Source organism: Engystomops pustulosus, chromosome 1 (genome assembly GCF_040894005.1).
Source record: "Engystomops pustulosus chromosome 1, aEngPut4.maternal, whole genome shotgun sequence".
NCBI classification, from domain to species: domain Eukaryota; kingdom Metazoa; phylum Chordata; class Amphibia; order Anura; family Leptodactylidae; genus Engystomops; species Engystomops pustulosus.
This window is the reverse complement of record NC_092411.1, coordinates 69,934,309-70,078,487: the sequence shown is the minus strand read 5'-3', so window position 1 is coordinate 70,078,487 and position 144,179 is coordinate 69,934,309. Positions and strand designations below refer to the sequence as shown.

General features: G+C 42.1%; 6 protein-coding genes across 16 annotated transcripts; 3 read left to right on the top strand and 3 right to left on the bottom strand.

The window, feature by feature from the left end:
• Nucleotides 1-23,096: 23,096 nt before the first annotated feature.
• Nucleotides 23,097-38,036, bottom strand: LOC140075492 (uncharacterized). Its single transcript, XM_072121564.1, has 4 exons — nt 37,986-38,036; nt 37,261-37,367; nt 25,083-25,163; nt 23,097-24,252 (listed from the first exon to the last, which is right to left on the bottom strand). The coding sequence occupies exons 2-4, from the start codon at nt 37,315-37,317 to the stop codon at nt 23,554-23,556; spliced, it is 837 nt and encodes a 278-aa protein (XP_071977665.1). The 5' UTR covers nt 37,318-37,367; nt 37,986-38,036; the 3' UTR covers nt 23,097-23,553.
• Nucleotides 38,037-39,161: 1,125 nt separating this feature from the next.
• On the top strand, nt 39,162-60,306 carry RILPL1 (Rab interacting lysosomal protein like 1). Of its 5 annotated transcripts, XM_072144308.1 has the most exons (9): nt 39,162-39,610; nt 42,820-42,970; nt 45,813-45,931; nt 47,483-47,707; nt 48,228-48,400; nt 50,251-50,343; nt 53,840-53,923; nt 56,149-56,236; nt 59,077-59,304. In XM_072144308.1, the coding sequence occupies exons 1-9, from the start codon at nt 39,326-39,328 to the stop codon at nt 59,080-59,082; spliced, it is 1,224 nt and encodes a 407-aa protein (XP_072000409.1). In that variant the 5' UTR covers nt 39,162-39,325; the 3' UTR covers nt 59,083-59,304. The 5 variants fall into 5 exon arrangements, with proteins under 5 accessions (XP_072000409.1, XP_072000408.1, XP_072000411.1 ...); XM_072144307.1 differs by lacking the exon at nt 56,149-56,236 and having other exon boundaries at nt 59,077-60,306; XM_072144310.1 differs by lacking the exon at nt 53,840-53,923 and having other exon boundaries at nt 39,163-39,610.
• Nucleotides 60,307-63,044: 2,738 nt separating this feature from the next.
• SNRNP35 (small nuclear ribonucleoprotein U11/U12 subunit 35) lies at nt 63,045-65,157 on the bottom strand. The gene is made up of 2 exons (XM_072144312.1): nt 65,011-65,157; nt 63,045-64,136 (listed from the first exon to the last, which is right to left on the bottom strand). Exon 2 carries the CDS (start codon nt 64,131-64,133, stop codon nt 63,351-63,353), a length of 783 nt encoding a protein of 260 aa, XP_072000413.1. The 5' UTR covers nt 64,134-64,136; nt 65,011-65,157; the 3' UTR covers nt 63,045-63,350.
• Nucleotides 65,158-65,159: 2 nt separating this feature from the next.
• On the top strand, nt 65,160-70,273 carry RILPL2 (Rab interacting lysosomal protein like 2). Its single transcript, XM_072144313.1, has 5 exons — nt 65,160-65,305; nt 67,604-67,931; nt 68,672-68,823; nt 68,932-69,045; nt 70,003-70,273. The coding sequence occupies exons 2-5, from the start codon at nt 67,626-67,628 to the stop codon at nt 70,037-70,039; spliced, it is 609 nt and encodes a 202-aa protein (XP_072000414.1). The 5' UTR covers nt 65,160-65,305; nt 67,604-67,625; the 3' UTR covers nt 70,040-70,273.
• A 9,349-nt stretch (nt 70,274-79,622) lies between these two features.
• Nucleotides 79,623-115,847, bottom strand: KMT5A (lysine methyltransferase 5A). Of its 6 annotated transcripts, none has more exons than XM_072144303.1 (8): nt 115,701-115,847; nt 86,471-86,568; nt 85,638-85,794; nt 83,923-84,118; nt 83,376-83,463; nt 82,628-82,687; nt 81,413-81,603; nt 79,623-81,030 (listed from the first exon to the last, which is right to left on the bottom strand). In XM_072144303.1, exons 2-8 carry the CDS (start codon nt 86,558-86,560, stop codon nt 80,820-80,822), a joined length of 993 nt encoding a protein of 330 aa, XP_072000404.1. In that variant the 5' UTR covers nt 86,561-86,568; nt 115,701-115,847; the 3' UTR covers nt 79,623-80,819. The 6 variants fall into 6 exon arrangements, with proteins under 6 accessions (XP_072000404.1, XP_072000403.1, XP_072000402.1 ...); XM_072144302.1 differs by lacking the exon at nt 115,701-115,847 and adding an exon at nt 89,854-90,010; XM_072144301.1 differs by lacking the exon at nt 115,701-115,847 and adding an exon at nt 89,562-89,730.
• SBNO1 (strawberry notch homolog 1) lies at nt 115,001-143,123 on the top strand. 2 transcript variants are annotated; one of them, XM_072144299.1, is made up of 33 exons: nt 115,001-115,546; nt 116,590-116,721; nt 119,192-119,290; nt 120,744-121,050; nt 121,358-121,402; nt 121,996-122,096; nt 124,510-124,597; nt 125,193-125,353; nt 125,573-125,706; nt 125,970-126,060; nt 126,147-126,308; nt 126,732-126,867; nt 126,953-127,058; nt 130,313-130,466; nt 131,513-131,695; nt 131,782-131,879; nt 132,702-132,853; nt 133,112-133,315; nt 133,518-133,694; nt 133,771-133,964; nt 134,102-134,233; nt 134,380-134,515; nt 134,609-134,721; nt 134,875-134,946; nt 135,081-135,180; nt 136,589-136,663; nt 137,573-137,719; nt 138,256-138,350; nt 138,642-138,734; nt 139,560-139,697; nt 140,275-140,351; nt 140,606-140,799; nt 141,635-143,123. In XM_072144299.1, the coding sequence occupies exons 2-33, from the start codon at nt 116,590-116,592 to the stop codon at nt 141,775-141,777; spliced, it is 4,239 nt and encodes a 1,412-aa protein (XP_072000400.1). In that variant the 5' UTR covers nt 115,001-115,546; the 3' UTR covers nt 141,778-143,123. The 2 variants fall into 2 exon arrangements, with proteins under 2 accessions (XP_072000400.1, XP_072000401.1); XM_072144300.1 differs by lacking the exon at nt 121,358-121,402.
• The last annotated feature ends 1,056 nt before the right edge of the window (nt 143,124-144,179 follow it).

Here is a 144,179-nt window from a genome sequence, read left to right as displayed (position 1 = left end):
ATCTGCTTCTATGAAGAGGTGAGCAGGTGTCTGGATGGAGGAGCAGCTGTGGATATTGTGTTCTTGGACTTTGCAAAGGCATTTGACACTGTCCCTCATAGACGCCTGATGGGTAAAATTAGGGCTGTTGGTTTGGCAGAAATCATTTGCAATTGGATTGAAAACTGGCTGAAGGATCGTATCCAGAGAGTTGTGGTCAATGATTCCTACTCGGAATGGTCACCAGTTATGAGTGGTGTACCTCAGGGTTCTGTGCTTGGCCGTCTACTATTTAATATATTTATTAATGATATAGAGGTAGGAATTAATAGCACTGTGTCTATTTTTGCAGATGACACCAAACTGTGTAGTGTAATACAGTCTATGGAGGATGTTCATAGGCTGCAGGGTGACTTGGACAAACTGAATGTTTGGTCATCCACTTGGCAAATGAGGTTTAATGTGGATAAATGTAATGTTATACACCTGGGGGCCAATAATCCAAAGGCAAAATATGTCCTTGGGGGAGTAAATCTGGGAGAGTCCCTTGTTGAGAAGGATCTGGGGGTACTAGTAGATCATAAATTGAATAACAGCATGCAATGTCAATCAGCTGCCTCTAAAGCTAGTAGGATCATGTCATGTATCAAAAGTGGAATGGACTCTCGTGATAGGGATGTAATATTACCACTATACAAGGCACTGGTTCGGCCACACCTGGAATATGCTGTCCAGTTCTGGGCACCGGTCCATAAAAAGGATGCCCTGGAGCTGGAAAGGGTTCAACGTAGAGCCACAAAACTGATAAGGGGTATGGAGAGTCTTAGTTATGAGGAAAGATTAAAACAACTAGATTTATTTAGTCTGGAAAAGAGACGACTACGAGGGTACATGATTAACTTATATAAATATATGAATGGTCCATACAAAAAATATGGTGGTAAATTGTTCCAGATTAAATCAAATCAAAAGACGAGGGGGCACTGTCTCCGTTTAGAGAAACCAAGGTTTAATCACCGGAGGCAACAGGGCTTTTTTACTATGAGAACTGTCAATCTGTGGAATAGCTTGCCTCAGGAGCTGGTCACAGCAGGGACAGCGGAGAGCTTCAAGAAGGGTCTAGATGCCTTTTTACACCTAAATAACATTGATTGTTATGCTATATAGGATTGTTTCCCCTAAATCCCTTCCTCATCCAATCCCTTCCCTTCCTTGGTTGAACTTGATGGACAAGTGTCTTTTTTTTAACCGTATAAACTATGAAACTATGAAGTGTCTCTGGTTCATCTTAATTGAATGTGATGGTATTTTGCCTTTAACAACTAGTCATAGAAAATCACAAACAAAATTGTGTCAAAAAGCACAGTCAAATCTTTATTTATACACAGAACAATAAGGGAAATAGTAAAACAGGTTGAAAACAATTAAAAGGTAACAAGTACAAGAGATGTCCATGTGAAACTATTGCACCTTTGTGCAATCATTCACAAAAATGTTTTTTCCTCCATTTTCTTCGTCAGTCTTGTTGACCATGCACGTCTTGTAAATGTTACTTAAGTAGATGGATAAAAAAAGAACATTATTTTATCTGCATCTGGTGCCAAGTTTTTGTTTAATGATTTACACCTGTATGATTGATATGAATGGTCCGGTGAGCTGAAACCCTTTCCTTTTGCAATTTGATTTTGGTGGGCCTGTGTGTTTCCGTGCTCCCGTTAGGAAGTTATGGCGCACGGAGCCGTACTACGGGTAAAGATAGGACAGGTCCTATCTTTTTCCCGGGTACAGAGCGGTACGGTGCCGCACGTGTGCTGCACCGTACCGCTCCCGTAGGGCGCCATGCGCGCATTGGCGCCTATGGAGGACGTACATCGGCCGTATATACGCCGGCCGTATATACATCCTCCATACGGTAGTGTGAATGTAGCCTAACAGCCGGGGGAGCAGGCCAACTAATAGTAGAGTGGATGGGAGTGTAGGTAAGCCAAGGACTAGTGGTTGTGATAAAATAATTTGTTGCCAAGACCGCCTCAACCAAATGGTTTGATGTCTCCCTGCCAGGGTTCGGCATGTAGTGGAAAGGCTGGATAACTTACTGGGAGGGGCTGGGGATTACCCAGCTGTCATGGTCCATGTTGGTACCAATGACAGAATAGAAGGTAGGTGGAGGAGCCTGACAAGTAGTTTTAGAGAATTAGGTTCAAAGCTTAAGGGAAGGACCTCCAAGGTAGTATTCTCCGGAATTCTACCTGTGCCATGCCCTACACAGAGAAAAGCGGGAGCTCAGGGAGTTAAATACATGGCTCAGATCTGGGGTTACAGCAGAGGGATTTGGGTTCCTAGAGCACTAGGCTGACTTTTCATTGGGGTACAAGCTGTTTTCCGCAGATAACTTGCACCTAAATTGAAGGGGTGGCTGCTGTGCTCAGGGAAAAGATCCAAGCAGGGGTGGCAGAGTATTTAAACTAGGATTATTGGAGGAGGAAAAGGAAGACACAAAAGTGGTAGAGAGGTCAGAGAGGGGGTAGGTTATGTTAGTGAGTGGTGAAGTGGGCGGTGTATGGTGACAAAGTCAGTGGATAAGGAGAACCACAAGTTACAAAACAATAATGAGTGTATGTCCCCTCACATCTGGTACAGTCTCTCTCCCCAGCAGTCACTTCTCACCTAACTAAAATCTTCAATCTCTCTCTCTCTTCTGGTGTCGTCCCCTCTTCTTTCAAGCGTGATATTGTTACCCCTTTACTAAAGAAACCTTCCCTGGACCCATCCAGTGCTACTAACTACAGACCAGTTTCTAACCTCCCTTTCATCTCCAAACTCCTGGAACGCCTGGTCTATTCTCGAACATTCTTTCCTTGAACAGCCGTTCGAGGGGGAATACTGCTGTGTGGGGTGTGTGAAAATTGCTCATCTGGAAGCCCAGATTCTGGATCTAAATGAGCAAGTTTCAAGGCTGCGGGCAATTGATAATATGGAACGAAGTTTGCTGCTCCTGGAGCACAAACTCTCTGGGGAAGATGGTTGTGGGGAGGGAAGTATGGAGGTGCAGAGTGAGGGGGCAGCTAGTTGGGTAACATGTAGAAGGCGGGGTAGAGGGAAGAGTTGTAGAGAGTCTAGTCCTGATCTGGTGCACCCCAATAAGTTTGCCAGGCTGGCGGATGAGGGGGATATCAGCTCTGGGGTAGCAATGCTGCAGAAAGATGTGGCCGCTAGCAACCAGGGGAATGTCTGCTCCAGTAAGAAGGGTAATGGGAGCACAGGCAATGTCAGACAGGTGCTGGTAGTGGGAGATTCGATTATTAGGGGAACACACAGGGCAATCTGTCACAAAGACCGTGCATACCGAACAGTGTGTTGTTTGCCGGGTGCTCGGGTTCGGCATGTTGCGGATCGGGTTGATGGATTACTGGGAGGGGTTGGTGAGGAACCAGCGGTCATGGTCCACATTGGCACTAATGACAAAGTAACAGGTAGGTGGAAGGTCCTTAAAAATGATTTCAGAGATTTAGGCCATAAGCTCAGGGCAAGGACCTCAAAGGTAATTTTCTCCGAAATACTGCCTGTACCACGTGCCACACCAGAAAGGCAGCGGGAGATCAAGGAGGTAAATAAGTGGCTCAAAAGTTGGTGTAGGAAGGAGGGGTTTGGGTTCATGGAGAACTGGGCTGACTTTTCTGTGGGCTACAGGCTCTACAGTAGGGATGGGCTGCACCTCAATGGGGAGGGGGCTGCTGTTTTAGGGGAAAAAATGGCCAGAAGGTTGGAGGAGTGTTTAAACTAGAGACCTGGGGGGAGGGCAACTACACTTGTGCAGGGCAAATAGACGGTGTACATAGAGAGCTGGGAAGAGCCATAGTCCATGGGGGAGGAAGGGGGGCTGGAATGAGATTGGGGAATAAGGACAAAAGGAATACGGACAGGGAAAACCATATAAAGTGTATGTACACAAATGCCAGAAGCCTCACAAACAAAATGGAGGAACTGGAACTCTTGATGTTGGAACGGAAATATGATATAGTGGGTATCAGCGAGACATGGCTGGACAGTAGCTACGACTGGGCTGTTACTATAGATGGTTATAGTCTTTTTAGAAAGGATCGTATAAATAAAAAAGGGGGAGGGGTTTGTTTATATGTGAACTCTTGCCTCAAGCCCGTCTTGCGAGATGACATCAGTAACGCAAATGTGGAGTCCCTATGGGTGGAGATAAGAGGAGGGAAAAATAAAAATAAAATATTACTAGGGGTTTGTTATAAGGCTCCAAATATAATGGAGGCAGCAGAGGAAATGCTGATAAGTGAAATGGATGCGGCTTCAAAGCATGGTGAAGTACTTATCATGGGGGACTTCAATTACCCAGATATTGACTGGGGGGCAGAAACCTGCAGGTCCTTCAAAGGTAGCAGGTTCTTGTCAACAACAAAAGACAATTACCTGTCGCAACTAGTCCTGGAGCCAACAAGAGGGGGGGCACTGCTGGACCTTATCCTTACCAACAGACCTGATAGGGCAGTGATGGCGAACCTTTTAGAGACCGAGTGCCCAAACTGCAAACCAAAACCTAATTACTTATCGCAAAGTGCCAGTACGGCAATTTAACCTGAAAACTGACGGTTTAGTTTAGAATCAATAAAATGATACATTCCCGATCAGAGGTAGCTTCCCTCCCATTGCGTTTTATTTGCATTTCAAAACTCCTATACTTGTTTCATACGTGTGACATTGAGGAAGAGGCAGCAGTCCTATACACACTGAAACGCCACTTTTACACCATTTTACATCACATAAAATAGTAATAAAAAGTTATCAAAAGGTCACACAGTCTTCAAAATGGTAGCAATGAAAACAACGGCTTATTAAGCAAAAAAACCACACCTCCCCAGCTCCGTGCACTAAAGTTATTAACGTCACAAGATGGCGAAACTATTTTCTTTTTCGTACACTGTTTTAATTATTGAAAAAGTATTAAAACACAATAAAACCTGCAAATCTGGTATCACTGTGAGTTTACCGAACCAAAGAATAAAGGAGACAAATGATTTGGAGCGCACAGCGAAAGTATTAAAATCTAACCCCACAAGACAGCGATGCAAATGCTTTTTTTCGCCATTTTCTTTCTAGCTTCCTAGTACACAACATGGAATAATAAATAACGAAAAAATAAGCCCTCACACAGCTATTATATAAATGCACATATAAATATATAATATGTATATACATAAATACATATATTACTTGCTCTGTGGTTGTCCAAGGTGGCAGCCGTGGCGGGCAAAAGTTCAGGTGTCTGGTGTTCTGGAGGGAAGGGGGGGGTCGGTAGGGTAGATGGACAGAGGGTGGGTGGCCAGAGTTAGGGCTGCGGGGGGGTGGGCGGGGGTGGTGTTGTTAATCCGGAGTTCAGGCGGGCGAATTACAATAGTGGGCGGAGTCCGGGCGGAGTCCAGGCGGGAGGGTGTCTTGCGGGCGGAATCCGGGCGGAGTCCGGGCAGGGGGGGGGCGTTTGGCAGCGCTCGGAGTCGGTTGTGGGGGAGGTTTGGGCCGAGGTGGGGTTTGTGGTAGCGGGCAGGGTGGTTCGCAATAGTGGGTTTGTGATAGTGGGCTGGGGTCCGGGCGGGGGGGAAGGGCTTGTGGTTGCGGGCGCAGTTTGTGCTGGTAGATTCGGCGGCTTGCAGGCGGAGTTTTAGGGGAGGGGCGGGAGCAAGCAGGAAATCATCCCTCCTGCTGGTATATTATGCCCTGAATAAAAAAAAAATAAACTTACCTCAGACTCCGCGTTCCTCCGGCTTCTTCTGTTCTGTACACAGAGTAAGGTGCCCAGCGCTGGCAGCGTAATGACATCATTACGCTGCCAGCGCTGGGACGCTTACCGTCCTGTGCGCTGCAGTGATCAGACAGAGCAGGCAGTGTCATAGCCCTGCTCTGTCATGGCTTTTAGCAGTATCGGAGCGTGGCTCCGATACTGCTTAAAGCTGAGTTAAATTCAAAGGACCCGCGTGCCAGAAGTACGGGCTCTGCGTGCCCTCTCTGGCACGCGTGCCATAGGTTCGCCACCGCTGTGATAGGGTATCAAAACTACAGGTTGGGGGGAACCTGGGGAATAGTGATCATAATATCATTGATTTTGTATTACGCTTTACTAAGCACGTTAGTGAAGGGGCAACCAACACTCTAAACTTCAGGAGGGCAAATTTTCATCAACTAAGGGAAGACCTTAAAGGCATAGACTGGGATAATGCTCTCAAAGACAAAAGCCCCCCCCAAAAATGGGACTTTTTCTCATATATTCTGAAAAAGTCCTGTGAGAAACACATACCTTATGGGAAAAAGCATAAAAGGAACAAGAAAAAGCCTATGTGGCTAACTAGTCTTGTAAGGAAAGCAATAAGCGAGAAAGATAAAGCGTTTAAGGTGCTAAAACGTGAAGGTAGCGATGAGGCATTACAGGATTATAGAGAGAAAAATAAATCCTGTAAAAAACAGATAAAGGCCGCAAAAATAGAGACTAAAAGAAATATTGCCAGGGAGAGCAAAAATAATCCCAAATTATTTTTCAAGTATATAAATGATAAGAAACTAAAAACAGAGAGCGTGGGTCCCCTTAGAAATAACATGGGGGTCATGGTGGAAGGAGATGAGGAAAGGGCCAATCTACTGAATGTCGTCTTCTCAACTGTCTTTACCCAGGAAAATCCCCTGGTGGAAGACACAATGAGGAATAATGTAAATTCTTGTTATAATGTCAACAGTTTAACCCAGGAAGAGGTACGGCGCCGCCTCGCAACCACTAAGATAGATAAATCACCTGGGCCAGATGGCCTACACCCCCGGGTTCTGCATGAATTATGTACGGTGATAGACAGACCGTTATTTTTAATATTTGAAGATTCACTGAGGACTGGTTATGTTCCACAGGAATGGCGCATAGCGAATGTGGTACCAATATACAAAAAAGCATCAAATAGCGATCCTGGAAACTACAGACCCGTAAGTCTAACTGCTGTGGTGGGGAAAATATTTGAGGGGTTTATTAGAGATGCTATCCTGGAGTAACTCACTGTGCACAACCTTATAACCCAGCGTCAGCATGGGTTTATGAGAGATCGGTCCTGTCAGACAAATCTGATTGGTTTCTACGAGGAGGTAAGTTCAAGACTGGATCTGGGGGATGCTGTGGATGTTGTATATCTGGACTTTTCAAAGGCATTTGACACCGTGCCACATGAAAGGTTGGTATATAAAATGAGACTGCTGGGAATAGGAGAAAATCTGTGTATCTGGGTAAGTAATTGGCTTAGTGATAGAAAACAGAGGGTGGTCATTAATGGCACATTCTCAGATTGGGTTGATGTTACCAGTGGAGTGCCACAGGGGTCAGTATTGGGGCCACTTCTTTTTAATATTTTTATTAATGACCTTGTAGTGGGTTTACACAGTCAAGTTTCAATATTTGCAGATGATACTAAGCTGTGTAAAGTAATAAATACTGAGGTCGATAGTTTAGCATTACAGAGGGATTTGTGGAAGCTTGAGGGATGGGCAGAGAAATGGTTGATGAGGTTTAATGTAGATAAATGTAAAGTTATGCACTTGGGCCATGGAAACAAAAAGTATAATTATGTTCTAAACGGTCAATTACTTAGTAAAACTGAAGCTGAAAAGGACTTGGGGGTATTGGTGGATGGTAAACTTAATTTTAGTGACCAGAGCCAGGCGGCTGCTGCTAAAGCAAATAAAATAATGGGATGTATCAAGAGAGGAATAGATTCTCATGATAAAGACATAGTTCTGCCCTTATACAAATCCCTGGTCAGACCACACATGGAATATTGTGTACAGTTTTGGCCACCAGTATATAAAAAGGATATAGTAGAGCTGGAACGGGTGCAGAGGAGAGCAACCAGGATTATTAGGGGAATGGGGGGACTAGAATACACTGACAGATTACAAAATTTGGGATTATTCAGTTTAGAAAAAAGAAGACTGAGGGGAGACCTCATTACAATGTACAAATACCTGAACGGACAGTACAAGGATCTCTCCAAAGATCTTTTTATACCTAGGCCTGTGACCAGGACAAGGGGGCATCCTCTACGCCTAGAGGAGAGGCGATTCTACCATCACCATAGACAAAGGTTCTTTACTGTAAGAGCAGTGAGACTATGGAACTCTCTGCCGCAGGAGGTTGTTATGGCCGACTCTATGTACATGTTCAAGAGAGGCCTGGATGACTTTCTGGAGAGAAAAAATATCACGGGTTATGGGGATAAAACATTTATTTAATTCTTGAAGGTTGGACTTGATGGACTTGCGTCTCCTTCTAGCCTTATATACTATGATACTATGATACTATGACTTTCCCGTTTTCTCTCAGCTAACTCCCTCCTTGACCCCCTGCAATCTGGTTTCCGCCCTATGCATTCTACTGAAACTGCTCTTACTAAAGTCTCCAATGATCTCCTCACTGCTAAATCCAAAGGTGACTCTTCTCTCCTCATTCTTCTGGATCTCTCCGCAGCATTCGATACTGTGGACCACCAGCTCCTCCTCAGGATGCTTCACTCCATTGGCCTAAAAAGCTCTGCACTCTCTTGGTTTTCCTCCTATCTCTCTGACCGCACTTTCAGTGTCTCCTTTTCTGGATCTATCTCTTCTTCTGTTCCGCTCTCTGTCGGGGTTCCTCAGGGCTCAGTCCTAGGTCCTCTCCTCTTCTCCCTCTATACTGCACCCATGGGACAAACCATCAGCAGATTTGGTTTTCAATATCATCTTTATGCTGATGACACCCAGCTGTATACCTCAGCACGTAACATCACTCCTGCCTTAATCCAGAACACTAGTGACTGTCTCTCTGCTGTCTCTAACATCATGTCCTCTCTCTTCTTGAAACTTAATCTTTCTAAGACCGAACTTCTTGTCTTTCCACCATCCACTAACAGAGCCTATCCTAACCTCTCCATATCAGTCTGTGGGGTCACCATAACCCCAAAGCAGCAGGCCCGCTGTCTTGGGGTTGTGTTGGATTCCGACCTCTCCTTTGAGCCACACATTCAATCTCTTGCTCGCTCTTGCCGGATGCATCTCAGAAACATCTCCAGAATCCGACTGTTTCTCACATTTGAAACCTGTAAAATGCTAACTGTTGCTCTGATTCACTCTCGACTAGACTACTGTAACTCTCTACTAACCGGTCTTCCACTCACCAAACTCTCTCCTCTCCAATCGATTCTTAATGCAGCAGCCAGGCTCGTCTTTCAGACTAAACGCTACACGGATGCCTCCAGTTCATGCCAGTCACTGCACTGGCTCCCAGTCTCCTTTCGAATACAGTTTAAAATAATAACCCTCATCCATAAAGCTCTGTATAATGCTGCACCCCCCTACCTCTCCTCTCTTATCTCAGTCTATCGCCCAACTCGTGCTCTTCAATCTGCCAGTGATCTTAGATTAACCTCTACCCTAGTGCGGACCTCCCACTCGCGTCTCCAAGACTTCTCTAGAGCTGCACCAATTCTATGGAATGCTCTGCCCCGGACTATCAGACTAATACCTAACCTCCAAAGTTTCAAACATGCTCTTAAAACCCATTTCTTAAGGCAAGCCTATAACACTCATTAACTGCATGAAGTTTTAACTCTTCTACTAACCCGTCCTGTGTCGTCCTCCCATCTGTTATCCAGCAACCAACAGGCACCAGACTTCTCTGCAGTCCCATTCACCCTGGACCTGGTATATATGATGACAGCTGATTGGTTCAAGCGACAGCAATTCCATTTATTATATTTTGTTCTATTCCCTAAGAAGAATGGCTTGACCATTAAATATTCTTTTACCTCGTATTACCCCATCATCCTCATAAACCGTAAGCTCTGGCGAGCAGGGACCTCACTCCTGTTGTTCCATACAAATGTTGTGCTCTGTCATGTTATATTATTTGTATTTGTTTCCTATGATTTGTAAAGCGCTACGTAATATGATGGCGCTATATAAATAAAGATTATTATTATGTGGCAGTAAAATTATTATAAATCACTATTACAATAAATAACTGGGGAAAATTAAAGTGTATGTTCACAAATGCCTGGTGTTAGAGGCTCTGGTGTTAGAGGAACAGTTAGAAGACAGGGAAAATAGGAGGGGTGGTGGTGTACGTCTGTATGTCAGAAGAGACTTGAAAGTGATTGTAAATGAGACAGTGGTCTCAGAAGAGTGTGAGGAGGCTGAAACTTTGTGGGTTGAAATTCAAAGCCAAGAGAGCTTTGCGAAAATTATTTTTGGTGTAATTTATAGACCTCCTAACATCCCTAAGGAAATAGAGGGTCACCTAAATAAACAGATGGAGCGGGCTGCACAGGAGGGGACCGTAGTGATAATAATAGGAGACTTTCCAAATATAAATTGAGGTCAGGGCTCTTCTTCATCTGTGAAGGGGAGACATTTTATCAACTTTCGGCAGGATAATTTTATGGTGTAGCTTGTAGAAGATCCCACAAGAGGTGATGCATTGTTGGACCATGTGATTTCTAATAATGTGGAGATTGCCCAAAATGTCAGTGTTCGGGGACCCCTTGGGAATAGCGATCATAACATAATTATTTTCCTCTTAAAAAGCAAAAACAGGTTGGAAAATCAAAAACATTGAATTTTAAGAAGGCTAATTTCCAGAAACTCAGGGGTGCACTACAGGATATAGATCAGTTACTGTCACATTAGGATACTAAAGTTAAATGGAAGAAATTCAAATCTATCCTGGGTCATTATACTTTTATTTATTTTTTACTTTTATACTTTAAACTTATTCCAATAGGTCACAAGTGTAGACGGGCTAGATTACACCCCGCATGTCTTACAGCTACAGTTAAAAGGGCAAATAATGATAAAAAGAGGGCATTCAAATAAAATCTGACAGGTCACCTGGGGCTTTCAATACTTAAAAAAAAACTTTCCAAAATATGTAAGAAAAAAATAAAATCAGCCAAAAACAAATCCCAAGAAATTTTTTAAGAAAAAAAATGGGTCAGAGCAGGTTGGACCCCTTTATTCTGAAAATGTCGCATTGGTGTCCGGAGACCAAAAGACGGCAGAAAAACTTAATGGCTTTTTAGCTCCATTTATACAATAGAAGAAAGAACTTCTGACATGGGTGGTGTCAGTGCGAGTCATGCCTCCTGTAATATAGTAGACTGGCTGAATGTAGACATGATCTAATCTAATCTCAATAAAATCAATGTGTACAAGGCTCCTGGACCAGATGAGTTACACCCCAGAGTTCTTAAAGAACTCAGTTCTGCTATTGCTGTACCGCTGACTAAAATCTTCAGGGATTCTGTAATGTCTGGTGTGGTACCAAGTGACTGGCGCAAAGCAAATGTTGTGCCAATATTTAAAAAAGGCTCTAGAACTTTGCCAGGCAATTACAGGCCTGTAAGCTTAACTTCCATTGTGGGGAAAATATTGCAAGTGTTAGTAAAAGACTATATACTGGAGTATGTGACCTCAAAAAGTGTAATAAGTGACAGCCAGCATGGGTTTACTAAGGACAGACGTTGTCAGACTAACCTGATCTGCTTTTATGAAGAGATTATCAGATGCCTGGACAGAGGTGCTGCTGTGGATATTATGTTATTGGACTTTTCAGAAGCATTTGACATTGTCCCTCATAGACGCCTTATGGGTAAAATAAGGTCTAGTGGTTTGGCAGGAATCATTTGCATTTGGATTAAAAACTGGCTGAAGGATCGTATCCAGAGATTTGTGGTCAATGATTCCTACTCGGAATGGTCACCAGTTATAAGTGGTGTACCTCAGGGTTCTGTGCTTAGCCCACTACTATTTAATATATTTATTTATGATATAGAGGTAGGAATTAATAGCACTGAGTATTTTAGCAAATTACACCAAACTGGAGGATGTTCATAGGCTGCACGGTGACTTGGACAAACTGAGTGTTTGGTCGTCCACTTGGCAAAAGAGGTTCAATGTGGATAAGTGTAAGGTTATGCACATGGGGACTAATAATCCACAGGAAACATGGGGAAGTAAATCTGGGAGAGTCCTTTTGAGAAGTATCTGGGGGTACTAGTAGATCATAAATTAAATAGCAGCATGCAATGTCAATAATCTGCCTCTAAAGGCAGCAAGATCTTGCCATGTATCAAAAGTGGTATGGACGCTCGGGATAGGGATGTAATATTACCACTGTACAAGGGATTGTTTCAGGGATATGCTGTCCAGTTCTGGGCACGGGTCCATAAAAAGGATGCCCTGGAGCTGGAGAGGGTTCAACAAAGAGCCACAAAAATTATAAGTGGAATGGAAGGTCTCAGTTATGAGGAAAGATTAAAACAACTAGATTTATTTAGTCTGGACCAGAGACGACTACGAGGTCATGATTCATTTATATAAATATATGAATGGTCCATGCAAAAAATATGGTGGTAAGTTGTTTCAGATTAAATCAAATCAAAAGACAAGGAGGCACTGCCTCTGTCAGGATAAATCACTGGAGGCGACATGGCTTCTTTACTATGAGAACTGTCAATCTGTGGAATAGCCTGCCTCAGGAGCTGGTAACAATAGGGACAGCAGAGAGCTTCAAGAAGGGTTTAAATGCCTTTTTACAACTAAATAACATTGATGGTCATGCTATATAGAATTGTTCCCCCTAAATCCATTCCTCATCCAATCCCTTCCCTTCCTTGGTTGAACTTGATGGACATGTGTCTTTTTTCAACCGTATAAACTATGAACTAAATATCTGCTTTTCAGCTTGAAATTTTTAAGGCAGTCACAACCTGCAAAAAAGTAATAAAACAATAAAAAGCAAAGGCGCTCCTATATATTTTTGAAAGCAGACAATGAGGCAATTGTTTTTGCCTTGATTAACAGTTGACATCTTGTACCAACCTTATGTAATTGTGTGACAAACACAAATTATTATATATGCCACAGTACACCACAATAACAACAATTTACTCTCCCAAGAATGCTAAAACAAACACCATGCCATATTAGTTTGCAATCCACAAATGTTTTTAAAAAATATGTAACGCACAAAGTAAGAAGCTCCTATTTTGTCAAAATCAACTTTTTTTCAGAAGTCGCCACCTACTATGTATACAAAAATAACTCTTAAATTCATACACACTGCCACCTCCATGCAACTTTGCAGTAAAAATAATAAAATGCAAAAAATACATGAAAATTAAACATTTACTATAAGGACCTCAGGGCTGCCTATAGTAGCTGCCCTTTAGGATTGTGCACTGTGCACGATCTAACAGTGCAGCAGTCAGCCTGTGCAGAATGCATAGGCTGACTGTAATATGCTGCAATACATTAGTATTGCAGGATAATACAATGAACAAGTGATCAAATTATCACTTGTTCATGTCCCACTCTGGGACAAAATAAAACAGTAAAAAATAAAAGTGAAAATAAAACAATTATTAAACATAATAAAAGTCCCCTGAAGTCCCATCCCATGCAGTAATCTAATAAAACATAAAACAGTGAAAACCACCAAAAAAAACCACAACAAATTGGGTATAACAACATCCATAACAACCTGTACAATAAAATAAAATTGTCACTAAACCCGTACATTGAACGCCGTAAAAAAAGTAAAATTTACCCCAACATGATACCAAGAAAAAGGACAGCTTGTCCCGCAAAAAAATAAGCTCTAAACCAGCGCTGTAAACAATAAAATATAAATGTTTGGCCCATTGTTACATGGCGATACAAAAACAAGCAAATGCCTTGTACAGCTCAATACCACATGATCTGGCTATTATTGCGTTGCCTCATTATTTGTACAAATATAGTTCGTACTCTGTTGAGCTGTGTGAATTCATTATTGATGCCACAAAGTTTTTGCTTTCCCACAATTATTTTACCTTTGATGGAACCTTTTTCCTCCAGGCGAGGGGGGCGCCAATGGGGGCACGTTTTTCGCCCTCATTGGCGAATCTCTTCATGTCATGGTGGGAGGAGGAATTTATCTACTCAGACCGGAACATTTTTGGGTGCAGCATCGTCTGGTACGGGCGGTACATCGATGACATACTAATTATGTGGTCAGTCCATACCAGACTTTGTTGCATACCTTAATAATAACAATGCCAAATTAAGTTTTACATATAATGTTGACAGAATTCCCCGCCTTTCCACACACATCCCTCTCTACCCTACCCTTCGTGTTGTCTTGTGTCTTTATGTTGTCTGTGCACGTTAATTGAGTTATTGTTCATGGTCTCTCTTGTTCTGGACCAGAACAGATTTTCTCTTTTGTTATTTTTCTGTTCCAATACATTGAATCTCATTATGCACTTAATTCTGTCATTCTACGCATTCAACATAATGATACTGTGAAGGGGAATATCTATACATGAGCTTTATAGTTTTATAGTTTTATACATGAAGGAGAATATTTGTATATGAGCTTATAGTTTTAGATTTTTATACTTTTATACTTTTATATAGCTGGCAAATACTAAAGTTTTTCCTCCTCAGCATTATGCTCAGATATATTACTTAAGATGGCGCCGGCATCCACACATCCAACACCCTATATCCAGGAATAGAACAACATTCCCGATTCCAAGAAGGCTACACCACTCATATCGAAACTCAACGCCCAGGACATTATCTGTCCAGATACTGGAACTGACCAACCAGGGCACATCGGATGCTAGACAAATTTGCTTAACCCTTGCCCATTATGATGCTATATGATGTATAACCACACCTTTTTCTCTTTTGTATAAAAGCTACAAACACGGAAATAAAGTCAATCTTGCTGTCATGAAAGCTGGAGTGCAGAGCTTGTTTAAGATTAAAACTGAATAATCTTATCTCAGATTTTATCTTGAAAACATGCACACTTGCTCTAATTTGAGGTGACTGACTGGACCGGTTAATTGTCGATTACGACCCTGACAATACCTCTACTCTTGAATTGCTTGTCACAATGTATTATTCATGTCCATGTGCATATTAAATAAAAACGTTATTGAACCATAATGTTGACAGAATTAGGAAAGCTTTCTTAGATCTTTTGTTGGAAGGCAAGGTAATGTCTACTCTCTACAGGAAAACATCAGCAGGGAACACTATCCTTAACGCGTTTAGTAACCATGCGGCACATACGGTCAAAGCCATTCACCAGACTGAAGAGAGCATGTTCAGATCAGAAGGACTTCTTGCACCAAGCGAATTCATTAAGTGAGAGATTATTTACCCGAAATTATCCTAGATGGATGGTGCAAAGAGGCTTTGAGATGGGGAACCGTAAAAATCGCTCTGCCCTGCTGTCCTTTGATAAAAAAGATAAAAAAACTGAAAATGAACCAAATAGTTTTAACAATTCTATGGTCACTTTTTCGACCCAATACAGTACTGATTTTGATCAAGTGGTAAATATACTCAAGAAAAATTTTCCGATACTCTATCAAGATGACAAACTCAATGTCATCTTGAAAGGTGGTTGCAAATTTGTGTCAAGGAGGGGACAAACTTTGGGATCCATACTTTCCCCGAGCTTGTTCACCAGTGAAAATTTAGGTGGACAGACTTGGTTGGATACTAAGGGATTTTTTCGCTGTGGCACGCCACGATGTTTGCACTTCAAAACGTTCAGATCATTTATATACAACTGATGGCACAAACAGATATCCAATAAAAACTTTTATTAATTGCGATTCAACCTTTGTGGTGTACATTATAGAGTGTACCAAATGTAAAGTTTTCTATGTAGGTTCCACTACCCGCAAACTGAAAACCAGAATAGCGGAGCACCTGAGAGATAGTACGAAAAATCTATTGTGTAATGTGTCAGTTGCATCCAGACATTTTGCTAGTGCACACCTCGGGGAAACATCCTCTTTTAGTTTTTTGGGATTGAAAAAATTCTCCCCCCAAAAAGAGGAGGTAACAAAAGGAAGATCTTATTACAAAGAGAAGTTTTTTTAGATCTTTAGGCTAGACACACAATATCCCTCTGGTTTAAATTTTAGAACAGACTTGTCATATTTTTATTAACTGGTTCATATCCAAGCTGTCAGATTTTCGTTTAGACTAGATTGTACTATAATAGTTGGTAGTAATATCTTACCTGAGTTTTGTGCTTTGAATAGAGAGATAACACGCTGCTTCCACGAATACTCTGTAGAAGTCTTTTTTCTGCTATTGTATCAATATACCTGGATTTTTTGTACCCAGTTTTATTCCTATATGAATTTTGTATGATATTTATCAATATATGGGGAAGAATTATCGAACTCTCTCTTTCTTCCCGGTGTCGTCTGCTGCACACGCCCCTTTGATGACGTGGTGCACCACATGACACATACACACCCCTAGTTTGTGATTGGTGGATGTTTCCTTTAAATTTGTATTGTAATTTACTGTTTCTATGCCAAGACTAAGGGCACGAGCAGCCTGAAACGCGTCGGCGTTAGCCTACCTGTCCTACTATGCTTTTAAATCACGATATGCTTTGGAATAACGATATTTACTTTTATGCGATCTACTTTCACAACGATCCCTATGCTACGTCTGCAGGCCTAACAGACATTGCACTCCTGGTGTGCTGGATTCACACGGCTGATTTCACTCCTCTGTGTCTGGATTTATTAAGACCTGCAAAAGGGTGAGCTGCACGTAACTTTTTCTTGTATTATCGCTACGTTTCCAAAATTAATACATTGTCTAAAATAGATTACAGCTTGTAAATTACACCTCCATTTTGTTTTAACCCCTGTGCAGCATCTAAAGGGTTAACACACTTCTTAAAGTAGATTTTTTTACACATTGAGGGGTGTAGTTTCTAAAATGGCATAATTTATGGGGTTTTACTGTTATTTAGGCCTCTCAAAGTCACTTAAAGCTGAGGAGGTGCCTCTAAATAACAGTTTTGGTGATTTTCATAAAAATGAGAAAAATTGCACCCACAATTCTGAACCTCCTAACAACCTAAAAAAGAGAGAGGATGCACAAAACACTATGCCGATATAAAGCAGACATTTGGGAAACGTTATCTATAAAGTTACTTGGGTGCTATGACTATCTGCCTGACAAGCAGAAAATTTTGAATTAATAATTTTTAGAAATTATTGCCAAATTTCAATTTTTTCTTAACTAAACACAAAAGATATAATCAAAATGTTTCTGTTACTTTGAAGTACAATGTGTGATGGGAAAACAATCTCAAAATCCCCTGGATATGTTAAAGCATTGTGTCATGGGTGCTCCCGCGATCCCTGTCTCGGATCGTGGGCGCATCCGTGCTCCTCCGTGTGCCCCCGCTGCTGCCCGGTCTCACTCACCTCTCCCGGCTCCTGCTCTTGCCCGGACTGCCGTTCGCGCGCGTCCCCGCCTCCTAGGGCGCGCGCGCGGCTCCTTCCAAAAATTTAAAGGGCCAGCGCACCGCTAATTGGTGCACTGGCTGAACACCTCACCTTTAAGAATCCTGCCTCTTCCTGTGTTCCCTGCCGGATCTTTGTGCCTCACAGCCTAAGAGAAAGCTTCCTGGTGATTATCTGCGTTCCTGTGTATTCCTGCGTTCCTGTGTATTCCTGCGTTCCTGTGTGTCTTCCGCTCACAAGTCCTGTGTTCCCGTGTTACCCGAGTTCCTCCGTGTTGCTGTGTTCCGTGTGCCTGTGTTCCCGTTCCCACTTGCCTGGACCTCCCGTTGCTGACCCCGGATCTGGATTTGACCTCGCATCTCTGGCGCCTGCCATGACCCCTAGCCTAGACCTGACTACGAGACTGTCTTCTGCTAAGGTACCTCGACCCCGGCTGCCACTGCGGGCTGGTCACGCCTGGGAACGACCTGGTGGTATCCTGCCGCAGCAAGTCCAACCCGCTTTGCGGCGGGCTCTGGTGAAAACCAGGTGCCACTTGGATTCCGGTCCCAGGTGTCGGCTAGTTCCATCTCCCGTGGTGGTCCAGAGGATCCACTAATACTGACACATCGTTTAATGACACAGGGCAAATTTTAATAATCAGGCCTGGTCCTAAAGGTCTAAAATGGCTTGGACACAACGGGGTTATTTATTAAATATACTATACCCCCTTGTGAACTATTTTATTGTTGGCCCAATGAGTTAATTTATTGGGTCAATTAATTATGAAAGATACTGGGACCTCTCTCCATTAATTATTGAATATGCTGCCCCCCCCCATTAATTACTAGACTGCCCCTCATAATTAATAATTTCATATATGCCCTCCGCCATTAATTATTTCATATGCTGCCTCTCCACCATTAATTATTTCCTATGCTTCCCCCCACCATTTATTATTTAATTTGCTGCCCCCCACTATTATTTCATATGCTGCTCCCCCACCATAAATTATTTCATATGCTGCCCCTCCACCATTAATTATTTCCTATCCTGCCCCTCACCATTATTTCCTAAGCGGACCCCCGATTAATTATTTCCTATGCTGCCCCTCATAATTATTACCTATGCTGCCCCCCACCATTAATTATTTCCTATGCTGCCCCTAATAATTATTTCCTTTGCTGCCCCTCATAATTAATTATTTCCTATGCTGCCCCCCCACCATTAATTATTTCCTATGCTGCCCCTCACCATTAACTATTTCATATGCTGCCCCCCACCATTAATAATTTCATATGCTGCCACCCACCATTATATCCTATGCTGTCCTTCATAATTAATTATTTCATATGCTGCCCCTCCACCATTAATTATTTAATGTGTTGCCCCTCGTAATTATTTCCTATGCTGCCCCCCCGTAATTTTTTCCTATGCTGCCCCTCCACAAACTTTTTACAGCTGTTTAAAAAATGAGAAACCCTGTACTCACCTCTATCTTACGCATCTTCTTTCTGCTGGCTGCTTCCTGACAGGAAGGGATGACGTCACGTGGCCGCGCATCCAGGTTTAAGGATCGATGTGCGCCAGCTTTGCCTTCCGGTCACATTGCTACACCTACAATAATAGAGCTCAAGCGTCCGTTTCCGCCCCATCGAGCACTATACTGTGACGGGAAGGAGCTTCCTGTCCGGACGGACTGAGGCCCCTGCCCTACTGCCGAAGGCCGCTGCCTGCCGCGCTGGCTCTGGTCGGATGCAACAGGGGCTGGATAGAAACGGGCCGTAGTTTGGGGAACCCTGTTATAAATAATGGAGGATGGTGTGAAATATAAACTTTATTCAGGAACGTGTGTGTGTGTTTTTGTTGTGTTACATATAACTTTATGGACATGTTCTGGGTTGCGGTGTTAATATGTCGCCACATTAGGTAAAGAGGATCAAATGTTCATCGTTTCACTCGTTTCAATCATGAAATAGAAGGCAATTAGAGAGCAAGTGTGTTCTCAAATTGTTCTTGATAGTTGAGAGTTAAAAACATGAACATTAATTGATATTATTCCTTATCAAAATTTAGTAACATAAAAAGTCAATATTTACATTTTCTTTGAGGTGCAGCAGCTCCTGTGTGCATCACTATCCAAATTCTCCCTGCAGCCTGAAGGCTAAGGATCTGGAAGGGGGGTACACTTCAGAGGGCTATATCTTTGGCTCTGTGGCACCTAGAAAGAGGAGAATCTGGTTCTGGGGGGCAGGAAACCAGAGATATTAACTGTTAAAGTGCTGGCTGGAGTGATTTTTATATGTAAAAATCGCACCTAAAATTCTCACTTTAATCGTGAATATCTCGGGTTCCCTGATACCTAGGAACACAATTATTAGATTTCAAAAAAGAGATTCTCCTCTTTCATAGGAAAAAAGAAATGTATCACATCCTTGGCTATATGTATGCCACCATGTGAGGACGTATGAGATACCTTGGCAGGGAAAGTGTTAAACTATAAACTGACTTTGTCATGAAGGGGCTAAAAAAATTGTTGCTTTTTGTTAATAACTTTCATCCTTGTTAAATGATAGACTTTTTGATAGAATTTTTGCTCATGTATGGGATGACATGGCTACAATATATTAAACCTTACAGGGCTCAGCCCTTTTTTCTTTTTTTTGTGTTTCTGTTACTTAAAGGACACCTGTCATCAGGTCTGTGTCACTAGTCCTGTCACCTCTACCTATTGGAGCAGCTCACAAGGATCCATCCCAGCCTTTATATAGTTATTTCATACATTATTCATTGTAAAATCATCTATTCTTTATCATGGAGGGCTGGTGTTGGATGTGTTAATGTGGGGATCCACAGGTATGCATCAACGTGGCCAATAGGAGGGGGAGACAGAAAGCGCAAAGGATTCAAGTGTATTGTTTGATAAGGAAATATATATAATAGAATGTCTCTCACCTGGTTCAGTGAAAGATAGAGCGTAAAATAGATGGAGGGACTGCTGCCGACGGGACTCAGGTCCGGGCAAACCAGAGTTGACGGACTTGGCTGTGTGCTGAAGAACCACGAGGAGTTGTCCCATTCTGGAGGCGCTGTCACACTCAGATAATAGACTGGGATGGTGTATCCATAAAATCAGTTTTAATAAAAGGTAAAACACTACGCGTTTCGGCCCCGGGCTGGAGCCTTCGTCAGGTGGATAATTACATACTTATCCACCTGACGAAGGCTCCAGCCCGGGGCCGAAACGCGTAGTGTTTTACCTTTTATTAAAACTGATTTTATGGATACACCATCCCAGTCTATTATCTGAGTGTGACAGCGCCTCCAGAACGGGACAACTCCTCGTGGTTCTTCAGCTATTCTTTATCATGTAAATTAGGCTGGTCACATGGTCAGAGGCAGTGATGTCACCCCTGTTCCCCCTCCCCTATCCTCCCCCTGCTCATGTCTGTGTGTAATGTATAGTAAAGCATTGCTAGTGTGTGAGTGTCTGTGCTGCATCTGCTGACATGCTGCATCCTCCTAATATACAGGTGAGAGACACAGACATCAGCTACACATGAATCTGACATGTTCTGCTGTAACATGGCTGCCTGGAGCTGCTGTATCTCTCCTATACACACACACAGGCTGCAGGGGGCGTGGCCATGAACACCAGGAAGCACATCATTATACAGGCTGTCAGTCAAGCACTGGGGGTGTGGCTGTGCCTCCCACTCATGAATATAGTGGACAGCTTGAATATGCTAATGCCTCATTGGACATTTCACAGGTCATTTGCATACAGCTTTAGGACCTTTTTGCTTAGGTTTACAGGCATGTAGAGGGACAATGAAGGGATAGAGGCAATGCTCTCTAATGGCAGTTTATGAAAATATATTTAGTTTAGGGGGTTATTTTGCATGACGGGTTCTCTTTAATCCCCTCTTTCCTAATGCGAGGGCTTGTTATCTGCAGGACAAATTATACTTTTTAGTTGCGCCATTTCATTTTCCATGAAATGCACTGAAAAGTAGTAAAAAAATGTGTGGGGAAATTGACAAAATAATCCTATTTGCAACATTTTCTTGTGAGCCCTGTTTTTATGGCTTTCATTGTGCTTTTCAAGTGACACCTCCACTTTATTCTTTGGGTTGCTACAATCACTGGGATACCAAATTTTCACAGGTTTTATTATGTTTGCTGCCAATTTCATTTATATCAACTTGTGACCTTTATGACCATTTGAACATTTTTTATTCAAATATTTATCTATGAATTAATGGCAAAAAAGTGGTGATTCGGACATTTGGGTGCTATATTCTGATAAATTTGGCTATGGAAATCATCTTTTTTATATTTTGATATATTAGAACAGGCATGTTTAGGATTTTTACTGTTGATTTTTATATGTGTTCTTAGGAAAGGGGAATGATTTAAACTTTTCCCTTTTAAAATATATATATATATATATATATATATATATATATATATATATATATATATATATATATATATATGTATATATATATATATATATATATATATATAATTTTTTTTTTTTTTTTATTATTTCAGGCCTTTTAGGGTAGTTTAATCCAGGAGGGTCTGATCACTCATGCAATATACTGCAATACTAGTAATTGCAGTATATAGTAATTTTACGGATGATCTCTAATATCCTGACATTGGCAGGCTTTTAGAGATCAGTATACTTGCCATGCCTACAAGACTCTTTGAGGCTGTAGGCCGTCATGTCAATCAATTGGTGCCCTCTGATGAAGTCGTGGGGGTATCGATCAGCCATCCAAAATGGCAGCACCCACTACCAAAGCACCAAACAGGTTAACTGCAGCGGTCGGTACTTGCAGTTAGGGACAGCTTTCTATGGAGAGAGCTCGGCGTGTGATTTCTCTCCACAACATAATAGTGCGCTGTGGAGGGGAAACAAGGTAGCACCAGCTTATTATGCCTTAACCCTGCAGTTTATGTGTATATATTTATGGATAGATAGATAGATAGATAGATAGATAGATAGATAGATAGATAGACAGACAGACAGACAGACAGACAGACAGACAGATAGATAGATAGATAGATAGATAGATAGATAGATAGATAGATAGATTAAACAATAGATTACGAGTATAAATGGGTGCATGTCAATATGGCACCAGGCTAAATGGTCCTTGATAAACATCAAAAAAGTAGCACTCAAGGAGACAATGGGTTAAAGGAAATGTATAAGTCATTTTGACTGGTATCAACAATTCCCGCTGCCTAGTAAAAAGGGAAAGAAATTTACTTTTAACTTTATGCAAATTCATTGCAAGGGCTGGCTGTTGCATGCTCCCGCCTCCTCCGGCTCTCCCCCTCCCTCTACCTGCTGTAATATCACGGCAGCAGGGAGTATCAGCTCCGTGCTGCTGTGATATTTTTGACAGACAGAGGGGAGAAGGGGGGTGAGAAGAGTAGGGCGGCGTTTTACAAGGGCTTTGCAGTTGGCATGTAACAGCCAGACTCTGCGGTCTGGTGGGCCTCTGGTAACGCCCCCCATGTGCTACAGTTACATAGCAGGAAATGGGAAAGGGGAGAGCCAAAAGAGCAGGAGGCAAGCAAAAGGTAGAGACTCCCAAAGGCCCCCTGGAGCCCTTGCACCACATTTGCATAAAGTTAAAATACAGGAGCAGTGTATCTAATAAACATATTACTGTAGTCGTGCTGCTGGGATCTACCATATAAAATATAATGAGACAGTAATCTTCACAATGGATTTTTTCAAGTCAACTAAAGATTTATTAAATTGAATTTAACCAGAACAAAATAAAGGCCGCCAATAGTAAGGAAACATATAAGGACACTTAAACATAGCATGTCCACTTTCATTGGTTTTTAGGGGACACCTACAATATGTCTTTGTTGTCTCTGAAGGTTTACAGGTTCAGAGGTATCAGTCACCTCTTTCTTATAAAAATGCCTCTTAAAAAGGCTTCTATAAAGTTGCAGGCATGTCCAGTGTCTTTGGGCCTCTGAAATCAATGCAATATGTCTCTGTGGTATTTATATGGTCTCTGGCGTCTTAGTGTGTATGCTGATGAGGGTGCTACCACGCTCTCTTTGATCTCATCTCTGTGCTTGGGTTTCTTGCTGAGCTTTGAGTTATTTGGGCCATCTCTGCTTGCTGTTCAATATTCTGAAAGGCCATTTCATGACCTCTGATGTCATGGGAGGCCAGCCATTTCGTATGTATCTACTCCTCTACTTGCTGCCCTCTGTGACAGCTGAAGAGAGCATTGGTCATTCTTCTCAGCCCAAGTCTCATCCATCCCAGGGACCATCTTCTTGGTCCTCTTGGTTCTTCTGTGTTTTCGGTTGATTCGTGATCCATCCAGCTGTCCACATTTAATGATGAAACATCATAGAGGATTTTGCTATCTTCTGGATCTTGGTATATGGGGGGCAGATCATCATCTGAAGAATCTTCTTCCTCAGGAAAATCCTCCATGCGTCTCGGAGAAGTTGATCTGCTCCCATCTGATGGTGCTCGAATGTGCTTTACAATTTCACATCCAGTGTCTCTCCAGTAGGAGAAAGGAGGCATCTCGTCATAGAGCAGATTGAAATCTTCCCCCTCCTGAGGCGAATACAGCACAATATCTGGGGACTCTGATTTGCTACCATATTGTGGTGCTTGAATGTAGTTCACAATTCCACATCCAGTGCTGTACATGGAAGAAATGGGGGGCAGTTCTTCATTGAAGGGATTGAAATCTACCTCCTGCGCTGACAAGTACTCCATCATATTTGGATGTGTTGAACAGGTTTCTTCCATTGGTGTGTGGTTGTTTCTAACAATCTCAATGCTTTCAGAGTAGGAATAAATCCCCACTCCAGAGCTACTATATGAAATCTCCATAAAATCGTAAGAATTCATCTCGTAATCCATTTGCTGTAAAGTTAGAACATGAAATGGTGTTAGGGTCATCCCATCATTATCTATCATATTGTCTGTTAACAACATAACAACAGAAAAACCTATATATTCACCATTTCCTGATATAGAAAAAACATATACACCAGATTTACATGTATATAGCTATAGTCAAGTCTACTTGTGAGCTTGATACTGTAGCAATCACATGCTCAGTCCCTTTCTCCACATCCAGGTATCTCCATAGTGATCATGTATTCACTGCTTGTAGCCAATATGAACAGCTTCTTACTCTGAATAATTACCTATGTGTCTATTGTATTACTTCCATGTTACATCTCAGGTCCATCTCATCTCAGGTCCAACAGAGTTCACCATCTTTTTAGTGTTGCATGTTAGGGCTAGGGATTGCGACACAATTTAAAAGTTAAATCCCGCGCTCAGTCCGAATCAGTTGGATTGTCCTATTGCACGTCCCCTAAATTGTGTTGCATGGAAGCCAGCACAGCTGCACCAAAAAAAACCTGTGCAAGCCATATTACCATTAAAGATAGGGCACAACCCAAAAAAAGTGTGTTGCAAAGCCTAAGTAAATGTGCCCCGGACATGTGCATGAGCCCATAATCTTACAATGAAGGAATTCTGCTATTTCATGGACTATGGTTAAGGGCTGCACATGTTCTTCAAAAAACACATTAAAGAACATTTAGAGAAAAGTCGTCCCCAGGGAAAACTGCAAAGAACTCAATTGAAGTTTTGGACAAGAAAATGGTGAGATATATGACATTATATGGAGTGAGGAGGAATACAGTCTACTTACAGCTATTCAAAAGCAGAATAACACTTACCTTATGAAAAACTGTCTCCAATAGAACCTGTGCTGATTGTGATGTCATAAGTGAGAAGAACCTGCAGTGTGACATCAGCGGCTGTGGAAAGATATGTACGCAAAGGGGGTATTATACACCAATTTTGTGGAGTACAAGCCCTGTAATAATCCCAGTGTCCTACATAGTTATTCCCTCCTATATGCCACCTTATTTATTAACTCTTCTTTCTCTTTTTTGCTATTGATGTTATTCATCAGCTTTGCACTTGAAGTTTTCTTTATCATTAGCCGCTTTTTTAAATCCTTATCCTTAAGCGCATTATCAGTTGTAATAGTTTTTAACTTTTTTTATAGTTCTGTATTTTTCTATCTATAAACAAAGATTGTTTGTGCTTTTTGATGCAATTTAGTTTGTCGTTTTCTATGATTGGTTGTTAAAGGAAATCTACCATCAAATTCAAGCAAACTAAGGAAGCTTACCCATAAATTCAGGCTCTGTGACCCTCCCTTGGTCTCTACGCACTGAGATTGCAGCAGGTAGTACTGGCTGCACAAGTGTTGAGGACATGGGGATATGGGGAGAGCCAGATCTCAAGCCAGATCTATGAGGAAGTGTCTCTGGTTCATCTTAATTGAATTTGATGGTATATTGCCTCTAGCAACTAGTCAGAGTAAATCACAAACAAAATTGTGTCAAAAAGCACAGTCAAATCTTTATTTATGCACACAACAATAAGGGAACTAGTAAAACAAGTTAAAAACAATTAAAAGGTAACAAGTACCAGAGTTGTCCATGTGAAACTATTGCACCTGATAATGCAATCATTCCCAAAAATGTTTTTCCTCTGTTTTTCCTCAGTCTTGTTGACCATGCACGTCTTGTAAATGTAAAGAAGATGGATAAATAAAGAACATGATTTTATCTGCATCTGGTGCGGGAAGCTAATTTTTCTAATGAGTTACTATTTCTGTCAGTGGAGAAACTTGGACACCTGTATGATTGATATGAATGGTCCGGTGAGCTGAAACCCTTTCCTTTTGCAATTTGATTTTGGTGGGCCTTTGTGTTTCCGTGCTCCCGACGATATTCTCTGGTTTTTGAACTTATTGAGACTGGAGGTTTGAGCAGTTTTCTTCCCATATGGGGGATATTTATTATGTCAGAAAAGTCGCTGGCAGAGTTTATTTCTAACCAGGCAGGGCGAATAAGCCTCTTGATGTATCGGCCTGTGCCAGAGCAGCGGCATATGATAAATAACCCACAATATGTATATGGAAAGATTCAGTGTTCGACTGGCTAAAGCAGCCCAAGTTTTTGGAGAGTGATCTGAATAGCTTACCATAGATGGACATTAAAGGAAACCTACCACTTCTGATGGTAGGTAGGAGATGTAAACACTGGGCACCAGCTCAGGGTGAGCTGGTGCCGGAGCTTACCTTAGCGAGTGTTTTAAACCGCTATATCGCGGTTTAAACACATTTTGATTTACCTCTCCGAGGTAGCTTCGGCGCTGCGCGCGGCCATGCGCGCGTGACGCCTCCGGCACTCCGCATGGAGGCGCGCGCGTGCACGGCCGCGCGCAGCGCCGAAGCTACCTCGGAGAGGTAAATCAAAATGTGTTTAAACCGCGATATAGCGGTTTAAAACACTCGCTAAGGTAAGCTCCGGCACCAGCTCACCCTGAGCTGGTGCCCGGTGTTTACATCTCCTACCTACCATCAGAAGTGGTAGGTTTCCTTTAAGAGTAAAATTTAGGATATGAAGAAATATTTAATACAAGAATGTAAATTGTGGTGGGATCGTCTAATTTCAATGACAAAAATGAGGCGATAACCTCTATCATTAGGAAGCATTGGTCAAAGCCAACTTCTGGTCATCCCTTTCTTATAGAAAGGTCCATTCAGATGTCAGTCCACTTAAAGTCAGCATATAGTGAGATCTTTGGCCAGATAAGAAAAGGTAGTTTCCCGAGTTACAGATAACCTCAACTGCACACAGAAAATGTGCGCCTAAAGGGGCGTGGTAGCGCTTAGTCAAAGTTTGTGCTACATTTGTTACTGAGGTGTGCCACAAGAAATGGTGCACACATCCAGATTAGTGCAGGGTGCATCAGATTAATGAAGACCATAGATGGCTCTATAAAATGGAGTCTTCTGTCAGCATGCTCTTTTACAGATCCAGTGAATTTACAATATACTGTAATACTGTGTTGCAGTATATAGTTTAGGTAATGAGACCCCCTAGGGGTAAAGTACACTATGGTGTAAGGAAATACAGTAAAAAAAAAATATAAAAGTTCAAATCATGCTTTTCCCTAAAACTGATATAAAAAAGTAATAAACAATAAAATTCAAAAAGATGTTAGGTATTACCGCATTCAAAAATGATGTATCAATATATACGGTAAAACGGTTGTTACTGGCGGTGAACTCTGTGATGGAAAATAAAGCCCAAGTGCTCAGAACGTCACTTTTTTATCATTTTGCAAAACATAAACGTTGATTAAAAAGTGATCAAAAGGTCGTCCTGTCTCCAAAATGGTAGCAATAAAAATATCATCTTGTCCCGCATAAAATGAACACAGCTCCATATGCCAAAGTATGAAAAAGTTATTAGTGTCAGAATATGGGAAAATTAAGACTTTTTTTGTACAAAAGGTTTTATTTTTTTTTAAAACCTATCAACATCAAATAAAACCTTGTCCTTGTATTCATACCAACCAAAACAAATGGGGCACATTTACTTACCCATCCTTTGCCATCCCCGAAAGTGCATTGTCCGACCGGAATGCACATCTGCCGCAATTCACTAAGATTGTGAGCCCGATATCCTGCATGTGTCGCTTTCCCTTCTCAGGTCCGCTGGAGTTCACCTTCTTCTTCCTGGTGCATGTAAGTGCATTGTCTTGCGACACAAATTGAATCTTAAATCCCGCACTCAGTCCAAATCGGTTGGATCGTCCAATGCCCCCCCCCTGATTCCTGCCGCATGAAAGCCAGCGCAGCTGCGCTACAATTGGATGATGTGTGACACAATCCCCAGTTAAATACGTGTCACATCGGTGCAAATCCCGAAAACTTCGAAAATGTAACAAAAGTGCGATCCGCGAACCCTTAGTAAATAAGCACCAGTAAATAAGCCCCTGTGTTACACAGAAAACAAGAGCTATGAAAGCTCCATACACAGAAAAATAAGAAAGTTATGGATTTTTAAAGAAAAAACTAAAAAGGGCATCGGTGGGAAGGAGTTAAGTACCTCTCAAGGAGTTAAGGACCCCTTCATTTTCGTGATCTGTGGGGTCTTAGGGTCTAACTTTTCATTGTGGGAAAACCCATTTAAAGTTCATAAAATACAGTTTTTAGGCCAAAAGACCGACCAGAGTTATATTAAGCGTTTCCTTTTCACTGTCCTGCTGCCATTAACTACTCTCACAAAGGTATAACTACACAGCACTCCCTGGGCTGCTGCTTGACATTGTCTCTAGCATTGTAAACTGCTGACAGATTCCCGTTACTGTTATTCACTTAATTTATGCTTTCAAAAGGCATGTACTCCAGTAGTAACTAGTTAACATATTCCTTCAGTATATGTAACCTTTAGTATAATATAACCTTTCTTACATGCTTCAAGCAATAATGAAGTTTAGTGGAGGTCACATCATTCACTCAATCACAGTCTATTTAAAGGCCTGGATAAAGGCCAACATGTTCTATTATTATCAGAAAATAGTGCAGATCTCTGTATTCATGTGACAACAGTGCATACTTTCCACTGAACGAAATTTACTTAAAGGGCTTTGCCCATGGAAGAAAATTTGCAAATTTTAATTAATTTCAATCAATTTTACTCAGTTTACTAATTTTATTGCCCCAGACATATGGGGCACATGTACTTACAAAGTCACTCAAGTTCACTAAAAGTCCATTATCCGTGTATAATGCTGTGTGCAGCAATTCACTAAGATCGTGCGTCAGAAATCATGAATGTGTCGCTTCCCCGCACTGGTCCGACAGAGTTCACCATCTTTTTTGTGGTGCACCTTTAACATAGGGCATGCAACACAATTAGAAAGTGAAATACGGCGCTCGGTTCAAATCAGTCAGACCAACCAATGGCACGCCTGCTAAAAGGGTGCAACACGATTGCAGCGCAGACACTTCTTAAATACCTGTACAAGCCGTTTTAGTTATGAAGAACGTGCACAGTATGACAAAAGTGCAGCGCGCAACCCTTAGTAGATGTGCCCCATTATGATCCATCTAGTTCTGTGAGCTGACAATGTGGTTAGATTATCAGGGTACAAGGTTTATATACACTTTCATTTACCTTCTGAATATTGTACTAATTTCTGACACATAGAAAGAGAGATGCGACAGCTCAGAGATGGTGAGATCCATGAGATGCATATTACACACATGGGGCAGGTAATTTTAAGCACTTTTGCAATTGGATTAGTTACCCGAATCTTCCTCCTTTCTCTTAAATTCTGCAGACTTCCCCTAGATGTCAGCAATCTCACATATGTCTGTTGCTAAACTCATCCTGTCTTCAGAAAGAAGCTGAGACTATGGAGGGAGAGACATGCCCCCACCTCTATCCCTGCAATCAGCTGATCACCTCATGTCTCACTGCCCCAGCACTCAGTCATGTGCGGGGAGAAGCCCTCAATTATGTAGTGACCAAACACCTAAACTCTTATCTCTCCTCAGCTTTCCCTACACTTGTGTGTACACACATAATTCACACAGACACACGCTGCAGCCCCCCCCCCCTCCCCCATCACCTCACACAAGGAAATAGCAGGAGACAATCTCCAAGTCTGCAAGCTGTTCTCTCATGTGCTGTACCGGAATGTTACATAGATAGATAGATAGATAGGAAAATATAAGCAGCACACAGAAAAAAAAGAGTAATGGTGGGTGCAGGCACAATAAGACCGTGCCTCAGGTCCTTCAATGGTAGAGTAGGTACAGTAGGTGATCACATGATACAATTGTACCCACCCACTAATTAACATATTTTGTCATGATCATCAAATTTCATATGGTGAACAACAGGTAAAAACATACAATTCTTTAATATAGAGTGTTATATAGTGCGAGTGCATTGATATTGCAAATAGTAACAAGTAAATGACACCAAATGTGCTCATGTCAATAAGGTGCTGCATGGGTGATAATAGTAAACATGCATAGTTAAATAAAATAGATAGATAGATATGAGATAGAGAGGCAAAATACTTTGAGGAATGATTCCCCGGGACACCTGGAGCAGAATTATGTATTTTAGTTTTATTTTCTGCTCAGAATGACGGTTACACTTTAAGTTTTTTCCCATTGTAATAAATGTGATGAGTTGCCTGTTTAGTTGCCTGTTTAGTCTCACTTTTGCAACTTTTTGTTTTGGTGTGCAATTTAGTCCAAAAAATTAGCTGTGCAAGTAAGTCTGGGTCTCGCATGCTCTGTTTTGCAACTTATCAGGCACAACAATGGACAATTTCAGAGCCCAAAAGTCACACAAGTTGAACAAAGATGCAAAGATAAATACGGAACACTGTATTAAATCCTTGAGGCAGCTAACTTTGGTACACTGCTTAATTCGGCAAACTGCGAAAAGCTGCACAAAATGTCCCCCCCCCCCCCCAAAAAAAGAGGGAAAAGCAATAGGAGAGATACCTGTTCTCCAAATAACATTCTTAGCTCTGATACATCTCAGCTACACACACTGTTGGCCTTTGTTATATTTTTTTATTGCACCCTCATACAGGGCGATTTGGGGCACTAAACCATCGGACTAGACTGCATGCATAACCGTGTACCCTAACCTTACCCACCCCTTCATCCCCTTTAAATAAAAACTCAGACACCAGTATTATATTTAAACTTATGGTATGACATCAGGGAGTCGGCCACAGCTTTACTAAAATAATTTAACTCTTTAAACTCTACTCTTAGAGTAGCAACTTTGTTAACTCTTTAATATCAAGAACATATCAAGAACATATAACCGGGGCACCTGAAATGCCAGCCTCGTTAGAGGGCATGTAGGTCCTCACCCCCTTCTAGAAAACCGCCAGCTGTGACATTTAGCACTTAACAAACCATACAAAGGGTGGGTGGGAGGGGAAGATTTCCTGGAAGAGGGTGAGTGGGATCACCGGCCCTCTTTTAAAACCTAAACCCAACCCCCAGGTGTGGCTAATGATCGCCCAGCCCTCAGTCACGTAGCCCACAGCCCGCCAAACAATTAACCCTTAAAGGGGATGCATTACAATTCACCTCTCCTTGACCCCTGACTGCCTGCAGTCCCTAGCCCCACGGCTATACGCCTACGGGCTATCAAGACTGCATGCATAACCGTGTACCCTAACCTTACCCACCCCTTCATCCCCTTTAAATAAAAACTCAGACACCAGTATTATATTTAAACTTATGGTATGACATCAGGGAGTCGGCCACAGCTTTATTAAAATAATTTAACTCTTTAAACTCTACTCTTAGAGTAGCAACTTTGTTAACTCTTTAATATCAAGAACATATCAAGAACATATAACCGGGGCACCTGAAATGCCAGCCTCGTTAGAGGGCATGTAGGTCCTCACCCCCTTCTAGAAAACCGCCAAGGAGGAGAACATGTACATGTCTCTCCGACCCCCCACTAGAAGGGACATAGCCCTCTCAATCCCGTCCTGGAGACCGGATAGGAAGATGTCCAATCCTATATCCGTTAAATGGACACCGTCAGGAAGCAACATACCACGATTGTCACCCTCCAACTCCCTGTGCCTGACCACAACACCCCCTCTCTCACGCACAAAGCGTGATACTTTAGTATTCAACAATCTCCTGCTTCTTTCAATGCCTGCACCATCCCTAGCCCCTTCCCAGATTGCCCTGGGAATGATCTCCGACCACACTAGAACAAAACGTGAAAAGAAAGAGGAAAACCTTTCCAAATCAGATTGGATCAATGGGATCAATTCTCCCAAGCGTACGGTGCATAAATCATTACCCCCGAGATGCAAAACAAGTATTGAGGGGGACTCTGAGTAGCGACTGATGTCCACCATTTCAGGCAAGGCTTGTAACCATCGCAGGCCCTTAATTCCACGCCATCGGACGTCCGCGTTGAAAAACCCGAGTGACCTTCCACCCGGACGCACCATGGCCCGTTGCTCGGCCCAATAGATGAATGAGTGTCCCAGGATCCATATTGTTGGCCGAAAATCTAAAGAAAAGAGGGGAATGGGGTAGGGGATTTAGGAAGGAAAAACAAAATCAATTAATAAGCAAATCAGGGCGAATATAGCCAGCAAAGCATTCAGACTTCCACCGCCCAATCCTCTGAACTTCCGCGTCAGGAAGCCCCAATTCACTTGCAGTAGTAGCTGCCCCTATTCTGAATGAGTGAGTGCCAAACTCGCCCGGAGGGAGTCCGACGGCAGCCAGCGCTTTTTTGAAAATTATAGTAAATTGAAAGCGAGTGAGAGGGGAACCATCAGCATGCGCCAGAAATTGAATCCCACCCGCCCTTACAGTCAAATAACATTCAACTGCGGCGACCAGGCATGCCAAACCTCCAACCGGACGCAGCGACACCCAACAGCCTCGCCCAAATACATCCGTTTTTGATTTACGGATCCTAAAGCGCAGACCGCCAGCCGATACAAAAACATCCTCAAACAGAAGCCCCCCCGATTTTGTCTTACTTGGAGGGACCAATTCGGATATTCGAAGGGCCCCAAAAAATGTTAGGACAAAGGCTGCATGGAATAAGGTGGCCTCAAAGGCATCCTGACACAAGGTTTCCAACTGAGGCAATAAGCGGATAAGAACAGAATAGGAAACCGGACGGCGGGACTCCCGCCGCACTGAATCCTTCTTCCAGCCCTTTAAGACCTGCCTAATGAAGAAACTCTGAGTTACATCCGCCCACCCGTAAAGCTTTAAGAAAAAGGCAACTCCCGCTAACCGCCGTTGTGCGCACAAACCAGACAGCCCTTGCTCCCTTAAACCTTCTAAATAACGCAATGTAACCTCTAAACGAGTTGCTCCTGTTGAAAAACCCGAGTCCCCAGCCACCTTGCACCACTCCCCCCATGCTTTACCGTGCGCTGCCCAGGTAGATGGGGCTACAGACGACCGGATCAAAGGGAAAAGTTGGCCTCCAGGGTGGACCACAGGGAGCCTGGGCATGGGGTCCCCTCCGCATCCGCCAAAGGGCATAGCGCCCGAAATACCTGCCAATTAAAACGAGAAAGGGCATCAGCAACTCTGTTCTCAACCCCTGGTACATGCTTGGCTCTAAAAGAAATGTTAAACTGAAGACAACGCAGCACAAAACGGCGCAATAAACACAGAACTGGGAGAGAGGATGACGAAAGCCCGTTCACCACCTGCACTATGCTCATATTGTCCGTCCAAAACACTACGGATTTGTTCGCCAGCCGGCCACCCCATAATTCCACAGCCACTACAATGGGAAAAAATTCTAAAAGCGTCAAGTTCTCACACCAACCCCGTTCCCGCCAATTCGGCGGCCAGCATTCAGCGCACCACGTGGAGCCTAGCAGTACACCGAAACCCGAACTTCCCGCAGCGTCAGAGAACAACTGTAAGTCTGGGCTGGCTATTTCCGCCTCCCGCCAGCATGTCCGCCCATTATAATTTTCTAGAAAATTGTCCCATACTCGCAAATCTGCTTTGATTCCCTTAGTCAAGCGGATACGGTGATGTGGAGCGCGAACTCCGGCAGTAGCCAAGGAGAGCCTTCTTGAAAAAACCCGACCAATCAGCATAATGCGGCACGCAAAAACCAACGACCCCAACAATGATTGAATCTGCTACAGAGAGGCTTTCTGGATTGTTAGGCAAGTTGCCAATGCCGAACGCAATTTAGCTAGCTTTTCGCGGGGTAGCCGAAACTCCATTGCCACAGAATCTATTTCAATTCCCAAGAAGGACAGAACAGTACATGGCCCTTCGGTCTTTTCAGCTGACAAAGGTACCCCAAAACGCTGCGCAATATGGCAAAAGGAAGTTAATAGGAATGAACAATGACCTGATTCCCGGGGGCCTACAAATAAAAAGTCATCCAAATAATGGGTTACCAGCGAGGAGGACGTATCCTGTTTGAGGACCCACTCCAAAAAAGTGCTAAAGACCTCAAAATAGTAACAGGAAATAGAACAGCCCATAGGCAAACACATGTCGTAGTAAAACTCGCCGTCCAGCTGGCAACCCAATAAATGAAAACAATCGGAATGTACTGGGAGGAGTCTGAAGGCAGACTCTATATCAGATTTTGCCATCAGGGCCCCCTGGCCTGCTGTGCAAACAAGGCTGATAGCCTTATCAAAAGAGGCGTAAGACACGGACACTAAATCCTTACTAATACCATTATTCACCGAAGATCCTTTTGGATGGGACAGGTGATGTATGAGCCTGAACTTTCCAGGCTCCTTCTTCGGCACAACCCCGAGGGGAGACACCCGCAAATTAGGAAAAGGTAAACCCTGGAATGGTCCTGCCATTCTACCCAATACTACTTCCTTGGCTATCTTACCACGAGCGACATCTGGAAGCTCCAAAACTGATTTTAAATTCTTTGAAAAAACTGGAGAGTCACTTGGGAGAAATGGGATAAAGAAACCAAAGGAAAAACCTGTCCTAAGTAGGGCGGCTTCCGCCCTCTTGGGATACTGGGCGAGCCACGGCAGCATCTCTAATACGCGTACCGGAGTCCTCTGGCCTACCGACACTCTGAGGGCGGGGGGCCGTAACTGCCGGCCGGGAACAGCGGATGGAAGAATGTGCTCCCCCGCAATTGGAGCACTCATGTCTGAATTTACATGACCCGTAGAAACGACAGTGGCCCTCGTTATACATCCAGCATGTTCCCGACCTTCGGGCCGCCCCCGGCCCCAGGGAACCAGCCGGGGTTGAGAATGAAGAAGAGGAGGAGGCGGCTGCTGGAAAGGGTTTTGGACTCGACATAATTCTGAGCCATACATCCGTGGCTTTACTATCCCATCCAACCTCAGGCTTTTGAGCCAGCCGCCTCCTGAACTCCTCATCATACCTCCACCATGCAGTACCACCATGAGTCCGGAAAGCATTAAAGATAACATCCAAATATACAAACAACTGAGGTGCCTTATCTGGCGACTTCTGTGTCAGGACGCAACCCAACACAGAAAAAGCCTGAATCCAATTGTGGAACGTTTTTGCCACTTTCGGCTTTTTCTCAACACCACGTTCAACACGTCTTTCTTTGTCAACTGTCACCGAATTCACAGACACCAAGGACCAGATATCCACATAATCATTGCGGTAAATCTTGTCCTTTGTGTCATCAGAAAGATGATAGCCCAGAGGAGAAACACCGCAAAAATAGTTATCTCTAAAAGCGGTTATTGACGGGGTAAACGTGGATGTGGATGCTTCAGCCGTGGGTTTTCCGTGAGTGGACAGCGACTGAGTGGCCGGAACCACCGCAGCCGGTGACCCCAGTAATGACCTGATAGATGATAACAAGGCAGCATGAGAACCCGACCCACCCCATGCCTGCAAGCAGGCTGACTCACCAGTCGCCGGAGAAGGTACCACTGCTGACATCTCTGCTGCGGATGTTGTAGCCGAAGGTGCAGGCGCCATATCTCTGCGGGAGCGAACCGAACCAGTGGAACCGCGGCGGGACCATGTCGCCTCTTTGGAGATGGAGTCCTGGAGGAGTCTGAAGATGCGCGCCGAGAGGAGCGGGAAGACCCCGACCTGGACGATGACCGACCATCACGTGACCGACGCCGCTTGCTCCGCCCAGACCGCGAGCGGGAAGCCGCCCGACGCCTGGAGGAGGCAGAGCGTCGACTGGAACTGGAGCTGACCCTGGACAGCACAGAGGAAGCCCGGCGGGACCCTGGGGCTAGCACGTAACCAGGGCCAAGCTCCCCAGCCATCATGGGTGCCACTAGTGGGGCCAGAACCACCAGTGTCCGCGGATCAAGTGGCGCAAGATCAGATCCCAGGAGTTCTTCCTCTGAGACACCATCGTCAGCATCAGCCGTCCCTATAGCGGATGAAGGAGGGTGATTAAAGACTAAAGCAGTTGGTCGCCTGGAAGGGGGGTTAACAGCCAAGGCCTGGGGCTGGGTGGGCAGTAGTGAACCAGCTGCCCTCAGGTCTGGCACAACAGCTAAGGCCGGGGGAGAGGGAGAAGAATAGCCAGGGTGCACCCTAACACTAGCTGTGGTGCATGAGGCTACACAGCTCATGCCGGCGCCGCGGGAACAGGAGGGGTTAACCCCTCGCTTCCCGGCGCCGGCACTAGGTAAAGGCCGCCGGCCCCGGCCAGTCACAGGAGCAACCGGCACCGGAGTCGGGGGAACAAAGTCGGGAGACTCCCCTCTGCTAGCCGCGACCGCCGGCCGCGGTGTCGCAGGGGGATCGCGCCTCCCGACCGGAGCAGGAGGAGAGGCGCAGGACTGGGAGGTGGACGCTACTGGGGTACGCGCGGCTGCCTGCGCTGAGGGGGATAAGCGCTGCGGCGGCCGCGTTTGCCTACCGGAGCGGCGTACGTCCGAAGCGGGCGATGTTGTCGCCGGGGGTGATCCAGCCTGGGCCTCCGCTAGTAAAGAGGCCAGCCAGGCAGAGCCCTCGGTGCGGAGTCTTTGTCGAACGGCGTCGTCAGAAGCCATGGTCCTCGCAGAAGATGAAGATTTCCTGGAAGAGGGTGAGTGGGATCACCGGCCCTCTTTTAAAACCTAAACCCAACCCCCAGGTGTGGCTAATGATCGCCCAGCCCTCAGTCACGTAGCCCACAGCCTGCCAAACAATTAACCCTTAAAGGGGATGCATTACAATTCACCTCTCCTTGACCCCTGACTGCCTGCAGTCCCTAGCCCCACGGCTATACGCCTACGGGCTATCAATAAGCACCTGTGGATGGTTTAGACCCCTTAATCGCTCGGACAGGTTCTCTTTAACAAAACCTTCAAAACTACATTTTTATATTATACAATTAAAGATTGCAGCATGACAATTGGGGGGAAGGTTACTATTGTACCCAGGGCCGATTCTAGCATTTTTGCTGCCTGAGGCGAAAATTGAAAAGCTGCCCCCTCCCACCAGCGCCAAATGGTGCTACCTCACACACTCCTAGTCAGTCATTAGACATAGACATTAGTGACCTCTAGTACCTTACAGGTGATGATCTGCTCCATCAGAAAGACTTCTTTACAATTTCTCCCAGCCATGGTTTATCTCTGTTGAATTCACACTCAAATGACTTCAGCTCAACTCCACACTGCGTCCATAAAAACACCACAGTCACTTACAATATAATGGAACATGTTCCTAATGTATATTATCCTCACAACACGACTGAACACACTATTTCCCATATAAAGCATCCTTTATATTCCCCGGAATAATTTAAAGTATTTACAGATCTCACAATTTGTTATATATACCAAACCCCCTGAACTACTTAACCCTGCTAATTTATATACACACCCGATTCATATACAGATTCCCTAAATTATTTATAACAGCCCCCATATACATAAAATCAAGCCCCTATTCACAGATTCTCCCATAGACAGTATATAGAGCTATGCCAACCCCAGTACCACACAGCCCCTCATTATACTCAGCCTCCCGCCTATACACACAACCTGCCCCTCCCCCACTACACACAGCCTGCCCCCCTCAGTGTACACAGCCTACCCCCCCCTCAGTGTACACAGCCTACCCCCCCCTCAGTGTACACAGCCAGCCCCCCAGTATATACAGCCTTCCCCCTGTATACATAGCCTGCCCCCAGTATATACAGCACCCCAGTACATACATCCTGCCCCCCAGTATACATAGCCTGCCCCCTAGTATATATAGCCTGCAAAGTGCCCCCAAAGATATTACTTACAGCAGAGTGCGCCCATAGATGTTTTACATCCAGCAGAGTGCCCCCATAGATTTAGCATCCAGCAGAGTGCCCCCATAGATGTTTTACGTCCATCAGAGTGCCTCCATAGATTTAACATTAAGCAGAGTGCCCCCGTACATTTATCATCCAGCAGTGTCCCCATAGATTAAACATCCAGCAGAGTGCCCCAACCATAGTATGCACCCTCCAGCGCTGTCCCCCAGCATCCTATTTTCTCCGCTGCAGGTCCTCGGCTTCCCGGCCGTGATGGCAGATGCACCTCTATGAGATCTACCGGCACATAACTATGATGTCAGTCGGCAGCGACACTGTCACGTCATAAATTAAAGTGAATAAATGTTAATAAAAACTCATTGATAAATGTGTCACAAACTCTTACTAAGCATCTAAAGTGTTTGACAAAGTGCAACCACAACAAAAAAGTGTCACAAACACTTCATAAATACATGTGACACTTATTCTGGTGTAAAGGTACCCAACAACTGGTGCAAACACAATGATATATTTGGCCTGAAGTATCATCTGGACAACACAGTGAAAGTGGTAAAAACGCCTTTTAAGAAAATTTTGCAGCAGTTTTTTTCTCTCAGTTCAGCAACTGGAATTTTTCCCACTTCGCAGTAACATTTCGTGGAATATGAAATATTGGTAAATACTAATCTGCCCACAGACAAAAAAGGCCTTATGTAGAATATAAAAAAGTGATTGCTTCCATTAGAGGAGTAAAGCACAGAAAAGGCTTGATAATAACATAAAACTGGTGGCTACAGGTCCCTTATAGTGAGTGCAAAATAATTGTAATTTTTTAGCTCTTTAGGCTGCGGTCACACGTGGCGTTTTGAACCCGTTTTTGGTCCGTTTTTAAGCAGTCCGTTAAAAACGCATGCGGTTTTTTGAAACCGCATCCGTTTTTGACAGGTTTTACTAATAATCTTAATTAAAACTGTTCAAAAACGGATGCGTTTTTTTAAAAAGCATGGTTTTTCAACAAGTTTTTTTGGACGGACTGCTTAAAAACGGACCAAAAACGGGTTCAAAACGCCATGGGTGATGCCATGTCATGACATAAATTATAGGTGAGTGAACGGGTTAAAGTGGCTGCCAGGCCGGACATGCGCAGTAGCGCCCTCTGGTGTCATATAACCAGATCGCGGGCTGTGACTTGCTGGGATCCGGCGCTCTAGCAGCGGTCTGCAGGCCGGGACAGAGGCTTGGGCGCCCGGCAGCTGCGCAGGTCTGAGGTCTGTCTGCAGCAGGGGCTCGCCCTTCCCCCGGCTAGTGAGCGGGAGGCGGCCGGAGGTTGGGAGGAGGGAGAAGTCATGGAGGGGATCTCAGCCCTGGAGAAGAATGTGGCCGAGCTGACAGTCATGGATGTCTATGACATCGCATCAGCAGTGGGCCAGGAGTTTGAGCGAGTCATTGACCAGTATGGCTGCGAGGCTATTAGTCGCCTCATGCCCAAAGTTGTGCGGGTCCTGGAGATCCTGGAGGTCCTGGTGAGCAGGAACAACATTAACCCCGAGCTGGAGGAGCTGCGGCTGGAGCTGGACAGACTGAGGCTGGAGCGGATGGACAGGATAGAGAAGGAGAAGAAGCACCAGAAGGTGAGGACAGGACTACAACTCCCAGCAGACACGACATACACTGGTGGTGGCCTCTCATCTACTCCCAAGAGCCTGCACTGAAGTTTGTGCTGCCAGCACAGATGCAGTGTATGACTTGTACTCAATGAGTAATGCAGATCCTACTTGTATCATGCAGTCCCAGCACCCAATTGTTTGTCACGTCATTGTCCCCCGGGAAGAGCCAAATGCGCCAATAAAACTTGTCAGCCATCACAACAAGGACCCCTGTAGACTCAAGGAAACTCTGATTGTATCCCACCCGCAGATGAAATATTTATAAGGATATAGACGTAGATGTCTAGGGAAATAGCGGAGAAATTAAGGAATTAATTAGGAGATGTTATTGGCCAATGCCAGGTTGTAGCTCTCTTGCCCATAGAGAGCCCACATAAGATTAGGACGGGACCTGTTATCATTGCCTTTTATTCCTTTACTGCTTCTTTAATTTAGCATTTTATTGTGCTCCATACATTCTACTAGTTTATACAACAATAAAAAAAAATTTAATTAGGATTGGACTGTGCATCACCCTGTCAGGCTGAACAGAAAGGTACCAAAAATATGTGTTATTGTGCAAAAAATATTATTCTGATGGCAAAATTGGCTTTTGTTATATATTTTTTTTTCCCAACTTTACCGGTTCAACATAATGGGGTGAAATGAGATCAGATTTACTTTGATTGGGTTTATATGTAGGTCATGATGACAAACTTCTAGATAAATTTCCACCAAACTCCTATACAGTTGCATAGATGCGATGGGATAGAGAGAGACCATGGTTTTCATACATATATGCTGTGTATGGTTTTAACATTTTATTAACTTACACTAAACTGAATATCTATATTCGCATGCAATTTCTGCTGCCGTGTCCTGATCTGACCTATTTTTGCACATCCAACTCTATAGGTCAGTGAGTAAATTCTGACAGCACTCGATCTGAGAGCAGCCTGTTTCTCCCTGATCAATTGCTATAGTTATCATAAGCGACATTCATCAGACATTGATTTTATTCAATATGGAATGTAATTATGATGAATGGAAATGACTTGCTAAAAGAAAAATGTAATAGAAAATCCTCAGTTTTTCACTGACAAACTCTTTATGATTTAGATTTCTAATCCAATTTACTAATAATAGAGCAGAGTTCCAATACCAAATGTACTGTAGCTCCTCTAAATTCTTGTAGCTGAAGTCCCACATAAAATAAGTTTCCTCGGGAACATCCATAATATTTAAAAATAGAAACCAAAACCTTTAATGGTGTAACTGAACTCCTATAATTTGATTATAGGTTTAGCTTTTTGTGTAGTAGGGTTATACATGACTGTATAATGCGTTCCAGGAGACAGATGCTTTATTTTTTTGGGCATAGTGTATCCTAATGCTATCTCCTTATTCCCTGGAGGTAAGCGACACTCAGCCATCAACATGATGTAGAAGATATGAATCCGCAGTCCATGCCACCTATTTCCACTGCTCTAATGAGGAAATGCCTTTAAATAAAACCTACCACATGAAATGGTAGGTGTAAGCTTCAAAAACCGAGCATCAGCTCAGGGTGAGCTGGTGCCGGAGCATATTTTTGTTATTCTCCTAATCTGCTGTATCGCGGTTTAAACACTTTAGTATCTTTATATGTTAAGCCGGTTCGCCGCACCGTGGTACGTGCTCGGCGCACCAGGTGGCCGGCTCTCCGGCATTTCCTATTTAGGCGCACAGTCGCGCGCATGGTGTGACGGGCGCGTACCACGGTGCGGCGAACCGGCTTAACATATAAAGATACTAAAGTGTTTAAACCGTGATACAGCGGTTTAGGAGAATAACGAAAATATGCTCTGGCACCAGCTCACCCTGATCTGGCGCTCGGTTTTTGAAGCTTACACCTACCATTTCATGTGGTAGGGTTCCTTTAATGTTGTACAGTGGTGGGCATGGGGTCTACAGCTCCACAGAACCGTGTGTTCAGATATTTTTCTGCCCAGGCAGAATAAACTGTATCAGAAGTTAGTGTTACAGTAGCTTTGCTTTCAAGCATAACTATGTCTTTGAAGCATAATAAAAAAAAGTATAGTCTGCTATGCAAGAAAACCACTTGAGGAATTGGTGGGTTCCAGCACACTAAGTGTTAAAAACACAACTTCAATGATTAAAAATAAAAAAAACCACATTGTGGAAAAAGGAGGTGACGTGTCTTGTACTTACAATTTACTGTATTTTTCCACAATGTGATCACTTTATTTTTTTGGAACCCACCACTTCTATTATTCAAGTGTTTCTCGGGTCCATACACAACAGACCGATAAGAGCAGGAAATGAATGATGTAGCATAGGTTTGTCTGCATGAAGCTTGAGTGTCATTGTAAATAATGCTTTATTTAGAAATTCTCTTTAGGTTGTAAAAGAACAAGCTACACTCTAAGTCCACTCTTAGGCTACATTCACACGAACGTATGGAGGACGTATATACGGCCGACGTATATACGGCCGATATACGTCCCCCATACACTCCTACGGGAGCGATACGGTGCAGCACACGTGCGGCACCGTACCGTTCCGTACCCGGGAAAAAGATAGGACCTGTCCTATCTTTTCCCGTAATACGGGGCCGTGCGCCATAGGTTGCTATGGAGAGGGGCGGGGGTGAGCTGCGCTCACCTCCTCCTCCTCTCCCCGTACACTGCCGTTGCCCGCTACGGTACGGTTATGGGCGGGCAACGGCAGTGTGAATATAGCCTTAGTAACAAAGTGTTGGGAAAGAACTTCTGAATTCAGCCTGTATATATTTTGTGCCTAATCAGATGGTATAGTGTAGATTGTTTCTGGGACGCCTGCCTCTGCTGTCCCAGTTTATAACCAGTGTCTTTTTAAAGCCTACTTTTAGTACTATCTGCTAAGAGAACAGGTCCTCTTCAATTTGCTGAGCAGGGACTGATGAGCTGTTCTGTTAGAAGATCGTGTGAATTTCAATCGGTGAATGGTTTTGCTTCACAATCCGCTGTGTGATACGTCTTTAAGGAGTCTGTTTATGTGATCAATCATTCTTGAACCTTTCAACTGGATGCTTTAACAGTTTATAGTTTTTTCCATCACTTGGTAATCACCAGATGTTGAAGTAAATGGCTCTCCAGTGGTGAACATTAGAAGGCGCAATTATTTCTTCACTAATAACATGCTTTATATTTTAGGAGCTTGAGCTGGTGGAGGATGTTTGGAGGGGAGAAGCCCAGGACCTTCTTGGCCAAATTGCTCAACTACAGGAGGAGAATAAAAATTTACTTTCCAATATATCTCTAAAGGATGTCAATTTGACAGATGAAGACTTTCAGAAACATGAAGGTAAGTACAGAGAAATAAATAGCAATAACTCTTGGGGTACATGCAGACAACTGGAATTGTGGTAGTGATCTGGCCGGTCCTGATGCGGTGTGTCATAGCAACGTGATGGTGTCGGGCGGCTGCTTGTATGCCTATGAAGGGTTGAGGAGCGTTCACCCCTCCCACCTTCTCCTCCCGGTCCTGTGTTCGTCCACGATCAGGTCCGGGCGAGCACTCGGTTATCTGGATGTACCCTAAAACCATACCTCACCTTTTAACAGGTCTTGCGTAAATCAATGGTCAGTTGTGTACATATAAAATAAACTACCGTTTTCCTGTCACTGTGTAACTTTGAGCCTCATTGTTCAGCAGAATCCTGTTTGTTATCTAGCCTTCCTCTCACCACAGAGAACTGGTGGCGATCTTATGGCACGGGTGCTAGAGGTGGCACTCAGAGCCATTTCTGTGGGCAGCCAAGCTGTCATCCCCACAGTTTGCCAGACAGGTTGAAAAGCTAAAATATTCCTTGAACCGTATTAAAAAGATAAAAGATTAGAGTCCTCAGTTAATGATACTTTTTATTGGTCAACTAAAAAAGGTGATCACAACTGCAAAGTCTACTTGGGTCTCCTCTACAGGTATGGTTCAGTGACTTCAGGCATCCTCCTGCATTCCTGGAAAGTCCAGGATGTGCTGAGTCTGAGTCTAAAGGAGAAGAATGCAAATAGGTTTTCCAAGGTGTTAAATGGAAAACAATACCTCCTTTTGCTACCTTGAAAGGCAGCCCCCTTAACATCAAGCATGACCTACAAGAAGTCTAAAAACATGATGTGGGATTAGGCCAAACCAGTATATCTATTCCAGAAGGAACAGACTCCCAACTGTAGACAGCGCTGTTTCGACCTGGTTGGGTCTCCTCAGTACAGCGTAGGGAACTGATTTGGCTATGTGAGGCTAAGTCTCCACACGCCTTTGAGGTGGCCTTAATTGGCAATGTCTCCTTAAGGAGAACACCTACTGTCTGACTCTAAAGGAGAAGCAAAGAGGTGTGGACAAGGCTGGATTATCATTGGAGCTCCTGCCCCACAAATTTAACTATTTGTAGATTCCCTCCAGGGTCTTCTAATGAAAGTCCAAATTTTCACTCCTTTCAACAGTATTGATGTCCTCGAGACTCCAATACGATTGAAAGCTGTGGTACAGTAGGAAGCAATACGTTGCTGATTAAATTGCTCTTTCAGTACTTTGCTATTAAAGAGTTTTTGGCTGTTTGGGCACTTGGGCTAGAAACGGTTTTGCCATCACTGCCATAGGGCATCAGTTTCTCCTTTTGTGCCAAGATGGCATTCAGCAGAGGTTTTGGAGTGAAGTGTTTTACTTGTGCTATTGAGGTATACAAACTTTGTTGCATCAATCATCTATTTGGGAGATTTGTGAAGGATGGATTCAGTTAGCAATGTGAATATTTAATTGGTGTATATACAAATAACCTATATTATGGTCTCTGGAGATCTAGGCAAACTGGGTTAAATGCTGACTGCTTAAAATGGACAGTAGCAAAGTCTGAACACCAACCAAGATGCTAATCTATTTAGCACCTTTGAATAACCACTTTGAAAGTAACTATTTTAAATATAGCTAAGCTTATTACATTCATATGTTCCAGACAGAAATAAATCTTGTGTCCATCTATTCACTTGGAATAGAACAGCTTGTGCTTAAAATAGAGAAGCCTGTCCTGCTCCTCGTAAAGTCCCACTGCCGTAGAGGTCTAAACATATGTAGTGAGAGCTTTTTAAAACCCAATAAATGCATTTACTCCAAAAGCACTTGGTTAAAATGACTAACTCTTAAGACTCAGGTTGTCTGGCTAAACAAATGTTTAAAGGATCCATCCAGGCTTCAAGTGTTTCTTACTTTTATGACTATTTTATCTGGTACTGATGTCATAAAACATAATTGAAAAAATAAATAACTAAATTCTTCAATGTAGTTTCCCCACCAAAGCCAAGTCCTCCTGTGAGCAGTTGTGTTTGCATTGTATGTAATGACGCAGTATACTGGGAAAGGATATTAGGGGTTGGCCACTTTACATCATCAGCCAGAGATTGCTGTCCATAAAATGTCCGCAGATGGAGATCATGTGATCCTTAACTCTCCATGATCTATCGTCAGTTAGTGATCACATGATCCTCTATCTGCGGCCATTTTATGGACAGGAATCTCTGGCTGATGAGGTAAAAGAGGGACCTTCACTTCACATATCAAGAAAGTGGTGCAGAAATATTAATAGATGTTTATTGGTAAATTACCTAATATCCTGCCCCACACACTTCACCAAAAACAAAGTGGCCCCTTTAAATTAAATGAAAATCAAGCAGAATAAACCAGGGACATTTGCCCATAGATCCAGGCACTGTGACTGTGGTGGTCTTCTTATATTTGTTATCCAAATATATATCCAGAGGGAGGAGACTTGTTCTGCTCAATGTAACAGCCAGTGATAATACATCAGAGGGGCTCTGGTAACATCCCCCCCCCAGAGACCCTCAGGCTCATTATCATCTTTTTAAAAGTTGATTTTAGTAGGAAGGAGGCCATGGATAACGTGAGGACTCATAAGCAGGTTTTTCCAGTAGCTTGTTTCAGATATCTGTAGTTTTTGTACTTTAATTTATTCTCATCTTAATGTAATGTATGTGGACCCTTATTGATTGTACAACACCATGGAATTAATGTTGCTCTACAAATAATGATATTATGAAGATATACAATGTACAACTATCTTTTATTCAGTGACCTACTAACTACTGTATGAGCGTGCCTGATCATCTGTTCCTATTGTTGCTGTTGGCAATTGTAGGCATGTCAGAGAGAGAAAGGCAAGTGATGAAAAAACTAAAGGAAGTGGTGGACAAACAAAGAGATGAAATAAGAGCCAAAGACAGAGAACTGGTTCTGAAGAATGAAGATGTAGAAGCAGTGAGTACTTGGATGGTTCTTAGTACTTTTTTTTTAATTTATTTTTTTTTATTATAGTTATTTATATACAGGTGGTCCCCTACTTAAGAACACCCAACTTAGACTACCCCTAGTTACAAACGGACCTCTGGATATTATTAAATTACTGAACTTTATCCTTAGGCTACAATAAACGCCTATAATAGTTATTAAATGTGCCTGAAAATAAGCATTATTGTTAATCCTGGTTCTAATGACGTTCTAACATTTTTAAAATCTAATTGAAACCGAGACCAAAAAAACTTTCTGGGGTTACAATGATAAAATATTCATTTTCGACTTGCATACAAATTCAACTTAAGAACAAACCTACAGACCCCATCTAGTACGTAATCCGGGGACTGCCTGTATTTAAGTAAAATATAGGCCCTTTTTATTGCAGCAATGTTAAACTAATTTGTGCCAGCCAGCAACTTACATCTACTGCAGCTCTTCTGCTGTTTAGGTCAAAATATTCTTAGTATTCTGAAACCTTACTATCCTATAAGCCAAAAACTGATTTTTATTTTATGGCTTATAGTAAGGCCCCTTTCACACTTGCGTTTTTCACGCGCGTTTTCTGCGCTTGCTTTTGACGCGCAGAACTTGCATTGCACTCTGACCCATTGTAATCAATGGGTGTTTTCAGACTTGCATTCTTTTTCATGCACACACGCGCGTTTTTTTTTTAACGCGTGTTTAAATCTCGACATGCTCTACTTTTGCAAGTCACGCGCGTGAAAAACGCGCCATACAAGTCTATGGAGATGCATCAAAAACGCATTGCACTCTGAGACACTTTCAAGTGCAATGCGTTTTTCACGCATCAATTGCCATAGAAAAGATAGAGCTCAGTCCTGAGTCCATTTCACGTGCATTACCTGCGCGCGAAAAACGCATTGAAATTGCATTGAAAACGTGCGTGAAAAACAGACTCTGAACAAACTGACTGAAAACTGTTTGAACTCTGATGCTAAATGTGCGTTTTTCACTGACCAAACCCTGATCGCACCCTGATCAAACTCTGACGTGATCTGCAACGCAAGTGTGGAAGGGGCCTCATAGTTACAATTTGTTCACACTGGTTTCATACAATTTCAGTGCTCTTGATCATTGCCCTCAAACAATTTTCTCGTATCAGTGCTAAATTACATCAGACAGAAATGTGACTCGTTGATATTGTCTTTTGATCACATCTGATCCTACCCGAGAAAATCGCAGCATGCACTATTCTGATCTGTGCAACATTCGTTCATTGAACTTAGTGGGTGAGAAAAAGGGAAGGCACCCAGATCCCAGTGTGGTCAGTTTTTCATGCATGAGTTTAAAGGAAGTAGGTCAGAGTGGTGAAAATTCAGATGTAAAAATCTGAGATGTCACTAGACAACAACTGAGATGTCACTAGAACTAAAAAAAAAAAAAAAAAAAATCGTGGTTGGCTAGCACAAGGATTGTGATGTAAGCAAACTTTAATAACATTTTATAATGTGACACTCCCAAAATATCAAATGCGTCTTTCTGGTCAAACTATAGCTACAACAGCAGCAGAATCGTCTCATGAAAATTAATCATGACCTCCGACACCGCATCACAGTGGTGGAGGCACAAGGGAAATCGCTGATTGAGCAGAAAGTGGAGCTAGAAGCCTATCTACAAGCCAAGGAGCAGGAGTCTGGTAACATGAGAGTGGAAATTTCAAAAATGAGGGAAAGGCTGAAAGGAGAGCCAATGCAAAATGGTGAAGAGACAAAAGAGAAGGTAACTGGCGCTAAGGTTACCTTTTTTTACGAATGGTATATATTTTTTCAATAACTTTTAGTTATTTAATACTAATGAACAATGTTTTTACAATGAGCGTACTTAAAGGAAATCTACCACTGCTGATGGTAGGTATTAGATGTAAACACCGGGCACCAGCTCAGGGTGAGCTGGTGCCGGAGCTTACCTTTGCTAGTGTTTTAAACCGCTATATCGGGGTTTAAACACATTTTGATGATCAGCCCCGAGGTAGCTTCGGCGCTGCGCGCGTGACGCCTCCGGCACTTCCTATCGAGTCGCGCACGGCCGCGCGCAGCGCCGAAGCTGCCTCGGGGCTGATACAATATTTCATCCAGGTGGTAGACGTCCTTTAAGACTTCTTCAGAGAGGAGTAAACCTCACATTTTTATCATGGCAGCACTGCTTGATCCCATAAAACATGAATGTATAACAGTAAGGGAAATGAAGGGTCATGTCATCTAAATCTTTCGTTGAATTCTGCTTCTGATGGTTTTTGTAGACTGAAGCCATAAATGAAGATCCTATTTTTGACCCTGAGAAGATGTCTATTGATCTTAAAGACTCCAGTCGGCCAAGGTTTACACTGCAGGAACTGAGAGATGTATTACATGAAAGAAATGAACTAAAGGCCAAAGTATTTATGCTGCAGGAAGAACTTGCGTATTATAAAAGGTAGTATTTAATCTATAATAATTACTGAATTTTGTCTACCCAAATTAAGTTCAAGACAAAGGTTTTTTTTTTTTTTTGTTCTTTAATATCCGCCTTTTTTTTTTTTTTTTTTTTTTTTATACCATAATTAAACTGGAGAAAGTGCTTGGCCATAGGCCCTAGAGAGCTGTGTAATAACGTTCTGTAAGTAGCAGCAGGACTGTGAAAGGTTATCCAAGTAGAAAAAAAAAAATCTGTTCAGGCTGAAAGACCCATCTAGTTCACTTGCAGAAACTTTGTAATGAACTGTTCCACAGCCCCTAACCTCTGCTGTAACCTCAGTGACTGCTGTAAGTATCCAACCAAAATGCTGATACAGCTCCTACTCTTGGCAGTGTGGGGGGCGGCTCAAGAGCAGCACAGTGCAGAAAGCTCTACAGAATGAAAGACCAGCCCATAGGCCTTGTAGGAGCTGCAGACCTGGATTATAACTTCGCTTTTTACTGTCCTGTCACTAATAAAAGCATACACAGATCTCCAGGGCTTCTAATCAAAGGGGTATTACCATCTTGGCATTCACTTAAAGTTAATTCAAATACCATATAGAAAAAAATTCTTCAAATGCATGTTATCAATAATAATGTGCTGAGATAATTTCCCATAATTTTCCCATAATTTTCCCATTCTAAACAAGAGTCCTTTGGTACGACCATTCCTGCACTCTGGTGGCCAGGTATGTGCTATTGAGACCTGCCCTGCCACCTGTATTCAGCGTTCATTACCACAGGGCGGCTGTGGGACATGCAGTAACTCCTGGACATTTCATATGGAAAAACAATTTGTTTCTTTTCTGCGATCGCTCCAGCAGTGGTTGTATCCAAGGACAACCATGTTGTAGCCATGTTGTCCCTTAGAAATATTTATAGACATTTATCTTAACAGAGGTACACTTTTTTTTTTTTTTTTTTTTTTTTTTTTTTCTTCAACATCCAAATGACGAAATGTATGGAAAATCAATGCCATATATACTTGAGTATAAGCCGAGTTTTTAGCACAATTTTTCAGCGTATACTCAAGTGTATATAAAAAAAATAATTAAATAAACTTGGTACTCTCCCTCCAGCGCTGACCCCCGTCCTCTTCTCCCTGCAGCACCTCTTCGGGTTCCTGGCAGCACAAACTATAAGTTCAGCAGGCGGCGAAACTACCGCGTCATAGTTTCTGCGTCGGCACATTGCATAGACGCACAGAAGGTGAAGACTAAGTTTATCTTCTTGAGGAACTCTGCTGGACATTATATTCACAAGGGAAGGCTACTGGACATTTTATTAGAGTAGCAGCTGTATTTCCCACCCTAGGCTTATACTAGTGTCAAGACTTTATTATTTATTTTTTTTTGTGGTAAATGTGAATGCCCAGACGAGAATACCCCTTTAACAGCATTTTTGTGTAATTTCAACAAAAACTTCAGAGTAAAATATGTTTTAAATCTCTGGCAAATTTTGCTGCAAAAAAATGAATGCAACAAAATTGGCATATTTTAAACCATTTTATTCCACCCAATGTGTCCCCTGCTGGGGGCGACAACAATCGCCCAATGAAGCAAAGTCTGTTTGACTTTTCGGTGTACTGCCATGTGTCTAGAGCTGCAGTAGATGAACACTCCAACTTCCCTCCTGTAAGCTTTCTGTTATTCCTCTTAAAGCAGAAACCTCTGGATTTGATGTATATAGGTTGGTACTCTCCATTTTCCTCAGTTAAGCTAATGCAAGCTAAATGTGGAGGTATTTCTTTTATGAATTTCTTATATAAGATCTGTAGCTTGTTCTCACAATGTGATGAATAATAATTCCTGCATTATCTGCCTTCAGTGAAGAAGCAGATGAGGAAAACAAGGTTCCACAGTCTTCACCGGTAATTAACCCCAAACCTCCCAACCCACAGGAGTCTGGTATCAAAAGGCTGTAAGTAATTGTCTAGTAACATTTTTGTGTTTCTTATGCAATTGCAAAGATTATTAATAAAAATAGTGTAACTATTTAGATACTTAAGTTGGTATGTAGTTTCAAACAATGAGCTAACTATAAAAGTTAGAGGAATATTAAATATGACAGGTACATTGGAGAAATGTTGGATACTGTTTCTCTTATCGGTAATGCAATTTTATCTCTGGGTAAAAGTATAAAATTCTCAAAGAAAAAGAAAGCTTGCACCTTTTCTTTTGGTAGGTTTTTGCTACACATATTTTAATGTTGATCAGTGCAGAATAGATTGCTAGTTTGGCTGGGTGTTTTGTCCTTCATGTAGAAGGCTTGTATAAGTGCGTGATCACATGTGGCACTTGTATTGTGCTTGCAAACGCAATACCAAAGACTGGGTTTGGGGCTTGCTCTATTCACGTGTGCGTTTCCATTAAAACACACGCATCCAGTGTTTTGCATTGTTTAAACACAATACAAACCCCATGTGTGACCCGCACAGTTAAGGTTTGGACAATGACTTGGGTGATTACTGACTTACAACCACTACTGACAACTGCTAGAGGGCAGGGAAAAAAAAAACTTCTTACCCTGCTCCAGCTCCTCTTTATTGCTCTGCATACTCTGGTTAGTCTGTGGACCTTTCTGCTGGGTTGAAAATCATGTGACTGTTGCGGTTGTCCCTGCAGCGGGTACGAAATTAGAGATGTGACTGGTGGACATCATTAAAGGAAACCTACCACCACGGATCTACCTATTAAGGTAGATCTGATGGCTGGTTCCTCTAATGAACAGTTGTTTAGCCCTTTTTAGGTGGCCCCTAAGTTTTGTAAATTTAATTTGCACAATGTTCAAATTTTCTACTGGGGCGTGGAGTAGACGGAGCTGAGGCTACGCGGCACGGCTACTTCACGCCCCAGTAGCCTCTTGTGATCCGCCTACCCTGAAAGCTTCAGCGCGCAGCTACCACTTGTCTGAGAAGCTGGGTTCTGCGCATGCACAGAAGCTCCGGCTTTAGGGCCGAGACCACGGAGGCAGCCGGCTGTGTTCTGCGCATGCGCAGAACCTAGCTTCTCAGACAAGTCTGCGCAGCTACCAGGAGCTGAGCACTGAAGATGTCACGGTAGGCGGAACACAAGAGGCTACTGGGGCATGGAGTAGCCATGCCATGTAGCCTCAGCTCTTCCTACTCCGTGCCCCAGTAGCCTCTTTAGAAAATTTTGAATATTGTGCAAATTTACAATTTAGGGGCCACCAAAAAAAATGGCCCTAAAAAGGGCTATACAACTATACATCAGAGGAACCTGCTACCGGATCTACCTTTACAGGTAGATCCGTGGTGGTAGGTTTCCTTTAACCTGATTGGGTTTCAGCCCAACCCCTATGGGTTTCACAGGGAGACTGGAAATCCCCATTAAGGTGCCTTGTTTAGCTGTCAGATTTTATTTCTTGGTAGGAAAATCCCCTTTAGATTTTTACCCATGCACTCAGAAGCATACCTTATATCGGAAGAGGGTACAAAGCCACATCTGTAGCTGCCTCCCAACCCTCAGAATAAAAAAAAAAAATTCAACATGCCAATCCATCTTTCTCTTGACATTGAAAATTATAAGGAGATTCAGGACAGCAAAGTTTATATATTTTATCTGGTGTCTGATCAATCAGAGTATGTCATGCACGTGGATAATAGAATTGTCTTCTAGCTATGTTCCCGGACATAATAGCATAAGGAATTGCACAAGTAGACTGGCAAAAAGCATTCTGTGTTTAAGCGGCAGATGGGGAATACAAGTAATTTGCTTTGACAACTGTGTAAGTTAAATGGAACCTGTCATGTGGATTTGGGCCGCAACCAATTTGGAATAAGACAGGATCACAATTATGTCCATATACTCTGGGAGATTCAGAATGACATAAAAAAAGAACTTTTACTGCTGTAATCAAAGGGACATGTGGGACATCAATTAAGTCAAGGGATTTATTGATGTCCCGTGCGGCAGGTACATTATCACAAGTGGCAGCTGCTTAAGGAAGCTTATGATGATGTACATCTTTCATGTATCATTCTGATTCCTAAATAATAGGTAAGGATATTATTGTGAGCCTTCGAAGTCCAGTTGCTGTTTTGTGGACCTAAATCCTCAGGAGTGGTTCCCTTTAATGCTATTCCTTGATATTCTGTTTGAACAGACTGCCCAATTTAGACAAGCAATGCAGTCTCTTCTATCGTCAGCTAGAACAGTACATTGTGATTCAGCCCAACCCAACTTATTTAAAATGGAGGGAGCCGCAAACTGTTTGTGTAGAATAGACCTGATGTCTCTAGCTTGTGAAGATGGAAGCAAGATCTTCCATTATTATTTGATGAAAGTATCATTAGCCCTACCCACCTGTTGCATCACAGTATAGTCCACATAATTTCCCAAAGGGCTTACATGTTATCATTCTATACCAGTAATGGCAAACCTTTTAGACGGCGAGTGCCCAAACTACAGCCAAAACCCACATATTTTTCGCAAAGTGCCGATGCAACAATATAAACAGTAACTTATTACTCCCTGCTCTGTCACATGTTTAAATTGTATAGGCACCTGAGGACACCAATACAGTAGAAAGAAGGAGAAAAAGCTTAGGTTATCATTGTAGCTTCTTTCTAGGGTCCTGGGCTGCCTGGGACTGCAAGAGGCCTTGAGTCCTGTCTGGCAGAGTCTGCAGTGGGGTGATGGCAAGGGTGCCCATAGAGAGGGCTCTGAGTGCCACCTCTGGCACTAGTGCCATAGGTTCGCCACCACTGTTCTATACAATATCCTACATGGGGAACTGGCACAAGACCTTTATGATCAGGACTTTTCGATCCATCACTTTCGCTTGCAGAAATATGTATACGACCAGCCTTTGAGCCTATTCATATACCATTCAGGCTGGGTTCACGTTGTTTTTCACTTCTGTTGTATGGATCCGTTGGGCAGATTTTTGATGTACCTTTACAAGGGGTGGGGACCTAAGACGTATCCGACAAAATCCACGTAGAGTTATTGGCCGTTGCCGATGTTCAAGTTAACCCCCCCCCCCCCCCTTCTTGAGTGTACTCTTAGGGTAGCCCAGGGAGGGATGCAATACTTTGCATCTGTCCCTCATTGCCTTTAATGGTCTCTGCTGAGTGTATACGTCCCTCAGCTGGAGGAGGAAGGATGTTAAAACGTAGCTTACTGTGGGTTTACTTTCTTTTTTCCATCCTTTTGTTTCCTCAGAATACAAAGTACAGTATAATGTAAAGATGGCGGTAAAAAGGAGGCCTCTGTCTACCAGTATATGTCTGTTTAGCCTATAAGTTGGGAGCTTTCCTGGCGTATATGCCGAGTGTTTACAAAAAAACCTGATGGGAGTGTAGCCCAATACCAGCAAATGTGAACAGTTGTTTTAAAAAGCTTTAAAATGAGTGGATTGAGGATTTCACATCAAGTTGTTTTCATTTTTGTAGTGATGAGTTCCACACAATATACAGTTATTTGCTTATTTTCACATCATGGGTTGTCTGTATCCTCTCTATGATCGCGTTTTCCAGGTAACAAGGTCTTCCCTTACTTCCTGATTTCCGTAGTCTTTGAGCATGTACTGGAACCGCATGATCCTGATGTCTCATCAGTGTGTCCTTCTTTCTTGAGTCACGTCTCCTTTACAGTTTTATACATTCATGTGTAAAATTGTTATGCATCTGCAGCTTTTTCTTTGTTCATTAACCATGTAGGTCCCAGAGCCATTGCCCGTTTTGTTTTTGTATTACACATGCTTGTGTAAAGTTTTATTTGCTAGTGGTACAAACTATATTTATTATATATTTACAAAGTGCACCTTGGGGAATAGGATGCAACCCTTAATCTATTCCAAGAGAATGTATCTTCTTTCAAAGCAGTGTCAGCATAGCAGATATCGGGCCAGAAATAGTGTATCTGTATCGTATGGTGCTTGGTTTGCTATTTGAGTAAAAATAAATTTGACTAGACCTTTCTTTTGACACTTCTGAACTTTTTTTAAGAAAGATCAGCTGACATGTTTCTAACAATTATAAGGATGATTATAGAGAACACTTTGTCATCTGATAGCAAGCATTTGCATAACTGGACTGAGTTTTCGGTTTCTGGACCAGACACTGGTGTGAAAAGAACTTGAAAACTGTGGCACAAAGCATGTCTCATGCAAAGCAGAGTTTCTCTTGCACAAATTACATGAATGGTGTATTTTCCTTAGTTTATCACCCCATTGTCTATATCACGGGTCTCAAACACAGGGCTTGCCCTCCAAATCCCTGCTGTTTTGTGTTATTCAGCTGAGCTGCTTGTCCCTACACTGCGCTGGTGACTAGCATGTCAGGAATGTATGACCTAGACCAGGCTGTCAGGAGAGCAGCAATGTGTGAATGCAGCGGGCACAGCTACAGGAAACTGATGGGTACTGACAGGTTTCAAATGACCAGCACAAGTGCAGCACAGGGAATAGTAGTGGATGTGGTGCGGTACCTGTATTTCCGTGTTGAATTTAAAAACAAGGTTTGAATCATGATATGGGATTAATCCTTTTTTTTCTTGTATTGGCTTCAAAAGCTGAATAAAGGGGGGGGGGGGGCGAAAAATCACCCTTTGGCTCAGTTCAAACAGTTAACTTACCAAAAATATTGGTACCTCAACTCGGTCCCATTTTTCCTCCCACTCTAGTCCTTGCAGGTCAAAATCTTCAACAGAAATCCTGTATGAACATACCCCGAGGGTGCCGTCACATGTAGCGGTGTTTTAATGAAAGGCACCAGGTTCTGTGTATACATGTATCTACATACGTGGTCTTTGTTTAATGAAATCATCTGTACAGTGAGACACAACAGTACAGTTTTGTGCGGCCGCACTATTTATAGTACATTGGATTTACAGGATGTATTTATCTGCCATAAATCTACCAACCAAATGGATTTTTACCTTCAAGGCCCTTAATAATGGGTTAAGTATCCAGAGACTGGCTGTAAACTTCTCAGAGAGCTGATTCATAATTGATTTTACATGACCCATCTCCCTGCCAGTAGCATGTGTCAAGTCCCCATGGAGGGGACAACTTTATCCTGTGTCAGTCTCCTCTCCTGCACACTCATGCAACACCCTCATCCCTCCCCACTTCCTATCATATGCATTGAGCAGGCAGGGGAGGGAGAGGGATTGTGTGGAGCAGAGGAGGAATGCATGAGGAGAGACAGGCTACAGCTGCCTCTCCCCTGGGACTCTCCACACGCTGCTGGCAGGGAGCCAGGTAATGTGAATTTAACTTGCATAAAGTGCTGAAGTTATTTAGAATGCTGACAATGGGCATTGTAAAATCGGCTTAGTATTGGAACCTGTCGCCAGCTAAAAATGACATTACTGGTGACAGGTTGGCTTTAAGATATACTGCTTGGTGCAGGAGAGAGCAGAAAAAACACCACAAATAAGCTGTTTTACTAAATGGAGTATATTTTTAAAAACTGACCATATGCTCTGCACTATTAATTTCTGGGAAAAAAAATGGCTTTAATGGTTTCATTTCATAAACTGTGTAACATGTGGGAATGGATAAAGCGGGAGCTAGTTTACTTAAACTAGATATAGATCAGGGCTCGTACATCTCATATCCTAATACTTCTGCAGATCATATTTTAGAGATCATATTACATGTGTTATACTATGTGTCATAGTGCTGTCAATATGCTTTATTTTCATACTTTACTGACCTTCCGTACTGTTTTTGCTGTCTGTTGTCTGTCTCCATCAGGATGTTTACAGCCATAATGCCCATGGTAGCGGCTGGGTTGATTGCAGATGATCCCACTTTGCAGCCAATCAGCAGGCTTATCTCACTTGTAGGACTCATTTTCATTACCTTTTGTATTGTGATTTTCACTTTTGTGCATGGAATGGATGTGCTCCCATCATGTGTGTTGTTGGTGACATTCTGACTGGCTGGTAAACATCATGCATCTAGCTACCAATGGGAATGGCCAGTCACTTAATGTCTAACTACATACAAAGGTATCCTGTACCACAAGGCATTGGAAAGCAGGGATAGATTAGGCTGTGTACAGATACCATGTAGAGTCTTTGGGTAGATCCTAGAAATTCTTTCAGATAATAAGCCAAACTGAATAATAGGGCACTATCTGCCATTGGGGAGAGATCTAATGCCTTCCCCGCTAGTTCAGGCTTCATGGGTGTGAACTCCCCAGTCTGTCGTATTTTTTTCCATTGGAGACTATAGCAGAAATTGCTGCCAGTTCAGATCTGGCCTTAGCTCAAACCTGGCTGAGATTGAGGCCATATCTACTAAGGGGATGGATCACATATGGCGAATTTTAAGACTGGCATTTAAAATTCAACTCTAAATAAACTCCCTCCATTGCATTTAGAAACACAATGCAAACGCCTGGGGCATATCCATTTCCATTGAAGAGTGTACAATGATTGACCTATTGTATTACATTGATTGCATACAAAGTAATGGGTGCTTGTTGCCCAACACATGTTTCAATGGATGCCTGTATGTCATTGGGTTGAGTCCCAGGCGTTTGAATTGTTTCTATGTGAAGTCCGTCAATTCTTGCAAGTATTAAAAAATGTGGATAAGGAGTTTGTGGTCCAGTTAGACGGATGGAGTAGTAGCTACTAGTTTAGGTCGCATAATGGACAATATTTATATTGCAGGTGCTATAAACCTGTCTGGAAGTGTGGGATTTTTTTTTAACTTGGATAAATGCTTGTTTTTTTTTTTTGTTTATGAGCAGGGAGCAAAGTAGTCTGCAGCAATTCTGATTGAAGCTGAACAAGTCTGGTTTCTGCTGCGGTTTTAGGCAACAATTTTTCTTAGGCTGAATTCCTCAGGCTAGAATCACATGTTTACATTGTGTTTATGCAATACAGCAGCTAAGAAAAGGAGATTTGCCCTTTTAACATTGTGTTAACATCACATTGACATTCTGTTAACCGTGTAATTGGGCATGGTCTCCTCTCACGTAATGTAATTAAAGCACAGTGTAATAGTGACGTGTGAACACAGCCTTACCCTGAGAATCCGCTGCAGTTATTGCAGGCTTCAAAGCCTGCAGCAAAACTCGTTTTTTGCTGCAGGTTGTACTGGCAGTATGTGGATAAGATAATCATAAATTATATCCAATATTCTGCAAGTATTAAAGGAAATCTACCATCAAAATCAAGGATGATAAACCAGGGACACATACTCTTAGATCCAAGCTGTGACTGTGATAAAATATTATCCATGGCCTCCTTCCTTCTAAAATCAACTGACTCCTCAGCTCTGCACATGCGCAGTAGCTCGTATTCGTCTGCGTCTGCTGGCAGTGCGCAGGCATTGAGGATACGCAGAGCTCAGGAGAGTCAAGCGTGTCTCCGACATCAGAGCTACTTTGCTTGTGCAGCGTTTGCTTACTGCCAGAGAAGCGCAGTAAGAACATGTAGGGAGGCGGGTAATAGCCTTCGCCCCCAGACTTCCCTTAGGCTATTATACACCCCCCAGTAGACTTCAAAAATAATTTGCATAACGATGGATTCAAGTTTATTTTGGCAGAAGTTGCATCCTATAATTGTGCATAGACAGGGTGCAGCTGCAGCCACGGGAAATCTGCATCAAAACTTCTTGAAAAAGTAGTTTCTCAACTGTAGATTTCCTGTAATGTGTTAGGGTGGTGACACACATGGCGTTTTTGGGCCATTTTTAGTTAGTGTGTTTTCAGATCGTAAAAAACGCATGTGTTTTTGACCTGTTTGAATTAAGATAATTGGTCAAACGCATGCGCTTTTTACGATCTGAAAATGCACTAAAAACGCCATGTGTGTCACCACCCTTAGTTGCGGTCGATTTCACTGTTGCTTACCTGTTGGCAACCTGCAACCTTGCCCCTGACTATAGAAACCAGCCAAGCTGGATCTGCTGTGTACAGCTGCACAATTTGTACAACATATTTCAGTTATCATTTTTTCCAGCTCCTGCTGGTAGAATTACAACTCCATTTTATTCAATGATTGTATATGAAAACACATAAAATATAAGCCATTTAAGGAGTATAGAAAATGACCATTTAGACGTTTAATGTAATCATTAATGCTACCATGTATGCAGTGCAGTGGTCATATGTGCACAATGCATGCAATGTAATGTGCCACTCTAACAGCATGTCCTTGGATTGATGCAATGATTAAGAGAAATTCAGATGTCGCCTTAACCAATATTACTTTTAATAACAGGAGCCAATTACGGTAATTATAAATATGTACATAAATATTATTTTCCTCTATTATAGGTAAATGGTAACTTTCCATTTACTGGAAGTGTGAAATCTATCTATTTAGGTTTACTCTCTATCCTGTATAAACAACCCCTTTAATCCTTGTGAATCCATAGTGAAACTTAAAAAAAAAAAAAGGAAATCCCCATGTTCAAATCTAAATTTTTTTTTTTATAAATTTATAGGCCATGTTATAGAGTAAGAGGTTTATAAATTTTTTTTTTTTAGTTCCCCTTAATGGGTTTGATATCCTATGCAATATATTACAACCCTTTTGTATTGCATTATAATTGTATATATACTTATACCCTGCCTTTGCCGGATATATTGTCTCCTGAATTGTATGTTAACATTTCCTGCAGGACTTGTGCTTTGGATATAATTCTGTTTTATTCTCTCTCTAGGTTTAGCTTTTTCTCAAGGGATAAAAAGCGGATGCCCATGACCCAGAGAAATGTCACCTTTCAGGAGTCTTTTGGTGTTTGGGCAGATTACAACAGAGATGATGGATACACGGAGCAGGGACAAGAGGCTTTACAGCATATGTGACTGGACAATAGACTATACATGCGCAGCTGATGGGGTTATTTTGTTTCTGCCTTACATGCCTGAAAAAACATTTCACCACACCATGTACAGTGTACAGGCTATTTGGTTACCAGAAGTTCTGTTATACCAAGTTTTCTGAGCACAGAACGGGCACCTCACCTAGTAACCCCAGTTGTTTTATAGTCCCGGAATGTCTGGGGTAATTGAGGATTGTTTTTTTGCATTGTAGGTTTTACCATTTTACCTACAAGCAGGAAGCATAGCTTTCCCAGCAAGAACACTGTGCCTGTTCATTTTTTTTTTTTGCGAAGATTTAGGCTTTATACAAATTTGACCTGATCTGTGTAAAGGGATAATGGCCATACCCAGCCATGATTGGTCTTGCTGAAGTGGTGTTTCTGGCTTTGCTGTGTGCAGATTATGGATATTGGACACTTTTAGCAGGATCTTCTTGAAAGAGAGAAGTGACAGGTCCATCTACTCATGGATAAGGGGTGAATCCAGAGTACCTACAAGAAGATAATCTGCTTACACAATGTTCCAGAGTAATATGCAATAGATTTATATGGGTTTTTACTAATGATGAGGGGGGGGGGGGGGGTTGTTTTGAAGACAGCTATTTTGAAGCACTGACACTGAGGGTGAACCCACAGATGGCGTTTTTCATCCGTTTTGCCAATTATCTTGATAAACAAGTTGTAAGCAGCCAAACGCATGGTAAACGGTCAAAAAAGGATGCGTTTTAAAAGTGACTGAAAACACATGCTTAGGGCACATTCACATGGCCGTCTGCGGGGATGTACATGCGGCCGCATGTACGTCCCCATAGACGGCAATAGCGGCGCAGATACGGTGCCACACGTGTGGCACCGATCCGGCCCGCCCACCGCTCTATCTTTCGGCGTGTGTGCGGCCGTGCGCCGCTATTCTCTATGGAGGGAGGAGGGGCCGCCTCCTCCTCTCCAGCACACTGCAGGCATACCGCTGTGAATGTACCCTTAAAATGGGACCAAGGGACCCTAAGGGTGTGGTTACACAGTGCGTTTTACCCATGCTTTTGGCTTGTTTGCATCCGATTTTCAGAATCTCTGGAAGTGTTAGCAGCTGTGTTAACTTTTTTTTCTACATTTGCTTACACTTTCAGAAAGAAAAACAGATTCAAACCAGCTCATGATAAACCTGGAAAAGCATGCACGTTTTGCAATGAGTTTAAAAAAGCACCAAGAACTCACCATGTAACTGCGCCCTCAAATAGAAGCATTCATTAGAAATGAATGAAAAGCACAATTTGGGTTAACGATTTTGCTTGGGCTGTAAGCTGAAAAGATGCAGGAGGAGATCTGTCACTGCATCTCCGCCAGTTTTACGGTGTAGAAGTGGTGAAATAATCGCAAATTCTTGATAGAGACGGCACCACCTCCACATCATGTGGGTGTAGAGGGGCATGGCAGCTGGTGAATAGGTGGCATGGGGTGTTCCTGCCCTGTGTCTGCATAATTTTGAAAAACTTTGGTTTGCAGGTTTTTACGCAAAACTATGCCAGGTTGGACCTGGTGTAGTTTTGCCCGGTGGTTGCGCCACCCACTGGATACATCAAGAGGAACATAGCAGGGCGCATGGTCGCTTTCATATGTCGAGGTATGATAAATCTCCCCATGGTCCACATATTTACATAATATTTATGGGTATGACTTTCATCTATATGTAACAGTCCAGAATTTATTACTTGATGCCATTGACTGACAGGGTCCTACTACATGCTTGATTTACTTGCCAAATTTGCAAGGGAAATACTTTCTAACTTTATGCATGCGGTCTCTGAAACAAGGTTACTTATGTAAACTTTTCCATTGGAAAACTGGAATTATGAGAACTAAAAAAAAAAGTAAAAATGTGGCCGCTAGGAGTTGCAGCTACCTATTCAGTGCACTAGCGCTAATTTGCTTGTAGATTTAGCTTTGTGCTACCTGTTACATCTTTAATGAGAAGGGTTTTTTTGGACACTTCCAGAGTCTGTAATAAATAAATCACCTTGATAAAAAGCCAAACTGCAAAGACACAGATCTTGGACACAACCACTGAACACTATGAAAACTGTATCATATTAAATATCTGCATTACGCCTCCTGCATATGTACCGTACATATTTTAACTATGGCTGCAAACTAGGGGCCTCTTGTTGGCCATGTGTTAGCAGTATTTTTTCATAGTCTGAGCCCTATGTTATCCTTGTTTCACCTGCATTTGCAGATCCACAAAAAAAAGAAACGGGTAGCTGGTGAATGATCCCCATCTGCTGAATTTTGCAGCCCTGTTGAGTTTATGGAAAACACAACCGTGAATAGGGCTTTTTTTTACATTATGCAAGTGAGCATCAAGTTGATTTTACAAGGAAGGAAGCTATGGTTGACAAATATAAGATTATCACCACAGTCAGTCCCTGGATCTATAAGTAAGGCCCCTTTCACACTTTTTTCATGCGCGTGTTCTGTGCCTGCTTTTGATCCACGAAACTTGCATTGCACTCTGACCCGTTGAAATCAATGGGTTTTTTCAGACTTGCTTTATTTTTCATGCACACAACATTTTTTTTAATGCTTGTTTAAATCTCAGGATGCTCTACTTTTGCAAGTTGTGCCTGTGAAAACGCACCATACAAGTCAATGGAGATGCATCAAAAACGCATCGCAATATGAGACGCATGCAAGTGCGATGCGTTTTACTCTTATCAATTGCCATAACCCCCCCCATTCATTTGGATATTGAATGTGTGTGATTGAGTTGGTGCCTTCAGCTTTAGTTCATAAATAAAGGATAAACTTGGGAATATTCAACTGAAAATTTTATGGAATCTGCTTTTCATATGACTGTAGACTATTTCTATATTTATTCCATTGGGTAAAAAAAAAAATGACAAATGGCTATTTTTATAGGTGGAAGGTAACAGCCAGTTGGTCTCTTGTGCCTAACAAGTTCTGTATATATATAAAAAATTTTTTGCAGTATTAACAGAATGTCGTATTAAAGAGACTTATAGGTTTTTTCCAACTGTATTATTTTATTTATAGACGCTAGATGGAGGCAGTCAAAGTGCAATATAATATAGGTTTAATACTTCTGCATGGATATTACCATCACAGGGTTTAACATGGGTTAAAATAAAGGGAAATTAACATCAATTCTGTACATGTTGTGTTATTTTACATGCAATACTGACGGATGACTCCTAGTTACAGACGGACCTCTGGATGCTGGTATTTTACTGCACTTTATCCCTGGTTGCAATGATCTTATTGTTTTAACCCAAAATTTGAAAAATCCAATTGTCTACGGGCCAAAAATTTTGTCTGGAGTTTACTTACAAAATATACCTGTTCTAACTTGCATACAAATTCAACTTTAGAACATACCCATCTTGTACATAACCTGGGGACTGCCTGTAATTAGAACTTTGATTATGACCATGTAAATCTGTTTCCCTACTTAGATCCAGGTTTCCCTTGGTATACCCTATCTGAGGGTACATCACAAGCTGCACTAGCGCTGTTTACAAGAGCACGGCCAAAACTGATTAGTGTTTCCAGTGAAACGCAAATGTGTTTGGGCCGAGCCCTGCCCCCAGTACGCTAGTACTACATGTGACCGCACCCTCAGCGTTTCCCCAATTAACTGCAGTAAAATTTAAAAAAATAAAGTTACTTCAAGTTGCAGTTCTAGACCATGTGAGAGGAATTGTGGCTTTATCGTGGCCCGTACATACAGAAAACATCAGCCAGCAATGATAAATTCATCCCAAAGTCCCCAATAATAAAACCATTACAAATTAATGTGCATACATATTTAATAAGCAATTCTATTCATGTGCCTTTTTAGACTCTCCTTTCAGTAAAGAATCCAATGGGAATTTTCTTAGCATATTTTCAGGCAGATGACTGTCACTGTGTGAACTTTCCTTTATCACCAGGACCTGACAATGTCTACATGATGCGCAAAAACAATAGTTACTACATCTGAGATTGGCTCACTTCTTGGTTTATATGTCCACCATGTTTAGACATCGGCTCTTGAACAGATACGTTACACATAAGACAACCTCTCTAAAACAGTCTAATTGCACATACATATATCCTCATGTCCTGTGATCTCGCTCTCTGCTTCTTTCTCTTTTGTGGTCTCTTCTTCTCCTGTCTTTGCTGTCTCTCTCACCGTCTCTGTTCCTCTCCTCCTTGGAATGTCTCTCCATACTATGTTCTCTATCTGTTCTTTGTGACCATCTACCATCTCTTCCTCTGTCACGTGTGTTCTCAGTCTTCCTTGCTCTCCAATCATGATGCCTTTCTCTGGAGCGGGATCTCTGCCTGTTTTCTCCATGGTAGCTTTCTTGGCGACTGTAATTTTGGAAAACTGGCAAATTAATGGGTTTTCTAAACGGTCTATCACGGCCTCCAAACCTCAACTGGCCAGATTCTTTCTTGCCGCCAAATCCACCACCTAGCCTGCGGGGGATCCACCCTTTCAGTGTTCTTTCAAGTTCATAATCCACAAAGACTTCACGCTGATCTATGACCAGTTTGTTGGCATCTCTGTAGGCTTTCTTTATGGCATTTTCTTGTTTATATTCAATGAAAGCATAGCCCTTTGAGAAGCCAGTTATGAAATCCCTAACCAATCGAATCCTCTGGATATCTCCATAACGAGAAAATACCTCTTTTAGTTTTTCCTCAGTTGTTTGTTGGCTTAAACGAGCAACAAACAAAGTCAATTGGGGATCCCCTACTACACCTTTATTGGGAACATAACGGGCCAACATTGCCCTAAGCACCGCACGATCATGAGGTTCTTCATCCGTACCATCAATACTTCCGGCTTTAAGAGGATCATAATCCTTTGCTATAGGTGTCCATTCATTCATTTTCTAAATGAAGAGTTTATAGAGACAACAAAATTATATAAAATTAAATAAATTACAAACTTGTATTTTATAAATTTCTTACAACAGTGAGCTTTTATTAGGGATGCTTTAGGTCTATAAGTTAATTCAAAAGTCTGGGGTCAAACTCTCTTCATGATCCGACCTAACCTAGAATCACTAAGATAAACTCAGGTCTGTACAATTCTAAATTCAATCTGCTAAATCCTGCAAATGCACAAAGCAAGTTTGTTGAACCAAACACGCTTGTGAGCAACGGGCTTAAAGGGAACCTGTCAGCAGAAAGAAACCTAATTAACCACTACCAGTCATAAAATGTCATAAAGCAGCTTCACACCTTCCAGATTATGTTTTTTTCATGGACCAGTGTGGTTGCATCAATGGACTATAGAAAACTAAACATATGTTCCTAAGTCTCAATACAAATTCTGTAATAGGTCACCACATTTTGGGCATTATAGAAAGGGAAATACAACAGTTAGAGCAAACAACTGCTCATAAATAATAGGAGATCCCATAAGACCCCACAGCTGGGGGCAAGGGGGGGGGGGGAGACTCCTTGACTTTTTCATGATATTTGTTTACATAAATATTTGGGACAGTTTAGGAGGACATGTTTCTTTATGTCTCTTCTTCGGTGGTTCATTTCTCTTTACATTTGCTATAAATTAAGTATTTTGACAAAAAAATATTTAATTGCTGCATCTATTGGGATTACCATGGGCTTGGCCACGTCTGTGGAAGCGAAGTGTGCCAACATGAGGCGATAAAGGCGGTATATTACCACACAGGGCATGAAACTATCATTAGCCCGCGCTGCTGTCTGTACATATATTCTCTATAGTGTAGTATTACTTACCGTGCACCGACCGATGACCAGGAAACCAAGTGTTACAACTGTGAGGAACGGGATTATAACGTAGACCAATCACAATGTTCCGTGCCTTCAACGAGCACAACGATTGGCTGCTTCATCCTGAGGCTTGGAACGCAACACGTCACATGCTGCGCCCTCTATTTGGTAGAGGGCGTGGACTGAGGAATGCCGTCTCTATGACAACCGCCAGCGGAGTCACCTGCTGAGCTACCTCTTAGTGGCTTGAGGAAGTGACCAAAGTGGGGACAAAACGGAGGCCACGACTGCGACATTACTGGTAAGAGACATGACCGTGGTGTCCGCACATTGCTGAATAATACTGACCTACCTTCACATTGCTGCCTCATCTGTAGTGTAGTGTATAGAAGCCGGGTGTCGTGTATGGGGCTGGATGGCTACCGCTATGAGGAAGGGATCTGTGCTGAAAAGTGTATAATATGTGACTAAATATTTATTTCATTTTCCCCATTTATGTATTTTCTATATTAAGTTCTATATATATAACACTCAGGGTGCAGGGGATGTTTAGGTAAAATCTGCCTTCTGTTCGGTTAATGGCTGGCGGTGAAAATAAAAAGGCAGAATATGTGCAAATCTCACATTTATAAGACTGTCAACTTTCTTGGTGTTGTATGTAAGTTCTGCACTTTATGCCTGAAAATACTTTATGACGTACATTGCCAACACCTTTAAAGAATCCATTTCAGGATGGATCAAGTCCCTTTTACTGACAGAACTATTCCCATCTGCCCCATAGAAGAGAAGGGATCGGTGCCACATTTGCTCAGAGGACTTGGGGAAAACTATCATCATACACCCCGAGTACATGTATAGAGGTCACCCTAGATTCCATAGAAGAAAAAGTTCTCCCAACACAATATACCAGTGGTGGCGAAACTATGGCAGGGGTGGCAGAAGTGGCACAGCCCATCAATAAACAAAAAATAAAGATTGGTCGCAATCCAAAATAGAAAAAAATATTAAGTCCTTTTTATTCCAAAGTGTCCAAGCAACATTTAGTGCATATAATTAATATTTATACACTAAATGGCTTAAGGTTGTATTCCAGGAATCTGCATAATTCATATACAAATGAGTCAGTAATTTTGTGAATCATAAAATCAAACTATTTAAGCTCCATTTTCTAACTAGGAACATTGAGTTTTGTTGTATTCATTTATTTATAGCATTATGGGTTTTGTATCAGACGTTCATAATCCTGCAATACCCCTTTAAATGTATAATTTATTACAGATACAGCTACCTGTAATGAAACTGACCACTAAGTACATCATACGTGATAATTCTCCTGAAAGGATCTTAAGAAATTAAAAATTGTGTAAAAAGTCTCTTCTGCTTAAAAAAAAAACTGAAAAAAATAACAGATCTAGTAAATGGATTTTTAACACTAATCTTCCTACTGATCTGTTTAAAAGCAACTCTTTATACTCTTACTTTCTGAAAAACTTTGTGGATTAAAAAAAGTAAGGTGTGAACTAAGCCCAGAACCTGATGCCAGACTGTATTTACCCTCATTTCCATAGTTAAAGCTCACAGCAGCTGCCTGTCTGATGCAGTTCTGTGTGATACAATACAATTTGCCAGTTAAATAACATGATGTCATTATCTGTTCAGTGTATAGAAGTGGATCAAGAGTTAACAAAGAGATGGTAAAACAGAGTGCTTTTAATTTGCTCTTGTAATAACATGAAAAAGGATCCATTCACACTTGCAAAATGATGTAAACTGGGTGGAATTCACACCTAGAAGCTTTGTTCAACTTGCAATCCGCAGGAGATCAGCTCCAGACATCCAAAGTTAATTTACAGATTTCTCTGTTGATAAAGAGGAAAACAGAAAGAATTCAGACCCTTTAAATTTTCCACGCTCATTAATGTACACTCTGCACCCCATGACAGGAAAAAAACAGAAATGTGGATATGTTTGTTCATTTATTAAACAAGAAAAACTGAAATATCACATGGTTATAACTATTCAGCCCCTTTGCTCAGAATTGAGTGGAAGCAGCTTTTGAGTTAGAACAGCCATGAGTTTTCTTGGAAATGATGAGTCAAGTTTTTCAAACCTGGATTTGGGGATCCTCTGCCATTCTTCCTTGCAGTTCCCTCAGGTTGAACGTTGATAAAAGCCATTTTGAGGTCTCTTTAGAGATGTTCAGTTGGGTTTAGGTCAGGGCTCTGCCAGTAAGAGCAGTCACAGAGTGGTTCTGAAGCTACTGATTTGTTATTTTAACTGTGTGCTTATAGTAATTGTCTTGTTGTAAGTTGAATCTTCGGCCCAGTCTGAGGTCCAGAGTTCGGTACATCTATGTACATTCATCTTCCTTCAATGGCAACCAGTTGTCCGGCCCTGCAGCTGCAAAAAAACACCACCATAGCATGATGCTGCCATCACCATGTTTCACTGTTGGGATGACATGGGTGGAGTGAGTGGTGCTCACCAGCCGGTTTTCACTCATCACAAATAGGGGATCAGGGGATAAAAGTTTCTTGATTGTCATTGACATCTATACTGATGTGGTTGAACACAACATTCTGGTTTATATCTTTTGCAGGAAGTAAGTGGATTACAGAAAAATGGAAATTGAACAAGAAGATTTATCACCTGAAACCGCATTTGAAAAGGATCCCTTCGGAATAACAGTGGAAGACGTCTATGATATGTCACATGTTATAGGCAAAGATCTTATGAAGATCAGTAAGGAGACCCGTGGTGCAACAGAACATGTGGCCGACCTTCAGTTTAAGATTGTACGTGTCCTTGAGATTCTGGAAACGCTGGTCAACCAATCAAGTCTTTCTGCTGAGGAGGTGAAGATGGAAAGGGATAATCTGAAGGCAGAGGTGGAAAGACTGATGAAAGAAAGCCCTTCAGCTGATCAGGTATCTGGGGATTTCTTAGTTGATTTTACGTTCATGACAGTTCACAGTAATAAAGTTATCAGAAATAACTATGCAACTGAGAAGAGGGCTTTATCGAAAGTCAGGAAAAGTTCAACTTAAATGTTTTAGTTCTTTTACCTTATCCTGTATATGTTTGATTTATATTTTAACATATCAATCTGTGAGAGAATTTATTGGCACTCAAAATGTCTTGCTCCACACTTTTCAAAGGTTAGGACACTTTTACCACAAGTAAGGCAAGGAATGTAGTCTAATAAATGGGTGTAAATTAGAGGTAAATGTAGTATGCACTAAAATGTGCCTGGTGTAATCTGATTCAAGAAATAGGAAGTGTAATGTTAAACCAGACAGTCCTCAAGATAATCAGATGCATTTTTTGGGATTAGACAATTTCTATGTTTCTGTATTTCTATATCTGCCCTGCTGGAATATAAACTGGCTGGTTGACATGGGGACATTACTTATGTATATAGAGTTGTCTTTTTCCTATTCCATTCTCTATGTATCACTGCTCTGAACTGTTGGGTGTTGTACCCCACCAATGTGATGTAGAAGGCCAATTCAGTGGATGGATCATCAATATTTTCATCCCAGAAAAACAATTTGGCAAAATTTGAGAGTAAATATCACTTAAATTACAGTAAAAATTTCTGCATGACTAGTGTGTATGAATGTCTTGTATATGCAAAGATTCAAGCAATGTTTTTGTTTGTTTGCAGACTGACCTTGGACCAGACAAAATGGTTATTGATCTTAGAGATCCAAACCGACCACGATTCACCTTACAAGAGCTAAGGGAGGTGCTACAGGAGCGGAATAAGCTGAAGGTCCAGCTTTTGGTTGCACAAGATGAACTGCAGTGTTATAAAAGGTGATTTCCTGCTATGAACATTTACACATTTTGCAAATTGTATCTAAGAAACACTTTTCATATAAAAGAAAATCTCATCCAAGTAATCTTGTCCAATTGTCTTCCCAGTGGTATCATTCCTCCAACTGAAGACCACATTGTGACATTGGAAAATGAATCCATAATAACCACTTCACCAAGGCCCAATGGTGGCAGTAAAGAGAAGTCAACCATAGGACGCCTGTGAGTGTTATTGTTCATTGGCCATAACGGCTGATATAGATGTTATTGTTTGTATATTGCAAGGTTCTAGAAAGTTTCGACATCAGTTTGTGGTTTGTGGACTGCTATATATAAGCTGAATTCTTATAAAAATAAATCTACCGTATATACTCTACCGTATACAGCATAAGCCGAGTTTTTCAGCACAAACTTTGTGCTGAAAAACCCTAACTTGGCTTATACTTGAGTCTATAAAAAAAAAAAAAGAAATTAACACTGTAATGATCTTTCCAACCTCCCCCATAGGTCCTTTTCTGCTTCCGATGCCGCCTTGGGTCCTTTGGATCCTCTTCGGGAAGTTCCGCTCCTCTTCGGGTCCCCTTGCGATGCTGGTGGCTCACAAACAATGACATCTGCAGTCAGCCAAGCACAAAGACCCGAAATAGAGCGGAAGAACCTTTAGCGGCACCGGAGCATCAGAAGTAGAAGAGGACCTACCGTGGAGGTTTGAAAGGTGAGTACAGTGTTAATTTTTTTTTTTATTAAATTCTACAGGGGCTGGCTGGCTATATACTGGGAGTCTGACCAATGCATTTTCCTCCCTCGGCTTATACTCGAGTCAATAGGTTTTCCCAGGTGTTTTTTTTTGTGTTCAAATTAGGTACCTCTGCTTATACTCCAGTATATACGGTATATGTATTTCAGAAGAGTTCTATCAATAACCCATTCTGAGGGGAAACCTATTTTTGGGATTCTGTCCCTTTTTTTAATCTAAGGCTTCAAGCTCTCCATGAATTGTTTGTTACCTGCTGAAGAAACTGATGGGCATGAGGAAATGTCTCATGGGTTTCTCAAGCAAAACTCTTTCCCCGAGGCTGTGAGTTTTTAGTTATACCAATGACAAAGTATCTAGCTTGAAAAACATTTGAAAAATATTAAAGCTGTGCTTTTCTTATATATTCTTTTTTCCCCATTCAGGTTTTCTCCTTTTAAACAAGAGAAGCAAGAACAGTAATGCCAACTTCTGTATTTTACTTCCAAGTATTTTTTAATGGATCGGTGCATAATATGTATTTGATGTAAATCCTACACTTTCTAAAACTGGATTGTTTTTATACATACAAAAGTTTATTACATAGTGAATATATAAAAATGTGAAGACCAAATTGTAGGAAAGAAAATGGAATATTAGTGTCCCACAATGGGAAGCTGGACACTTTTCTACTGCCGGATGGGGATATGTACTTTTCATATGTACTTTTACAAAAAAAAAAACTTTTGTATATACAGTACAGAGTAATAATAAGAAACCGTTTTACTGAGGGTATTTTGTGTGGTTAGTAAAGTATGCAGTGTCTTCTGTTCTCAGGCTGGAGAAGTCCATATTTTTCAACTGTCTGTTTTGTTGGTATTTTTATAAATACAGAATAAAATGTAATCTTTTTAATAGATCATAGATCAAAGCACTGGTTTATCCATAATTTTAAAAGTTGATTTTAAGAGGAAGGAGGACATAGATAACAAGATGATTAACACACCCATACTGCCTGGATCTATGAGTAAGAGCCCCAGGTTTATCAGACTTGGTTTTCATGGTAAATTTTCTTTAATGATAATGCCTCAAATTCTTTCAAAAAAATTAATTACCAGCTTAGAGGAGAATTTCTCCTCTAGAAGACTTGCTTCTTTTGGAAAATATACCACCCAGTGCTGTATAGCAGTGATGGCGAACCTTTTAGAGGCCGAGTGCCCAAACTACAACAAAGACCCGCTTATTTATCGCAAAGTGCCAACACAGAAATGTAATTTGTGATTTATACTCCCTGCTCTGTCACAGTTTTCATTGATACCAGCCCCTGAGGACACCAATAAAGCAGAAAATAGTCCCAGGTAGCGCTGTCACTTTAACATACCTCTGTGCACAGCAAGTCCTGGGCTGTTTGGGACTGCAGGAAGATACCAGGAGTCCTCTGTGGTGATGGCCTGAGTGCCCACAGCAAGGACTCTGAGTGCCACCTCTGGCACCAGTGCCATAGGTTAGCCATCACTGTTCTAGGGTCCTGGGCTGCCTGGGACTGCAAGAGGCCTTGAGTCCTGTCTGCAAAACTCTACCCTGGAGTGATGGCAAGGGTGCCCATATAGAGGGCTCTGAGTGCCACCTCTGGCACCCGTGCCATAGGTTCGCCACCACTGGTCTAGGATATGCTGCCAACATATGATCTGTATTACGTGGACTATACTGAATCTTGTAAAACTAGCTTTATAGTTCGATTAATATTTATTTTTTTATTTTTGTATATATAGAGTGCTAACATATACACCAAGGTATGTAAAGCACCAAAATATCTACAATTAAAATTACATATTACATATTACATAGTAATTACAACTGCACTGCTCACAAGCAGTCTCAAAAAAAATAAAAAAAAAACTTTTACCTTTAAAAGGTCAGAATTAGAGATGAGCGAACATACTCGTCCGAGCTTGATGCTCGATTGAGCATTAGCGTACTCGTAACTGCTCGTTGCTCGGACGAGTATTTCGCCCGCTCGAGAAAATGGCAGCTCCCGCCGTTTTGCTTTTTGGCGGCCAGAAACAGAGCCAATCACAAGCCAGGAGACTCTGCACTCCACCCAGCATGACGTGGTACCCTTACACGTAGATAGCAGTGGTTGGCTGGCCAGATCAGGTGACCCTGGGATAGACTAGCCGCTGCCCGCGCTGCTCGGATCATTCTCTGTCTGGATGCCGCTAGGGAGAGAGCTGCTGCTGGTCAGGGAAAGCGTTAGGCTGTTCTATTAGCTTACTGTTAGGCAGGAGTGATTCTACAAGAACCCAACAGCCCTTCTTAGGGCTACAATAACGTTATAATTTTTTTTTTTTTTTATTTGCAGCTAGTACCATATTGTGAGGAATTTGCAGGGGGACTTGCTACCGTTGTGTTTAGCTCTTAGTGACACACATATCCACCTCAAACACCAAAGTGGGAAAATTTATTAGGGGTTTGAGTAGAATTAGGCACAGTCTGCCAGTTTCTTTTTATTTTACGTTTATTGTTTTAATAACTCAGTGTCATCTCATCTGGCATAGTAGTGTGCTGTAATACTTGGCTAGAAAATAGCCATAGGAGAATACAAACGGCTTAATTACGCCTACAGTAGCGTTATATATATTTGATTTCTGGTTGATCTGCTGGTGGCTGTAGTTGTTGCAGTGCATCTACTAGTAAATTGTGAGCAATTTGGAGTCAGACTTGCGACCACTGTGTTTTAGTGACGCACATATCCATCGCAAAGACCGAAGTGGGAAAATTTATTAGGGCCCGGGGTTGTATTTCAATTAGGCACAGTCTGCCATTTCCTTTTTTATTTTACGTTTATTTTTTTCATAACTCAGCGTCATCTCATCTGGCATAGTAGTGTGCTGTAATACTTGGCTAGAAAATAGCCATAGGAGAATACAAACGGCTTAATTACGCCTACAGTAGCGTTATATATATTTGATTTCTGGTTGATCTGCTGGTGGCTGTAGTTGTTGCAGTGCATCTACTAGTAAATTGTGAGCAATTTGGAGTCAGACTTGCGACCACTGTGTTTTAGTGACGCACATATCCATCGCAAAGACCGAAGTGGGAAAATTTATTAGGGCCCGGGGTTGTATTTCAATTAGGCACAGTCTGCCATTTCCTTTTTTATTTTACGTTTATTTTTTTCATAACTCAGCGTCATCTCATCTGGCATAGTAGTGTGCTGTAATACTTGGCTAGAAAATAGCCATAGGAGAATACAAACGGCTTAATTACGCCTACAGTAGCGTTATATATATTTGATTTCTGGTTGATCTGCTGGTGGCTGTAGTTGTTGCAGTGCATCTACTAGCAAATTGTGAGCAATTTGGAGTCAGACTTGTGACCACTGTGTTTTGCGCTTAGTGACGCACCTATCCATCGCAAAGACCGAAGTGGGAAAATTTATTAGGGCCCGGGGTTGTATTTCAATTAGGCACAGTCTGCCATTTCCTTTTTTATTTTACGTTTATTTTTTTCATAACTCAGCGTCATCTCATCTGGCATAGCAGTGTGCTTTCATACTTGGCTATAAAATAGCCATAGCAATAGGATAGCATCGTTTGGTTTTAAAAACTAAAAAACACAAAAAAAAACAAACAAAAAAAAAAGTTAAAAAAAAAATTCAAGTTATAACTCTCATTTTCAAAATGTTTAACCCGAGGACTAGGGGTAGAGGACGAGGGCGGGGACGTGGGCGTCCAACTACTGCAGGGGTCAGAGGCCGTGGTCCTGGGCGGGGTGAGACACCACCTGCTTATGAGGGAGCAGGGGAACGCCGCAGAGCTACACTCCCTAGGTTCATGTCTGAAGTTACTGGGACTCGTGGTAGAGCACTGTTGAGGCCAGAACAGTGCGAACAGGTGATGTCGTGGATTGCCGACAATGCTTCGAGCAATATGTCCACCAGTCAGTCTTCCACGCAGTCCACCCATGTCACCGAAATCGGCACTCCTCCAGCTCCTGCACCTCAGCCTCCTCCCCCCCAGTCTGCCCCCTCCCAGCAAAATTTGCCATTTGAACCGGCATACTCTGAGGAACTGTTTTCTGGACCCTTCCCACAGTCACAAACCACTTGTCCGGTTGCTGATGAGCAATTTTCCGATGCCCAGGTTTTCCACCAGTCGCAGTCTGTGGGTGATGATGACCTTGTTGACGTACTGGAAGAAGTGTGTTAAGAGGTGTCCGACGATGAGGAGACACGGTTGTCAGACAGTGGGGAAGTTGTTGTCAGGGCAGGAAGTCCGAGGGGGGAGCAGACTGAGGGATCGGAGGATGATGAGGTGACAGACCCAAGCTGGGTTGAGAGGCCGGGTGAACACAGTGCTTCTGAGACGGAGGAGAGTCCTCGACCAGAACAGGTTGGAAGAGGCAGTGGTGGGGCCAGACGGAGAGGCAGGGCCAGAGCTGGTGCATCAGCGCCAAATGTGTCAACTAGTGAAGCTCCCGTGGCGAGGGCTCCTACGGCGAGGGCTAGATTTTCAGAAGTCTGGAGGTTCTTTAAGGAAACACCGGATGACCGACGGACTGTGGTGTGCCACATTTGCCAAACCAGGATCAGCAGGGGTTCCACCACTACTAGCTTAACTACCACCAGTATGCGCAGGCATATGAATGCTAAACACCCCACTCAGTGGCAACAAGCGCGTTCACCTCCGGCCGTGCACACCACTGCTCCTTCCCCTGTGTCAGCTGATAGTCAGCCCCCTGCCCAGGACCCTGCCACAAAAACCCCATCGTCGCCTCCACGATTCTCCATAGCATCCACCAGCGTTCAGCTCTCCATACCCCAGACGCTGGAGCGGAAACGCAAATATAGTGCAACCCACCCGCACGCCCAAGCCCTTAATGTGCACATCTCCAGATTGCTAAGCCTGGAGACGCTGCCCTATAGGCTAGTAGAGACCGAGGCCTTTCGCAGCCTCATGGCGGCGGCCGCCCCTCGGTATTTGGTCCCCAGCCGCCACTACTTTTCCCGATGTGCCGTCCCAGCCCTGCACCAGCACGTGTCAGACAACATAATCCGTGCCCTGACCAACGCCGTTTCTGACAAGGTCCACCTGACCACGGACACGTGGACGAGTGCTGCCGGGCAGGGCCACTATATATCTCTGACGGCACATTGGGTTAACTTGGTGGAGGCTGGGACCGAGTGTGACCCTGCGGCTGGTCATATACTGCCGACGCCGAGGATTGCGGGGCCTACCTCGGTCCAGGTGTTTGAGGCCTACTATGCCTCCTCCTCCTCCCACCCCTCCTCCACCTCCTCCTCCGAACGACCATCCGTGGGCATGGCGCCATCAGTCGGTAGCTCTAGGCACAGCAGCAGTGCCGTCGCTAAGCGACAGCAGGCGGTGCTCAAACTGCTGAGCCTAGGCGATAAAAGGCACACCGCCCAAGAACTATTACAGGGCATCACGGCGCAGACTGATCTGTGGCTGGCACCGCTGAACCTGAAGCCAGGCATGGTTGTGTGTGACAACGGCCGTAACCTGGTGGCGGCTCTGCAACTCGGCAGACTGACACATGTGCCATGCCTGGCCCATGTGTTAAATCTCATAGTTCAGCGTTTCCTCAAGACATACCCCAATCTGTCTGATTTGCTCACGAAGGTGCGCCGCATCTGTGCGCATTTCAGGAAGTCCAGCACAGATGCTGCCACTCTCAGGGCAGCGCAGCGCCGCCTCCAACTGCCCGCTCACCGACTGTTGTGCGACGTGCCCACGAGGTGGAATTCAACACTGACCATGTTATCCAGAGTTTACCAGCAGCGCCGAGCGATTGTAGACTGCCAGATGTCAACTTCCACCAGAACTGGTAGTCAGGTCAGTCAGCTTCCTCAAGTCTACAATGAGGAGTGGACGTGGATGTCTGATATCTGTCAGGTGCTGAGTAACTTTGAGGAGTCAACACAGATGGTCAGTGGCGATGCCGCCATCATCAGCCTCACCATCCCGCTGCTTGGCCTGTTGAAAAACTCTCTGGTCAGCATGAAGTCGGAAGCTTTGCGCTCCTCACAAGAGACGGGGGAAGAAGATTCCCTTGTTGATAGCCAAAGCACCCTTAGGTCTGTTTCTCAGCGCATATCGGAGGAGGTGGAGGAGGATGAGGAGGAAGAGGAGGAGAATGTTGGCGAGACACAAGAGGGGACCATTGTTGAGTACTTCACTGTTGAGCGTGTATGGGCAGAAGAAGAGGAATTGGAGGAGTTGGAGGAGGAGGAAATGGACAGTCAGGCCAGTGAGGGGAGCGAATTCTTACGCGTTGGTACTCTGGCGCATATGGCAGATTTCATGCTAGGCTGCCTATCCCGTGACCCTCGCGTTCAAAGAATTTATTCCAGCACCGATTACTGGGTGTTCACTCTCCTGGACCCACGGTACAAGCAAAATCTTTCCACTCTCATCCCTGGAGAGGAAAGGAGTGTGAGAATGCATGAATACCAGCAGGCCCTGGTGCACAAGCTGAAACAGTATTTCCCTTCTGACAGCGCTAGCGGCAGAGTGCGTAGTTCTGCGGGACAAGTAGCGAGGGAGAGTAGGCGAGCAGGCAGCTTGTCCAGCACTGGCAAGGGTACGCTTTACAAGGCTTTTGCCAGCTTTATGTCACCCCAGCAAGACACTGTCACCTGTCCCCAGTCTCGGCAGAGTAGGGCTGATCTTTACAGAAAGATGGTGAGGGAGTACGTAGCTGACCATACCATCGTCCTAAATGATCACACAGCTCCCTAGAACTACTGGGTTTCAAAGCTGGACATGTGGCACGAACTGGCGCTGTACGCCTTGGAGGTTCTTGCCTGCCCTGCCGCTAGCGTCTTGTCCGAGCGGGTTTTCAGTGCAGCTGGTGGCATCATCACCGATAAGCGTACACGCCTGTCGACTGACAGCGCTGACAGGCTGACGCTTATCAAGATGAATAAAGCATGGATTTCTCCTAATTTCCAATCTCCAGCAGGTGAAGGAAGCTCAACCTGAATAATTTATCCACTCCTCCTCCTCCTCCTCATTTTCCTCCTTCTCCTGCTCTTTGTACAGTAAAGCAGAGGAAACTGGCTATTTTTTGACAGGGCCCACTGGCTCTACCTATAGTACTTTATGCATTTAATTTTTCTGGAGGGCCACCGACCCGGTCCTCTGTTTTAAACAATTTTTGGGAGTGCCACATACAGGCACTCAATCTATTCAATTTTTCTGGAGCTCCACCTACCTGCTCCTCTGGTTTGAAAAATTTTTTGGACTGCCACATACAGGCACTCAATCTATTCCATTTTTCTGGAGGGCCACCTACCTGCTCCTCTGGTTTAAAAACTTTTTTGGACTGCCACATACAGGCACTCAGTCTATTCCATTTTTCTGGAGGGCCACCTACCTGCTCCTCTGGTTTAAAAACTTTATTGGACTGCCACATACAGGCACTCAATCTATTCCATTTTTCTGGAGGGCCACCTACCTGCTCCTCTGGTTTAAAAACTTTATTGGACTGCCACATACAGGCACTCAATCTATTCCATTTTTCTGGAGGGCCACCTACCTGCTCCTCTGGTTTAAAAACTTTATTGGACTGCCACATACAGGCACTCAATCTATTCCATTTTTCTGGAGGGCCACCTACCTGCTCCTCTGGTTTGAAAAATTTTTTGGACTGCCACATACAGGCACTATCCAAATTGAATTGTCTCCATAGCAGCCTCCACACGTTGTCTCCATTGCTACCTCCAAAAGTCTTCCATATAGCTGCCTCCATACATCGTCCCTTTATCAAACGAGGTTTGTCAGGCCGAAATTTGGGTTGTTTTCATGGATTCCACATCAAAGTTGTTAACTTTGTCGCCACCCTGCTGTGTAATCCACAAAATATACTGGCAAACTTTTACCATTTACGGATATTATTTCAGCGCTTCTTGCGCATCTGTTTACATTCCCCTCACCCGCCATATCCTAAACTTATAAGAACGCTACTACACTTGATCTTATACAAAAGGTTCTTAGAAGTGCTGTTTGGGGAGTAGCCTAGAGACAGGGGCTTGGATTGGCGAAAGCTCGCCTGGCAGCGGAGCGCCAGCTCCATGCCAAGAAACAACTAACATAGTTTTAACTGCAGCACCTTTAATCTACTACTAGTTCACTGCCTCCATACATGCCCGCCTTATCAAACGTGCTGTGTCAGGCAGAATTTTGGGTTGTTTTCATGGCTTCCACAACAAACTTGTTAACTTTGTCGCCACCCTGCTGTGTAATCCACAAAATATACTGGCAAACTTTTATCATGTACCGATATTATTTGAGCACTTCTTGCTCACCTCCTTTGGTTCCTCTCTGCTACCCATTGGTTTGAAGCCTGAGTCCATTTAGGGTATGTCGCCATGCCACTCTCTAGCCTTCCGCTGCTGCCGCTGCATGCCGTCCCCTATAGTGTCAGGGTCAATTATTGGATGTTTTAGATGCTATCTAGCTTCATTCTGTCACTCTGTCATGGCCATGCTGTTGCCCATAATTTTGGCATAATGGTGCATTTAAGCAGCCTCAGAGGCATCCATGCATGCTGCCCCTGCTGTTTCCTGTCCATTTCCGTGGTGTTTCCATCCTTTTCTGAGGTTCCCAGGTGTTTGGCCAAGCTTCCCTGTGCAGAGCCTTGGTCCCCTTGAAAAATGCTCGAGTCTCCCATTGACTTCAATGGGGCTCGTTACTCGAAACGAGCACTCGAGCATCGGGAAAAGTTCGTCTCGAATAACGAGTACCCGAGCATTTTAGTGCTCGCTCATCTCTAGTCAGAATACATGCAGGAGCGTGCACTCTTGCCAGGCTGTGGCAGTATATGCAACTATTGAGATTTTCAGTGATGGAAACAATCATGGTGGGGATGTGAGGAACTGGAGAGGACCCTGCACCAGCGAGCACAGATCCCTGCACCACTAATGGGTGCGATATTAGCGTTTGTCTGATCTGGAATTTCCATTCTAAGATTTAGGAACCAGATCAACACCATATGTCATACACCCCCATTTTCAAAAGCTCCGTTATGCTTTCAGAACATGATCAGGACATCCAACCCTCATGACTTTAAAGGTCCTTTACCATGTAATAATAATCTGGGAACGGTGCCTTGCAGTAATTCAGTACATACATGTAGCACAGCCTCACATTTAGGCCTCTGACGAAGGAGACCGATTCAGCCTCCGAAACATGTTGGAAATCTGACCCTCGTTCCTTCCCGTAGCCAAAGTGGTGACGTCACCGAAGCGGAAATAAAACCCCAAGCAGTTTCTATGCACATCCGAGCACAGCCACCGTCTGGGGCAGTTTTGGAATTGTGAAGATAGGAGGGTATACACCTTCTGCCCGGGACTTTGGATTAAAGATTACCAAAATAGCATCGGAAAGGTTAAAAGCTATCATAATTTGAACACTGTACATTTAAATCTCACAGAGCGAGATACGTTACATTCTGTGAATTTATTTTGAATACTGATATAGGAGGTATTTTGTATATTGCAGCACCAACTAGTTTTAATTGCGCGGGAGTACACTTTATACAGTTATATTAAAAAATATGTATTCTCAGACGGGAAGCAATTTCTTATCAATAAATATTTATTCCACAGAATCTTTTTTCAATGAAATATAAAAATGTCTTTACAATGTGATATTATACACGCAATGTATTAAAAAAGAAAAAAAAAAAAAAATCTCACTCTAGCAATCTGGACTTCTGTATGGGATCCTGGACCATGGAACCAAATGCCTTAGGTACAACTACAGAGAAATCCATGGGCCTATGCTACAATTTTATACAAAATTTAATATCAGATTCAAAATCCCAAAATAACTCATATTCCACTGGATGTTCCTACTATTTTCCCCCGGGAAGATTTACTTTTCAGTGAAAAGAGCCACATGACTACATGAGGTCCAAGGTGCAATAATATGGACGTTACAGACTATGTACATGCCTGGAGCATTCTAATACATTTTATAATTGCATAGCGCCAATTATTAGCAAAAACCGTTCACACTGCTAGGGTTAGTGCAAGTTAGGGTTAGTGCCTTGTGAGAGATCTGAAAGATAAGCAGACAGCAGCTTCTATAGCTGATAAGAATTCTGATAGAAGAAGATGTACAGAAAATCTGAGAAAACAGTTTTCTTATCCCATATTAGGCACTTTGCAATGATAAAAACAAATAAAATTATGTCCTCTCGTAAGATAGATCTTCAAGCCAACTTCTATGATGCCACCATCTCCATTATCCTTCTGCTGGACTACCAGAGATAGCCAAGTATCTTTGGCACTCCTATAGAACTCAGTGAAGCATGGATGCTCCAGCTTTTGCTCCTTTTGAGGAACTATATATTTGGAGAGGGTTCAAGTCAACTTACAACTTATCACTAATCCAGTGGAAAAGACATATCTTGGTGTTACTGCAATACCCCGTTAAGAGGCCGAGTGTTTTTGGTCAAACAGGTTTTGTGTACGTGGCTCCACTGTGTACAGGAGGCTTTTGTCATAGTACATTTCTAGCCAGTCACATCATGCCATTTAAAATCTTACACTAAAAAAAAAAAGTGATATTTTCCTCCACTTCCGCTACTCAAACACTAACAAAAAGCACCAGTGTCTGAGATAACAGGTGGCAAAGGTCACATCCCGTAGAGCTGCGACTATGGAGCAATACATTATACGATATTAAAGTCAAATTTACATTGTTTAAAAGGGCTTGTAATGGCTAGCACATAAAAATGATCATAAAGGAGTATACTCTATTATAGGAGCCTTCATCTTGTTCTAAGCTTTCAGCTATAGACGTGATCACTCCGAGATTTATGCCTCCATTATACCAAGTTCAGTAAAACTGTACAGATCTACAGTTAAATGTTCTTCAGCAGAAAAAAATATTGCTTCATTCATACAGAACACAGGCCGCTTACTGCTATGGCCCTTCTTGCCAATAAATGATGATTTTATGTTTTTGGTAAAAAAAAAAAGCATTTGCCACCAACAAATGCTCTGAAGGGACATTATTTGTTATAAGTTGGCCATGCAAAGACCAGACGAATGTATAAAGGGGTAAAACTGATGCACATCAACGACCTGCATGCTCAGGAAGCACAGAATAAAACTATTGTCAGTCTCTAAGAACGCCTGCATGAATCCTATCCGTGCTTATATAATAGAAAGGGAGGGATAAAACCAATGCAAAAAGCAAGGAGTAAAATCCAGCAGTCCATAAGAAAGTCAGTTTTTTAGCCATGGATGTGCTTCAATGGAAGACTTGCTTCGATCTCCATAGTCATACAACAGTTCCTCTCCTGCCTCTATGTCCCGTGATGCAATCAATATGAGGTGAGGTACATTGTTTATATCGTGTAACTTTGTATGGCAATTTCCATTCTTGCTATGATTTATTAGTCTTCCCAAGCGAGTTGTTTCTTTTGTAGCATCAACACTAAAAGGACAAATTAAAAAAACGGTTAAACGAGATTGTATAACAAACTATAGTTCTAAAAGTTCATGCCAGAGACAATTAAATAACTTTGAACTGGTTGAGCACATTGGGAGGGGAGATTTCTGGGAAAAAAAAAACCCACAACCCACACAATTTCATGTTTTACAGCGCACTTGAAGAAAGATCTGCGCCGTAATCGGCTGCACTAAACAAGGGAACTTTTTTTTATTTTAAAATGTTTTATGACTCAAGTACATGTTGCAATCTGTCTTTCCATGGGCTACAATGTGCTATATATTTTTTATAAAATACAGTTTTTTTTCGAGTTTATATATACTTTTAAGAGCATATTTGCAGCTAAAAGTTCCCCTCTATTACTTACCAGTAAGTTTTATTCAGATACTGAAAATAATACATGTAGCAGCCAGTGGATGAATCCTGAGCATATAGCGCTTCTCGCCTTTTAGCATCGGTTGTCTCTATCAGGTCTCCATGGTATTCCACCACATATTCTCCACGCTGGAAGTTTCGAGTTGCAATCACCCCTCTCCCTTTACCAATGAGGATGTCCACCTGGCCAGAAAAAAAAATAAAAAATATCCCATCAGTATGGAGATTTTCACATACAGTACGTGTATGCTGTATACATATATTTACAGCAAGATTGGCAGCAGTTTGGTGAGAACAGCAAAGCCTCTATGCAAGCTCAATTTCAGTGTTTATTAATGTTTGTTTAGTCTAAAAATCTCAATACAAATATGCTAATCAAAAAAAAACAATAAAGGCCATGCTCCCCAACACAGTAATTGTGTCTTCAGGTTCATAACATTACATTTTTTTTAATAATTGTTACTATAATTACAAATAATTGAGTACAATCCACACAGTCTGAATAATACCCCCTTTTAATTTTACAGTGCTTATGAGTAATGTATGGTGGGGTAGTAGAGGACAGATGGCAATATGACTGTAGGATCAGACTACAAAGCCAGCTGGTCACCAAGGAGAGACAGACCACACAAATGCCAAGGAAACAAGTTAATATGACATTAACCAGATTGTAACTATTCATTAGGATGTACCACAGCTAGAAATAAATTACTACTACAGTCATCTTTCCTAGGATCCCAGTAGTTAGTTACAGGTTGGGACTTTTAAATGCAACCAAAACAGAACTGGTATCTTTTAAAGGGGATATTTTACTAACATATATTTAGTGGGTACCACTTTACCAATTGCAGCACAGTTGTTTTTCTTCCCTTCTGCCTTCAGTGGTGTACATTTCAGTCCCTTACATCCCAATTAGACTTTCTAATAGCAATCCAACAGTCCCAAGTTGTCTGCTTTATTCCAGGTCTGCCCACATGGCAATAAAAAGCATATATTGCTCTCGAATGGTGGGGCCAAATCAACAAGTTTTCTTTCTAACCCTGTATAACCCTATAAGGCTTCCTAGTGTCAAGTGGCACCCCAAAATACAAGTTGTTGTACAATCCATTTGTCAGACCTCCACAATCTAATGTTGATGACCATGAAAAACACAGGACAGCCTCACAAATTATGGGCAATGCAAATCACAGACATTGTGAAAAATTACCTTCATTCCTTCTTCTTTGCCACTTAGAATAAGGTCATCTATTCTCTTCTTTTCTTCTGTCTGGAAGTGGAAATGTGAAGATAGTTAAAAGCATTACAGTAGAATGTCTGGATTCCTTAAATAGCGCCTGCCATCAGGTCTGCCACAACTACCATTCGGAGCTGCTGACTACGATTTCATTCCAGTCTTTATCAATGTATGAAATTAAGTAGATCATTCTGAAATCATCTTTTCTTTATTATAAATGAGACTGGTCACATGGTCAGAGGCAGTGATGTCACCCCTGTTACCCCTCCCCTCCTGCTCATGTCTGTGTGTAATGAATAGTGAAGCATTGCTATTGTCTGTGCTTTATCTGCTGACATGTTCTGCTATACACGTGTGAGACACAGACATCAGCTACACAAGTACCCGACATGTTATCTTCTCCTACACACATGTGATAGACACAGACGTCAGCTACACAAATACGTGACCTCCTCTCCCACACAAAGGGGCTGCATCCTGGAGCAGTTGTATCTCTCTCCCATGCCAGCACCAGGAAGCACGTAGAGGAGCCTGCACCAGGAGTGTCACATTAATATATGGCACTTTATTTTACCATGGGCGAATAAAGATCACCTTAAGGCCTCATTCAGTCCCCCGTTCAGGGGGCGCTTATGCGATGTATAGGCCAGTAATGATAGGACATGTCCCATCTTTTCTCAGCATACGGCGCCGTGGTTTAAAAGGTTAAAGTTCTAATTACCTCCAGCTCTTTTTTGCTTTTTCTGCCACTTCGTCTCACAGGGAAGTAATCTGTAACTTTTCTGTTTGGAGATTTTGTACCTTGTACTCTTTAAAAAAAAAAACAAATAAATAAAACTTTAAAAACACACTTAAAAGTTAGCTTTAATAAGCTCGGTAACTTTAAACATGTTGGTTAACGCAAACAGTATACAGGAACCTTGCCGTAAACTATAAAAATTCGGTGCAGATTTGTAAATGACATCATCTCAGAATGAATTAAAGAGGACCTGTCACCCATAAAAAGCACTAGGAGCTGCTTACTTTAGTAGCGTTTCTCTGCTCCTCCAATAATGCCAGCAAACACTGCTGCGAAGTACAATATTCAGGAGGGGGCGGGGCTAGGCAGTCCCTGTTGCCCTATGGAGTGGGCGGGGCAGTCCGGGGAGTGGCAGCGCCCCCGATTGCCCAATATTTCTATTGTAACACTGCTGCATTAGAGGTAGTGCTTTATATGGGCGAAAGGTCCTTTAAGAGTTTGTCTGGGTGGACAGACATGCTATACTCACTTCCTTCTGTTGGATTTTGCCTTCACCATCTTCTGAGGTTCTGATACCTTGGCTGTAAGAGGTAATAAGGATTTCTTAATAGTTTCTGGAGCCGATGGTTTCTGATCAGGACTAGCACCTGTAGAGTTGCACTCGTTCTGTTTGTGTTCTATGGATTTTGCCGATTCCGATGGTACATGAAGTTTTAGTTTTTCAACTAATAAAACAAAATAAGATTTAAAAGTAATATATTGAGAAATTAAAAAAAAATAAATAAAAATAGTACTATGAATAGATTACAGATGTTCGGCACATCTGCTTACTTGTCGGGAGATACGCGCGGAACGGTGCAAACAAAATAGCATGTGAAGAACAATATACGTGTGTGAAGAACACATTGCAGATGTTCTTCACATGCTATTTTGTTTGCACCGTTCCGCGCGTATCTCCCGACAAGTAAGCAGATGGGCCGAACATCTTTAATCTATTCTTCACTGTGTTTTTCACTTAAATGATCCTGTGTTCACTGTGACTACTGTTTTTATTCTATTCTTCACTGTTCTTCACATCTGCTAACTTGTCGGGAGATAATATACGCGCGGAACAGTGAAGAATAGATTGTAGATGTTTGCATACATCTGCTAACTTATCAGAAGTCATTCTTTTTCAATTAAATAAAACATTTTATTCCCAAACCATGGTCCCTTTGAAAAATGCTTGAGTCTCCCATTGACTTAAAAACGTGCGTGAAAAACGCAAAAACACTAATGACTCCAAGGAAAAATAGAACAAAAACGCAGGCAAAAACGTCAGTTTTTCACGCATTGCACCCTGACGTGAAATGCAACGCTAGTGTGGAAGGGGCCTTATGCATCTTTAACCAGACAAAGTCTAGGCAATCCTTTGCCATATGGAACTATGGAAGTGTGGCTGCTACTTTTGTACTTGCACCAAAATACATAGCACTAAAATTACATTGTGAGGCCAGAGACTGTAGTAGTGTTATAGTATTTATAGTACGAATTGTGATAGTTTCAGACAGTCCCCGGGTTATGTACAAGATAGGGTCCGGAGGTTTGTTGTTAAGTTGAATTTGTATGCAAGTCGAAACTGTATATTTTATAATTGTAAATCCAGACAACAAATATTTTTGCCCCAGTGACAATTGGCGTTTAAACATTTTTTGCTGTAATGGAACCAAAGATTATCAATAAAGCTTCATTGAAGACACCTTACAGCTGATTATTGCAATCTGGGACTATTGTAAAGCATTCAGAAAGCTTCACCAGAGGTCAGAGGGGTCTGTCTGTAACTATGGGTTGCCTTTAAGTCCAGGACCGCCTGTATCTAAAAGGAAACCTACCATGAGGAATCTACTATCAAAGGTAGGTCTGATTGTAGATTCCCCCTGCCCTAATCTTTAATAATCCTGCACTCTATCCTAATATGTTAAACTTTATTTTGGTAATATGTAAATTAACAAGTTAGGCTTCATGATTATTTAATTACAGATTGGGGCAGGAGGGAGCAATATATCAGATATACTTCTGATTGTAGATTTCTCATGGTAGGCTTCCTTTAATAGAAATTAAAACTTTTTAAATGTCACACAAAATCATCTACAATTCAAACTTAAAAGGCAACATGTTCCTTCTTTAAACTATGGCAACCGATATGCCAGAACAAACCATACATCTTTCTGCAAAATGATGCTTTAGGTTAAAGAAATAAGTTACCCTCTGATTTTTTGTGCACGTCCTCAAAGGCTTTGCCCAGATATCTGCCGTCATTATGCGATGTTGAGTTTTCTTCCTGAAGAGGGGGTCTTGCAGTGGCACATTTAGTAGGGCTCATATAAGAATAGATTTTTGACTGTCCTCCATGTCCTACATCCTGTTGAAATACAGATGAAATACATCAAGTCGGGGGGAGGTCACCCTGGAAGTTCCCATCATAATAACAAATTGCTAAAAATTCTGCAACACCTCAAATATAGCAAGATTAAACGTATTTATCACTGGTCATATGAAACACTTATATTCCCAGCAGGTGTTGCTTCATTTTAATAGAACCCAAAACTCTACTAGTAAGTTATTCCAGCTCCGCACATCCTTACTGCAGAGTGTACAGCAGGGAATTCCCCACATTGTTATGGCCAGCGATTTCTTATAATAATGCCACATGAAGGCAGTGCTAGAAGGATCTAGAACCAGACACACTAGTAACTAATCCAGATCTACTACTCCAGATTGCAGGTCTGTATACATGACACATCATGGAGAAGCCATAATCCAGCATGCCAAGGCTCATGTACATGAGATGATGACAAGTAATATGGGTGCAGTAATAATTGCTGCTTGGTTTGTGTTCAGTGTAGCAGGTGTAGGCTGATGTCCCCAGGTCACCCACATAAATCCCCTGCAGAGATGATGCAGCAGCCTAATCCACAGCCATACAGGGGGACAGATCTCCAGGCAATGCGGCAGACCGCAGGTAGGGGGCAGCGATCAGCTCCTGCTCTGAACTTGGCTGAGCAGAAAAACAAACAAGACAGTAACTCGCCACCGACCCCGTTCATTTTCGGGTTGTTCTCATTGGTCCCCCCGGTTCGGCAGGTTTCCGGTGCGTCCCCACTTCTTCCGTCGCTGGGTTTGGACATTTTCTTACCTAGGAGACAGACAGGGTGGGATGGTTTGCGTTTGCTGTAATGGGGTTGGTCAACGACTTATTACACGGCTTGGAGCCGCCATCTTTAAAAGGCCAAGGGGCGGGGTTCAGGCTGCAGCTGCCGGAAGAGCGGTTCCTCCCGTGCCCTGACTGCGCGGCCTCTCCCGGGCACCGAGCCGCCACTGCCAGGGCACCACGTGACATGCGAGGCTGGCACCGGACTCAACATGGGAGCCGCTCATACCTGCCTTTGCAGTACGGTGGGCGCATCCATTAGGATGAATTAACAAGAGGCAAACATTTCCACAACATCCCACATTCACAGGAATGCAACCCGTATGAGTGGCCGCATCAAGTTTCTGCAACAAATCCGTCACATGTGAATTCACAGCCGTGTTCACACGCGACGTTTGTGATGCATCACACAAACTCCTGATTTGTATTACCCGTGGCAGTCCCATATGATGGGTCCCGTATCATAGTGTAAAGGATTTATGACAACCCCAAACACATATTGCCGAGAAGAGGGGTGTTATGATCATTTTCTGGAAATGCAGAGGTAAAGCTCTAGACCCCTATTGCGGCAAAAATTCAGCATTATGCGCCTTAAAAAAAAATAGGAAAATTTTGGCTCATTTCTGCAAGATTATTTACCGGGGCAAGTCCCTCAGCCATTCTGCTATGGGTGCATCCACATGGTCAGTTCTTTAAGGTGTGGATCATAATGGGTGAGGACATAATTGAGAGGTGTTGCTGCTCCTCCATTTTAACTACACTCCTGGTTTGCATATCAAAAACTACATTTGAAAAACCAAACATATGGGCGCAACCTGAGGGCGTGTTCATACGTTCCACTAGCGCACAGGGGGCGGGTCTCGGGCCGATCGCATATGCATTTCCAGAGAAACGCATGCGAACGGGTTATCAATCCCAGGAAAAGGATATGCGATCGTCCCAGACCCGCCCCCTGTGCACTAGTGTCGCGTTATGAACGCGATGCTAGCGGTACGTGTGAACGCAACCTCAGGGTGCTGTCACACCATCTTGTTTTAATTTAGTTTAACTGAATCAAAACGCACTGGGCAAAGGCCAATTGTATATGCTTTTTGTGAATAAAAACACAATCGTGTGATAACACCCTGAGGGTGTAGTTACACCTTGCGTTTAAAAAACACATTGCAACAGCTGAAGAGTGATTTGCCTAAATAAAAAGCTGTTAACACTTGCGTTTACTAAATGCAACTGTTAATGCATTGTTAACACATGCGTTAACAGCTGTTTAATAAGGCAAATAATCTCTTTAAGCAGTTGCAATGCGTTTTTAAATGCATGCATTAAACGCGACATGTGACCGCAGACTCAGAATGAAGGTACTGTTAAAGAGGTATTCCAGTCAAGCCTGCTGCTTCATTTGAGGTACAATGGGTACCCATTCTCCCACTAATCAACAAATTCTAACTTATGGGCAGGGGATAACTTGTGACTGGAAATATCCCTTTAAGGCAAGTTCCCATAGCAGCAATTTGAATAAAAAATAAATAAAACTAACATCATGAGATTGTCCCAAAGCACCCGACTGCTCCACTCACTCACGCAAACAAAGCCGCACCCACTGGGGCGGTCCGATCGCATCTGCGTTTCTATGCGATCGGGAACGAGCCGGCAGTGTTTTGCATTCAATTAACGCAAAAACACCGGCATCTCATTCCCGATCACAGGCATTTCCATAGAAACGCTGGTGTGATAGGGCCGCTGCCCGCTCCGGTGGGTGCGGCTTTGTCTGCGTTTTCAAACGCAGACAAAGCATTACGTGTGGCACCAGCCTAAGGGTGATGCCACACATGGCGTTTTGAACCCATTTTTGGTCTGTTTTTAAGCAGTCCGTAAAAAAAAAAAAAAAAAAAAAAAAAAAACTCATACGTTTTTGGACGGAATGCTTAAAAACTGGTTCAAAATGCAGTTGTGCTATTTTTGTGCAGTTCTTGTTTTTTTCATGGCCACATTGCTCAGACACAGCCTGCAACTGCCGAACCACAGCGCCGAGAGGGGCGAGTATAGAATATTTATTTTCATACCCTGGGATCCACGTTTAAGAACCCCTGATCCTGGGCAACCCATTTGAGGCTCAGTTCACACCTGTATTCAGAATACTTTAACAGATCCGAGAGATGTCCATTATTTTGATTTTAGTGATGGAGGACCTCACACAAATTCAGTAGTATAAATATCAACCGTTTTATATAGCATGTTTGGCCTCTTCTCAGAACATCCTGCATTGCTTTTACAAAAAGTGTGCTAGCATTCGCACCAACACAGTACTCTTATATTCTCATGACCGGTGGTCCCAGGGTTGGGTGCCACCTAAGGGCTCGGTCACACGGTGCGTTTTGAAACGCCTTACAACATCTAGGGAGAGGCAATTTGCCTAATTACATTACTGTTAACATTTTGTTTAGAAAACACTGTAAAGTGATGTTAAAGTTTGTGTTTTGTTAACACATGCATTGACATCACGTTCATTAATCAATATCTAAAATGTAACAAGGCTGTATAAATTTATCTCAAGGAATGTATTAACCTGACTTGCCAGCCCATTAAAAAAAAAATAGCGCAGCTGCACTGTTTGAGGTTTATTTTTCTAGCTTCCCCATGCATTGAATAAAATATTAGATGCTATCAACCCCTGATACTGCTCTGTGCATGGGAAAATAAAATATTTTAGGCTTTCGGAAGGAGGGGAGTAAAAATGTTAAGACATAAAACTGCAGTGTTCTTGAAGCAATGAAGGGCTTTATTTCCCCATGAATAACACTTATTGTTGTTGGAGTCTTAATATGTTTGGAGTCTTGCATTTCATTTACTTGGAGGGGACTTCCAGGAATGGCTTTTAGCTGGCATAATGGCACAGCTTGTAACCCCCTATTCTGCTAATCAATGGGGGTTTCAGGCAGCGATACCCCCCCCCCTTAAGTTTCACCAAACAACACACTTACAACACATTGTACACTTCATGATCACTGATCGCAGGAGGTTTGTTTCCATGGATTATGGACAAACACATTCTAAGATCCTTTAGTTACTAGCGATGATAGAGGTCATGTAAGTTTTTAGGTTCCCATGTTTAAGCAGGTTTATGTGTCCAGGTGTAAGCTTCTTCTCCGCAGGGTCTGCTTGTGCTTTAACACGGTTTTAGGAGGGGGGAAAGGTCTGTAGCACCGGAGCAGCAATCGCACCCAGAGCCCCGGTCATTACAATCAGCAGTACAAGCACGTAGTAAGCTCTTACCTCTCCCCATGATGTATCCGGTACAGATCCTGGAAGAAAAACCCGAGAGATAAAACTAGGACCAATTAAACGCTGCTGCCCCGAGCCTCGCAGCAAAGTTTAAAGCCCTACACGCCGTATCTACCGTGCTGGAGGCGGAGGGAAGGAATATCCCCGCCCACGGCACATCCTATTGGCTCAAATCGCAGTCTGTTAACTTAAGGAGTATTTACATTGGTTCAGAGTAAGTGACCCGCCTACATTCCCGCCCCTCGGCGTGTTCTATCTTCTGTATGGAGCTTGTAGTTTGAAATTCCGCGAACATTTTCTATTGGTCGTGGAGTAAATGCTTGTGGGAGGTGATTGGTTCACTGAGAATACAGAGACTCTTCTACTGTACGGAGGATGCAATGACCTGCAGGACCTTCTTATAGTCATGAACGATGCACCAGCTTCGAATACACCCATTACATAGAGGGAGTCTAAGGGCTGATCTTTATACAGAGGCGGAGATGCACAGTAATCCACATTGGATGATCCAGTCCTTTAAATTGCTTGTACAGGCAGAGGAGCAAAGGATTAGGGATCTTTCTAAGACTGATGATTTGTGAACTAATGGTCTCTCATTTAAGAAAATAAATGAAAGTATTCCACCCATCACACTACTTTCCTGGCTAATAGTCAAAACAAGACGTGAAATCCCCCAATTATCATACATTCTTTACTCTCTTTGAGTCTTCTCTGTCTTCAATAAGCTAATATTATGTACACAGCTACGGATGTAATATATAGCTCAGATCTATGCCATGCAAGTCTACAATATTATATTAGAGCACTCCATACTACAAAAATACAGTGCACCAACCAAATTTACTGCACATATACAATGCCAGAACCAACCTACATAAAGTACCAGAACCAAACATAGTGCAAAGATTCTTAATGCAACAAAAAACAGACTTGTGTACAGAAGGTTTTTTTTTTTAAAAGAGATTTAAACCAAATAGACTTATAGTCAATAGTAACCTATATCCGGACACACAAATGTAACTTTTATTCAAAAAGTCTTAAAAATATTATCTTATTACTAGAGAATTCATGAGCACATTTTAAAAAACATACGGAATCTCCAGGTTAAAGGTGAATATGCCCTTTAAAAGGAATATTGGGTGCGTATCTATCACAGGAAGACTACCCACAAAAATGTTTCATGTATATCGTTGAAAAAGATAAAGGGCTCACTATAAACTGCTAGTCTAGTAAATTTAGTCAAACGTGTTTGTATGTAGACTGTATAAACAATAGTGGGAGATATAGGTAGTGATATTGAGTTGAGATGATTTTCACACTATCATTCTTCTGTTATATTATGTGCAGGAGAGAGTTCACAATTGAACACTTATTAGTGTGGTGAACTATCTTCATATGGTTAACACAGATATTAACCCCTTAAAGGACACCTGTCATCAGGTCTGTGTCACTTGTCCTGTCACCTCTACCTGTTGGAGCAGCTCACAAGGATCCCATCCCAGCCTTTATCTAGTTATTTCATACATTATTCATTGTAAAATCATCTATTCTTTATCATGTAAATGAGGCTGGTCACATGGTCAGAGGCAGTGATGTCACCCCTGTTACCCCTCTCCTCCCCCTGCTCATGTCTGTGTGTAATGTATAGTAAAGTATTGCTGGTATCTGTGCTGCATCTGCTGACATGCTGCATCCTCCTAATATACAGGTGAGAGACACAGACATCAGCTACACATGAATCTGACATGTTCTGCTGTAACATGGCTGCCTGGAGCTGCTGTATCTCTCCTAAACACACACACATGCACACACAGGCTGCAGGGGGCGTGGCCACCAGCACCAGGAAGCACATCATTATACAGCCTCACACCATTATACAGGCTGTCAGTCATGCACTGGGAGTGTGGCTGTGCCTCCCACTCATGAATAAGGTGGACAGCTTGAATATGCTAATGCTTCATTGGACATTTCACAGGTCATTTGCATACAGCTTTAGGACCTCATTGCTTAGGTTTACAGGCATGTAGAGGGACAATGAAGGGATATAGGCAATGCTCTCTAATGGCAGTTTATGAAAATATATTTAGTTTAGGGGGGTTATTTTGCATGACGGGTTCTCTTTAAGGAAGCAGGGTTTTTCTGCTCATTTCTCACTCTCCAACTTCAAAAATCCCTAACTTTTTCATTTTTACGTGTACAGACCTGTGTGAGGGCTTATTTTGTGCGTAACAAATTTTACTTTCCCGTAATGTTATTTATTTTAACATGCCGTGTACTGCGAAGCTGAAAAAAAATTCCAAATGTGAAAAAATTGAAAAAAAAAACGTTACGTTCTTGTGGGCTGTTTTTTCGACTTTGACTGTCCACTCAAAATAACACCTCAGCTTTATTCTTTGGTTTGGTGCGATCGCGGTGATACCAAATTTATATAGGTTTTATTGTGTTTTAATACATTTTCAAAAATTAAACGAATGTGTACAAAAAAGAAAAAAAAAATTTTGCCATCTTCTGACGCTAATAACTTTTTCATACTTTGGTACACGGAGATGTGTGAGGTGTCATTTTTTGCAAAATGAGGCGACATTTTCATTGCTACCATTTTGAGGTCTGTGCGACATTTTGATAATTTTTTATTTCATTTTTTATGTGATGTCTAAAGGTGTAAAAGTCGCATTTCGGACATTTGGGCGCCATTTCCCGCCTCGGAGGTCACCGCCGGCCGTAACCGTTTTTATATTTTGATAGATAGGGCATTTTGGGACGCGGCGATACCCAATATGTTTGTGATTTTTACTGTTTATTATGTTTTATATCAGTTCTAGGGAAAGGGGGGTGATTTGAATTTTTAATATTTAATTAATTTTTTTTATTTTTTAAACTTTTTTTTTAATTTTTTTCCCACTATTTCTTAGACCATCTAGGGTACATTAACCCTAGATGGTCAGATCGCTCCTACCATATACTGCAATACTTCTGTATTTCAATATATGGCATTTCCACTTCGTCCCCCATGACGGCCCACCTGGAGGATGCCCCTTGACCTCTGTAGGGACAGGAAGAAGAGAGGTTAAATTCCCCTCCCCGCATCCTCCCACCAGTGTTCTTCCTGTCCCTACCGAGGCAGGTCATAGAGAGGTGCCCTCTCTCCTCCAGGTGGGGGGGGGGGACGAAGAATTACTCACGGGTGATGCCGTCCACGGCGAAATCCCGGCGGCCCCGGCTCTCGGTCGATCCAGGGGTCCTCCTTGTAGCCGTCCAGGGGTCCGTTTGACTGGCCGCCGCGCTGCAATTCTGATTACACGCGCGCGCGGCCGAAGAAAACTACATTTCCCAGCAGCCCATAGTCTGGTGACGACTTCCGGCCGCGACCGGAAGTGACGGGGAAAACCGCGCAGCATCGCTGGGAGCCGTGGGATGCGGACCACAGCCGCTTCTAAGGGGGATGGGCTCCCCATTAAGGTATTTAAAGCAGGTAGATCACTATGATCTGAGGTCTAGTTGTTCATGTGACTACGGCTCCAGTATCTGCATCTAAATCTTCTGCTGTCTACTATGACTGACGAAGTTAACCCAATCTTCCTGCACCCTCCAGTATCCGTAAGTGGGGCTAATGCAGGGGATATTGCCACTGTGTATGCAATGTTAGTGGGTTACTAGTCTCCTATATTTGCCTATTAGGAAAAAGACCTGGGGTCTAAGGGGAAAGGCAAGGAGGAGAAGGGGGATAAGGCTAGCAGGCCTGAAAGACCCGAGAAATCGGATAAAACCAGGACCAGGAAATGTAACATGTGTAACCACTCTATGCCAGATTCATATAAGAAACCAATCTGTAAAGTGTGTATTGATAACTTCATGCGAGAGGAGAAATCATCCTTCCTAGACGAGCTCAAAGGGTTCATAGAAGAGAAGGTCATCTGACAGACCTTAGAAATTGAGGATGTGGTCGTACCCCAATCTAAAGAGGACGAGCTGTTTGGTGGGTTAAAAGCAAAGCGCCAGAGGGTGTTTCCCTTAAATGACACCCTCAAAGAGTTAGTGTCTGAAGAATGGAAGGAACCGGAGAAGAGGATCCTTATATCAAAAAACTTTAGGAAGAGATTGGTCTTTGAGCCTGAAGACTCTAAACTATGGGATTCCTGTCCCAAAGTGGACGTGCAGGTTACTAAAATAGTAAGGAAGACAGACCTGCCGTTTGAGGACGCAGCGCAGCTTAGAGACCGCATGGACAGAAAATCTGATTCTCTGCTGAAAAAAGCTTGGGAAACATCCATGTGGGGTCTGAAGTCAAATTTAACAGCCACTTCAGTCGCGAGGAATCTCCTGTATTGGCTGAACGAGCTCGAATCTCATATTAAAGAAGGAACTCCCAGAACTACAATTTTAGAGAATTTCCCTCTATTAAAATCAGCAACGGCCTTCTTAGCAGACGCGGCAGCTGAAGGTGTACGTTTCTCTTCAAAAGAAGGAGCTCTGACAAATGCTTCAAGAAGGGCGCTGTGGCTGAAGCAGTGGAATGGGGATATCCGCTCAAAAACAAAGTTATGTGGTCTTCCCTTTTCAGGTGAATTTGTCTTTGGCCCAGAACTTGATACCATCTTGGAAAGGGCATCAGATAAGAGAAAGGGTTTCCCGGAGAATAAGCCAATACCCAGGAAGCAGCCCTTTCGGGACTTTAAAGGCCAAAGAGAGGAATACAAAGATAAGGGGAAAAGGGGTCGCTGGAGCTACCCGAAAGGAGGAAAAGGTAAAGGGTTTCTCTTTTCAACATCATCCGATCCCAACAGAAACAAGAAACAGTGACGCCATAGTAGGAGGAAGATTATTGAAGTTCAGAGAGGAATGGTTAAAAATCACCTCAAATCCTTGGGTTCTAGACATCCTTCTTCAAGGATACAAGATAGACTTCAAAAAGCTTCCTCCTACAAGTTACCTACCACCCTCTCCCCATACATCAGAAATGTCCCACTATCTAATCTGGCAAGAAATATCCTCCTTATTGTCTTCCGGAGTTATTACCCAGGTTCCTCAGGAACAAGAAAAGCAAGGATTTTATTCTTCTCTTTTTCTTGTAAAGAAGCCGAACGGATCGAACAGGCTGATAATCAACCTAAAACGACTCAACGACTTCATCGTCTACAACAAGTTCAGAATGGAGTCGGTAAGGTCTGCCACCCACATTATCCACAAAAATGCTGTAATGTGCGCTATAGACCTAAAGGACGCATATTATCACGTCCCCATTCACCCGTCTTCACAAAAGTTCCTAAGGTTCTCTGTTTTTTCTCCGGGGGGTTCCACGTTACATTTTCAATTTTGTGCACTCCCTTTCGGTATATCCTCAGCCCCCAGAACCTTCACCAAGGTGATGATAGAGGTGGTGGCGTTCCTAAGACAGCAGGACATACTGATTATTCCATATCTAGACGACCTACTGGTTATTGGACAAAACAAACAGAACCTAATTTCCTCAAGGGACATTACAATAGGAACTTTAGAAAGACTGGGCTGGATCATAAATTACCCAAAATCAGATTTATCACCAGCCACAGTAAAGAAATTCCTGGGAGTGAATTTAAACTCATGCTTGCAAATGTCATTCCTTCCACAGGAAAAGAGGGCTCATATCAAGGAGGAGTTAAGAAGATTCCGGAGAAGGTCTCTTATCTCCATCAGGGGCGCTATGAAGGTCCTAGGACTATTAACAGCATGCATCTCCTCAGTGGCCTGGTGCCAAGCCCATACTCGAGTTCTCCAGAAATGGGTCCTAAGGTCCTGGAACAGGAGTTCGGAAGGACTGGACAAAAAAGTATCAATCCCCTCGTCAGTCAAGGAAGATCTCAAGTGGTGGCTGATGGACACAAATCTAGACAGGGGAATCTTCTGGAGGAACAGTCCGTATATCACCATACAGACAGATGCAAGCAAGAGTGGTTGGGGAGCAGTGCTTCCTCAAAGGTTGACGCAGGGCTCCTGGACAAAGGAGATCTCCAGAAGGTCGTCCAACTATCGAGAACTGAGGGCGGTTTGGGAAGTACTCAGCTCAAACACTGCTCAATTAGCAGGACATCACCTGTTGATACTGTCCGACAACACCACGACAGTATCATACCTGAAGAGGCAAGGGGGAACCAGATCCCCATTACTGATGTCCTTAACACGGCAAATATTTTTGTGGGCAGAGGACCATGTCCTATCAATCTTGGCTACCCATCTAAAGGGAACAGAGAACACCACGGCGGATTTCCTCAGCCGAAGGAAAATACTTCCCAACGAGTGGTGCATAAAAGAGGAGATATTCCAGTATCTGTCCTCTCTTTGGGGGAAACCTCAAATAGATTTGTTTGCGACAAAAAGAAACTCCAAGTGTCGACACTTTTTTTCCTTGGAAAAAGGGGAGACAAGAAATCGTCTGGATGCATTCTCCCACTCTTGGAACACCACTCTCGCCTACGCCTTCCCCCCTATCCCCCTGATCGCCAGAGTGTTAGAGTAAATTTATCTAGAGAAGACGCAGACCATATTTGTGTGCCCAAATTGGCCCAAAAAGAGCTGGTACCCGATTCTGAAGCGGATGGCCACTCAGGATCCAGTCATGCTACCAGTATCAGAAGATCTCCTGGTACAGGGTCCAATATCCCATCCAGATCCAGGAAGACTCCAGTTATCAGCATGGATCCTGAATCGGACTATATGAAGTCCCAAGGACTCTCCCTTGCTGTTATAAACACCCTGAAGGCAAGTAGAAAACCTGTCACTTTTGCCATTTATCACAAGATTTGGAAAAAATTTTGTTCTTTCTGTGCAGATAATCCACCATGTCAATCTAACCCCAATATCTTGCAGGTTCTTGACTTCCTTCAAAAGGGTTTGGAGTTGGGACTTTCCACAAGTACTCTAAAGGTCCAAGTATCAGCCCTAAGTGCTTTCTTCGATCAACCCCTCATCGAGCACAGGTGGGTGAAAAGATTCATTCTAGCAGCCTCTAGATTAAAACCTCGGGTCCTTAAAAGGACTTCTTCATGGGATCTTTCTCTGGTTTTAAATGCTTTAATTAAGGAGCCTTTTGAACCAATTTCTTCTGCTAGTGTAAAAAACCTGACACTAAAGACGGTATTCCTGGTAGCAATCACCTCAGCAAGGAGACTAGGTGAACTCCAGGCAATTTCTATTAAGGAACCCTATATGAGGGTTCTTGATGATAGAATTATTCTCACGCTGGACCCAAATTTCATCCCAAAGGTGGTCTCGGAGTTTCATGAGATGTCAAGAGATCATATTACCTTCTTTCTGCAAGAATCCGTCCTCAGAGAGAGAACGCGAATGGCACACTCTAGATGTAAGACGTTCTGTCGTTAAATATTTGGAAATAACTGAATCCTGGCGTGTTGATTCTAACCTATTTCTCCAATTTCAGGGGAAAAATAAGGGGAGGAAGGCGTCCAAGGCAACCATCGCTAGATGGCTAAGGATGGCGATATCTTCTTGTTACGACACCCAAGAGATCCCAGTACCATCAGGAATAAGGGCACATTCCACAAGAGCCGTATCCACCTCCTGGGCAGAGAAAAGAGGGGCCTCCTTAGAACAGATCTGCAAAGCAGCAACTTGGACTTCTTCTACCTTCTCTAAACACTATAGACTTGACTTGCCCTCCTCGAAGGATCTGTCCTTCGGGAGAAAGGTGCTTCAAGCAGTGATCCCTCCCTAAAAAGACTACTCATATTGTAAGTCTCCAGGTGGGCCGTCATGGGGGACGAAGTGGAAAGATTGAATTAGTTACTCACCGGTAATTCCATTTCCATTAGTCCACCATGACGGCCTATAGTTTCCCTCCCTTGCTTGTTATAAGTTATGTGGTATTCACAATGATGAAACTGTGTGTGATAAAAACATATAAATAAATCATTGTTGCATCTTCCTCAGTGTGGTTATTTTGAAGTCACTGGTGGGAGGATGCGGGGAGGGGAATTTAACCTCTCTTCTTCCTGTCCCTACAGAGGTCAAGGGGCATCCTCCAGGTGGGCCGTCATGGTGGACTAATGGAAATGGAATTACCGGTGAGTAACTAATTCAATCTTTTTGCAGGTCATTCATTACAATGAGCCACTGGCTCATTGTAACAAATCTCCAGAAGCCATGTAGCCTCGTGTCAAAAGAAGACCCGAGGCTACCATGGCAACCAATCGCCGCCCCCCGATGACAATTGGGGGCGCGGTGATCGTAAAAAAGATGGCGGCAATGACAGGGTTAATAGCCGCGATCGGTGCAAGCACCGACCGCGGTTATTAGCGGTGGGGGTTTTCTGCAAAATGCAAAAACCCCCACCTTTGTATGAAGAGGACTCAGCCCGTGAGCCCTCTTCATACACTCCTTATACCTCTGCGCCGTAGAGCTACGGCGCAGAGCGTTAAGGGGTTAAGGAATATTTATCATACACCGGTGCTCGTGCATTTCTGCCTCTTGATGTATCCGGCAGAGAGCTGCGCAGCGTTTATTATATGTCAGGAAATGAATGCAGCTGGTGCATTACCGTCACAAGTGGGGTAACGGTAATGCCCCGCACCTGCCCACTCCCAACTGGCTGCACCCCCCCTTCACACCCCTCTGGTGTGAAACTGGCGGATTGGGGCAAATAATCGCAAGTGCTAGCAATAACTGACGTGGCGCAGAGGTCCTGATAAATATGCCCCATTGCGGTCGTACATATGTCCCCCATAGACGGCAATGGGTGTACGGAGCGATACGGTGCCATACACGCACGGCACCGTACCGCTCCGTAAACGGGGAAAAGATAGGACATGTCCTGTGTTTCACCGTGTTACAGCCTGTACACCATGCATTTCTATGGAGAGGGGAGGGGTCACACCTCCACTTCTCCATGGTGCCGGACATATGCCCGCCTAGCAGCATTCGTTTGTGTGACTCTAGCTTCACATTTATAGAACAGAAAGGCTGTTTATGAGGAGGGGTATACACATATTTTACTACATCCAGTAGAAACAGGGGCAATATTGCTGCAAAGGGAGCTACAGAATTCATAGGTTAACAGATCAGAGCTTATTATATACAGAGAATAGCAAATAGCAAACTTAATGTATATAACATATTTTTAGTTTCAGAACCACCTTTAAGTATATACAACTTGCCAAAGTAAACCAAAAAATGTTACTATAACTTAATCTTAAAAGTGTTTTCTCAGAAGACTTAAAAAACCTGGTAGAGGCAGGTCAGGCATAAAAAAACAAAGGGGTCATTTATCGAACTTTGTTGTTTTGTTTTGTTTTTTTTTTTAAATCGCTTTATTGGCACAGAAATGAAACGGTGCAACATCACAAAACAAGGATCATTAGCTGAGGTACATCAGATATAACAACATTTATCTTTACACAATCATTTGTCATGTATGATAACATCTGTACAAAAACAGCGATCCAGTAAACCCCTCCCCAACCCATACATAGAACAGTAACCAACCTGGTCGAGAGGTGTCAAGAGATAAATGGAGTTAAAGAAAAGGTAGTAACAATGGTTAGGCAACAAGGTAACCCACCACCCTATTTCTGGAGAGCAAGGAATCCCTCCTGTTGACAGTGCACAGAGGAGTGCAGGAAGGTTGCCCAACTGTAATATGTAAAATTATAATAATATATCGAGTATTGCATTCACTGAAAAGGGACAAGAGACTCTCTCAGACTGCGAACATTAAAAAGAGTATCTGGGGAAGAGCACCAAGAGCCCCACACCTTTCGGAACTTATCCGGGCAGCCGCGGTGTTTGTACACTATATTCTCGTAAGGCAGAGTCAGATTAACTAGTTTCTTCCACTGAGAGACAGTAGGAGAGCGATCAGCCATCCAGCGTATGGCAATGGCCTTACGGGCCAAAAACAGAGCTTCCTTCAAGAAAATAGCTTCATAATGGGACCAGTCATCCTCCCGGGTAATTCCCAACAGGCATAGGGCCGGCGAGGTAGGGACCGGTTTATTCAGGATAGCAGACAGCAGAGAAACTACTTCTGCCCAGAATACGGCTATGTAATCGCAAGTCCATATTAGGTGGATGAAATCTGCCCTGTCCACATGACATCTGTGACATCTAGAGTTTGGCAATCTATGCATATGAAACAGTCTGACTGGAGTGATATAGCATTGATGGATGATGAACAACTGAATTAGTTTATTATTGGCTGCCGGTGATACCGAGGTGTGAGACTCCTGGGCCGCCCCCCAGTCTTCATCCGATAGTGAGGGAATGAGAGCCTCCCATCGGGTTCTGACTGGTAGTGGGGGACCCTCCAACAGCTCAGAAAGGAGGTGGGTATAGATAACAGATACCAGGCCTCTAGGACCCTGAGAGCGTAGAATTCCAATCAGTGGGAATGAGGAGAAAGCAGTCTCCGTCGGAGGGAACTGAGCCAGAAAAGCGTGCCTTAGCTGTAGGCAATGATAGACTTCCCTATCTGGAACATCAAAAGCGGATCTAATTGCCTCCACAGAGAGAGCCTCCCCATCCTCCCCAAGAAGTTGAGCAATGTTCACTAGCCCCCTGGCGGTCCAGTATGAACCATCTTGCAAATCTGAGAGATGGAGCAAACCTGGGTGGGACCAGAGGGGAACATGAACAAGGGTGCCCAGTGCAGCTGATAGTTTCTTGGCATGAGACCAAACCTGTCTGGCCAGCCTATGCAAAGGAAGAAGGTGGTTAGGCTTATAATCAACAGGCTCCAATACTGGCCACAGGGAGCGTAGGTGGAGGAACCGGGCAAGGTGGCTTTCAGCGTCTGGCATCTGCCCAGGTGACACCCAACTACGGAGATAGCGAAGCTGACCCGCCAGGTAATACAAGAAGGGATCCGGCAAAGCAGCCCCCGCCTGTGCCTTAGGGCGACGCAAAGTGGACAGACGGAGTTTAGCACGCCCACTCCCCCAGATGAATGAGGTGAACAAAGAGTCCAGCTGCGCAAAAAAACGTCTGGGCACTGGGATATCCGCATGCTCTAGGGTGTACAACAATTTAGGCAATGCAATCATTTTAAGTAAATTTATGCGTCCAGCCACAGACACAGGCAGGAGCCTCCAAGTATTTACCTTATCTTTTAGATAAGTCACCAAAGGGGCTATATTTAGAGAGAAGGAACGGGAGATGTCCCGTACAATATGTACACCCAGGAAATGAAATCCCTCCACTATTTGAAGGCCGCAGAACTCAGGACCCCAACCATAACCCTCCCTACGTAGTGGCATAAGAAAGGACTTATCCCAGTTAATGAGGAGGCCTGAGAAGTCACCAAACCTATTTATAATTGAGATGGCCCTGGGAAGGGTGGCAGCAGGGTTAGCCATATACAACGCTACATCATCGGCATAAAGGCTAATTCTATTTTCCCGTGCCCCCACTCGTACCCCCTGAAGAGCGGCATCATGGCGAATCCGGATGGCTAGGGGCTCCATTGCAATTGCAAACAGGAGCGGTGAAAGGGGACAACCCTGCCTGGTACCTCTGTGGAGGCAAAAGGAGGAGGAAAGTAAACCATTCACCAGCACCTTGGCAGTAGGGGAGCTGTACAGTATAGACACCCACTTGAGAAACCTAGGCCCGAACCCGAATCTTTCCAGTACTGCCAACAGGTACGGCCATTCTACTGAATCGAATGCCTTGGCCGCGTCTAGCGAGGCCAAGGCCCAATCTTGTTGTTCCCACCACCCCATTTGGGAAATAACCTGGGCCAGACGAATATTATCGGACGTGCACCTGCCAGGAATAAAGCCTGCTTGATCCGGATGTATAATTTCCGTTATTACTCTTCTTAAGCGATTGGCCAGGATTTTAGTTAATATTTTATAGTCATTATTAAGGAGTGAGATGGGCCTATATGAGCCACACTCCTCTGGGTCCTTTCCCGGCTTCAATAACACCACAATAGTGGCATCGTTGAGGGTGGGTGGGAGGCAACCCCTATCAAATGCTGCTCGGTACATGGCCGATAGGTGTGGAGTGAGAGATGTTGCGTATTGTAAGTAGACCTCTAAAGGGAGACCATCAGGGCCCGATGCCTTACCCTTTGCCATAGATTGGAGCGTTTCAGTGATCTCATCTTCGGATATAGGGGCCTCCAACAACTCAACGCTCTCGGGAGAAAGGCCAGGAAATGTAAGTTCATCTAAATATTCAGCTAGTTCAGTAGTTGTGTGTGAGAATTTGGATGTGTAAAGCTCCCTATAGAAAGTAGCAAATTCAGAAAGAATGTCATCTGAAGACGATACTGTTGGGCCTGCTGTGGATTTAATGCGTAATACCGGGGGGGAGGAAGATGCCCTCTTTGCCAACCAAGCTAACAGCTTACCTGATTGATTGCCTGCTTCAAAATACGACTGTCTATTGAAAAAGAGCCTTCTAGCTGCCTTTTCCTTTACCACCGTAAGATAATCCCTGCCCAATGATAGCCAGCGCTCCCTGTTTGCCTCGTCTGGGTTCCTAGCAAAGGCCAACTCCGCCTCTCTACAGGCCCTGGCCAGTTCCTCCTCTTGCAGTGCCGAGGCCTTTTTAACAAAAGAGATAGATGAGCGCAGGCAACCTCGAAGATAGGACTTCAGGGTATCCCATGTTAGTAAGTCATCTAGATCAGCATTGTGCATCTCAAAGAACTGTGATAGTTGGTCTGGAATTCTATCTATAGACTTAATAAGAGTGAGCCAGAAGGGATGAATCCTATTACTCAGCATCCTCCCCTCCATTGCCCATGATAAGCTAAGAATAATAGGGCTGTGGTCTGACAGGCAGCGGGGCAGATGGGAAATGTCAGCCGTATTTGCATGGATACCAGGGGTGCCAAACATATAATCTATTCTAGACAAAGCATGAAATCTAGCTGTGTGGCAGGTGAACTCTTGTAATGACGGGTGAAAAGACCTCCACAGATCGATCCAGCCAAGTTCTGACATGAGCAGGGCAAGTTGTGAGGAACCTGGAGAATGGCAAGAGCCGGAGCCTGCAGAGAAGCGATCTATATGAGGGTGCATTGCTAGGTTCAAATCCCCCATTAATAGAATTTCAGCCCCTGGGTACTGGGATGCAAACGTAACTGCGTCCTGCAGGATTTGGAGGGAACCAGGGGGAGGGTTGTATATACCCATCAGGATTGTTGGCCTGGAGAATAGTAGAGCATAAACAAATACATATCGACCCTCAGGGTCTATTTGCACTCTTTGAGGGTCCCACCGCACGGAAGAGTGGATCAATAGGGAAACACCACGGGAATAAGAAGTATGGCATGAACTCTTGGCCCATTGTACCCAAGGCTTGTTTAGATAATGTGTTGTCTCAGGGATCATATGGGTCTCCTGAAGGCATAAAATATGAGGCTGATAGCGCCTAACATGAGAAAAGACTGCACCTCTCTTGCCAGGAGTCCCCAGGCCCCTCACATTCCACGATATAATGTTACACCCCGCCATTGAAATTGGACATTAATACAGGGTCCGCAGTATATATGCCCCACACTAATAAGAGAGACCATACAGATAAGGCAGTGTCAGAACATAGCAGAAGTAACCCTGTTGCCTCAAATTTACTCCCCTCCCTCCCCCTCGACCATTTACAAAAAACATTTCCAACAAGAAAAAAAACAAACCAGCTCAGTTGAGCCATATCATAAAAGTGGCTAAAGAAATAATTATGGGGGAAAGACCCACAAAGCAGCTGGGATTTGCTGTGGGTCAATTCACAAACAAACCTGCCGATACATCAGCCACTCGCTCAAGTAAAGGAAAATCTGTCCCTCTGGATAAGCACCACAGGATAACTTTGTAAAGAATTCTACATCTCACCAAACCCGTAATGTCCCGAGTCAGCATAGAACCAAGTCCCTGAAAGAGAAAAGAGAAGATCACCGGATATTAACGCCTGGGCGAGCGGCGGTTACGAGCCAGCCACTCATCCGCCTCTGCAGGAGTAGAGAAGAAGATCGACCGGTCACCATCTATGACTCGAAGTCTAGCTGGATAGGCCATGGAGTAAACGATATTCCTTTCTCTCAGCTTCCGCTTGACTTGCACAAAGGACGCTCTCTGTCGCTGCAATTCTGGAGAGAAGTCAGGAAATATCGAGACTGAAGTATTCTCGAACCGAAGCTCTCCTGCTCGTCTAGCGTACTGCAAAGTAGTGTCCCGATCCTTACAATTCAGCATTCGGGCTAAAAGAGGCCGTGGTGGGGCACCAGGTGGTGGAGCTTTAGCAGGTACTCTATGAGCACGTTCCACTGCATATGCCGAGGAGTATGGGGCATCCGGGAGGAGCTCCCTGAGCCATCGCTCCACAAATTCAGCTGGTCTTTGACCTTCAGCCCTCTCAGGGAGGCCCACAATGCGCAGATTATTACGTCAGGACCTGTTCTCCAGGTCATCGGCCTTTTGGCGCCAGAACTCAACCTTGCGCGACAGTTCTCTAAGATTATCAGGGACATCTGCGGTTCTGTCGTCCAGGTCAGAAATGCGGGTTTCAGCATGGGACACCCTCTCTCGAAGGCTTTGGAGATCCTGACGGAGCAGACCAACATCTACCCTCACTTCATCAATCTTAGTGGTCAGAGAGGTTTTGGTTTCCAGTATCGCTGTCAGGAGTTGTTGTGACACTTCCTTCAGAGTAGGGGCTTCATCTGAAGGGGTCTCAGAAGAGGAGGCTGATGCAGGAGATGCTGCTGCAGAAGATCGGTCGGAGTGGGACCCTGCACGAGCGCCATGCTGATTGGAGCCACGGGCAAATTCTTTCAGCTTATCCGCAGCAGACGATGCCTTAGAGGGACCCATACTACGTTTGGGAGTGTTACCACCCTTTTTTCTCAAATGGTACGGAATTTTGTAAAAATCCAGGGGGACACAAGATAGATTGCAGGATAATGGCGAGTAGCTGAGGAGGTGCTGTCGCTCACATTAATGAATAATCACACGCCCTCTGGTGCATGGAGGTAGTAAATTACAGACAAGCCGTTCGCCAGCACAACTGACCTGATGTTGGAGTATCAGAGTGTGGTATTCAGCTGCCAGCAGGGGAACCAGGCAAAGGGTGCACACAATGGGGAGGAACACCACAGCAATCCGTCCTGATGGATGCGTAACGGACGCCGGGAGGATGACCCTATGCCTGGAAGAGCAGTATACAGACTTAGCCCCTTAACAGAAGATATAGTAGAGTCCAGGAACAATAACTCTTGGTCCAGGGGCCCTTGCTGACCGTGGTCCTGGGTACCAAATAGTGGGATCCACAGTGTAGTCCCTGGGGAAGGCTCCTGATCAGCTCCCCAGATGCAGAGCCCTAAGGTCGGTCAGCAGATTTACTTGAGGCCGGGGCTTCTGAGGCCCAGTAGGCCTCACTGAACTTGTGGGCTTCAGAGCCTGCAGGGTGCTGGGATCGGGCTGCAGAGGCTCCCACAGAGATCTGGTGGTCAGATGGGGCTGCAGGCAAAGCTGGGCTGTTGTAGGAGCCAGCGGTGAGTCTCCGACTTCCGGTCCGGGTGAGGGTGCTCATGCGCCGGGTGCCGCCGCTAGGCGAGGCCGGGGCTTCTGAGGCCTAGTAGGCCTCACTGAACTTGTGGGCCTCAGAGCCTGCTGGGTGCTGGGAACGTGCTGCAGAGGCTCCCACAGGGATCCGGAGGCCAGATGGGGCTTCAGGCAGGGCTGGGCTAGTGTAGGAGCCAGCGGTGAGCCTCCGACTTCCGGTCCGGGTGAGGGCGCACGTGAGCCGGGAGCCGCCACCAGGCGAGGCCGGGGATACGGGCCACAGGTAGGCCGCAGCTAGGGAAGGCCCCCCCACAGTCACAGAAGCCCACCTTATGCTCCGGTGGGGCAGCGATGGGGAGCGGCAGCCACAGGCCTTGTTATTAAGCCAGAAGGCCTCTGGCAGTGGATGAGGCCCGGGAGTCCGTGGGGGCCACTCGGCAGCAAAGTGCCCCGGACACAGGCACTTGTATGGGACCCTATAAGCCCCCTGGAGATAGAGGTCACTTTCTCTGGGGTGTCAGACCCCCTTTAAGGGCAGGATGGCTGGGGATACTTTACTGGGCCGAGGAGCTTGCACACAGTGCGTCCATCTCCTACGGCAGTTGGCCACGCCCCCTGTTTTGTTTTTTTTTATGGCTGTTTAGCGTAATTAGAGCCAAAAAAAAGTCCTTTATACTCTTTTTGCAAAGTTCGCCACAACAGAGTTTTACATAAAAATCCAGATGTGGACATCTGAAAAAGTCTCAAAAAACCCAAGTTTCAGACTTATGATAAATGTTCCCCCAAAGTGTACTTAACCTGCTCTAGTGTTGTGGTGATCTTCGGTTCCTCTTGATGTAATCTATGTGAATCTCTTACTGATTATACAGCACCATGGAATTAATGGTGCTCTATAAATAAATAAAAAATAATTCCTGGCTGGGACAGAGGTGTCACCTGCCACGGGACCCAATGCAAATATATCAGTTGCCCTAGCAGGCCTTGGTGACACCACAAAAGTGCTCAGGAACCACTGTCTGCCCAAACACTGGAACAGGAAGCTGAAGCATGGCGAGTAAGCTATATTTTTTCTGCTTCCTTTCTCCCCAGTCCACAAGGCATTTTCCCGAATTTTTTGAAAATCCCTTTTAATCAATTTTCTTTAACATATTTACTCTGATTATTGATCATGCATACAATATAATGTAAACCACAAAGCTCTTCATAATGCTGCACCTCCATACCTATCTTCTCTCATCTCAGTCTATAGTCCAACACATGCTCTTTGATCTGCTAGTGATCTTAGATTAATCTCTTCCTTAATTCAAACTTCCACCGCACGTCTCCCTGGAATGCCCTACCCCGGGCTATCAGACTAATAACCAACCCCCAAACTTCAAACTTCTCTTAAAACTCCTTTATTTAGACAGGCCTATCACACTCGCTAACTGCATGCAACTATAACTGTTTATTAACCAATTCTGGGTACCCCCCATATCTGTTATGTGGAAAATGCTTCTCTGCAGTCTCCCTGACTATGGACTTTGTATACAAGATGGCGGCTAATGGCTGGTAGAAGCAGCATCATTTTTTTATTTATTAAATTATTTTTATTCCATCCCCTTATAAAAATGGCTGGACCATTAATACAAGCTCTTTTACCTCTTGTGTCACCCCCTCATTCTCATAGACTGTAAGCTCTTGTGAGCAGGGCCCTCACGTCTGTTGTTTCACATGACTGTTGTTACTCTGTAATCTCTTATTTTATTTGTATGTTCCCCAGAATCTGTAAAGCGCTACCGAATTTGATTGTGCTATATAATTAAAGATTATTATTATTAATGTAATACTTCTATATTGCTGTATATTGGGATTTATTACAACCCTTCCTCCAGGTTTGAATGATTACGAGCCTGGATGCCTTTGATAGACTGCCATAGGAACTGATAGCTGTCTCCCTATGACACTCAATCAGTGGTTTACAGGTAATATCGTAGGCACAACTGACTGTGTAAAATGCTATGTGTGACCGCAGCCTCAAACTGCAACGCAATTTGTTTTGATTTGGTTTAGGTACAATTTACCAGGTGAAAAGCATTAACTGAACAGGGGAATTACCTTTATTTAACACGTCTCCCCTTTAAAATCAAATTCATCTGTTCATTTATTGTCTAAAGGGTGCAGTCACTTGTGACAATTGCATTATTTTTAGAAAAACAATGCAAATGAGAGGGAGAGGGGTTTGTCATGGTCTTATATGCATTTCCAGTGAATTGGCACCCAGTGTTTTTCATTGTTTGCATGCAAAACGTGTGTTGCTCATTATCAATCGTATGCATTTCAGTTCAAATTCCTATGTGATCGGACCAAGCCCCTCCCCGATCCGGCTGGATGCTAAACGCAACTCAACAGGAACGTGTAAATGCAGCATAAGCATAACAAAGCAATAACATTGTCAGATAGAAGAATAGAAATTAGGGCCTGCTCACAAGAGTTTACAGTCTATGACCTCTCTCTTAACCCCTCCCCTCTACTTTATCACTAAAATCTTATGACTTCATGCAAAACGAACCCTGCAAACCATTTTCTATTTCTACAGACACAGATACTGGCTAGTGACTGGCTCATGCAGCTTTACACATGCACATACATACATATATATATATATATATATGAAAAGAAAGTCCAGGCAGCACATGGCAATCAAGCAGCTGTGGAGCTGGGTTCAGGCTCCTCCATAAATAAACATCAGGAAATAAGCACCACTCCAAACATTCAAATTGAGAAAAAAGTGCTCCTGTTTATTTCATGTGTAGCAGTAGCGACGTTGCGGCTACAATTGAGCCTTTCGCCTTGGCAGAACGGCAAAAAAGGCACAATAACAGTGCTAAAAAGAAAGAAAAAAAAGTATAAGTATACCGAGTATAAGCCGACCCAAGAATAAGCTGAGGTACCTAATTTTAACAAAAAAAATCTGGGAAAACCTACTGAGTGCAAGTCGAGGGTGGGAAATGCATTGGTCATAGCCTCCAGTCAGTAATAATAGTGTGGAAAAAGAGAGTATGCTCACCCACTGGGCTGTTTTCACCGTCTCAACAGGGAAAAATAGCTTGATCCGGTCCCAAATAAGAGGAAGAGCAGAAAAAAAAAAAAAAACCTTTGGCATCGGCTAAGCTAAAATATGTTGCAAATGCTTTTATTCAAAGGTCCATAAAATTGTGGGGAAAACACATAAAAAATTTACAAATATATAACAGAGGGCCACAATATTTAATACACAGGGATCAGTATACAAAAGAGTAGGCCACAGTATACAATATAGTGTACAAGTATACAAAATATAATACACGGAGCACAGTATATAAAAGAGGGGGAAACCGTGTATAAAAGAGGGGGGGGGGCAGTATATAGTAAAAGGGGGTACAATATATAATGAGAGGGGGACATAGTGTATAAAAGAGGGGACACAGTATATAGTAAGAGGGGCACTGTATATAATAGGAGGGGGACACAGTATGTAATAGAAAGGGGGCACAATAAATATATATTAGGGGGAGCATAGTATTTAACAAAGGGGACATAGTATACAGTATATCTAATAGAGAGACCTAGCATACATCTAATAAAGGGGGCTCAGTATATATCTATATTTATAACAGGGGGCACAGTATGAATTTAAAGGAGGGACTGTGTGTATTAATTATTTATTGGGGTTCTGTATACATGCAAAGGAGAAGGATATATACATATGTAAATTCATTTGAGATATATATATATATATATATATACTTTATATATATACTTTACTTTTTAAGATCCCTTAGGTCTTTCGATGTGGACCGTAGGATGTTGATGTCCTTTTACGAGTCTGTAATTGGGAGTGTTTTATTTTATGCGGTGGTGTGCTGGGGAAACAATGCACGCCCGTTACATAACACACTAATTGGTCAACGTAGTACATTTAGTGAACGGTTTCTGCATATTAAATGTAGAATGAATCGTTTTAAAAACTCTTTCATACACTATTGCACTAGTTAACTAGTAATTAATATCATTTTTAACCAAGGTGCTCTCTTTCTTTTTACCGTCTTTTAATTTTTCTTTTACCTATCTGTGGATGTATTTAATTGTTCGTAATTTATGTATGCTAGTATCTTGATTGTTTGTAAATGTATAATTTGTGATCATGAATGGAGGTGTTGTTGCTGTCGTTGTGACAAAATCAATTTCCCCTATGGGGACAATAAAGCATTCTAATATATAGATAGATAGATAGATAGATAGAGAGAGAGATCCTTGTGCTGTGTTTCTGTATGAAGCTTGCTTCTAGCACTTTGTTTATATACTGAGCTCCATTCTGATGCTGTATGTATGCTCTTATCTTTGTTCTGGTGAAGTATATATGTAAATCGCTATTAGAATAATTCATAAAAAGGAACAATATTATAATTTAAAAAACATTACACATTTTAATTAAAGGGGCACACTGCATTAGAACTAATTTGGGGGAAGCAATGTTTAAAGGAAATCTACCATTTGATTTGATGCATTATGAACCAAACATTCCTTGAGAATACTGTAGCTACACTGATACAAGAGCATATCTTGGTTAATCCCTGTGCTGAGTGGTTTTGCTGATAAAACAATTATAAAATTATGATAATGATGCTGGTTCTCCTAGTACATTAGTTATTCACTGCATGAGAGGATGATGTAATCCCTGGTTTGTGCCTGAAGGCAGAATAATCAATTGCTGCACCATCCCCCAGCTGCTGTGTATGAGTGATCCAGCTCAGAATGATTAGTCATGCTTGACTAACCTCTATTTGTAATTACAAGCTCCATGTGTATGTGTTTATGTCAGCCAGCCTGACCCAGCTTTTCCAAGGTCCCGAATGTTATAATTGTATATTTTTAGCAAAAAATAATCAGTTATAATTTTCAGCAAAACCACTCAGCTCAGGGATTACTCAAGATATGATCCTGCATCAATGTAGCTACAGCATTCTCATGGTATGTTTGCTTCATAATGCATCAAATCAAATGGTAGATTTCTTATAAGTTACTTAATAATAATAATCTTTATTTATATAGCGCCATCAAATTACGTAGCGCTTTACAAATCATAGGGGACATATACAAATATAATATTACATTACACAGAAAAATAGGAACAATAGGAGTGAGGGCCCTGCTCAGAAGAGCTTACAGACTATGAGGATGATGGGGTGACACAAGAGGTTGTAAAATGGTCCAGCCAATCTTTATAAGGGAACAATATAAAATAATTTAATAAATATTTTAATAAATAAAAATTCTGCTGCTTGAACCAGCCATCAGCCGACATCTTATTTAATGGGTCCAAGGTGAAAAAGAGTGCAGGGAAGCCTGGAGCTTGGTATATATCTGCTGTTTGCAGATAACAGACGGGAGATAGGGCACAGGATGGATTAGTAAAGGGAGAGTTGAAGTTTCATGCAGTTAGCGATTGTGATAGGCTTGCCTAAAGAGATGGGTTTTAAGAGCACGTTTTAAGCTTTGGAGGGTGGGTATTAGTCTGAGAGTCCGGGGAAGGGCATTCCAGAGAGTTGGAGCAACTCGGGAGAAGTCCTGGAGACGTGCATGAGAGGTTCGAATTAAGGTAGAGGTTAATCTAATAACACTGGCAGATCGAAAAGCAGGGGAAGTTCAATAGACTGAGATGAGAGAAGAGAGATACGGAGGTGCAGCATTATTCAGAGCTGGAGGCATGCGTTTAGAGTTTGGTCTGAAAGACGAGCCTGGCTGCTGCATTAAGAATAGATTGTAGAGGACAGAGTTTTGTGAGTGGAAGATCGATTAGTAGGGAGTTACAGTAGTCTAGTCGACAGTGAATAAGCGCAACAATTAGCATTTTAGAGGTTTCCATTGTCAGAAATGGGCGGATTCTGGTGATGTTTCTGAGATGCATACGGCAAGAGTGAGCAAGAGATTAAATATGTGGTGAAAAGGAGAGGTCAGAGTCCAGCACAACCCCAAGACAGCGGGCCTGCTGCCATCGGTGCTATAGTGATCCCACAGACAGAGAGGTCAGGGTTAGGTAAGTTAATAGATGGTGGAAAGAGTCCAGTCTTAGGCTACACTCACACAATGTATTCCCGCCGTACCGTAGTACGGCGGGCATACATCTGCGCTGCGGAGAGGAGCAGGGGATGAGCGCTGCTCACCCCAGCCGCTCTCCATAGGAAGATACAGCGCACGTCGCCTATCACAGGAGCTTTTCCCGGGCTACGGAGCAGTACGGTGCCGCACCGTACCGCTCCCGTACAGGGCCGTGAGCCCATAGAAGTGTATGGGGGACGTATATTGGCCGTATAAACGTCCCCCATACATGTGTGTAAATGTAGCCTTAGAAAGATTGGGGCAGATTTATCAAGCTGTCTGAAAGTCAGAATATTTCTAGTTGCCCATGGCAACCAATCACAGCTCAGCTTTCATTTTACCAGTGCTCATGCATATTTTAAGTGGGAGCTGTGATTGGTTGCCATGGGCAACTAAAAATATTCTGACTTTCAGACAGCTTGATAAATCTGCCCCATTAAGTTTCAAGAAGAGAGAGGACATGACGTTAGTGACAGCAGAGAGACCGTCACTGGTATTCTGGATTAAGGCAGGGGTGATGTTACGTGCAGAAGTATACAGCTGGGTGTCATCAGCATAAAGATGATACTGGAAACCAAATCTGCTGTTGGTTTGTCCAATGCGGGCAGTATAGAGGGAGAAGAGAAGAGGACCTAGGACTGAGCCTTGAGGAACCCTGACAATAAGATGAGAAATATCCAGAAAAGGAGAAACTGAAAGTGGGGTCAGAGAGATAGGAAGAAAACCAAGAGAGTGCAGGGTGCTTTAGGCCAATAGAGCGAAGTATCCTGAGGAGGAGCTGGTGGTCCACAGTATCGAATGTTGCCGATAGATCAAGAAGAATGAGGAGCGAATAGTCACCTTTGGATTTAGCAGTGAGGAGATCATTGGAGACTTTAAAAAAAGTTTCAGTGGAATACACAGGGCGGAAACCAGATTGTAGTGGGTCAAGGAGCGAGTTAGCTAAGAGATATCGGGTTAGTCGAGAATAGACCAGGCCTTCCAGGAGTTTGGAGATGAAAGGGAGGTTAGAAATCGGTCTGTAGTTAGTAGCATTGGATGGGTCCAGTGAAGGTTTCTTTAGCAAAGGGGTCACAGCCGCATGCTTGAAAGAAGAGGGGACGACACCAGAAGAGAGAGAGAGAGGTTGAAGATTTTAGTGAGGTGAGAACTTAGTGGTATAGTGCGGCATACACTATAATTCATAAATGCATGTCTTTAATGGGAATCTGATTATATTTCATTAAACTGGGGGGTGGGGTGGGGGCAGGTTTTTTTTTTTAGATTCACCCTGTACAGCATAGTACCTAGAAACTACCCTGTTAATATTTGAGGTTGGGTTAGGGTTATAAGTTAGCTTATACCTGGATTTTTTTTTTTTTTTAATCAAATCTTTTTTATTGATTTTTTAAACATTTTTTACAGAAACAAAAAGCCCCTTATACATGGATTTTATTGATTTCACACAGGGTGTTCTACTAATTAGAACCAGAAGTACTTGTTTGGCCAGAATAAAGGGAACCAGTTTCCTTATTTGACTTCGCAGAAAATAGAATGTCTGATCTATGTAAAATCCATAGCTCTTGGATACCCTCTACTGGACAAATATTGAAGCTCTCCCCCTCCTCATATCGGCTGTAGATTTGTTTCTTGTAGAGGTGATGTACCCTGAAGTGGACAGCACTCAATGGGGCAGATCAGATTTACTTACCCAGTCCCGTTGCGATCCCGCGGTGGGTTGTCCGCCGAGGTTCACTAAAATTGTGCGACCGAGTTCATTCCTGTGTCACTGCCACGCCCCCCCCCCCCCTTTGATTTCTGTTGCGTGCAAGCCGGCGCCGATACGCAAAAATCTGAGGTCAATTCAGCACAAAACAGAAATATTCAGGTTGTTCGGACCCTTAGGCCGCGGTCACACGTACCGCTAGACGTCCGTTCATAACGCGACGCTAGCGCACAGGGGGAGGTCCTCGGCCCCAACGCACATGCGTTTCCAGAGAAACGCATGCGATCGGCTTAACAATCGCATGCGTTTCCCTGGAAACGCATGTGCGTTCGGGCCGAGGACCTCCCCCTGTGCGCTAGCGTTGCGTTATGACGGACGCCTAGCGGTACGTGTGACCGCGGCCTTAGTAAATGAGCCCCACTGTATCAGGTGTTGATCAGGTCATTAAAACCAAGCAGGATAAAACAGCGACACTTGCTGGTAGATCCAGGCACCATGCCTGTGGTAATCTTCCTTCTAAAATCAACTTTTAAAATAAAGCTAATGAGCCTGTGGGTTGACCCTAGCCCACCTGTGATCTGGCTTTACAGACAGCCAAAAGGACCTACAAGTTTCAACACATGGCCTTATAGCCATAGAACAATTGTATATATATGCTGCTGCAGCAACAGTAGGACAACCATTTCATTTGCTATATGTATCAGGAGCACTGCTTTTTAATATCCCAATGTCTATATGTAGAGCATTACATCATATACTGTTGCTGCAGCATTTAATCTTTTTTTCCATATAAAAACAAATAGTTTTATTAGTTAACCCCTCAAGGACGCAGGGTTTTTTTTGCTCATTTCTCGCTCTCCACCTTCAAAAATCCTAACTTTTTAATTTTTACGTGTACAGACCTGTTTGAGGGCTTATTTTGTGCGTAACAAATTTTACTTTCCTGTAATGTTATTTATTTGAACATGCCGTGTACTGCAAAGCTGGGGCTCAGTTTTTACGACTTTGACTGTGCGCTCCAAATAACACCTCTCCTTTATTCTTTGGTTCAGTGCGATCGCGGTGATACCAAATTTATATAGGTTTTATTGCGTTTTAATACATTTTCAAAAATTAAACGAATGTGTACAAAAAAGAAAAATAACATTTGCCATCTTCTGACGATAATAACTTTTTCATACTTTGGTGTATGGAGCCGTGTGATATGTCATTTTTTGCTAAATGAGCCAACGTTTTCATTGCTACCATTTTGACGACTGTGCAACATTTTGATAATTTTTTATGTGATGTAAAAAGGTGTAAAAGTCGCATTTCGGACATTTGGGTAACATTTCCCGTCTCGGAGGTCACCGCCGGCCATAACCGTTTTTATATTTTTATAGATCGGGTATTTTGGGACGCTGCGATACCTAATGTGTTTGTGATTTTTACTGTTTATTACGTTTTATATCAGTTCTAGGGAAAGGGTGGGGGGTTATAATGTCAAGTTCACTGGACTTTTCTCCAGTTTTTCAGTACATTGCGTGGTATATTAAATGGTCCACTAAAAAGTACAATGTGTAACAAGCCCTAACACTTCTCTGTAAACGTAAAGATAAAAGTTATCGCTTTTAGAACGTGGGGAATAAAAGAACAACAAGCAAAAGGGTCTGTAAGGGTTAACAAAAACTTAGTTGTGTAAACGTGTCCCAATACTAGAGCAGGCCGCTATTGTGTACTTCAGCACAACGCGTCCATTTTGAGCCGCACACAATAAAGGTAACGTGTGACCTGCCAGCGTGCGGCTATCGCGAGACTTACTCCCCCTCAGTCACCGGATTCCCCAGACAACACAACCGACGTGACCTTCTCAAGATGGCGTGAAGCTTACGACACGTCCCCGCCCACTACCGCCCCCCCGGCGTCATTTCCTACGGGGGAGGGACCTCATGTCACGTGGCCTCCAACTGCCTTCTTCTTGAAACCCAACAAAATAAGAATAATTATGGAATATAACAAATTCGTCTCAGCGGCATCTACTGGAGACCGTGGAGAAGCCAGGAGGGAGCGACCAGGCAGCCACAGCGGGGCCCGCGCTGAGAGGGGCGGGAGAGAAGGCCTCGGTCTGCGCGGGTCACGTGGTCCTTAACAGTGGTGTTTCCCCGGTAAAGATGGCGGCTGTGAGGTAGAAAGCGGCGGCTCGGAGTAACAGCAGCAGTTTCTTGTTGACACAGCAACAGAGTATCGACGTCTCCTAGAGCAGGATCGTCAGTGTGTGGAGAAGGCGGGTACATGAGGCTCTAGGGCGGGGAAGGATACACCAGGAAACTGCACGGCTTGTTTTAAGGACTGGTAAAGGGTCCGCGGAGGCCCCCACAGGCCTGAGGTAAACGAGCACTTTACCGTCTTTTATACCGCACCTAAAGCTTGTGTGTGTGAATAGCGTCTTCACTGACTGCTCTACTACCGCGCCTACACGCAGCGGCCTCCCGCAGCCTCAGCGCACGGACACGCAGCGACTTGTCACAGCGTCCGCTTACCTCTGCCCCGGGACTAGCGCCCTGCCGACCGGTGCACGGCACCTGCCCGGGGCTGTCCTCTGGCGAAGCAGCTCTACGGGGCCGGTGCCTCTCCAGTGGGCTCCGCCGCCTGCTCCCGGCCATTGCCGCTGAGGGCTGGACGCTTCCCGGTACCGTTCCCCTTCATCGCTGAACATTGGATTAGTCATCCTGGCCCAACCCGGAAGTTTATATTGTGAACACGTGGTGCTGTTCTAGCGCTGACCTCTGCTCAGCGTGCCCGCCTCGTGTGTGCCCCCTGCAGCTTGTCATGGGCTCATTCATTCCTAGTGTGCCCCCAGATCAGCGGGTACCACGTGCCCTGGCTACGGTAATCATGTGTGGGAGCCTGCACTGTGCCCTTTCCATGGGGTAATGAATGACCCGATGACAAATCGTGGGCACTGTCTTTGTGCTGTGGACATTGACCTTACAGTCACTGTGATCAGTAGATTTGTATCACTATTCTGGTCAACAAGTATTTAAAAATGTCCAGCCTGAAGCCATACTACAAGTATGCCATAACGCCCATACATGTAGCAGTACTATGTTCCCATAGGCTACAGGTGGTATTTGTTATCCCCATGCAGCGTGTTCTCATTCTGCAGTGTCCCTTGAAATCTGCTTTTCCTTTTTGCTATGTTTCTTCAAGGTTTTTTTTTTTCTAAGGGTTTGTTGGAGTCTGTTTGTTGTGTTGCCAGTCTGCTTCAGTTTTGCTCAAGGGCAGATCCCTAGGAGAATTATTGACATGATGCATAAAGGATCAGAGTTTGCTACTATTTACAATTAGCATTTCTTGGGCAGGTAAATGAAGCGTATACAAAATATATCTGCACTTTATTTAAAAAAAAATTTATTTTTTTTATTTTAGATGATGGATCCTGGGCAGGATTTGTTGCTTGCTGCTCTGAGTGAGAGTGGCATCAGCCCCAATGACCTTTTTGATGGTGATTCCTTGGATATAGGTATCATTGCTCCAGGACCGATCCCTCTCAGTCAGCAAGTAAGTTGTTTAAACCAGGAGACCTAGTTGGTTATGGGACTTGTGAAAAACGCTTAAAATTTGTTATGGAAACAAGATGAGAGCTTTGTCACATATGCACAGAATACTTAAGATCGTAGTTACTGAGAGTATGACCACCATCATTCATGAGAACATTGATATTTTTTTACCATTTTAAGTGAGTTGTCCACTCTTATGAAAGTAGGTTTGTACTCTCATATCATTTCACTATATTTCTTTTTGTAGAAGGTGCCACCAATTGCATTTGAGTGATCACTCAGTGGAAGTGCATAAAATGTTTAAATAGCATTTTGCTAAAAAGCCCATACATATAGAATGGCCTATTTTTTTTTTTTTTGTAGTACTGGGACATATTTTGTTTTTTTAATTTTCTGGTGTCAAGTATGATGTGAAATGTATTATTGGTAAGGTTTACTTATATGTAATTTTTTATGTTAATGTTACTGCATTCCTTGCTTTAAGGTTTATTCCACATGTGCATAGTGGTATTAATGAGACTGCACTATAAATACAATATGAAACCCATTGACATTGTTTGTTTTTTATGGAAAGAGTAGCCCTGCATGTTAAGCAATTTTCTGCTTCCAAAGTCAAAATGAACTCTACTCTGCTGTTAGTTTAGCATTGAACTAGCTTTCATTGTTGGTGTAAGTATTTAGTTCCACTGTGGTGTTTGCTAGGAAAGCGGTTTGTAATGTTGCTGCTTAATAACATTGGCAATTGTATGATCTTCTGTTATGAGGTTATAAGCTTATCATGGTTATTTAAAAAAAAAACGAAAGGTGCTTTAAAATTCTATATGGACTCTTTAGCATAGTATATAATAATGATAATTCTTTATATAGCGCCTACAGATTTCGCAGCTTTGCACATAGCTTGCCAAATCTGTCCCTGTCCCTATGGGGCTCACAATCTGAATAGAATAGATTGTGAACCATGGATTATGTAAAATAAATAAAAAAAGACAGAGCATACTCTGACCTGCATAAATCTATGTGCAATCTCTGGAATTCTTGCAGCATATTTATACAGGCTCTTCTGTTCCAATAGACCAATAATGTATGTTCTCTAAGTTGTTAGAAAGTTTAAATGGCAAAATAATAATCTTGAAGATGTCTGTTAGGACTATGTTTGACCCAGCCCCAGGATTTGTGAGCTGACTGAACACAGTTGTTTCCTTGTCCCTGTAAGAGAAGGGTATGGTCACTGCAGCAACAACTTCCATTAAAGCTGTAGTGTAGTGCATTATTTAGGGACAATGAGCCAACTTCTTCCATCTCCTTGTCCTCAGCTTAATATTGCTACTACTTGCTATAAGGAAATCTATCAAATTCGAACATGATAAACCAGGTGCACTAACTCATAGATGCTGGCACTGTGACTGTAGTAATCTTTTATATTTATCAATGGCTTCCTTCTAAAATCAACTTGTATAACTATGCTAATGATGGGGGGTTGTTTCCATTGCTGCACAGGCTGTTACACAGGCTGCCTGCTGCTGCAAGATTACACAAGTGAGACATCAGGCTCATAGGGTTCAGTGAGACAAGTGAGAGTGGCTTCATTAGAATATTTATAAAAGTTGATTTTAGAAGGAAAGAGGCCTTGAAAAACAAATTGACGATTACCACAGTCCTAGGATCTATAAGTAAGTTTAAATATTATTTAGTTTATTATCCGTTATTTTGACAATAGTTTATTTAATCCCCCCCTCAACGACCAGGCCCTTTTTTTGCATTTGGTTTTTCATTTTTCACTCCCCACCTTCAAAAATGCTTAACTTTTTTTTTTTTTTTTTTTTTTTTTTTTTTTTTTAATTTTTCATGTCAAGAGCTGTGTGAGGGCTTGTTTTTTGCATAACAAATTGGGTCACGGGGTAACCAAATTTATATAGGTTTTATAATGTCTTCACACTTTTACAAAAATTAAAACGTTCTGTACAAAAAATTCTTCATTTTACCATCTTCTGGCGCTAATAATTTTTTCATACTTCATTGCAATGAATGTGTTTAAAATGTGTGAGCCTCTTGTCTTCGTATGACCAAGGCTGTCATAGGAACCAAATTCCGCTCTCCGCGGACGTCGCAGAAAGTGACCATCTAGCCACTATGGTAGCAACAATTGCGGGTGTTAACGGTGGGTGTTTGCTGTATATTGCTGCAAACAAGCACCTTGTATGGATGGAGATCAGCACGTGAGCCCTCTGCATACAGCGGCAGCCGACATGTGGCGTACTATTACATCACACGTCTGTAAGGGGTTTTTCGAATTTAGAAGTCGGGCTGGGGAGGGGTTAATTAAAAATAAAAAAGCCTGTGTCCCACGCTGCCATCTTGCTGGTCTGTGGTCATGGAGGTTACAGTGCTGGAGAAGGTGATTACATGACTCGTGCCATAAAGTTGCAACTGAAATAATGGCAGAATGTCTAATTTCTTTTGTTTTGTTTCAGTCTCTGCCAATTAGTGCTTTAGGAGGAAACAAGGAGACAGAAGCCTCAGTATCTGTAAAGCAAGAGTCTGTAACAGCTCCAGCACTGTTAAATGTCAGGGTAAGTAATATGCATACCCTTCTATTAGTAACAGGGTTATAATAATGAAGGCCCATAACTAGATATTGAATAGGTGACATATTTATACCATTCTCATTTATGTTCTGATTTCATTTGCATTCTGTTTTCATTTCATATAGGGAACTTGTCAGGTGATTAAAGGACATGTTCACACAGTGCGGTTGATTTGTGTGTAAAAGCACAAGTCGGTGGGATTGTGGCTTTGTGTGATCACATATGCGTTTCAACTGAAACTTCTTTTTATCAAATCCTGATCCATATAATATATATGGACAGTTCAGTGGACAGAAGTCCTTGCATCATACAGAAATGTTCTGCCAGCCAAACTGCAGTTGTGGTGACAATGCTGCTGTTTGGCTGGGAGACAGGGGGAGTCTTTGCATCGATTTCTGTATGATGCAAGGGCATCCATTCGATGCACTGAGGGATTGGAACAGCACATGTGTCCATTTCCACAGGTTGAACACATTTAGTACCCGTTGGGGTGATTTGTGACCCTAAACCAGTGATGGCGAACCTTTCAGAGACCGAGTGCCCAAACTGCAACCAAAATCTACTTATTTACCATGAAGTGCCAACATGGCATTTCAAGCAGTAACTTAATGCTACCTGTTCTTCAACATCATTCAGTTGTATTGGCTCTCCTAAGGCGACCAATACAGTTGAAAGATGGTGGGTAAATTCAGACCATCATTGTAGCTTCTCTCCAGGAAGAATGGTGGTTCCAGCAGGATGACCTCCAAAGACAATGCAGTTCAGTCAACACCTTCTCACTTTTCCTGCCGTTTCAAACAGCCAGTGAAGTGTTGCTTTAAAATGGCACTGAGAGCAGCATCTCTTAAGTTGCTTGGGAATGCAGGAAGATTTGGTGGATGATGTGGTCCTGTTTGGTGAAATTGGGGCGATGGCCTGAGTGCCCACAGAATGGGCTGCGAGTGCCACCTCTGGCACCCGTGCCATAGGTTCGCCACCACTGCCCTAAACTAACTGCGCCCATTATTTGGCAATGGGAGGAGCTTTATAGAATAATCCAAACTTAAATATATATAGGCGGTCCCCTACTTAAGAAAACTCGACTTGCATACGACCCCTAGTTACAAACGGACCTCTGGATATTGGTAATTTATTGTACTTTAGTTCTAGACTACAATGATCAGCTGTAACAGTTATCAAATGTGTCTGTAATGAAGCTTTATTGTTAATATTGATTCTTATGACAACCCAACATTTTTAAAATCCAATTCTCACAGAGACCAAAATGAGACCAATGATAAAATATACAGTTCCTACTTATATACAAATTCAATTTGAGAACAAACCTGCAGACCCTATTTTGTATGTAACCCGGAGACTGCCTGTATAGAACTGTCAGTGAAAGTGACGACTTGTGTAATTTTAACCTGTAAATTTATTTATTTTTTTTTTTTTGCAGCCTCCGTCAACTACAACATTTGTCCTTAATCAAATAAACCAGTTGCCAACACTGGGTAACACAATAGTGATGACAAAGACTCCTACTGTTACTACTACACGCCAGACTATCACCGTAACCAAAATCCTTCAGACTACTGCTGCAACAAGACCATCCACCGCTGCACCCATTGTCCAAACTACTTTATCTGCTGTACCATCTAAAGAGCAAATCCAGCTGAAAGATCTGCTAAAAACCAGCAGCCTGAATAAATTAATGAAACTGAAACCACCATCTAATATTGCTCAGCCAGTTGCAACTGCTGCAAGTATGTATGACTTTACTTTCCTCTCCATGTATTCCAAATAATCATCGTAACCTTGGCCGTACCTTTTCAGAGGAAACTGGTTTATTTTGGTTTAAGGATAGTTCCTAGACTAAAATTTTTTGCAATATGGAACATTATTTTGAGAGTGGCTTTTTATGCTGGTAGTGTTTGGCTTTTGCTATATGCCTCCTGTATTACTTGTGTAATAATCCTTTTGGCCTTCTGCACATCCTTGAGATTTATAGTTTTACCTGTTTAATACATAGTATTTCTGCCGCATTCCCAAATCTATTATATTTTGTTACAGAAATTGTCATATTCTCACCAAAGGTGGTAAGTGCCACCAAAACAGGTAAGGGAGTAGTTGGGTCTCACTGTTCACATAACTGTTTCTAAAAACTAAAGTATTTTTTCTTTCCTATCACCTTGCCAGCATTAGACACTGTTTTGTGTGGATCTTATTTTGGCTTATGCTTTAAAACCGCTGCTTTGTAACCTGCAGTTCCTATGCAGCCATATCCAAAAGTTGTCCACACATCTCGTTCTAAATGCAATTAATTTATTAGATTTTGTTCTCAGGATCTGGAGAGTGGGGGACTGCACTTTTCTACTTCTGCTTTTACACTGTTGATGGTGAAATGTTGACTGATTCTGTTATCTCCAAGTAGCAGCAAATTATTTTTAATTTGCAGATATTTGCAAAATATTGGGTTATCTATAATTGAGGCAATGTGTCAAACTTATTATTGGCATGGAGTTCAACTCCGTGGGGCCTTCGAGCTTTCGTTAGCATAGTAAACTTTTCTTAGATCTTTGACTGACTTTACGCAAAGTGTATATAGGGTAAAGCTACAAGGAGCTTTTATGAACTGCTGCTACTTGAAGTACTGCAAAATATTATTTGTCCAGTTTTTTTGTCTTTACACTTTTATATTGTTTTGATAGCTGATCTGATCAATGGAGCAAAGAAAGATATTTCTAATAAAGAAGTGACCAGAATATGGATCAATGATGATATTAAAATGAGAAGCTTTTCTCCAACTAATGTAAGTCGTTCAAATAATTTAAAATATGTTAATTGAACATTCAGACAATATGTTTGTTTTCTTTAGTTTTTTTAATTATTTACCTAAACCAGTTCTCCACAGAAATGAGGTATAATGGAAAGAGATATGCAGCTGTTTTGTGTGTTTTCTTCTTTTGGTTTGGGCTCGCTACAACTGATTAAAAGAAACTGTGGTGTGAACTTTTGGACCTCCAGATTGTAAAGAAGTCTGCTCTTTAGTTGCTATAACATTTTGTTATGGCAAATGAAAAATGGTGAAACTTGAATTAATCAAACAAACTTCTGGCTTGCCCTGTAGCCTGCATTTAGTATCTGCATTTCTCAGCTACTGTTTGTTGCACTCAATTTCACAGTAGCTTACCCACAATTAATCCAACACCCCCTGCGGACTAGAGAAGGGGTGGCCCTAAATACATTTTTTTCTTCCTGATCCAATAAAATAGTATTGTAGAGCAGTGTATTGAACTTGAACCAGCGATCAGAGCATCGCTGGTTCAAGTATGTATAAGTAAAAAAAAGTGAAAAACACTGAACACTACACATTAGAATAAATAAAAAATAAATACATTAAAATATAAGCCCCTAAAATGTCAGTTTCCCATAAAAACATAATAATAATAATGACAATAATAATGTCACTTTCCCATAATAAAGTATAAAAAAAACCAAAAAAAACCTGCATATTTGGTATTGTTGCGTCCGTTACAATCTGTATAATAAAACAGAATCGTTACTGGACCCGCACGGTAAACGCCGGAGAAAAAAAACCGCAAAAACGTTCCGAAAAAATAATTTTTAATTTGTCAGGAGAAAAATAAAAAAGTTATGCATATGAAAAGATGGTGATGCTAAAATGAACAAGATTTTCTTCAAATTAGTTTTTTTATTCAGTACAATTGAATAAAATACACAACCCCCACATATTTGGTATCCCTGCGTCCGTAACAATCTGCATAATAAAAAAGAATCATTATTAGAACCGCAAAGTGAACCCCGTTTAAAAAAAAAAACCCAAAAAATTTTTCAATTAATACCCTATAAAAAGTGATTTAAAAAATGTTATGCACTCTAAAATAAGACCACTAAAAAGAACAATCGTTCTCGCAAAAACTAAGCCCTTAAAAAGATTTGTGAGGCGAAAAATAAAAAAGTTATGCATATGAAAGACGGTGATGCTAAAATTAACAACATTTTTGCCAAATTACTTTTTATTCAGTAAAAATGGGAAAAAATAAAAAATCTATATAAATGAGGTCTTTTCGTAATCGTGACGACCCATAGAATAAAAATAATATACTATTTTTATGGTATGGTTAACGACCAAAAAAAAAAAAACATAAAAATTTTCCTAAAAATTTATGATTTTCATTTCCTCCACCAACATAAAGTTAATAAAATCTCACCAATTAGCGATAGATGCCCCAAAATTACGTACCAGAAAAGTGCATCTCATGTGGCAAAAGAAATAAGCCCCTATAGGTCCACATTAAAAAAAGAAAAAAATTGCCTGTACAATGTGACATAGCAGATCTGCTCTGGATGGCGCCTCCTTCCCTTCTATGCCCGGCCGTGCGCCAATACAGCTGGTTACCACCACATATAGAGTATCAGTGTACTCGGGAGGTATCAAACTTTGTGGAGCCTTTTTTCATTTAATCCATTGTAAATGTTTAATTTTCCACCCAAAATGAGTGTATTGTGAAAAAATATTACAATTTGCAGCATGCACCTCCATTTTGTTTTAACCCCTATAAAACACCTAAAGGGTTAACAAATTTCTTAAAAGTGGTTTTTCATACGTTGAGCGGTGTAGTTTCCATAATGGGGTAATTTACGAGTCTCGCTATTATTTAGGCCTCTCAGTGTCAATTTAGAAGTTGAGCAGGTCCATCTAAATACGGGTTTTGGTGATTTTACAAAAAATGTGAAAAATGGCACCTAAATTCTGAGCCTCATAACATTCTAGTAAAATATGTGGAATCTGAAAAAAACATCCAACATAAAGCAGACATTTGGGAAATGTAAGTTATGAATTTATTTGGGTGCTATGACTATCTGCATCAGAAGTAGAGAATTTAGAACGTTGAAAATAAAGATTTATTTTTTTTTTCATAACTAAACGTAAAAGATTTCATCCAAATTTTTAAACTAATTTGAAGTACAATCTCAAAATCCCCTGGATATCTCATAGCGTTCCCACGTTATAACCACTTATAGAGACACAGGGCAGATTTGAAAAATGGGGCCGCGTCCTTAAGGCCAAAAGAGGCTGAGTCCCATAGGGGTTAAATGAATTTCAGGCAATTGAGGGGGTGGATTTACATTATTCACTTGGAAGTGCTAAAATTGAGGTTTTTTGTGTGTGTGTCTAACATAATGAATCTTTATTTTAGAAAGTAAAAGAGGAGGATGAGCCAGAGGAGGAAGATGAAGAGGAAATGGGCCACGCAGAGACATACGCTGAATATATGCCAATTAAACGTATGTTGCAGTTAATGCCTCCATATTTGCAAATAATTATAAACTTGTATTATATATATTTTATTCCAATTCACTTAGTTGTGTGTTAGAAAAGTGGTTAAATTCACCTTTTAGGATATGATAACACACTATTAAGTGAATTTGGAATATAGTTGTGAATTTAACCACTTTTCTAGCACTTCTGATATATTGGAACACATTGTTGTGTAGGGGAATCCTACCAGACAGTCTTACCACCTTCCTTCTAATGCTTCTTCGGTTTTTGTCTATCCATTACAGGCAGCCCCTGGGTTACGTACTAGATAGATAGATTCTTTAGTTTTCTACTTAAGTTGAATTTGTATGTACCGAATAAGCCAAGGCCCCTAATTTTACCACCCCAAAAAATGGGAGAACCTATTGATTTGTGTATAAGCCTAGGGTGGAAAATGCATTGGTCACAGCTTTACTTTAGTGTTGTCCATGCTGTGTGATTTGGTGTAGATTTGTGCTATAATTTATATCCGTTTTTGAAGCTGTTGGTGGTTTAATATAGCAAATGTGAAATAGCAGCATGTGAAACCTAATGGGATTTTTTTTTTTTTCCCTTCTTTAGTTAAAGTTGGGCTGAGACATCCAGATCCAGTTGTGGAAACAAGTTCCCTGTCTAGTGTAACTCCCCCAGATGTTTGGTACCAAACCTCAATTTCTGAGGAGACAGTTGATAATGGGTGGCTATCTGCACTGCAATTAGAAGCAATCACTTATGCTGCACAGGTAAGTTTTTGTGACTTTTTTTTTAATTTATTTATTTTTTTTCCACAGCTCCACTTTTTTATACAAGCTAAGGTTTCATACACATCCAAAATTCTGAAATTAAATTCGCTCATGTTTCCCGTTTGTATTGTTGACTGTTGGTGCAATTGAACATAAATAAAATTTGTGCACTTAAAAACTTTTTTAGTTTTTGCTTCTTCTTTTTTTTCTGCTTTATAGCAACATGAAACCTTCCTTCCTAATGGTGAGAGAGCTGGCTTCCTAATTGGGGATGGGGCAGGAGTTGGGAAAGGAAGAACAATTGCTGGAATCATTTATGAAAACTATTTGCTTAGTAGAAAAAGATCATTGTGGTGAGTGGAAAACACATAATATATCATTCAACTGTTTGGTTTTTAACATTGCTGCCCCATATTCACTTATCTGTAGTCAATCTGATTTACACACTACTTTACTTTCGTTCTACTTTAAGAATAAAAAATATTCAGGAACAGTGTCCTTTTTAAATATTATTTCACTACTCATGAATCCAGTTTCCTAAAAAGTTAGTTCAAACTGATAACTTCATGTGTAATAGATTACATTATGCCAAATTATTTCCCCCCTTCCCTCACAGGTTCAGTGTCTCGAATGACTTAAAGTATGATGCTGAAAGGGACTTGAGAGACATTGGAGCCAAAAATATTCAGGTTCATTCTTTAAACAAGGTGTGTTCAATGGTAATATTTTTTATAAATATATTTGCGTTAATAGCTTTTTGTTTATAACTTTTGTTTTGTTTTTCATATTGCAGTTCAAATATGGCAAAATATCATCAAAGCATAATGGTAGTGTTAAGAAAGGCGTTATATTTGCTACATATTCCTCACTAATCGGTGAAAGTCAATCTGGGGGTAAATACAAAACTCGCTTAAAGCAGCTACTTCACTGGTGCGGAGAAGATTTTGATGGTGTCGTATCCTTTGCTTGGGTTGTGACTAAATAAATGTGTTCAAATTCTTTTTTTCCAAGTTTGTAGGCATTAAGTTTGTATCCTAAACCAGAATATTAAAGAAGACCTGTCTCCTTAAAAAAACGAACTACCGCTATCCCAGATGTTGCAGTGTTAACCTGCTAGCTTTATCGGAACCCTCCAATAGCTACCAAACACTGCAGCGCCCATACCCTCAGAACACAGAGCCAGGCTTACAGCTGCATAATTATGAGGGGTTGGTACGAGGTGCCGGTTACTGCTGCATGAAGCCTGGCAGTCACCGCTGGGAAAGTGTGTGTGGTGACGGGTCCTCTTTAAAAACTCTTCTCTATTTACTTAGGAATTCTGGTTTATGCTCAACAGTATTGTCTGTTTCTCCTTTTGGTTTCCTTAATTTAACTGTAGATTGTATTTGATGAATGTCACAAGGCAAAAAATTTGTGTCCCGTTGGTTCTTCAAAACCAACAAAAACTGGTTTAGCAGTGCTTGAACTTCAGAACAAGCTGCCTAAAGCAAGAGTTGTGTATGCTAGTGCCACAGGTATGTCAATTTTTATTTATTTATTTTTCAGTAAAATGCCAATTTCTAGCTTCTGTCAAAAGTTATAACAGGCTCTTTCTTTCAGGTGCCTCTGAACCAAGAAATATGGCTTATATGAGCCGTCTAGGAATTTGGGGTGAAGGTACACCCTTTAGAGAATTCAATGACTTCATTCAGGCTGTAGAAAGAAGGTGAGAATTTCTTAAACCAATAATTTTTTTTTTTTTTTTTGCAGTAGGTTGTATAGTGCAGTTAACAATGCATGGGAAAGCATTTTCTAATGCCTTAAATGTTTGATTTTTTTTTTTTACTTAAATATTGTCATCTGAAGGGCTTTTTTTCACTGCATGGCACCATCCAAGGTCATCATGTTTCTTGTTTTTTTCACAATCCTAGTACTGGGACTTGTGTTATTACTGGCAATGTACCAAGCAATCCGCTGGGGTACTAGAATATTATGCTTGTTCCAAGTAGTATGGCCAAGAAGGCCCGCTACATGAAACCAGTACCGTATTTTTCGGACTATAAGGCGCACGAAAAATCCTTTAATTCTCTCGGAAATCAAAGGTCCGCCTTATATATGAGCCATACTTGCAGACAACAGCTGCCTTGAACTGTGCACAGGTCTGCCACCTGCTGGTCATTTATCCTTATACTCAAGTGCGCCATATAATCTGGTGCGTCTTACATATGAACCTAGACGTTTTAGCAGGCATTTATTGATGTTGCGCCCTATACTCCGGTGCGCATTATAGTCCAAAAAATACTGTATACTCTTCAGTGCACAACAACCTAAACTGAGTTGAATCTATGTGAGCTAAAATCCGGTAATGGAAAAGTAGATGGGCACTATCTCACCTTTTAGTGACACTGTAGTTGCATGTTGCAGTGTCCTCTTCATACAACAGTGGTTGTCTACTTTTTAAATTCCATGTAGGCATCATAAACACAAACAAATCATAAATACACTACGTATCCCTGGACATCTAAATGGCCTGATCTATCAAAATTTATAAGAAGCCATATAGTAAATTGCTGCACTTTGTCACACCTGAATATTTGAAAAAAGTAATCAGTCCCTGACTGTAAGGCCTCACTTTTATTGTTCTATTTGACTGTTTTGTAATGTCCATTTTATGTCTGTCCCCTATTTGTACTGCGCTACTGAATATGCATTCAATTAGCAGCTGGTCCTGCAAACAATGACCCCTTACTAATTTATGTATACCAAAGTGTAAAGTGTACCATATTTCTGCAATCCTTAAGAAATGTTTAAAGCCATTGAAACCTAATAAATGTATATATGTTTGGTACCCCTGTGATCATCCCGACCCAAACAATAGAAATTTGTGTTATTTGGACAAGAAAATATTTTTATAACTTTGTACATATGGATTTTTTTAACCCCTTCAGTACCACACCAGCTGTTACTGTGACAGATTGCAGAAAGTACGTAAATTTATGTCATGTAAATTTAAATGGCTATATCTCCTGAGCCCTAGTATCTTGCCACACAATTATGGTGTCAAATTAAACAGGAGAATATATGGATTGTGAATGGATGCTTCACAGAACCAGAGAGATCCACCCTTAAAGTTGCTGCCCTCGCCCCTCTCCATAGAGTAACATAGAGCCCGGCGCCATATTCCGTAGAAAGATAGGACATGTCCTATATTTCTACAGGCTACGGAACGGTATGTACGGCGCCGTGAGGCGATTGACGTGTACGGGGGACCTATATACGCCCCCATACGTTTGTGTGAGCGTAGCCTAAGAGTGGATATCTCCGGTTCTGAATCCATACACAATCTATATATCATGGGAAACTCTGACACCAATTGGTTGTAGGTGCAAGGGTTAAGGAGATACAGCCGGTGCCCCCTCCAGACAGTCAGAAGAATAATAAAGAGGAAACTGCAGGAAACTGTTTCACTTTCCCTTTACAGAATTGCAGAAGTACATGCACCATCTGCATCTGTAGCTGAACCTGGGAAAGGGTGATGGAATAAAGATACTCACCTCTTGGAAAAAAAACAAAGTAAAATTTGTAACATGTAAGCGTTTCCAGAGATATCAACATTTAACCCGAGCCCTCTCCATAGCCGGTATGTCTTTGCTGCATATTGCAGCAAAGGCTTACCGGTAGCACCGATCGCGGGTGTTTTTACCTCGATCGCCACCGGCAATGCTGCCGGCGGCTTCAAAGAGATGGCGCCGAATGGGCGCCGCCATCTTGTCATGGATCACCACTCCCCGATGACGTCACATTGAGCGGCGATCCTTCGCCATGGTAGCCTGGGGTGTTCCGAATACCCGAGGCTACTTCGTTTTAACCCATGCATTACAATGTGCTAATTGCAGTAGTATGGCAGTATATGATAGGATAAATCAGACTACCTAGGGTTAGAGTACCCTAGGGAGTCTGAAAAATAGTAAAAGTAAAAATAAAAAAAAAGTTAAAAAAAAAATTATAATAAAAAAAACATAAAAATTCAAATCCCCCCCCCCCTCTTTTCCCTAGAACGGATATAAAAATAAATAACAGTAAAAGTCCTAAACACATTAGGTATCGCCGCGTCCAAAAAATGCCTGATCTATCAAAATATAATAAAGTTTTTTCACTGCGTTTAACCCCGTAACGGAAAATAGCGTCCAAAGTCGAAAATGGCGCTTTTTTTTGCCATTTTGAAAAATATTAAAAAAAAACATAAAAAGTGATCAAAAGGCACAGTCCCAAAAATTATAGTAATGAAAACGCTATCAAAATTCGCAAAAAATGACACTATCCACAGCTCCGTACACCAAAGTATGAAAAAGTTATTAGCGCCAGAAGATGGCAAAATAAAAAAAAACAATTTTGTACAGGAGGTTTTAATTTTTTTAAATGTATGAAAACATTATAAAACCTATATAAATTTGGTATCCACGTGATCGTACCAACCCAAAGAATAAAGTAGACATGTCATTTGGGGCGCTCAGTGAAAGACGTAATATCCAAGCCCACCAGAAAATGGCGCAAATGTAGTTTTTCACCATTTTCACTGCATTTGGAATTTTTTTCCCGCTTCACAGTACACACAATGGAATATTAAATACCGTCACTATGAAGTGCAACTTGTTACGCAGAAAATAAGCCATAACACAGCTCTTTATGTGGAAAAATAAAAAGTTATAGATTTTTGAAGTTGGTGAGTGAAAAATGGAAGTGAAAAAACCTAAAAAAGGCCAGGTCGTTAAGGGGTTAAAGAAGTGCACAGCAGAACGTAAAAAAATTGCCTGGTCTTTCTGGCATCGGTACCGTCGGTACTGAAACGGTTAAAGCTTCCCAGTATATGGCATGGACTATTACATGCTGACACTTGGTATGCCAAAAACTGTGTACTTCTATCTTTTATTATTGTATTCATCAATTTGCATTAACTTTCTTTTAATTTTCTTATTCCAGAGGAGTTGGTGCCATGGAAATTGTAGCCATGGATATGAAACTGAGGGGCATGTACATTGCAAGGCAGCTAAGCTTCACTGGTGTCACTTTCAAAATTGAAGAAGTTCCCCTCTCCCAGGATTATGTTAGAATGTACAACAAGTCTGTAAAACTGGTGGGTGTTTTTATTTTGGTGTGTTGAGGATTAAATGTAAAGTTTGATCCATGAATGGTTTATTTCCTGCGGTCTAGCTTTTAGAAGAGGTGACCAATTCTTGATCATTTGATCATACTTGATCAGCCATGCTTGCTGTTGCAGTACTTGCAAACCCTTTGTTAAGCTGACCGACAAGGCCTAGAGCCAGATTACAGCAAAGGCTTAAAGATAGGATATTGATGAGAGAGCGCTTTTTATTGCCATTTTATTCCTTATCCACAGCAGAGATAATACATGTCTGCGCACTCTGGATCTATCCTGTGGTTAGTAGATAAATGTCATTAATGAGAAGACCCCTTTAAGGGGTTTTCTTGCCCTTCTTATAGGCTCATTTGGCAATCTGAAGAATGGGTCTCTGTGTGCCCCATATAAAGGGAGTGATGATACAAATACTCCATAGCCTTTTAGAATTGATTGGGGTGCTAAGCATTAGTTTGGAGATCTTTGGGGCACTCAGTTTGATCATAAAGCGGAGGTTTCAAACAACTGGGACCCAGAGTGCTCTTCCCAAGCTTATGGTTAGGGAGATGCATATTTTATTATTTTTTTTTCTGCCTTAAATTGCGTAAAAGTCTATAAAATCTTTAAGCCGATGAGTTCCCTTTTACCTTTGAATAGTCTGCAGGCCTTCATGTGCTCATGTATATTGATTGCAACCCATCAGTCACTGCTTTCATGGGTGCTCCCCTTATAATCTCCTTGCTAACAGTTCTTTATAATATAGAAATATTGATCACAATATTCAGCTTTTTTACCTTTTTGCTTTATATTTTTTTTATTATTTTTTTTTAATTTGCCTTTTGTGTTTCCATTGCATCCTCAAGTAACTTGTTTTTGGCAGCCACCACTTAGTTCACAGGATGATAAATGTCCTTAAAAACTGAAATACACATATTTATAAACAAAATCTGATATTTAAGTCTGCATGTAAATTTGGTGTACTTTGTCTAAAAGCAAAAACTCTGAATTATAGAGGTTACAAACAGTTTTCTTTCTTCTTTAAGTGGGTCCTGGCCAGAGAGAGGTTTCAACAAGCTGCAGATCTAATTGATGCAGAACAGAGGATGAAAAAGTCTATGTGGGGGCAGTTCTGGTCGGCCCACCAGAGGTTTTTCAAATATCTTTGCATAGCATCCAAGGTTAGAAGAGTAGTACAGCTCGCCAGAGAAGAAATCAAAAATGGAAAGGTGAGCTGCAGTATGTGTGAGGTAGTGCTATGTGTTTTGATGCTGCAAAATGTTCCCTTTGACATAAACTTCTTTCTGTGTTCCAGTGTGTTGTCATTGGTCTCCAATCCACTGGAGAGGCAAGAACTTTGGAAGCTTTGGAGGAAGGGGGCGGGGAACTTAATGATTTTGTGTCTACTGCAAAGTAAGAACTCGGCGTTATTTTGTTTCTATATTTTATTTTATTATTTTTACGTTTTCTTTAGATAATGATTGGTAAGATTAGTATCTCCAACTCTAATTTATGAAGCAATTTAGGGCACAAAAGCAGATCCACAATGTGCTATTATTTTTTTTTTTTTTTTTTTTTTTTTTTTTTTTTTTTCTTTCGTTCTGTAATTGTGGACCAAAACCAGATGTAGGTATAATGGATGTATTTGTACCGGTTCTGTTTCATCCCTCCTGGTTTTGACTTTCAATAGCTACTGGGATGTAATCTAGCCCTTTACTCTACTCTATCATACAGTGAGCCTTGTGACCTTTCAACTTTTCAATTCAAATAGAAATTTTGCTTTAATCAAAATGTTGGATTTGGTGTAAAAGGCGTTTGTTTTTGTAAAAAATATTTTTCTTTCCTGCACGTGGCATTGTAGCTTATGTCGAAGGGTACATTCACACGGCAGTATGCCCACCCGGCATGGAGAGGAGGTGGTGGTGACCCCTCCATAGAAAACAGCGGCACACGGGATAAGAGACAGCATGCTTTATCTTTTCCCGGTGTACGGCCCAGTGCGGTGCCACACGGGTTGCACCGGGCCGCCATTGCCGTCTATGGGGACGTATGTGGCCACATCCCCCACATTCACATGCCCCCAGATGGGCGTGTGAATGAGCCCTTAGTTGAACTACTATTCGTGTACATTTGTTTTCAGAAACTAGCAAGACTGCTTCCATAATAACGCTTGCTTTTTTTTTTGTGTATGTGATTACTTGCATATTTACAAAGTTATTACACTTCCAATTTTAGGGGTGTTTTACAATCTCTGATTGAAAAGCATTTTCCTGCTCCAGATCGTAAGAAATTATTTAGCCTTCTTGGAATAGACTTATCAGCTCAAAGCAATAACAATTCTCCCAGAGAAAGCCCCAGCAAGGACAGCAAATCAAAGAAAAGGAAAGGTGGGTAACAAATTGGATCTCTTGCAAATTATTGGGGTTCAGTGATGAGACCTCCCAATGATCGAGAACGGGGAGGGGGGGGGGTCTGCATCGTAGCGCCCTACTCGGCAATCTCCCTCAGCGCCGTAGACCTGAACAAGCAGCCCGGCCAATCAATGACCAGCTTTAAAAAAAAAAAAAAAAAATCAATAAAAAATGTTTCTATTTAAAATGCAAATCCTCTTTTTATGTGGTCAATTTTGGTAAATTATTTTTTAGGTGAAGAGCTTAAACGAGACTCAAAAAAACCTCGTAAATCAGGTGGACTTGCTGGCAGCAGTTCAGATGAGATGGACAGTGGATCTGACTCATCTGATAAAGAGGCTGAGAGTGAAAGTGAAAGCTTTAAGTCTGTGAGCTCTGGAGACGATGAAGATGACTTTAATCCATTTAGAGATGAATCAAGTGGTGATGATGAAGATGGTAATTTTTTTTATTTATAGCTTATTGAATGGCAAATATATCACAGAATGAAAAAGATCTAATTTGTCTGAATATAATCTCAGCTAGTAGGCATTCATGAGAGATTCTGGCTTGTGCAGACTGTGCAATCTGTGTGTGGGACTTTATAAAACCTGTTTGTTCTCCTGTGTGCTAACAGCATAAAAATGCTTTATCTGAACAGATCCTTGGTTGATTAGAAAAGAACACAAGAAAAGTAAGGATAAAAAGAAGAAAAAGAAAAGTATCGACCCAGACTCCATTCAAAGTGCCTTATTAGCATCAGGGCTTGGATCTAAACGGCCCAGTTTTTCATCTGCTGTCAAATCTGTTCCTGTAAGCACTGCCCCCACCCTTCCAGGTAAATAGTAGCATTAGAATTCCAAACTGATCTGTGAAACCGTGAAAGAGATTAACCATGCTCCTTACTCTTTTAGCTATTTCTAGTAATGCAATTTCCAGTAATTCCAATGCCAGTAACAGCTGCGTAACCAGTCAGGATTCTGTGGAAAGAGCCCAACAAATGAAGAAAGAGCTTCTGGATAAACTGGATGACTTGGCAGAAGCCTTACCACCAAATACCTTGGATGAGCTTATTGATGAGTTGGGAGGACCAGATAATGTGGCAGAGGTAATGTATTCTAAGTGGTAGCATTTCCTTTTCTTGCTTGTCATTTTTGTTATTTCGTGGGGGGTTTAGAGTAGTGTTATTTTTACTTGTTCATACAGATCTTATAACACATGAACATGCAACTTGTTTTTCTAAAGATGACTGGTCGGAAAGGTAGAGTGGTCAGTAATGATGATGGAAGCATATCTTATGAATCTCGATCCGAACTTGATGTTCCTGTAGAAATTCTAAATATCACAGAGAAACAGAGGTTCATGGATGGTGAAAAGGTTAGTGTTGTGTTTTTTGTTTTGTGTTTTTTTGTTGGACAAATGGAGGACACAAAAGGTTTATAGGCTTTTGTGACCCGCATATCAAAAATGTTTTGTTTGCCGATGTTTTTATTATAGCTGATACTGAGGGTTTTTGTTTGTAGAATATTTCAATCATCTCAGAAGCTGCCAGTTCAGGAATTTCATTACAAGCTGACAGAAGAGCTAAGAATCAGAGGAGAAGAGTACATATGACATTGGAATTGCCCTGGAGTGCAGATAGAGCTATTCAGCAGTTTGGTGAGTTTAAATTTGGGGAAAATATGCATGTGTATAGATTTCTTTTCTTTAAGAATAAATAACTACTTAAAATTTTGCAACTGCTTCCCATAGGTAGGACACACAGATCTAATCAAGTTACTGCTCCAGAATATGTTTTCCTAATCTCAGAATTGGCTGGAGAACAAAGATTTGCTTCTATTGTTGCCAAGAGACTGGAAAGTTTGGTAGGTATTTAACATTCTAGACAGATGCTGGTACAGCACTGTGCTCCATTCTCTCGTTTTTTATGTAGTCTTTCTGTCTTCTGCTTCAAAAACTGTTCTCCTATCTAAATGTTCAGTGCTTTTTGAAAACTTCTGGCATTTATTTCTTTTAAGGGAGCCTTGACGCATGGTGATAGAAGAGCCACAGAATCCAGGGATTTAAGTCGTTTTAACTTTGATAACAAGGTATACATTGCAAATTTCCCATTGTTGTCGATAACAGAAGACCTGTTTTAATTGTCCTTTTGTTTGCCAAGTAGCAACTTTGATTTTGCCTATGTTATATTGTGTTTTGTTTTTTTTTTTTTTTTTTTTCATAGTATGGTAGAAATGCTCTAGAAATTGTTATGAAGTCTATTGTAAGCTTGGATTCGCCTTTGGTTTCTCCACCACCAGATTATCCTGGCGACTTTTTTAAAGGTGAGTTAAAATTATAATGTGGATAGTAAGTCATTTTTGTATTTGCCTTTTAGAATTCGGCTCTGCTTATGCAGCAGTTCTGCTTTTCATAATAATGGGTGTATTCCATGATCTGTCACAAGCCCAAAAATACCTTTTACTGATTAATCCATTGATTTACGGTCTATGGCCATTTTGATGGGAAGAATAGTTGCATTTTCTAATAGCTTATGCTAATATGCTAGTTGAGTCCACCCTACATGGCACCAAAAGTTTGTAGGATATAAATGTCTTCTGAAGGAAATTGGTGTAATTTTTTTTAAAGACTATTTAAAAATAAAGTAAAAAAAAAAAAAATTATACAAAAAAACCCTAAAAATTCAAACCCCCCCCCCCCTCCTTTCCCTAGAAGTCATATAAATCTAAATAAACCATAAACACATTAGGTATTGCCACGTCCGAAAATGCCTGATCTATCAAAATATAATACTGTGTTTAACCCTGTAATTGAAAATGGCGCCAAAGTTGCAAAAGTCATTTTTTGCCATTTTGAAAAATGTAATTAAGTGATCAAAAGTTTGCACAGTTCTAAAAATAGAAGCAATGAAAACGTTATCAAGTCGCAAAGAATGACACCATCCACAGCTCTGCACATTAAAGTATGAAAGTTATTAGCACCAGAAGACGGCAAAATGAAGAATTTTTTTTTTTTTTTGTACAGGAGGTTTTAATTTTTGTAAATGTATGAAAACATAAAACCTATACAAATTTGGTATCCCCGTGATCGTACTGGCCCAATTAATGAAGTAGACATATCATTTGGGGCGCACAGTGAAAGCTGTAAAATACAATCCCACAAGAAATGACGCAAATGTGTTTTTCCATCTTCCCTGCATTCAGAATTATTTTTTTTTTTCCGCTTCCAAGTATACGGCACAGAATATTAAATACCATCACTATCAAGTGCAATTTGTTATGCAGAAAACAAGCCCTCACAAAGCACTTTACATGGAAAAATAAAATGGTTGGAGTGAAAAATAAAGATGCAAAAACGAAAAAGGGCCTGGTCCTTAAGGGGTTAAGGTTTACAGCAAATCTACCACTTACATGTGCCTCCTAAAAGAAGAGCAGTTTTCTTTTTGCTTTTAATAGCTAACTTTTCGGGGGGCTCTAGGCTATGTCACAGGAGCCCCTTCTGGCTCCATCTAATTATCCACGCCTCCATTCTGTGTTTCTGCCTTCCTCCACTCTGAATAAAGGTGTGAATAATTGGCAGAAGGGGCTGCTGTGATGTAGCCAGGTGCCCCTGTAAGTATGCCAGGTTTAGAAGTGCAGCATCCATGTGGAAGATTTCCTTTAAGACTATTTGAATTTACTCTCTAATGTATAATGACACATACTGACAAAATCGCTGTGTATCCCCCACTAGATGTTCGTCAAGGGTTGATTGGAGTTGGACTTATAAATGTAGAAGACAGATCTGGAATTTTGACTTTGGACAAAGGTAGGGCTGCTGCTGAAGACAAGAAATGTTTTAATCTTTATCGGAGAAAAGTGCCTCTTCACTTCTTCAAGATCATTTCTTCTAATGCATTTTTTCCAGAAATATGGTGATTTCTGTCGTGATGGTAATGGCAGCTCAGTGGGGTTTATTCTCTACGGAATAAGAGAGCGATGAATCCCCTGCAGCTAGATCTCCACCCACCTGATCTGATAGAACTGCACATCACAGATGGTGAAGTCAGTTCTCCACAGGATAGAGGATCAATGTCTGTTAGTTTGGAATACCCATTGCCCCAAAAAACTGGGGACGGCAAGTCTGATTTACCTGCTATGCAGCGAATAGGACTTCTGCAATGACTTTGACAAAAGTCCATAAAGTCAATGTAATAGTCGGCCCTCGTCATTTACACGCTATCCCTTATTGCAAAGTCTCTCGCCCCTGCAGATGAAGGCATATTGTTAGAACATGCTATAGCTTTCTTATCTGTGCTGAGTTTGGGAACTTCAAACGGTACTGATCTTCAGGAGCTTCCTGCATAGTTCTCAGAACAGCAAATGCTCAGGGTGAACTTTTGTGTTGTGCTCGATCAGTTTCTGTGGGATTTACAGCACCGCTCACAGGATGACCAGATGCCAGAAGGTGCTAAACAGGGCAGCAAAGGGGGGAACTTGAGGGTCCCTCCAGCCAATGGCAAGGTGTGCCAGCAGTTCGAGGGGACCCCCTGTGATTGGACATTTATAGATGAGGTGAAGTTAACGAGTTGCATTTCTCTATAAAGGACCTGGTTTGGCTTGTAGCAACAACTACAACAAACAATTGATACATTTTAGACAAAACCTAAAAGGGAGTGCAGCTAATTCTTTATTACCAAATGTTTTCAATTTAATTCCCTTTTTCCTTTTTCTTTAGATTATAACAATATTGGAAAGTTCCTTAATCGTATTTTGGGCATGGAAGTACATCAGCAAAATGCTCTATTTCAGTACTTCTCTGACACACTCAGTGCAGTTATACAGAATGCTAAGAAGAATGGCAGATACGACATGGGTATTCTAGGTAATGATCTGGAAGTCTGCATTTTAAGAACTTTTCATTTGAAATTTTTGTAGTGTTTTTTTTTTTTTTTTTTTTCATCGAAAGACCTTTAATATAGTCTGAAATATGACATTACTTTCACTGTGCCTTCAATCAATTACTTTTGTTTGGTATTTTGGTAATTAATATATCCACTAGTTAAAAAGAAATTACTTATGTAAGGTTATATGTGAATTAATTAATACTAGCCAAAAAGACTAACATTATTTTTTTTTTCCATACAGAACAGTCCTCTCTAGATATATTTAATGTGACTACTCATTGGTTAGCATGTAAATAGATACAAACGTTAATGTTTGTATCTATTAACACATATTAAAAAAAAGCAAACACAAATTGAGGGGGCAAAGTAGCAATCTACTGATGACAGATCCCCTCTAAAATAAACTACTGTCTGCCTCTCTATAAAACCATTAAAGTTCATATACTTCAATAGCGATGACACAATGTACAGAGAATTTTTATTTATTTTTTCACTACATTATTTTTCTCCACAGATCTTGGTTCTGGTGATGAAAAGGTTAGAAAATCTCAAGTCAAGAAGTTCCTGACCCCAGGTTATTCCACTTCAGGTCATGTGGAATTGTACACAGTAAGTGGTTTAAGTAATAGGCGATCTCTATGCATTTTCCTCCTCTTAACTTTGATTTCCATGTTGCATGTGCATTGATTCTATTTGAAAGACTTTAGCATACTTTTACATTAGTTTAGCAACTTATGGATGCATTATTTAAGATTTTAAAAACTAATTCCTATAAAACTCTTATGATGGAAATTAAACAATGTCATTCTAGTGGCTTTTGGTGTTTTTTCAGTAAAAACAGTAACTATTCTACTATTATAAAATAACAGCACTAATGATGCATAATTCTAATATTTACAGATAAGTGTAGAAAGGGGGATGTCGTGGGAGGATGCAACTAAAATCTGGGCAGAACAGATTGGACCAGATGATGGATTTTATTTATCACTACAGGTAAGAGGTTTTGATCTAAGTTATGGCTTGGTGAATGAGGATACAGAAAGTTATTAGCTGGGGTAAGGCACAGAAACATAAAAACATACAGACAATGGGAAGGGATTTATAATACATCGGCCCGGTATTGGTATTGCACCTCATCCTGCAAACTTGGTTATGTAAGTTCACAGGCTATAGCGCCAGGCAGGAACTGCCACCACAGCCTACTGTCACCGGCTGTGCACCTCTTCATGCTCCTCGCGGCCCACTGGGTGTGAAGATGACGTAAAGAGTAAATGGCAATTAGTGGCAATTCACTTATTTGCGATTTTTTGAGGGCTTGTACACCAGAAACCTGGCATACGAGCCCTGATTAAATCTGCCCCAATGGTGACCCTCAACCTTTTTTGTTGCAGGGACCAGTAGAGTATGTGTTAAATTTTCCCAGGCACCCGAAAGATGGGGGGGGGGGGGGTGCCAGTATCTGGGCACCTCGACACCTTCTATCAGCAACCTCTCCTGTCTGCTCTTCCTCCTGATGTTTTCAATGATCTAGGGCCCAGTGGTTTAGGAATACTGGCCTAAAGGGTACATGGTTATAATAAAGAAAGGGGATTTTGTTATATTTAGTGGCCAAGCCTCCAAGTTAGTCCCATTTCACATTATTCAGAGACGAGTGCTGTGCCAAGGACTTGTGAATATGCTGGGGATTAAACTCTGTGCATTATATTGTCATATAATGCACAAAATTCTTATTTCCTTGATATGTAGCAGAGCCGACGTTCGGCTCTCCTACCTGTTAACATTTTTTTTTTTAACCTGTATAATGTTGTTTTTCTGCAGATAAGAAATAATAAGAAAACTGCTATTTTAGTCAAAGAAATCAACCCCAAAAAGAGGCTTTTCCTTGTGTACAGACCTAACACTGGAAAGCAACTTAAACTTGAAACATTGTCAGATCTGAAAAAGAAATACAAGAAGGTAAGAAACTACTCATTTAAAATTTTAAGAGGTTGGTCAGTCTTAAAGGATCTTCATGATGTCTGTGAACATGGGAAGATTCCTATCAATCGTTAAGAAAGTGGGCATCAATTGCCCAGCAAAGTACTTCTTTCAAAGGTGGTGTGTTAGGCCATAGTACTCTAAATGACTAACTTTTAATCTGCACCACGCATAAGGTTGCAGTAGACCACCTATAATTTTTCTCCCTGGATTCTCTATGGATTCAAGCATTAGTAAGCAAAACAAGTTTGAGATTCTTAACCCTGCTGCTTTACAATATGCATAATGGTCCATAAATTTACCTGCATTGTTGCCTTCTAATAGGTATTCACTAGAATTGTGGTACATGCCACCATATCATGATTGTAGATACTTCAGTTTAGGTTTCCTGTTTCAAGTCCATGATTTTAGAGGATGTATTTTTGAAGCTGTTATTTTATCTGTTGAGCATGGAAATTTCAATATTCATGGTTTAGCGCCAATTATCATCCTCAAACAACATTTACATGTCAGTCATTGTAATTGTTTGCCTTATTAGATTGTATTGTCTTGCCAGGTAACATCTGATGATGCATTTTCTCACTGGAAAGAACAGTATACATCTTCTGCTGAGATATGTACCCATGCCTATTGGTGAGTAATTGGTATTCACATATATTTATTATAGGGAGTTGTTAAAATCTGTGTGCAGTGAGCTCACCTGGAGCCACCAGGATATTCCGAGTTAATTACGTAGAATTGATGGGAAGCCAGGGGCTCTATAATCTGTACAAAGGCCAATGCTTCTATTCATGGTTTGTCCCAATAGCTGTAAAGCAAGGCTAAAAACACTCTATCTTGAATTCCACATCAAAATATGTATATCTAACTTTATCTTTTTGTTGCAGGAGAGGTAATTGTAAAAAAGCAAGCTTAGGACTCGTGTGTGAAATAGGCTTGCGCTGTAGGACATATTATGTTCTGTGCGGCTCTGTCTTAAGTGTCTGGACTAAAGTGGAAGGAGTTCTTGCCTCCGTTAGCGGCACAAATGTAAAAATGCAGATAGTTCGCTTACGAACTGAAGATGGGCAAAGAATTGTTGGTAAGTAACCGTGGATGTTAATGCATATCTTGGTATGTAATTGGTATTTAGGGATTATGCTACATGTAGAATAGAATAGATGCTAGTACATGTGTTAAGTTGGTAATGACCATGATTGCTTTTTAAAATGTAAAATAATTCAAATCATAACTCTTTATATGAATAAGTTAATAATCTAAACAAACATTATGATGTAGATATTGGAGCAAAGACTCTGCGTCACTGCCCCCCCCTACAAAACTATAAACTCTGCTCAGCTTCTGCTCTGTAATTTGCTCATTTCAGTTTACACAAAAAAATTTAGTTCTACATTACAAGCTCATTAGTTTGTTTGGTTTTTAGAAGATTATAAAACATTATTGCTATGGGGAGCGAATACAACATATTGCTTCTCTTCCACAGCCTCACCGATTGCATATATTGCTTGGCAGGAGGGAGGAATGGTGATGTCACTGTCCATATTAGGACAGGTGAGATCACTGGGGAAACGCCTTGTACATCGGCGACATTCAATCAGCGGCTGCTGCCAATGTACTCTTCCCTCTGCATTCAGGGGGAGGGAGGTCCCCAGTTGACGTATCCCACAGTATAAGCATACAGTGTGATACGTTTGTGCCATATGTTGTAAGGACCTATAGGAATCCTCCTAACGTGTCCTTAAAATGTATGCACAAAAACGAGGTGTGAACCCAGCCTCTATGTATGTGTATGTATAATACATGTGTATGTATATATGTATGTATAATTATAAGTATAATATATATGTGTTTATTATAGTAATTTGTTCAAATTGTCCTTGGGATAACTATTTAAATTTTTTTTTTCCTCCTCAAAGGTCTCATCATTCCAGCAAATTGTGTATCGTCCCTTATAACCCTGTTATCGACTTCAGACCAGTCTCAGCAGATTGCAGTACAACAGCAACAAATGTGGCAGCAACTTCATCCACAGAGCATTAGCAATTTCAGCACCCCATAGATATCTGCCATACTGAAACCTGGAAGTAGAAAGAAACTGTAGAAACCATAACCGTGCACATGAATCAGGGACAGATTCCAAAGAGTTCAGTCTACTTGCTTGTAGGTGAACACGGTGTTTTGTTGTCCACCAGGACTTGGCGTACACCAAGAGATCTTTGTGGCAATCTGCAAGTTCCTTTATAGTGGCACATATATATATATTTTTTTTTTTAGGCTTGTTTTTGTTTTTTTCTTTCACTACTTTTGGTGCTTCCCATCAGCTCCAGCTTTCATAGTCCTTTAATTTAATAGTTTTTTTTTTTTTTTCTTTTGAACACTTACCCCTCCCCCCTTCATGTCATATGGAAGAGGGAACGCACTACTTTGTTTTTGGTTTATTTCCCATATAGTGCTCAGGGTCTTATTTGGTAATCAATAATTTTTAAAGGGGAGCTTTCCATAAATGCATGTACGAGGAACATATGATGCATAAACCAATATATGTATATAAAAGGTTTTCCTAACTTGTGAAATAAGGATGCATGCTTTCATAAATGCACTGTATTTATAAGGGTCTAGTTGTGTTTCCCCCCACATTGGTTAATGCAGAGCATGCCTTTGAAAGCATGAAGACAGAGACTTTGGCAAGTCCTGATCCATAGGGAATAATCAGTTCCTGGTCTCCACATTGCCCATTTTATTTTTACATAGTATTTTAAATTTAATTATTTAAGTTGAGTGCATTTTCTTCTGTGTATATTTCAACACATTTGCTCTTAAAATTGTGATGAAAATGTAATATTTTAAGTGTAAAAAAAAGGACATTTTCTAATGTGCTGCAGCAAAGGGCTTGTGCCTAATTTTTTTTTTTTTTCTTTCCCTTTTGACATGAAAAAATGGGAACAATACAATTCCATTTTGTTTTCTTTACAGATTGCTTTGTTGTAATTTAATAAACAAATTTGACTGGTAAAATAAGGCACATCTTGAATGGTACACTGTTATGTAGATCACTCAAGGCTCCCTGCTGTGTGTTTTGCCTTCTGTGTAACTTGAATACAATTTACTATGTTGTAAGACATTGTAGAGTTTCTCGAGCTGTTTAAAATTGTAATGTACAAATGTGAATAGTTATCTATAATATGGGTAAGTTTTTTTTTTTTGTTTTTTTTTTTTTTTGTTGTTTATGCCTTCAATAGTTCATGTTTATAAGGAAGTGAAAAAGACAATGTTTGTCAATTCTTGCTTGCACAGGTTGCACTATTGAGCGTTTTGAAACTGTATAAACCTGTTGGGGAAATTAAAATTACCCTTTGAGGTATTTACACCTTAGAGGAAGAAAATAAAAATCATTGTACTAACAAATCTATCTTGTGGTGATTAATTTTCACATTTAGTTAGATTATGTTAATGTGAAAAAAAAAAAAATTTACAACCCTGTTCAGGGTGATTATTGGATCCTAGTTTTGTACTGCACTCTTATCTATGTGTCCATTTCACACCTACCTTTTGGGCTCTGCAGCCTATGTCTAAAATAGCACTGTCCACCACTGCTATTCCCATCAGCAGGGCCGGTTCTAGACAAAGTGGGGCCCTGGGCAAAACTAAAAGTGGGGCCCCAAAATAAAACTATTTTATGACCAGTCACAGTCAGGAAGAGGCTCTTTTAGTATGGTAAAACAAACTGTAATATGGGAGAATTTTATAGGAGATAGATAGATGATAGGGAGATTTATGGGCAGCATGGTGGCTCCGGGATTAGCACTACAGCCTTGCAGCACTGGTCAACATCTGCAAAGATTTTGTATGTTCTCTCTGTGTCTGCGTGGGTTTCCTCCGGGTCCTCCGGTTTCCTCCCACACTCCAAAAAATTACTGGTAGGTTGATTAGACTGTGAGGCCCATTGGGGAGGGGGACCAATATTTTCTCAAAGCAGACACTTGCCCCATTTTCAAAATTGCATCAAAGATTTTATAGACATAGGCGCCTTCATGCAATTTTGATTCAAATTGAAACATTTTATTAAAAATACTTAAAATTTGACTTTGATGGCAAAAAATTTGATCCAAACAGAAAATGTTTACCTTCACATCTCCTAAATGTAATACATGGACATTTGTAGAGTTCACAAATGTGCCCTATTGATATGTTCACATGAATAAATCCACATAATATCACTAAAACTGTAATAACTAGATATCTGCTTTTCAGCTAGACATTTTAGACAGTCATAACCTGCAAAATATATCAATAAAACAGAATAAAAAGTAAAGGGACCATAAAACCTATAGAATTTTGAAAACCGACAACCAGGCGATGCATTTGGCAAATTAACATTCAAAATTTCCTCTAAAATATGTACAAATCCAGATACTTGTATAAAGAAAATCTACTTTCCTAAAACAGTAAGATGTGAGGAGA

Excerpts from the sequence above, each read along its gene's own strand:
- LOC140075492 (XM_072121564.1), bottom strand. The coding sequence starts at position 37,317 with ATGGCTGGGAGAAATTGTAAAGAAGTCTTTCTGATGGAGCAGATCATC. Across the intron at positions 25,164-37,260 it reads AGCAGATCATCACCTGTAAG|CCGCTGATGTCACACTGCAG; the intron begins GTACTAGAGGTC and ends ATCTTTCCACAG. Across the intron at positions 24,253-25,082 it reads TGGAGACAGTTTTTCATAAG|CAAATGGATTACGAGATGAA; the intron begins GTAAGTGTTATT and ends CTAACTTTACAG.
- RILPL1 (XM_072144307.1), top strand. The coding sequence starts at position 39,326 with ATGGAGGGGATCTCAGCCCTGGAGAAGAATGTGGCCGAGCTGACAGTC. Across the intron at positions 50,344-53,839 it reads GAGTCTGGTATCAAAAGGCT|TGATGAGTTCCACACAATAT; the intron begins GTAAGTAATTGT and ends TCATTTTTGTAG. Across the intron at positions 53,924-59,076 it reads TCTATGATCGCGTTTTCCAG|GTTTAGCTTTTTCTCAAGGG; the intron begins GTAACAAGGTCT and ends TTCTCTCTCTAG.
- SNRNP35 (XM_072144312.1), bottom strand. The coding sequence starts at position 64,133 with ATGAATGAATGGACACCTATAGCAAAGGATTATGATCCTCTTAAAGCC.
- RILPL2 (XM_072144313.1), top strand. The coding sequence starts at position 67,626 with ATGGAAATTGAACAAGAAGATTTATCACCTGAAACCGCATTTGAAAAG. Across the intron at positions 68,824-68,931 it reads GAACTGCAGTGTTATAAAAG|TGGTATCATTCCTCCAACTG; the intron begins GTGATTTCCTGC and ends TTGTCTTCCCAG. Across the intron at positions 69,046-70,002 it reads AAGTCAACCATAGGACGCCT|GTTTTCTCCTTTTAAACAAG; the intron begins GTGAGTGTTATT and ends TTCCCCATTCAG.
- KMT5A (XM_072144301.1), bottom strand. The coding sequence starts at position 89,610 with ATGGAAACAAACCTCCTGCGATCAGTGATCATGAAGTGTACAATGTGT. Across the intron at positions 86,569-89,561 it reads CATGAAGTGTACAATGTGTT|GTAAGAAAATGTCCAAACCC; the intron begins GTAAGTGTGTTG and ends TCTGTCTCCTAG. Across the intron at positions 83,464-83,922 it reads GCAAAATCCAACAGAAGGAA|AGTACAAGGTACAAAATCTC; the intron begins GTGAGTATAGCA and ends TTTTTTTTAAAG.
- SBNO1 (XM_072144299.1), top strand. The coding sequence starts at position 116,590 with ATGATGGATCCTGGGCAGGATTTGTTGCTTGCTGCTCTGAGTGAGAGT. Across the intron at positions 122,097-124,509 it reads GAAGCTTTTCTCCAACTAAT|AAAGTAAAAGAGGAGGATGA; the intron begins GTAAGTCGTTCA and ends TCTTTATTTTAG. Across the intron at positions 135,181-136,588 it reads TCCTGGCGACTTTTTTAAAG|ATGTTCGTCAAGGGTTGATT; the intron begins GTGAGTTAAAAT and ends ATCCCCCACTAG.